The sequence below is a fragment of the Amblyomma mixtum genome, chromosome 1 (genome assembly GCF_055824585.1).
Source record: "Amblyomma mixtum isolate Tamu chromosome 1, ASM5582458v1, whole genome shotgun sequence".
Lineage (NCBI taxonomy): Eukaryota > Metazoa > Arthropoda > Arachnida > Ixodida > Ixodidae > Amblyomma > Amblyomma mixtum.
The window spans coordinates 256,317,656-256,451,653 of NC_143012.1; the positions used below are offsets into that span (position 1 = coordinate 256,317,656).

Here is a 133,998-nt window from a genome sequence, read left to right on the forward strand (position 1 = left end):
GCCAGCGTGAACAGATGCATTCCACTGGCCGATGCTTCAGACCACTACTCTTGCTTTTTTTCCCCTTTAATTTCGCTCTTCTACAAACAGATTTTACGACACAAACAAAGTTTCGAAGCTCTTTGAGGTCTGTCAAGGTTTCCATCCTAGACAGCCAGGGCACCACACGCACTAATGATTTCTGCTCACAAAACGCAATAAAGTCTCTTGAAAATACAGGTTCTGCTGGGTATTCAGTCGAAACTTTCTTAGAGCAGCGTGGTTTTTACACTTCTTGGGGAACCCATTGCGACCTGAAACTATAGATCATATTTTTTTTTTTTACATTGCTGGGAGAGGCTGTACTTTTTGAATGTACTCTAGAGGGCAATGAAGAAAGAGTTTCCATTGGATCCATACGGTAACTGGCACTTGCCACTGGCCATGCGGTAACTGGCAGAAAAAATGACGACGGGCTTCCATTTTGCCTTATGTTGATCGGCCTCTATTGTTTATGGTGGTCTCGCATAGCCGCTTTTCATTGTGAAAACACCGAAACACCTCGGGTGTTAAACAGCCAGTCTCTCGCACAATGATCTGGATGTCATCGTCAATCATCAACTTCCAGCGTCCTAGCCGCCAACGACGCCGCCAAAAACGCCACACCGGGCTCCTTGTGCTATCGCAAACCTGGACGGGTATTGTCTAGGCACCCGCTAATTTTACAGCGACAACTGTTAAGAGCCCATTCCTGGGTTTCGCGTTGTAGTAGTAGTAGGTCGCAGTCGACGGCGTAACCGGTGGGCTTGTAGCCATGGGAACCACTCAGAGGGTGGCTACCGCGAAAGGAAGAGGGTATGGCGGGAGTGGAGGAATCCGTAATCGGTGATTGGACACCACAGGAGTCATGCGGAGGGTGGTTACCGTGGAACTCCGGACGAGGTTATTGCCGAGCGGAGGCGTCCCCAGCCGGATGGTTACCGTGGAAGGAATAAGGCATGACGAGAGTGCAGGAAAGTGTAACCGGAGGGTGGCTACCACGGGACTCATCCGGAAAGCGGTTACCGAGGAAGGCGGGCATCACGAGAGCGGAGAAATCCCTAACCGCAGGGTGGTTACAGTGGAAGGTATGATGACAGCGCAAGATGGCGCAATCGGTGGGTGGTCATCACGGAAGGAAGAAACTATGGCGAGAGCTTAAGGCGCAAGCTGAAGCTGGTTGCCACGAGAATCATCCTCAGGATAGTTACCCTGGAAGTAGGAGGGTACTGGAAGTAGGAGGGTATTTGGAGAGAGTAGTGATGCGTAACCGGATGGTGCTTACCGCACAGGAAGAGTATGGCGAAAACGGAGGAATGTAGCACGGTCCAGCTGCGGCAGCTGCCGCAGAACGCGCCTCCTGGGAAAGCACAGGATTCTTGGACATCATTATTAATTGTGAGGCAATTGTGGAATATCGTAAGGTGCTGGTATGGAAATATTGGAGGCAGTGGTCCATTCTTCCGATGCGTACCAAAATCTTTCTTTTGAAATTTCACCATCGCTCACGTCGAGTAGTTGACACTGCCCTCGAAAACCAACGGGGAACGTTTTTGACAGTAGCAAGAAAATCCAAGGCTGCTGAGGGAAATTATGCGGTTATATTGATTGTTATAGTGAAATGTTACGGTACATGATAAAACTGCATTCATAAACAACTTCCAGTTCGTTGAAAAATGAGCTTGTCCGGAATTTCTGGGTATGCATGGGTGGCGCCGCGTGTCTAGAGCGGCGTACTGGAGAGGAGATCTAGTCGAAAAGCGAGTATGAGGAGAAAACTAAAAAAGTGTTCTAGAACTGCGTAGATATCAAGTTGCTTCCATATTCTCCACCTCAGCATATAGTAAAATATACATACCTTAACACCCGTCGCTGAATCTCGGATTAGCATTCTGTCAATCTTGTGGTTTTATTCATTTTTCAAATTTTTTACCATGCGGTGGTGCTTGTTCTAGAAGTTGAAAGGATAGGTGTGTACGTGCGGAGGGTCTTCCATGTGTGTGATATGCTTGGTGGTTTTATTGTGGGTATCTTGTAGAGTCAGTTGACACTTGTGCAGTGAGGCAGATATCGTGATGTTGTTGGGTCGCCCACGGAGAGAGGTAAAGTTCGATTAAATTTTGCAGAGGTCCAGTTTTATTGACACTCTTGAACAGCATTCGTTCCACTGGTTTAGTGTTGCATTGCGCTTCGTTTAACTCTCTCTGGCGTCGCACACTGCCCTCTTTATTCTGCCAAGCCACTTTTGTTTGTTTTCTATGCCACTCTTGGATGGGCCAAAAATGTTGGCGTACGGTATTTTGAAACAAAATAATAAAATAAAATGCATCTCCTGACAGAACACATTGGCTCCTTTGGACTTAATTTTTTCTCAGACAAGGAGCTCGGTGTTTAGCTTTGCTTAGTACCACTTGCACATTGTGCCTCCTATAAAAAAGGGCCAGGTATCGCCTATGGCACTGCCCACGACCTCAGCTGAAGCGTTCGCGACCCCTGGCGCGACCGCCGCATCCGGAGCGGCGATGGGATAAAAAATTAGGACACAAAGAGCACTTAAGAGCAAACGGAACTGCGCGAATATCTGTCGCACCGAAGTCGGCACGACCGCCAGAAATGCCTCCGAGACTCTGGCCTTCATTGAGACCATAGAGTTTCTTACTATTACCTAGAGGGAAAGCTGGCGGCGCTGCACTTCAGCCGCCATGGACGCCCAAAGCATCATGGGGCGGTGAGCTACTTGTTGCGGAACAGTTGTATTTTTTTGGGAACACGGAGTGGCTTTACTGAGATGTTTCATTCCGAAAACGCTGTTTGTGTGTGCGCAGACGACTTTCGCGCGAGCGCAGTGTGCAAAAGCCATAGTAGTGAAAACTCGACGACACACGACGCCAATAAAAGGTTTTACTCTTCCGAAATGCCATTAAAAAACCTCTTAAAGTATCTAAACAACAACATTTTTTCTGAAAACATATTTACTTTTAAAAGTGCGCCTGTTAATTACGAAATATTAGTTTTTTTAGTGTTCATCACTTGGCCAATAGGAAAGCTAGTCATGTCTTATTTTAGGCAAACTTTGCACTTAAATGCTTTTCTGCTCGTTTGTTGCAATCATTAGACAAGATATTGAATGTTAGGACGTTTGCAGTTATCAAACAGCTTTATTTTTCTATTATTTTTTGGCCAAAAGTTGCAGTTCCGCAACAAGTAGCTCACCGCCCCATGATGCTTTGAGCGCCCATGGTGGCTGAGGTGGTCACGTGGGGTGTCCATGCAAACTCCCATAGACGGCTTGCCAGCTTTCCCTCTAGGTAATAGTAAGAAACTCTATGATTGAGACAAAGGCGCCACTGTTTTTTCTCCCGCGATTCCGGCTGTTGGCCGTCACGAAATGGTTGCTACTCAGGCGATAAAAAAATGATAGTCAGGAACAATAGCTAAGCTGTGTTCGTAAGGACCATTTTTTATTTCGCAACTTCAAGAATAAATTGAAGCTATTGGAGGGAAACGGGCGACGGGACGTTCGCCGCGTGCTGCGGTAGCGTAGTTTACCTACGAGGAAAGTTACTCTTGTTAAATAATCCCCGCCCAGATGATGGACTGCCGTTTGAGGAGATGCTGCAGACCAGTAAGACCATTGAAAACGGCCTGCATACACCACAGGAACCAGCGGGGAGCCCCCCCTGTGGTGCTGAGCGTACTAACACGCCAACGTGCGGAAGTATATACAGTGCCGGCCTTCGCCAATAGTGGGTGCAAAAAGGCAGGGCTATAGTCCATGGAGAAATCACTTCAGCACGCCTTCGCCGCTGCCAGGTGTTCCGCTTGTGAAGCCCGACAGGAACGCTGGCCCTCTTATTACTCCAGAACCTCCATCGGGCTGTGCCTGTAGAGGACGTAGTGCTGGACGATGAACAGCACGTCGAACGCCATGCTGATGAAGCTGAGGCCCGTTTTGACCACGTTGCCAAACAACGACGTCCAGTCATCTGCACAGACAAAGACGACATATACGAGATCAGAGGGTGATGAGGGGCAGGCGAAAGGAAAAGAGATGCAGTAAATGTTAATGCGAAAGCATTATGTGGCTCATAGGCAACCAAACCTGGCGTCGGCGTTGACCAGAACCACTGGTCCCAACAATTCCATATGACGTCACCGTAATATTGAAGAAAAAAAAATGACGCGAAAGGCGCCCGCGTGCTGTGCGATGTCAATGCACGTTAAAGAACCCCAGGTGGTCAAAATTATTCCGGATACCTCTACTACAGGCCCCTCTTTCTTCCTTTTTTCTTTCACTTCCTCCTTCCTCCCTTCCCTTACGGCGCGATTCAGGTGTCCGCCGAGATATGCGAGACAGATACTGCGCCATTTCATTTTATTTGTTTATTCCTCAGACTATGAGGCGAGCCCGCGACCCATAGGCCCCAAAACAACGCGGCTTCTTGGAGGACCTTAGTCCGCCAAGAAGCATACGACTGGATGCTTCGACTGCATGTAAAGAAGCATACGACTGTATGCTAATGAGTAGGCGAGTCATTACAAAGGAAGGAAATATTAAATAAAAAGAAGTAAGCATAAAAGGAATAAAAACAAAATAAAAACAATGCTTTCGCATTCAAACTATGCAAGTATAGTCTTAAGCGCCCACCGTAATTTTTTTTATTCAAACGAATGGCTGCACAACTGCTGTCAGTAGCGGCACCTGTTTCTCGCCCCAGAAAATGCCGCAAGCTAAGGTCTTAACAAACGAAAGACAGAACCAAGATGGTTTGGTTTATCGGGGTTTAACATCCCAAAGCGGCTCAGGCTATGAGGGACGCCGTAGTGAAGGGCTCCGGAAATTTCGACCACCTGGGGTTCTTTAACGTGCACTGACATCGCACAGTACACGGGCCTCCAGAATTTCCCCTCCATCGAAATACGACCGCCAAGGCGGGGATCGAACCCGCGTCTTTCGGGTCAGCAGCCGAGCGCCATAACCACTGAGCCACCGCGGCGGCTAGAAACAAGAAGGAAATAAGAAGGAAAGAAATTAATAAAGTAAGTGAATTGCCATATCGTGGGTCAGAGAAGACAGCACATGAAGGCGGGCAGGCGAGCTATTCAACATATATGGCCCCGGTTGGCTGCTCTGCGCTGGCAGGCGAGGAAACAGGAGCAAGTGAGGTAGCGAGGAAGGGAGGAAGAGTGTCATAAGCGTATGCAGACACGATCCATCGATGTCAGGGTGGGTCACCGCGCGAAAAGAATAGCACGAACATGAGAACCGAACACATTATCCACAAGTGGATGACATCTTGTACGGCCGCTCGATAGATCGAGCGGCAGTGGCTCTTGGAGCCTTCAGGGCTGATGATCGTCCGAGAATGCTGTGCTCCGTGGGTTTGTCAAGGTGGAGAGTAGGCAACACAAAAGATGGAACCGGCTTGTACCATCCTGAACAAAGATGGCCGCTCATTGTACTGTAATTATTTCGCAGTTGCTATAGCCTTTCATCCGCACGACCACTTCAACGCCGTGCTATTCCTCTGTCTTAAGGCTGCCCCGCATGCAAGCGAGAGAACGAATTCTGCGATAAGCTGCGTGGTGCGATAATTTATTTTCAACTTGTTGCAGGCTTGTCGCTCTGCCCGCTTGAGCGGCCGCCCCAAACGGGTTTTTGGACTACAGCGACAGAAGTTGCGAGCGTTTTCGCTAGCATGTGACAGTCTTTACGCGATCGCATGAGAAGAAGCTCAAATTCTTAATGTTTTTGCTTTTTTTCTTCTTTCGTTTTAGTGGTCAACTTTTCTTCTTGGCACCTTTGCGATTGTGGACGCGGTGCCGAATCTATATATTCTACCTATGGAATGTGGAAGTAATGGACAATAGTAAGGAAGAGTGGCTTAGCTATAGCTTAGCCACGCTTTCTCACTGTTGTCCATTAATTCCACATTCTTTGCCGTGTGCCTATTCCGACCTCACCACTGGCGACGATCCCATCGTGTAATCTGGCCTACCCACCCAAATCGTTCACTAAAAATGGTTTTCAATATTTCCGTTCTGGTTATTTTAACTGCAACAGGACTGCAAGCATAACTACTAGCAAAGCTAGTCTTAATCTCTCGCATCTCGTCGCAGAACACTTCGTCTTCGCCTTTGTCATAAAATTACTTGTCATAATTACTTGTCATAAAATCACCATTTACTTACCTGCGCGAAGAATTTATTTCCCCCTACAGCTCATGTCACCTCGGATGGATAACGCTCACAAGTTTGGAATACCATTTTCAAAACAATACCTTCGTTTAAATTTTTGTCGACCTCGGATATTCGAAGGGTGCAGAGACACTTCCCCGCATCACTGGCCGTGATTGATGACCACCGTTTATTCAAGATGGTATTAGCTAACGGTGTATAAATAGCAAACTGTTTGTACCATTGTGATCCTGTGTTGCATGTCTATATTTTTGTAAGCACTGCCCTCTTTAATTTATTTTGGTCTTGGAAATATTTTAAAATAAATAAACCAATAAATCAAGTCAGTAAGTACATAAATAAATGAATAATGAGACGACCTCACAGCGACTAAAAATATATAAATAAATCAGTAAGTAAGTACATAAATAAATCAATAAATAACGCGGGACAACCTCGTAGCGAAGAGCAGCGGCTCACCAGGCGCGCAGTATCTCCGAAGGGAGGACGCGGCAGTTAGCACTATGTGCGTTATTTATTAGAGATGTGCAAATGGCACCTTTTCAAAACTGAACCGAATACGAAAAGCATAGCTGGAAAATCGGACCGAATATTTGTACGAATATCCGCTACTTGTGCGAATGTTTGTACACAACGAATAATCGTGCTGCAAAACAGGGAAATGCTAGCGGCGGCACGACGAAATAACGTTAAGTAGGGCGCCTCGATGCAGCGTTCCTTTCCTTATAGCTAAAACGGTCACAAGACGCAATACTGATCTCCACTAGGGGCTCGCAACACGAAATAATTAACTATATGACCGTAATGTTATACGCGTCGGCAAATTATTTTCTGCTATTAATACGACTGCGAATGAACTAATTTCACATCTCAGCAGGTGGGAGGAGCGACGGCTACGTATCAGCGGTGGACTCGGAGATTGAGCACCGAGTCATGATTTGCCGAAACTGCCTAAGCCATGACGCGTCATCCACCCTTTGTGGGTACTCGCCCCGCTCCGTCTCCTTTGGTTTGCTTCTCCGCGGAGTCTCCTTTCTGGTTACCTTAACTAACAAGGGAGGGCGTCTGCGTCGCAGCGGCGCTATAGTGCCACAGACGGCGTGATTGCTGCGCGTGCGCGGGAGCCAGCTGGCTCTTTGGCTCGGGAACTCGAAGCGCGCTGACGTTTCGACGCGGCGCTCCGCTCTCAACCAGCGGGGCGATGACTCCTCGGAACATTTTCCCGCGAGTTCGTCCCGCCCGGCCTCGGAGTTTCTCCCCTGCCCTAGAGTGGGCGAACATTTGCCCGTATAACATTGCTGGTGAGCCGGACGGCTTCGATCTTTTGGTGTCAGCCACTGTCGTCGTTCCTTTGTTTCCCACAGAGCATGGCCCGCCGTGGTCGGCGTGCGTTCAGTAGCGTACGCCGACCAGTTTTGAACTGTGAGCCCCAGTTAAGTGGGGGAAACGTATTTACCCCCTTCATTGCAACCCTAGACCTTGTAGGCCGTGTACGAGCATTACCAGCAGAGCAACCAAACGGGCCGCGTAACAGCGCTAAACCCTCCATGCCGCACAGACCGACCGCGGCAGCATGCTTTGTGGCATTGACGTGGGCCTTGGCTTTGGCACAGTCGTCCAAGGAAACAACTATAGGGCAAGGGTACGGCTAGCTGGTGATCCAGTTAAGAATGCAGTTAATCTGCATCCTTCCTTGAAGATATCTCTCAAAGATATGTTTCAGCGATAAGAGCGCACTTGCATAAATGCTTCAAGCATTTTCGCTTAGTTAGCACTTTTCAACGGATTCTAACCATAGAGTACGGGAGCCCATGACAGCAACATGTGCCCATTAATGGTCTCTCAAAATCAACAACAGAAGGTCAAAATTTTCTCTTGCATAAATGACTTCGAAATTTTGACGCCTCCTTTTATCTGGGGACACGAGGTTAGGGCTGTGCTTACAGAAGAAAAGAAAACTGTCCTGTTTTATTCCCAGTGCACTCAATGAACATTTTGTTGCAACCAGTAGAAAAAATGCAAAAATATTTCCTCCCCGCGACGGTCAAAAGTATGGAAACAGTTATCGTAAGTATTGATATCCTGATTTAGAAGGAATTATCTTCGAGGCTCGCGCCGATCGGCGCGCCACAGTAATGGATGGCACTAGGTTAATAAACGAGTCGATGACACACTCACCGTAATTGTAGGCGATTAAGCACATCTGGACAAAGCTTAAGGTTCCGCCAGTGAAGTCGAGCAGGATGTTCCCGATGCTCCAGCCAGACGTAGATTTCCTCTTGAAGTTGAGATACGCCTGCGTAAAAGGCACAGGCGGCAAACGTAGCAGCCCTATTGCAGCGAAACCTAGAGCAGAACACTAAAAAACGCCAAGCGCACAATTTCAAGCGGGCAAGAATGGGAGTAGGGCATCGGGAACTGTTATATCTAAAGAGAAGAGTCCCTATAGATGGACACCTCACCCCAGCAGAGAGCCAAAGGATGTGGCCAACAATACCCGCTTGCAGCTACCATGTATGCGAGCCGTCCGAGTATGCGGTACACTTTTCCTACAATGGACTTCTCTCTTGCACTTATTCTCGACGGCGAGATGGACTATACATTTTTTTCGCGTCCTCCTTCCAGATGAGTTGCCGTGTTTTTCTTCAATGACCTAAGTTTTTATTTCTTTGCTGTCAAAAGTAACTTAGAATTTATCTTCGCTTTTTTGTCAGCCTGAGCAATCGATTTACCTGTAATTATCGCACGAATGGCTGCTAATTACTGGTCAACTACTCAACTATGCTTGCAGAAAGAAATGCTATCGCCAATAAAAAGTAACGTAAGTTAAATTATGGAACCATACGACATACAAAAACGCGTGGAAGTCGATTTCTAAACGCAGGGTTGCCTTGTTGTCGCCGAGTTGCCGCACCAGGTAGAGCGATAGGGGAGGCATCACGTGGTTTGGGTGTCAACGACAGCGACTGAATTGCCGCCTAACCGTAGCGGCAGCCAGAACATGACACTTTTTCTTGACGTTCATGCGTGGTTTACAGTGCCTCTATATGCAGTGGAGAAACCTTAAGCCGTTAATTGTCCTAAGCGAGTGATTACAGTCAACAGCGCTACGCTACCAGACGACGCTTGGAGACGAAGTGAAGCTTCCCAGTCTGAAGAGGCGTGCGAGGCAGCGGAGCAGCACCTCAAAGCGCTCAACTGCGGCACGTAAACCAACGGCACACAGTCCTACCACTTCCCTGGCTTTCGAACGTAGTTAACTTTCTTCCATGCGTTAATATAACTCCTACCTAATACTAAACGCGTCGTGCGTGTCAAGCCTACCAACCTTTTTCGCTTATTCGAGAATTGAATTCGGCGCAGTTCCACCGTTTTTTCTTTCGTTTAAACCGAAAGGTCCAATCTCTAGTTATAACGAAGCCGAAGGGACCTTATAGCTTTTTCTTCGCTACAGCCGTACGTGACCTTGGTCGCAACGGTACCGTGCCAAAGGGCTCGCCTGCCACCGTGTGTACCGAAGACGACATTACAGGCGTTTAGTCTGCAGCCGATGTGCATTGCAGAAGTCTTCAACACGTGCGCCGAGCTGCCATTACGTGGCCCAATATGCGTACACCAACCAAATATATCAGCCTTGCAAACACACGTGATCCTTTACAGAGGCCCGCAAAGGCTTCAGCGCCTCGAAAAAGGGTTTTGAAGGGATCTTGCCGTACAGGACAGGGAGTGACCTATTCAGAATACGGAGGCCCATTTTCTAGGCGCTGAAACTGATGCGGGCCACCGTACAAGAGGGCGAGTGGTGACAATTTCGTTTCGAGCACCCGTTTTAGTAGGCTTCTCCGCATGACGCATGAACACGCTAGCCGCAACACTTCACTGCATTACAGAAATGAATTGTGGAGCATGCAGAAGCTTGGCCGAAGATTACTTTTCGCCTCCGATGCAATTATTTATACGATGGCCGCCTTCTGCCGGTTTTTTTTTTTTTGCGCTTTTGCTGTCCAGCGCTTGGCCCTTTGAAACTAGGTGGACGTTACAATTTCAAGTACCAATACCAAACGCACAACCAAACAGTTGTAACAACGGGACCACGCAGCGAGAACGGAAACTGCACAGGACACCTGGGCACAGCGCGCTCGCGGCGGGCAGTGTGCGACGAGGAGGTTAAGTAAAAACAGTTAAATAAAAACAAAGAAGAAAAAGCCGAACATGGTGGCAACTGCCACCACCCCGTTTCATAGGAAAGGCTCCTTTCTTCCATCCATTCATCCATAGTCAATACCTCATCTCACACACCCTCTACACTCTAAACAGAAAGGAGTAAAAAGGGAGTAAATTGTCCTCTAGTGCACTCCCTCTTATATAAGAGAATACGTTAGAGGACAGCTTCCTCCCTTTTTACTCCCTTATAGGGGTATTCGTGTTTAGAATGTAGACTCTGAAGCTGTGGCGTTTCTCAGTGGCATCTTTTGCTTCCTAGGGCATTTTGATAGCATCCTGTCTGGGTACCCCCCCCCCCCCCCTCCATCTTTTATCCACCGACCAGCTTACCGCCGACAGTAAACGATTACAAAGAGCAAGAGACTGCCCTTTCAACCTGCCTGGCTGAAAGCAGTTGCCTGCGCCTCGCCTCGGTCGAGACAAACGTTGCGCGGCTAGCATTCTCAGTGCATACCTGGGGCATGTACTTGGTCAGCGTGATGACCAGCTTGCAGTAGGAGAAGTAGTAGAGGTAGATGAGCCACGGGCTGCTCCAGTGGTTGCCCGCGGCCAGCGTCACCACGCCGAAGACCGCGGCGCCCGCCCAGACGACGCCCAGCAGGAGGCGAGCCGGCAGGGAGACCCGCTGGTTCCGGTTCTGCAGTCGACAGAACACTTTATGAGGCACCTGTACGGACGGGTCTTTACCGGTGCGTCGAGGGAGAGGGTCTTACAGAAACGGCGCGAAAGACCTCCATCGGGAGACGTGCTAAGAGCCAGGACAGACGGGTTGCTCCCGAGGGCCGTGATCTACGCGATCGCCTCCTCGATTTCACTGCTAAACACATCGCTGCTCTCACATTGCGATCCCTTCGGGCACCTCTCTTCGCCTGCTCGTCGCGACGTGACGTAAACTGAAGGGAGTGGTGGCTTATCTCCCGTCGCCAGCTGCTTCTGCTCGCATTATGGGCGAAAGCTCCACCGCATACAGCGCCGCCGCAGAAAGAACAGCGGAGCAAGCATTTGTTTGCCACTTTCCCGCGGCATGTCGCTAGTTACGGGTCCTCCCTCCATCTTCCTCTCACTGAAGAGCAGGCACGAAGGGTAGAGGCAGAAAGAGTAGTGGGGGGAGGGCTTGATTTGAGGAAGGCGGCTGACACGCCTGGAACTGAAACCGAGGGGCACTGTATATACAAATCGCGAAGCCCAGCAGTTTTTTTTTTTTTATTAACAGCTTTTCACTTCCGTTCAAGTCACTAGTCGCTTTATGAGCGGTCAAGGGAGAACACATATTGTTTGCCGCAAGCCTGGTCCGGACAAGTGATAAAATACTGCCCGGAAACAGGGGAGGCTGACTGCGGCGCGCTCCTGCTGACTTTTCTCTCGTGGTACCGACCTTCCGTGTTAAAGTGACTGCCAACTGCATGTACAACCTCAAGAAGGAAGGTGCACATATGGCAGTCTCCGTTATACTTTTCTATAGTAAGGTTTAATGAGTTAGCACGCGACTGGGCAGGACTGCGTCGAAGAAGCCTGACGTAGAGCGGATAAGTAATGTCCATGACGAGGCCGGTTCTACATTTAGTTTTTGGACATGAGGATGTCGTCAGTACTACAAGCTTGTGAAATGCAGAGCCACCCTCGGAAACATCTTAGTGTCGTGAAAGAGCTAGTTTTTCTCTGGCTGGGACCATTCTGTAAGCACGGACAGCAACCCTATAATGCTTAGAAGACCACAGGACGGTGGCGTAGATTGTCCTGCCGGATTTTTACTTGAACGGACGCCGAAAATGGGTCTGGTTGGTTTGGTTTATGGGGTTTAACGTCCCAAAGCGACTAAAGCTATGAGAGACGCCGTAGTGGAGGGCTACGGAAATTTCGACCACCTGGGGTTCTTTGACGTGCACTGACATCGCACAGTACACGGGCCTCTAGAATTTCTCCTCCAAAGAAATTCAACTGCCGCGGCCGGGATCGAACCCGCGTCTTTCGGGTCAGCAGCCGAGCGCCATAACCACTGAGCCACAGCGGCGGCGAAAATGGGTCTATACACACTACTTTATGATAGACATGCAAACGGCAGACGATTCCATAGTACTTTTGAAAAGACCAGTATAAGAAAGAAAGGCCATATGAAATGTAGAAACAGACGCGCTTTTTATTTCCACTGAGTGCTTTTTATGCCGAACGGCTTTTAAACATTGTTGCAGGTTTTTGTTCTAAAAACCGTGAGATAGAGGTCGGTGCGGTTTTCGCATCGAACGCAAGACGGTCAGAGCTCGATTGAAAGACGATTGGATAACTAAAATAAAATAATCAACTCTTTAATTAATGGGTTTAGGGAGCAATGTTGTACTGCGAAATTAAAGGTCGTCAACATCGAAGGCGAGCTCAGCTTAAAAGTTTTATGAATCGGAATTGTGGCTCCATATTTCTAAGGTGAAAAATGCGGCTTTGCAAGCTCGTCGAGTTGGCTTTCTTGCGTTGCACATTGATACAATGGCGTCGCTCACAGTTCTAATCCGGAAAATACAACTCAGTTTCTGCATTTTATGATGTAGAATAAACGTTTTGGTGACAATACCACACGCAGGGACGCCATTTTTATGTGTGTAACGCGTTAAAAGCAACTCAACGAGGTTTAAAAGCGTATTTTTGACCCTCGATAAAACCACAATGCCGATTCAGAAAATATAAAAACTGGGCTCACCTTCAGTGTTGATGGCCTCCAATTCCTCAATATAATTTTGCGCCGTAAAACCAACAATGAAAAAAAATTTATTATTTAAGTCAGGTAACCGTCTTTCAATTGAGCACTATCATGGACGTTATGTCCGCCTTCCTGCACAACACACAAGCGCAAACCAGAACTATCTCTCTCACGGTTATTAAGATTAAAAAGTGTAAATTTTGCAAACGATAGTATTGGTTGAGTTAGAGCACGACCTTTCTGATATGTGGAGCCAGTTCTTAAAGGTGGACCCAATACATTTTTATATGTGCGTTTAATGGTCCTTTAAGGCCCTAATAGCTGACCTACAAATATCACTAGTACTTCGGGCAAATAAGATGCGGAATTTATTTAATAATTTCGTGTTCCTAACTCTCAAATCCTGTTTGGATACGTGCTTATTTTTGCTTATTTAATCGATCGTGCTCGTTCTGAACAGCAAAATGGGATTAACAGTGAATACAGGTTTCGAGTATTCCCATTAATAAGCCAAAATAACATTAGAGAAAGGTTGGCGCACGCGGTGAACGACAATCGAGTAAAAAAAAGCACATGAGAAATCAAAAACGTGAACTTTCAACGTTCATTGCAAAAAAAAAAAAAAAAAAAAGTCGGTAGGAAAAATAGAGCACCCCCTATAGCAATCGTGGACCTATGGCCAACGTGGACCAAGACCAAGCGTTAAAGGTCAATTCTGGGCGTTTTTGAGGCTCACGCATTGGGAAGTTTACTAAAGAAAATTTTACTGTTTATATATAGCATCGATGCCGAATTTTGGAGCCATTCAGTGTCTTGTTCTTGCATGAGTATATTTTAAACAGCGAAGCCCAGTTCAGGCTCCGGATGCGTGACTTGATGTTTTGAAATAGGTTTATGGTTTATGGGGGTTCAGCGACCAGAAGCGACTCGGGCTATGAGGGACGCCGTAGTGATGGGCTCCGGAAATTCCGACCCCCTGGGTTCTTTAGCGTGCACTGACATCATGCAGCACACGGACTTCTAAAATTTCGCCTACATCAAAATTCGGCCGCCGTTGCCGGGACCGAACCCGCGTCTTTCCGAGCAGCCGAGTGCCATAACCAGTGAGCCACTACGGCGGTCAAATAGTCGTACTTATTTTTTACAATGATAATTCATTGCGTCGAAGAAAGATATCCAATGCGATTGTGAATTCCAAATGGTAAAGAAAGCCCCTGAGCTGCCTTTCAAGTTCGCATCCACGCGACGCCCCTGCTTCCCTCACGAGCTCTCAAAAGCACCGAAAACTTTGCTCAGGTAAACTAGAGACAAAGTGTCACGCGATCTGAAGGCATCGTCATCGTCGCTATACCTCTGCAGTTTGCCAGCATAAACGCAGAGCCACAACAGCGGTAGGAATGGCGGCGGGACTGTACCTCGTAGATGCAGCACTGCACGGCCGTGATGAAGGTGGCCACGGCGGCGTGCAGGCCGAACACGATGTCGTTCAGCTCCACCGGAATCACCCCGGTCGGGTGCAAGGCACGGTACTCCGCCTGTTCGCCAAAAAACATTCAAGTTGCCTATAGCTCAGCTAGGCCAGGATATATGTAGCGAGAGTACGGTTAAAATCGATTACACCTTGTCGTTTAGCTTGGTTTCTCTCCGGCTGCGTCCAATGTTTAGCTTTGCTTGTTATCCCCTCGTTGCGTCTAATTGCGGCTACATTAAAGACGGGACATTTGTTATGCAGCAAAGTGTGACGCGTTTATTTTATTTCCAGTTCTTCGTCCTGTAGTTGAAGCCTGCTGCTTCTTACAGTCTCTCCAACTCACTATCCATATCTACCGACGGCTCCACCGAGCCACCTTCTATATACAGTATAAACAGCTGCACCCCCCCCCCCCCCCCCCCCCCCCACCTTCTGCTACGGCGCATGCGCACAGCTGTTGGAGCTCGGTTTCGCAGGCTCGGTTTCATGTTCTACCACGCTTTGAATGCTCTTTCTAACAATAAACAAAGGTCAGTAAGTCAACTTCGTAGTTGTAAAATCGTCATCATTCGTTATGAGGAAAAGTGCATGCCGGGACCCTATCCGGGCATTTAAGCGATAAAAAAAAAAAGGTCTCCTGCTTTTTCCTAAACCTGCGCATGCCCACTGGCCGAATCTGCATATTGTTGACTGAACTGAATAAAACTTTCGTTGGCATGTTGTTACCACATATAGGACAAACTTCAGAGCATCTTTCGGCTTCGACACCTTTCGTGCCGCAGGCCACGAAAGGAGTCCCGGACGGTTGTCGAGTGAAAAGCGCTTACTTGGACGACGGGGCTGAAGTACATGCCCAGGTTGAAGAACGAGTAGGCCAGGAACCCGGTCAGGTTGAGCCCCACGAAGTCGAAGCTCAGCCCCTCGACGCTGCGCAGTGCGAAGAGGAATGTTTGCACGTGACGGAAGCCGCGCAGTGGTATCAACGAGCACCACGATGATCGATGATCGATGTGATGTGGCAGGCATGTTCACGGCTATTACACTTTGACTACCACTTCTTGCGACCAGCAAAAGTTTATTCCCCACTGACTCCCTGCTTGAGCCCGAACCCTCTACCTCCGATAGCAGCGGTGAAGCGTATGGACGACGCCGCCAGCACAAATTGAGCTTCGTAACGGGCCAGAACTGACTGCACTAAACACAAACCGCGTTTGCACATTCTCCTCCCCTATGTCTCGCGGGCACTTTATGATGGGTGTTCGATCCAGCTCGCTGGTATTAAATGACTAAAGTCCGAGTCTCCATGCACTCATGCGCACTCCTGAATGCCTAAGTTCCAGGATACCATATTTTCTCTTTCACGCAGTGGGCTTCTAGCTCGGTGTCTTCTTAGGGCGTTAGGGCTCACACCCCACCCCTTTTCTCGCCCCCCCCCCTCCACCCCCCCCACACGCACACACACACAAACAACATTCTTGTTTCAGCGCTCAACTCCGCGCCTTGGCTTCTGGAAATCGAGCTATACAGTTGACAAAGTTTCGTTACAAATCACACCATATACCGGGTGTTTCTGCGAACACTTTCAAATATTCCTGAAAATATTGGGTTCAATACAGCAAAAAAGAACAGGTGTAGGATCACCCTCCATCCCCGGCGGACAGAATATGCTGCAAAACCCCTCTAATTATCCAGGTAAATAGCAAAAACCCACTAATTCACTTTTTAATTATCGTAGCTGGGTGGTTAGTCCCAACTAGGAGTTTGATGCCGTGAACAAGACAACGTCATGTCAATTTTTGAAACGAAGAAAAACTCAATTTCTAGAGCCCTGCAACGCGAAGAAATCAGACGCTTTTTCCTGCACGAAGAGCGCCCAAATGGAATGAACGCAGCGCACAATTCGAAACGCGTGTGCTAGCTTTCATCGCTGGAGAACCTCGGCGCTCAGCTTAGACCGCGGCCGGCGTTATCGACTGCTTCGTCGCTCCGAGTAAGGAAAATTATAGTCATCGTCAGTTACGGGTACGTCGATTTGAGAGCCCAGATGGGCGCATCTGCAGGCGTTTTTTTTGTGTGTGTATATGTGTGCGCCACTTCTGGTACGGCTGCTCGACGGGCTCGTTTTTGTGCGTCATCATGAATTCATTTACTCACTAGGTTGGTCATCTGACATTTTATAATCGCTGCGCATCAGGAACCACGTCCGAAAAAGAAAAGCTTTGTCAGCGTTGCAAGGAGAGCCTGCGCGGCAGTGGCTGTGTGCTATCGCGCAGTTCTCGCGGTTGTGGCAGCGTGTGTTAGCTTGTTTCCCCAATAGAGCGCAGTCTGCATTTCAGGTGTTTGTCTCGGAGGTGCGCGTGTGACAAGGCCATTGCAGCGCCAGTGCTCCAAATCACTTGAAGTGCCGCCTAGGATTAAAACGTCACGCCACATTGTGTGATTTGTCGGAATGGCGGCGCCAGCGCAACCCTAATACTCCACTGCCGAGGAGGTGAACATTGTGATAGCTATATGTGAGCGCGCAAATGGACGCGGAGCTGGCATCCAGACTGTATGCTGCCCAACATCATGGTCGTCGTGTGCCGACTCGTCCCACGTTCGTATCGATATTTAATCGATTTAAGTCTACTGGATCAGTTCATGTTATGAAAAGGAAGCGACCAGGGAGCGCAACCGGCGATTTTGACATTGATGACCTCGCGTACATTTCTGTCAGGCAAGAAGCAAGTGACAGGGAAATCGCCAACGCGTACGGAGCCAGCCCAGCCTCAGTTTGGAGGTCACTATCAGGACGAAGCTACCACCCCTATCATGCCTGTCTTCACCAGGAACTGACGCCGAATGGCTTTCAGAAACGGCTCGATTTTTACAATTCAGAAACGGCTCGATTTTTACAACTGCTGCCTAATTAAATGTGATAAATACCCGGAATTCCTGCACAAAGTGCTTTGGACAGATGAGGCCGAATTTTGCAGGGACTCCAATGTCAGTTTGCACAATGCACGTTATTGGTGCGACAAGAACCGACTTCGGCTACGCCAGCACAAGCACCAAGTATAAGATGGTCAGCAAATGTTTTGTGTGGCATTTACGACGGCCGCATTGTCTGTCCTTACTTCATCGACGGAAACCTCGCTGGGAAAAAGTAGAGACTGCGTCCTAAAAGGTGCCGTATTTGACTTTGTTTCAGAGCTACCACTGGCGGGATTGAAAAAAAAGAAAATGTGGTTTCAGCATGATGGAGCCCAGCCACACTTTTTTTCGTTCCGCAGTGCAATTCATGGACAGCACCTTTCCCAACCAGTGGATTGGGAGGGGGGGAATCCGATTCGCCACCACTGGATACCTTCCTCTGGGGGTACGTTAAGAACGAAGTTTTCAATACGGAGCCAGCGAACCTCGAAGACCTGAAGGAGCGTATCAAAATATTAATTGAAAAGATTTCCCGAGAGAAGCTCATTTCTGCTGTGAATCCCATCAAAGACAGCATTCTACTGTGCATCGCAATGGACGGCAAGCATTTCGAACACGTGATGTGAAAACGGCTTCTTTTCATCCCATATTTCCTGGAGTGTCCAAATGGGGCTGGAACCAACTATATCCATAAAAGGTACAAATTTCATTCATTCCTGTTTGTTATATACAACTAGAAAGTGCTAAACATCTGATGACAAGGTTTCCTAATTAAGTACTAGCACTTCTTGCAGCACAGGACGTGTCTGATCCAGCACACAGCAACCGTATTGAGCCAGCCGGTACGAAGCCCATTAGTGCTAAAATTGCAATGTTTTCAGTTAGAATCTTTTCATCTACTAAGTCATTCTAATTTATTATAGGAGTCAAGCCGATACCGCATAAAAGAAATGGACACTTGACAGAAATAATACAATGCATGTCGATATACCCGCACATTTAACGTTAAACAGTAATCTGCACACTGTCAGAGAAGAGTAGTACCTTTATCCCTTTCGCGAAGCTAGTGACAAAAAAAAAAAAAAACTTTCCGGAGTTAACCAGACAGGCAGAGCGCCGGGCGTGCTTATCAGTGTTCCCAAAAGCGACGGCCGCGTAGCAGACGATGACAATAATTTTCCTTATTCCAAGCGACGAAGCAGTCGATAACGCCGGCCACGGTCTAAGCTAAGCGCCGACGTTCTCTAGCGGGGAAAGTTAGCACACGCGTTTCGAACTGGGCGCTGCATTCATGACGACACTTCACCAGCGGACGCTTCGCTAACGCCACACTTCCGGCGCTCATCGTGCGCTCAGTTTCGGTCGCATGCGGGAAAAAGCGTCGGATTTCTTCGCGCTGCAGGGCACTAGAAATTGAGTTTTTCTTCGTTTCAAAAACTGATATGGCATCGTCCTGTTCACGGCATGAAACTCCCAATTGGGACTAACCACCCAGCTACGATAACTAAAATTGCGAGGACACTTTGGCAACTAAAGTGTTGAGAGGCGAAAGCCGAGAACACTGTGCCATGACGACTTCCACTGGATGTGACGTCACACCATTCCCGTGGCTATATCGATACAAAAATTATACATCTTTACTGGATGTTCAGTGTTAGTTACGCTTAATTACACATTTTTCCATCTAATCTGACACAAATCCGACGTTTATCCAACCATTCTGTGACAATTTTCACTATGCCGTGACGACTTCCGGTAGATGTGACGTCACACCGTTCACGTGGCTATATCGACGTCCGAGCTATTTAGACACAATTTCGACATTTTTGCCTATAATTCATGAAATAATTAATCTACAGTCACCAAACCTGGCTTCTAGGTTCATTTTTTCGTTCTCTATCAGAAACAACATTGGTTTTCTTCTATCTTTTTTAGTTCCCGACTTAAACGCGTGTGACATGCTTTGTTAACGGACGATAGTATGAGCCATTAAAGGAATTCGCCTTAAAAAGTCAATTAGTGGGTTTTTGTAAATTACTTGGATAATTAGAGGGGTTTTGCAGCATATTTTGTCCGCCGGGGCAGAGTGTGTGATCCTACGCCTATTTTTCTGCTATAATGAACTCAATATTTTCAGGAATTTTTAAAGTGTTCGTTGAAAACCCGGTATAGCAAAGCACAGCGCCGCCTACTCATTTCAGTAAGGTTAAAATAACATCGAATACATGCGCAAACTAACGTCCATAAGCTTCCGCCTACTAGTTTTGAACTTTGAGTGGAAGCCTATGTACTGTACACTCTGTGAAAAGTTTAAAGCGCAGGAAGTTTTCTTATAAGCCGTATAGTGGGACCCTTGCAAAATTCGTGGAAATCTTAACCTGCCGAGTGTGGGCACCAGAGTTTCTGTTACCTTCTAGAGATTTAGAACGCTGGTGATGCGAACCCCCCTTACATCTAAACTTTTGACAAACGGTGCTCCTAAGAAAAACACCTTCACATATACTTCATTTTTTTTTATTTCATTTAATAATTTAAATAAATGAACAAACCATTGGGAAATCTTTTGCAGTAAAACAGATGGGCATTGGGAGAAAACTGGAACCGGAAGTAGGTAGCACACGATTTTCCCATGATGCTTTGCGCTTACTCCGGAAACGCACCGCACAGATTATCCACCTATAACACATTGCCTATGCGGACGACCACACCCCCCTATGCACAGATGGCTACTTAGAGTAAGTGGAGTCAGCTGTGCAGCGGGGACTAAACTTCGTTTACAAACATCGAACAAAAACGGAGCCTGCCTCAGATAAATCAGAAATGCTTCTTCTATCACACACACATTACCAGCACTCTAGCGATCATTACATATCTCTGTGCAACGGCGAGCATTCCAACCTGAGAGTGTTTTAATGTAAAATTCTATGCATACATTTATGGGAGAGGTCCCATCAAACCTACACCGTTTTAGCCGTAAACCACATAAACATATAAGCCATCAGCGCTTGAGTTGTCCATTCGTTTGCCCTCGTCTGTTACGTTGCTGTTTCTGTCACTGGCGGAATATGATTTGCACTCTGTGTGTTAGTGTCATGTTAGATACATGTTGGATGTATCAGACACGCTGCACTTGAGCACTACAGCGAACAGGGTCTGATGTACAACTTAATAGAGACCTCTGTAGCTCTGCTGTCGTTCATCTTGGATTTTAGAGCGCTAGTTCTTCTTAGCTCGTTTCACAGTTTTGTGCCGTTGTCGGCGCCATCCGCATCTCATACCTTGGCAGCGTACCAAGATTCTAAGCGGCAGTAACGGCATGGAGTTTAACATTTCGATGGATGCGCAGGCAGTGTTGGCTCGCTCGTCTAACTTGGCAGCGCGCCAAGATGCTGCGAGACCAGTAGCAGCACGGCCTGTTTTTGAAAAGTTATTTGCTTCCGTACCAACGGTAGTGCTCAAAAATTCTCATTACATGCTTGTAAGAGTCATCTGAGTTTTCGCCATCGTGTGCAAGGTGCTTCGCGAAGCGCTACCGCAGAGAACCGGCGATAATCGGCGGCACGGGGCGCATGCACGCAAACAGCAGCCGGCCGTGATTACGAGCATGCGCCTTTGCCGCCGATTATCGCCGGCTCGCGGCGGTAGCGCTTCGCGAAGTGCTGCGGCCGCGCGCTTCTGTGTTCCCTTTAATATTGAGCGACCTTGTACATAGCATCAATGCAGTTCATGCCCTTCCCCTTGCCCGTACAGGCTTCAGAGGATCGACTTGCCTGCTCCAACTGATGACCTTATATTTAAAAGCTGCTAGTAAAAGAAAGGCTGGAAACGGCTTCGTTTGACACAGTGGTTTTCCGAGTGCATGGTTCACAAAAGGAGGCCACAGCTGTACTGCCCGCCGAACACGCGCTAGAGTGCCAGATTTCTAAAAGCGCTCACCATTTGAGTTTCCAGTTGAGGTAGATCTGCGGGTAGAAAGAGATGGACCATGCCAGGAAGTAGATCCAGCCGACGACGTCGCTCAAGGTCTCTAACCAGGCTATCTTGAACACTTCCACGTGAACGAAAGCATCGGACGTCCTACGAATGGCGAAGTATGACAAATGTTTCCCTCAGCGAGCGGTGCTATAAGTGTGAATTCGATCGCACAAGCTGCAAACGCAAACGCCGAGTACAGTGTAGCCCCGGGTTGTTAGAGAGGGAGTCATGTGAACAGCGTGCCGTCCAGTGACGTTTGGTTGGGGGCGTGGCTGAGCGCGCTCAACGGCCGCACGGTTTCCGTTTGACGCGCCGGGAGGGCCACAATACGTGACGAGTAAAATGGCTCTATAGAAATGAAAAAAAAAAAATACACATGGCTACTGTTCAAGCACAGCTACAAATATCTCATTACAACCAGGAACTTAACTGTAAGAGCTATGAATGTAATAATTAAGAAGTTTGCTAGTTAACACGATTCACCCATTTTTTTGACGTGCCACCATTTGCGTTACTTTGAGGCAGACGCCATTTTATATGTCTAGAGACTTACCTCTTACCTTTTAAATCAGATAACGATGATTACGTCGCTATCGGAGCGACATGCAGATACCGTTAATTTATGGTTGATTTAAAGAAGATCAAATGGCAGAATGCAAAACGGTTTATCCGTGTGGGACCACTGCACTAAGAGCTTTATATTGTGAATAAAGGAGGCATGAGATGTCAGGGTTATGTTCCGTCATGGAGATAGACAATAAGATGGCTGTCTATATAAAGGATAATATAGGCTGTCTATATAAAGGATAATATAACATTCAGGACTGCGCCCAGCCAGCGCCACTAAGCCTAGCGGCCTATTACTTTCTGTTCTGCAGCCACGCGGTAATTCTCTTTCTTACGTTCCGAATGATGTCAAGGCTCTATTTTTCAATGTTCAAAGCCATGGGCCACATGGTGGAAGAAAGGAGGAACTATAGTCAAATAGCACTAAAAAACGAAGCGGCATATGCCCCTCAAAGGAGGCCCTCCAGCTAATGGTGTCAACAGATTTTCATGATCCCACGGTTAGTCCCAATAAGGCGAGGTTAACCCTCTTATATCCGCCAAACAGGTCCGAAGAGATTAACCACGGCGTCATGCGAGTCAGTCGACGCCATTGGTTGGAAGGCGCACTTTGAGGGACAGTTCCCACTTCGTTCTTAAGTTGTATCACACAAAAGGAGCTCTTGTCTCAAATTCCTGGTAACGGAATATGAAGCTGAAAACAGTGACTTCCGTCCGTGCGCACAACGATGCATAATAGTGCTGCCGACAAGCACGCCGTGAAAGCACGCGTCACATTCTGAAGGAAGCGGCATTGCACAGAGGGCTGAGAAATGTACGGCAAGGCGCCGTACCTGACGAAGGGCAGCGACGTGTTCATCTTGACGGTGGCGTGGCCAGCTCCGATGGCGGACACGTTGACCCAGGCGTGCTCGGTTCCCTCCAAGGGCAGCCGCCGCGGTCCGGGCAGGGCGACCACCCGGTCACCTTCCAGCACGGACGCTTGAGCCCACAAGCTTTCGTTGGGGGCGTTGCTGCAAGGGCGGCGACTCTCTGGCCAACTCTGCTCGCGACATGACAACGCGCTATGGCAACTTCGCGTTTCAAGGTTCTGTTTTAGTAGCAACGGTGCGCAAGTTCCTTTGGAACGAAAAAAGTCATGACGCCATCATGGCTACTGACGGCACCCTATTGGCGTCGCAGACCATTAGCACAAGCTCTTCTGTGCTCTTTATCTCTCTGGACAAAGCCGAGGAAGAGCCAGTATTTCGTGGGCGCACATGACTTTTGAACTGGTCTTTGAGGACAGAGAGCGCGGAAACCGAAACCGAAGTTTCAGGAGAAAACGCCGGTGTAACAAAAAAGAACAGAAAGAAAGGAGGAAAAATACGCCTACCAAATCAAAAGCTCTCGCAAGGCAGTCACAAAAGTTTCGTAGTCAGCTCGACAACTTCATAAGGGTGTGATTACATGCAGTGCTCGGCTGGGTTAAAATACTCGCACGAAGAAATTGCTGCATTTAGAGGACTCGTTATCTTAAAACCATGTACGTAGGCCAGGAGGGAGCGTTCCAGATTGACTATCATGTCTCTGTCCGCTGAACATGCGGATACTCAAACCCTCTCTTTCAGTGGTTAGCCGCGCCTTGCCCGTTGTCATGCACTGAATAATTTGCAGGGCTGATTAACAAAATTTCGGTTTTTTTTACAAGAATCTTTGACTTGGTTGAAATTCTATTTTCTGTATAAAGCTGATCCAGAACCAGACAAGTTCTGCCAAATGCTTTTGATAATAATTTATTTAATACGTATACTTCGGCATATCTTCATCCACTCTGTCGTTTTCAAGGCCCTGTGCACCGTTATAGGTAAAACAACGAAATAAACAACGGAACCTGAAAACTTGCACATATACATATATTCCTCGGCCAAGATTCTAGTCGCTTTCCAAACAAGTATAAATTCAGGCTGAGAGCTACAGCAGGAAAGATGAGCTTTGTTTCGGATGAAAAAGAAAATCAACACAAGAGACGGTCCGACCAGGCCATGGCTGCCGCAAGGGAACTCAGTTGGCTGCACGCGATTTTACAACTTATAAGACAAGATCAAGCGATTTCTTATTTTAGGCTGCAACAAAGAAAAAAAAGAATAGAAATAGCCTTGTACAGTGTTAGGGAGAGCCGAGATAAGAGTATCGGCATGTACTATTTTCAAATAAGAAAACATAAACACAGACATGTCGGCCATGCTAGGAGTAAGAGTAACGAGAATGAAAACATAATAATAAATTTATCAAGCACAAACAGAGAGCTAGCTTTTTAAACACAGAACAGAAATATGCAGTAGCAAAACAAACAGCAGCGAATACCTCTTCAGGCGCTAATTGCCAGTACGGTTTACCGGGCTTTCAACATCCTTCTTAAGTTTCCGTTCTAGGAGGTGAAATGCGCTTTCAAGAGCAAGTATTTTTCTAGTGCACAAAGCTGAATACGCAGTGCGAAAGTTAGTGAATACCTTAGGCTAATTCCAGAAGGTTCTCAGTTAACCGTCGATTGTAAAGCTTTTGAAAGTAGTTACTCATGCTGCGGTTTAATTTGAAAAGTTTTTAAAGCACGTTTTGGATACGAGAGGCCGTAAAACGCCTGCTCACGTCCTAATTATTGGCACCATTGTATCCACACGCTAATAAAGTCCTGCTCCGAGAGACTGGTGCGTTAAAAATGGTCCCTGCGATAACGAATGTTTCCGCAGTGTTCAAAAGGAGGCAGATGTTGCACGGAATTGGAAGTGCTGCGCGAAAGATAGTGATGCAGGCGACGATATTATAGTAATAAATGGTCTATGGAAGAAACATCCTATTTGGTAAAAAAAAAACTGATAACGTGATAGTAACTTATTTATCTGAAAACACTACAGACCCGAATTGGTAGGAAAAAACCTGAATTGTCGAACTTTTTTGCTGAATATTTTAGAATTTGAAGTAAAAACATATCGCCCTGATTTTTACCGCTCCCCCCTCCCCCCCTCTCGAAAAAAAAAAAAAAGATCCGGAAAAATGCAACTCGAAAACGAAGGGTTCTACACATATTTAACTACCACGTATATACGGAACATTTTTCCTCTAAGGATAATAACTTAATGTAGGAGCCCTAAGACTACTGCATAGAGCCAGCTGTTTGCAAGCGTCAAAGTTGAAGGCATTTGCGCCCTCCGTGTGGGCACTGAACAATGACGCAGTACAGTAACGAAAGGACTCGGTAAATTTATGGAACACCTGCAATACGCTCTAACTTCAGGCTGCGCACGTCGCAAGTGTTCATGCTTTACTTGTGCGTCCTTACGCAAAGCAAATTGTTCTGAACTCGAACCGTGTTTCGCCACGTCGTGCTCTTGCTGCTGTCCAAAAGCTATAACTTGAACTTATGATGCAGCTTATTTCTTTTTTTGAGGGAGTCAGAACTGAGCCGAGCAAGGAGAGAAAATAGGCACGAAAAAGAAAATCCCAATAACTGAAAAGCGGTACTAACTCGAGGTATATGAAGAACCCTCCATCGTTTCCGAGCGGTATACTTATGTCTTGCGTTGACACGTGCAGGTCCCAAGCGCTGCCTGAAACAACAAAGAAAGCGTAAAGGGTGGGGATATTCGAGACTTTGGAATAGCGAATATTCTCCTATTCTACGTTGCTGAACGAATCAAATAGTGCATTTTCAGAATTAATCGATACCAATGGATACGTTGCAGTTTTTGAATACCTTACGAATAAGTGGCACGAAGTTGGAATCAGGCTGTACGCAATTTTATTCTATGACCGTTAAAAAAATATAGGCCAACTCCGACACCGGACAGCCAGCTGCCGCAATCAACGGCCTCCGAGAGTGCGGCAGGGCTAAGGAAGGTTTAGCAAATCCTGTCTTAATGCCTGATCTCAGAGGCCATGGCTTATACGTAGTTGTCGTGAAAATATTCTATTCTTATTTGATTCAGTTTTTAGCTACGTTCTTCGTAATCGATTTGGTTTTGAGAAAAGCACTATTCACGTGCCCCTCGTGAAGGACACGGTTCAACGTCATCTCATCAACACAACACCACACGTTCCCCAGCCAGAATCGGGCGTAGTATCGCACCTTATCCATTTGTGAATTCTCGGAACGGTGGAGGTCGCGTTTCCGGCATTCGTCAAACCAAATGCTAGGCGCTGGACCTTTCGCCTGAGAAATTTTTTGTTGGCCGTTATTCCGTGCACTTCCCATTCCATTCAACGAATTCCTTGTATGCCACTACACATTTATTTATTTATTTATTTATTTATTTGAAGATACTGCAGCCCCATTGTAGGGACTATACCAGGAGTGGGTACATAAACTGTGGTACAATCCCAAGCTTAAAAGGGTACATGACAAGGGTTACAAATATAAGCGCTGCACATAACACCATACAACGCTACGACTCAATTGCCGATGCAAAATCAGAAATTGATAGTGCACAAATGTCGTCGAGCACTTACACTTAAATCCAGAAAAATGACATACAACTGACAATTATAAAGGATTTATTGCAGGAAGCTGTCCTGAAACACAGGGCTAGAATGGCTCCTTTTATAATCAAATAAAACATCATCATCATCATGATGAAGTGCGAAACCGCAGGAGATAAATTGCTATACCAAACTGGACTAAGAAAACTGCTAATGATTGCCGTCATTTAAAGCGCAGGTGTCCTCCTTCTCTTTCTCTATAGTAAAGAAAAAAAAAACGTAAGGGCACAATGGAGGCTTTGGCGTCCACAAACATAGCGGCGGGCTACCGTAGAAGCACGGATTCTGATGCATGAGCACGTACGCTTTCCTCACCAGCCCCTCCTTCCCCCTCCTGCGCACATACGCACGAACGCCCTTGCAAGCCCCCTTGAGCCATCCACTAGGAGATAGCCAGCGGCAACTACACCGCGCACGTGAAAACTAATGTCGAATGCTACTTTGTAGGACTCTATCCAGATGAGCCACAACAGATGCAGCTCCAGCGTGAAGATGAGAAATGGGGCTCTAACGCTGAGTACTGCAACAAAGAAACAGCTGCACTGCTTCACGACGAGTGAGTAAAGCAGAGTACAAGTCAAAGAAATATGAAAGGGAATGACTGATCTTCACGAAACCAACGATTATGCTTCAGGAATATGCAGCTGAAAAACGAGTTGTATTGCTTTTTGCTATGCACTTTTATTCTGCATGAATGATACCTATGATGCTTTTTGTAAAAGTAAAAACGAAACGGGCTCTTGAGCGATAACTAAACGTTCCATTTCGTGTTCATGAGGATAAAACAGGGACATCTTTCTTCCTTTCTTCTTTCACTGCGTCCTTTATCTCTTCACTTACGGCCCGGTTTACTGCGTCAATTACTTTCCTTAAAACCAATTTCAATTTCAATAAAACAGGGGCGCGAGCCGGAGACATGCTGTTTTTTCAGCAGCGTCCGTGTTGCTGCGACGCGCGTCTTTTCTTTCCTTTTTCTCTTTCCTCTGATCTTTTAACTCTCCTCTATCTGCACGTGGCAGCGGTGGTTGCTCGGCTGGAGCCAGTAGGCAGGCCCGTGCAATTTCCTTTTCATCCTTCTCTCAGTCACAACAACACAACAACAACAACAGACAAGTACGAAGCGGGCTAACTTTTGTAAGGTTTTATTTGACGGAAAGCGTTTCTATAGGTGCACCTTTATCCATGAGCAGATGTTCATGAAAGAACAGATCGCAGTTATCTCGCGGTTACAGAAACACAATCAACAAAAAAAACTATTTCATTCCTGCTCTCACCTGGGCTGGCCAGCAAAAGGCAGAAGGCGCAGACGACCGCCGCTGCCATCGCGTTCCCTTCTTCGCAGTGACCCATGTGCGAAGAACGGCCGATGACCCTGCAGGCAATGCAGCGGGCATGCTAAATCACACGTGCAAATCAATTAACGGATAATTGCGTGTATAGTGCATCGCGCCCATAGCGCACGCGCGATTTGAAGGTGGTCGCTTCAGGCTTAATTTACTGAGGTTGAAACCGTCCAACACCCTTCATTTTTGCAAGAAGACTGAATGAAATGCATCAGCTCAGCGGGTCCTTTTGCACTGCGCAATACCTTACTCCGTGCCGGCGGGGAAAGTTCAGTGCTCCGGTTCGGCCAGAACGAAGCTTTCAAACCGGGTTAGGCTACCACACTGTGCTCTATCAAACCAAGCCATCCACATTCTCCTCACGTAAGAGCGATTCGTAAGGCTCGCGCCCATCACTGTGCCAACCACACTAATCTGGCGAGCGGCAGCCAAGCGTTCAGCCATCGCTCGCCGTTTGTCGAGATTTTGTTGATCCAAACTGCGGGCCCCTGTTTCTATCCCCCGCCCCCTCCCCCCCCCCCCCAAAAAAAAAAAAAAACCTGAGAACCACCTAGGACAAAAGTTGAACAAAGGGTGCAGCGTGAAAAATTGGTTTCCCTTCAGCGTGGACGCAGCGCCTGGAATCGACAGGAGCAGCGGGCCATATCCGTGATGCCTGCTATACCTAGCCTGCGCGGCTAGAAAGCGAAGAAATTGGTCCGTAAAATCGGAACGGAGCGACGCCCGCAGGGCACGCTGTCCGCAAAGTAACGGGAATTAGATATTGCTCCCGTGGGCTTTTTGCACAGCAAGAGATGCCACGAGGTGCACAGTTACGCTTGAATCCTTACTTTAGGATCCCTTTTGGTCGTGTTTGGTGCCATGCGAACACTCTGAAAATGCAAGGTGGATGATGGAACAACGGAATGCAGAAAATTCTGCTTCAAAATGGGTTACAACCAGTTGTGCTGTTCGGGAGCTCAGCCAGATTCCACGATGAATCTCGGACGCACTGAAACTAAGCTACTTGGCACTTGTTGAAATCAGGTAATATCGGATGAAATCAGAACACTAGATAAGGAAGGGCAGGCGAGACAAGGAGCTGAACTATCAACTGCGTTTAATTGAGCAACGTAAAAGTTATGGGCGAAAATGCCAGCAAAAAACATAATCAGAAACTTGTTAAATGCGTAACTGGGCAGAGCAGGCACGTTACTTTGGTGCTCAAAGAAGTGCACAAAAAGCTGATGCAAGCTTGGCCCTATTCGTCGACGGCCCACGTGAAACTTTCCTCTTTTGAAGGATCCCGACGCCAACAAAACAGACGCTGCACTCAAGATCCCCGAGGTTGAGTGCCAAGTGTGCCGACGGAGTTCCCTTTAGAGCTGGCGCGTGCTCCATCATGCTCTCATCATTACACGGGCCGGTTTGAGCGATGCAGTAGTTACGCGGGAAATATTACAAGCTCTGGCCTTCCATAAAAGGGGACAAGTTTGCATCAGAATTCTCTCCTTTGCTTTCAGCGAGCACAAGAACATCTGTGAAGCGAAGTGACGTACTGGGTATAGCTTTCGTGACGCTTTATTCTGACTTTTTCATTGCATTCATGGAAAGAAGTTTGAAGGATGCGCCATCGTAGGAAAACATTTATTCCCACGAAGTCAGGAAAAGCAGGTCCCTGAAACGAATAGAAACTTTAGGGGACATGCATGCTCCGTCTGCTGGAATAACATTTTTTTTTTCTTGAGCCCTCATCCCTCAAACTCTTGTCCACAGCTGTCCATTTTCACAAAAGTACTCGCAGTTGACGAATCTCCTCTAACTTAATTCCTTGTCGCAAGTCCATATTTCAGTTGCACGATCGTTGGCGATTCGAATTCTGGGCTATTGCGAGACACCCCGACAAGAAGAGGGAAGCCGCTGGACACCATACACAGCCTTGTTAACTCAGTGCGAGAATTCTCCATGAGCAAATAAAGATTGGAATCATTGCTCTTCCCGTTTTTAACCCTAAGGAAATCGTTTGCTCGGGGGTAGTGCCACGAAGTTAAACGTCAGCTTAAGAGTTTTGACGTGAAGTTTCTCGATAATTTGAAAAGCAGAATTGTACGCATCCTTGGCGAGGTTGCGACTTCGTGCCTTCTTCGTGACCACACGAAAGCGATTCTCACATCACAGGCTGTTTGAATTTTGTCTGGAAAGCATTGTCCCAGTGCTTCAAACTGACATTGCTATATATCCCGTACTGGGCATGCCATGTGAAGGAAAGTCGGGTTGGGGCTGTGGGTGCCATTACTGAAAACTAACCGGGAGACGAAGCCGGAGACTGGCGTGGTTTCTTTAAAACCTCAAAAGTTTATAGAAACTATGGTGCCGAGTATAAATTTAAACCTTTTTCGACCGTCGCAGTTGAAGATTTCCGACAAGGCTGCCAAGAAAAGCGGGAGCACTAGAAACGTTGTATACATTCGCAAGCGTTAAACAGAGATGGATATTAATTTTGAGAACTCATTTCAATAGAACAGTATTAAGGAATAACCTTTAATTACTTTCCAAACAGACCTCTCGTCTTCACTATTTTTGGGTCGCTTGTGAAATCATAGACCTGTTCTGGTGCAGCATTACACGTGGCCAAGACGACTGAGTTATTTGCTCCCGCACTTTCGGACAGCGACTACACACCGCAGTGACCCTATGTCACCCTCTAGCTGATCATAGTTGGGCGTGCATACCCATGGTTACGGCGTCCAATGAAGGACCGGAAACAGTAGTGCGTACGTATGCAATTGAGCGCCGAGTGCTAGGAGGCATACGTTGTCACTCAGAAAGCTGCCAGTTAGTGGGAAGATTCACAGCGAACTGATCAACGCCGGTGATTCACGTTACTGAGCCAGGCCCGACTGACGCAAGTGTCTGCGATGACTGTAAACCACGTCGACAGATGTCTCCATCGCTCACATTCGAGACCTCGAGCCGTATTTTGCAACTTTATATTTCGTTTCCGTTTCAATTGGTCGTGACGTCAGTCGTGACGAAAGCAACCATAGGTGGGAAAAGAAGCGGCCAATCGACGGCACGGCCGGTGCGGCAGTGGCGCCGCCGCTAGCCTCCACCTGGCAAGCGCATTCAGTGAATGCCACGTAGACAAACAAGTAGAACGTTCTTGCGGGCTAGCTGGTTCATTGCAGAAGAGATTAGTACTGCGCGAATGGGTCAGGACAGGAGAACGAGGAACACAGACGTATTCCTCAACACAGTGTTGTCTTCTGTGTTCCTCTGCGCCTCTGTTGTCATCTGTGTTCCTTGTTATCCTGTCCTGTCCCATTCGCGCAGTACTAATCTCTTCTGCAGATAAACAAGGCCTGCATTTTTCCACCTCTCCGCGGAACTGACGTAACAGCGATGGTCGGTGTCTCCGTGTCGGCTCGAGCATGAGGCTAACTTATAAACGATTACTTCCGGGGATGGTTATGGCAGGCGTGTATCCCCCCTCCCACACACAGAAGTGAAAACCCATCCCCCGCAATTGCTTCGACAGTACTATTGTTGGTCCCACGTAATGGCCAGCAAGCCCCCCCCCCCCCCCCCCCCCCCCTCCCAAGCAGGGTACAAGAAACTATCTTGCCCCCCCCCCCCCCCCCCCCTCGAAAAAAAATCCTGGCTGCGTGCCTGGGTTATGGCGCCTTAGAAGTTAAAGTTTATATCAGCCGTTTCTTTCATCTTGACGTGCGAAAGGAAGCATGCCTTGACGTTCTCGGTTACTTCTGGCGTTCACAAGAAAATAAAAAAAAAATGCGGCAGAGCTCGTTTTTCCGCGAGATGCGGAAGAAGAAAGCAGTCGCTGGTTCACTCAGATGTCCGTGACTCTCGCAAACGATAAAAATTGGCTCTGCACGAAGCACATTTCTTCCCGTCATGCTGAACAAGAAGACGGAGCGGCTGAGCGACTGCGGGCAATGTCAAGACACTGCTGCGCCCCTTTGTATGAGACGAATTACCCCCGTATTTCTCATTTCGGAGTGTCTCTGATAGACAAAAGGCAGAAAAAAAAAAGTGAAAGCATTCTTGATGGTGAACCAGCCCAACGACAAAGGAACAAAGGACTAAAAACAAAGGACGTAAGTCTGCGCTGACACGGCTGTCAGTTTATACGGATCGTCACTCCTATAAGTATATGCCAGCATGTTACAAAAAAAAAAAACCAAAACAAGGGAACCAAAACTATGAGACACCGACCGCGAAGTACACATATGCGTTGAGAATCGCGCAACATCACTAACAAGACAAACGTAAGCGGAAGCAAAAAACAGATTTTATTAATGAGGAATAGAGGCAGATGGAGCTCTAATTAAATTAACCCAAACGGAACAACGCTTTTTGATTTCAGTAGCTTCGATAATCTCTTTTGTCATCTTGTCTATGTTCTTTAACGTTTTGGAATATTGAAAATTCGTGTTACATATACGCTGGAAAAAAATTCATGAGCCCCTGATCTATCTTCGAATACGCAAATTTCTTTTGTTTTTTATACAGGACACAAAAATACACAAACACAGTATAATCGGGAGGCTCTGTCGCCATTACAGTGCTTGTTTCCAGTAATACAGTATACCATTGGTACTAACACGCTGCCTTTACCCTGCTCGAGCATGCAGCCTCGAATTTCACTGCCTGCGTCTTCCGCGATGTAAAAAATTGAGTCTTATCAACCCGTCCAATTATATGCACTCACAGATTCCAGCTAATGGAGCCCCTTAATTACTGCAAAACCTAAAGTTAAGAACCAATTCATGCTGGTTTCATATATTTCAAGCATAGCAACCGTGACAGCGACTTGGCACACTGGCGATAGAACTAAAGAATCCCTGCCACATTTCTCATTGATTCCGAAGATAGTCCACTGCTCAGCAAGGACGCTTATATCAAAGGCCTTAGGGGACGACTGGAGATTGGCAGTATCGGCCTTTGCAGCCAGATGTGTCGTTTCGTGCACATATATGCTCTCTTATTCAGTGTTTGTACGCCCGAAAGCTTTGTCTGCCAACCCTGTGCTTGTTGCCATCGAAGAACGAGTGCCCCACACACCTTTAGAGCCCTCCTGTTTGGAATTTTCGGACCGCATTTCCTCACGCAGGCGACGAAGAGATCATGCGTTAGGACTATTTCATGCCGAGTGAAGGCAGCCGCGTGCTGGGTGCGAGTGAGTGGCAACGTAAGCGAAAAAACGAAGTGAATTATGTGGCCTAGTGCGTTACCTGCCACTCTTGTGAGCACACAAGCACTTCACCTTCCAGTGAAGTAATATCGGTGCGATATTTACATGTCCAGAAATTCTGGACAAGCCCATTTTTACAACAGGAAGTTGTCTATGAATGCAATTTTTTCCTAAATCGTAAAATTGCGCCCTAACAATCAATAAATCCGCAGATCCCTTCTCGGTACGCTTGTAGTTTTATTCTGTTTATTGTCAAAAACTCATACCTTTCGGTTTTCTGTATGGCACTCTTAACCTGGTCCAATGCAGAATAAACTTTTAAACCAAGATTTTGCTACTGATCGGAAGTTTAGGACATTCCCATCAATATGCTCATAACAGTATCTTACAATATTCCATAGCCGCCTCACAATTAAAAGTGGTTGCCAAGAGAGCTCAACTTGAAGAACTTCCATATAGTAAAGAAAGACAGCCTGACCGCACCGGCATCTGGACGCCGTCAATGTCTGGCGTCGCCAGCGTAACTCGCCGGGAATGTTCGAAAGCAAGTCCATCGACAAATTGCCTAGGTGTGAATACTACAGTGGCGAGTAAAAATGATTAGCACAGGCGACCGACGACCGGCTGTGCGAAACAAAGAGAGAAAAAGAAAAGAATTCCTTGCAGGCGATGACATTCTACTGAACCTCTCGCGAGACTGAGGATTGGGGAAGGCTCACCATTCTCGTTATCGGCGTTTTCGTGAACCACGGCGTCGTGAGAGGAGATTACTTCGCGCCAGTGATTGATTACTTGTGTTAACTGTTCTTTACTTGCGGCTGCACAGTCTTTGCCAAAAGTAACCGAACAGCCCGCCACAACTGCGGCGCTGTATAGTCGCCGGTGCTGGCCCTCGCTAGCCCCTACTCATGCGCTCCTGCTGCGAGTGTAACCGGGCTGACGTAAGCCTGCACCCTCGCCCTACCTACCTATATAATAAAAATAAACGGGCAGCAAGTGGGGTGTGCGATTTGACGCCTCCGGAGTGCTGTGCTTCTGAAGGAAGTCGCTGCGCGCACTGCAAAAATCGCTCTTCTTTCCTTTCAGCCAGAGGCAGTGATTCTTGTATAAGCCGCGCTCTCAGATAAGAAAACCGCGTGGCTTTAGTTTCAGTACACAGCTCTTGTCGCTCAAACAAATGGCATATGAGTGCTTTTCTACGCTTTTTGAGGATCGGCAAAATAAGAGGGGGAGCGGATCTCGAAAATTCAGTGCACCTTCTACCGCGGCCCCTTTCCGTCTTGCTGCTCTATGAGGCTCAAGTAGATAATAAGTCATCCGGAGCCCTCCATTACGGCATCCTACTACGGAGCCCTCCACTAAGGCACGATCCACCAACCAGTTTCGATTAGCGCCGAAAATCAACGTCAGGCGTGTCACACGCGTCGTTGTGCTACGCCATTCGTCGCCGTCGGCTCAAGTCCACCAGTGCGACATGAGCGCGGGGCGCGTTTATGCAAGCAGGCGGTGCATAGTCGCGATACGAAGACGACGTTGTTTGGACGCTCGGCAGTTTACGACGATGAGGACGTGGCAGTTTGTGCTGGGGTGATTTGGTTTGGTGTGCCTTCTGACTGCGGCCTGTACCGTCTGCTGCTGGGCTAATCCCCCCCCCCCCCCCCCCGTAATAATGTACAGTCTTTGCCAAAAGTAAAACGGCACAGGTGGTTTGTTTCTTCATGGTTGAAAAAGAGCGCACAAAAGACTAGACACAAGAGTAAAGGCGACGACAGGACAAGCAAGTTTACTCTTGTGTCTAGTCTTTTGTGCGCTGTTTTTCAACCATGAACCTATACCAACTCGCCCAACTCAACGTTCTACTAGGTTTGTTTCTTAGCCACGTAGCGAAGCTCTCATGACAGCCCTTAAGCTCTGATTCTGTGTAAAGAAAGGTGAGACCTTGCCCTTGCATTATGGCACCGTTCGGTCTTCAGGGCTGATGTAAATGCTCCGTTATGCGGTTTAGAAGCAAAAACCTGTTGCTCGGTTACTTCTGGCAAAGGGGGTACGTGCGTCTGCCGCGGCCAGCATGACGACCTCTCCTACAGCCTAAGCCACCGGAAGCAGCGACCAATGACAAAGGGTCAAATGAAATAGAAAGGGAATGGTCGTTAGAAAATATGGGCCCTTGTTTCTCAGGCTTGCAATCGGAATTTGATGCATGGAATTCTGTGGTCTACAGCGTCAACGAATTTTCATCTTTTGTTTTGAGAAGATAAGGTCTGGCTGCTGCTCGTTAACAAGCAAGGCAGGGAATGTGAAAAACCGATAAGACAGAGATAAGTTCGCCGGCTTGGATTAAGGCATTCCCTGCATGGACGACAACAATGCTTAGATTGGCTAAACAGGAAAGCTTTCCACAGCAACAACAGCACCCACGCGATATGAGCAAACACGGTTATGTGCGCAAGCACAGCACGCCCGTAAACGCTATCACCGCGTGAGCAGAGATAAAGTCTCCATCGAGGGAGACAGCTTCTCCTCGAATCGCTGACCGTCTAAACAATGGAAGATAACACGAGTAGGCCCACCGAAACCTGATAGTACGTAGGGGGGGTCTTTAGATTAAGATTAATTTCGGCCACCGGCGGTTCTTTAAAGGTGCAATGAGGACATCTCCAAGAAATTTTAATTGTTAATAAAAGTCAGCAGACAGCTGTGTGCGTTTCGGTGCCTTGCTTACGCTTGTTCGCCATGAAAAGACGCATTTACTGATTTCACTGCTGTGAAATTTGAAGTTAAAATGGATGAAAGCGACGAACGAGTCACCTGCTGGTTGGTGGTGGTCATTTGCGGGTTTCAAGTGAAATCAACACATACGGCCGTATGATCGCATTTTAGCTCGTTGAAAAGAAGATTTCCTGTAAGAATTCCATGGAAATTTCCTGGCACCTTTGTAAACAGTGTGCTCAGTTTAGGATAGAAAACAGTCAGTTGTTGCCTGATAACCGGGAGCCGGAAAAAATGTCCCCAGGAAGAACGTCCCCGGAAAAAATGTCCCCGGAACATTCATCCCCTGAAAAAACGTCCCGATTTGCGAAGTAGGAAAAAATGTCCCCAAACGGGTGACATCAAACGTATCGTAAGTAGCCGTGATTTGAGCATCCGGCCGCCTCGGTACATGCATGCAACTTGCATGCATGTACGGCTCGCATGAGGCGAATACAAGTTGTTTGCCGGTGAAACGAATCATTGACCCTTAAACGCAACGGCATGGCCAGAGTGGTTTATCGCTCAACGCTTGGAAGGTTTGCAGCAAAACAGATGATGAGAAGGACATCTCGATATACAAACTAAATACAAGCTAAATTGTATTGGTTTTCACCCAGCAACTCATTTCCTTTTACTGTCGTCGCATTTCATCATCATCATCATTTATTGGCCCTTAAAGACCCCTGGCGGGGTATTACATAAGGGGGGCGAACATCGAGGCAAGTAATGACATTATTAGGTAAAAAAAATACATATACAAAAAAATACAGTAAAACAGTGAAGAAAAAAAAACAGTGAAAAAAAGTATACAGTGAAAAAAAAGTATACAGTGAAACAATCGTTGGTTGGGGAAGAGAAAAAAAGAAAAACACGGTTATAAATCAGGCAGACAGGTGCAGTAGTAGCTCAAACAATCATAACATAAAAATAAAACGCAAAGGCAACAGTTACCCACATTGGGATTTCAAGTGCAATGACAGCATTTGGCGGAATTTAAGAGCATCGCGTTCAGTGACAATACATTCGGGTATTCACTGATTTCCCTGATTTTATGTAACATTATCATTTGTAGATTCAGCTTCCATATATTTTTGTCTTTGGTGTATTTCTTTGCTTCCAGCTGCATTTCTTCACCGTGATATGAAGGCTTGGACTGCGTTTCTTCTTGGCAAGCTGTAACAAGCTGTAGCTGTACGCGGCTCTTCGCCGCCGCCTAAACAGAACACGTACACTCTGTTTATGCCTGCCATTAATAGAAGTCCAAAGCAACCAGGCGGAGGCCCAACAGCCACCGGAAGTGCACCATCTTACTTTAGTTGTTCTTTTCCCGAGATCCAAATAGATAGGTATATTCTCGCCTAAGACTCATCTGCGGCCTATGTGTGCCGCCAAAGAATTATGCTGGGCTAGGATGGGCTAAAAGCGCAAGGAAATAATTTTTTTCAAGCACAGCGCAGCTTAAGCAGAGCCCGCCGCTCGGCCGCCGCACCAGCCAGCGAGAGAATTAGAGGAATGACCCTCCTCCGGCGCGCAGCCGCTTTCCCCACCTCACCCCTTCCCCCTCTCCCGCCCCCGATCTCATGACTGCGTGTGGCATCCAGCTTCTTCAACACTCTTAGAAAAATGCTCTCAACTGTAACGCAAGTGAGGCTGCATAAACGCAACAGACATCCCACATTAGTACCCAGAGCTAAAAAACACTCTTACTCGCCTGGGAATTTCGCCCCACTCCAGCTTCCGCTGAAATTCGGTTTACAATTGGAGTTTGCGTACGGTCACTTTCATTCCTTTTTTTTGTATAAAGAGTGAAAATATTTTGAGGTTGTTCCATCCGGCCGGGCGGATATCTTGTTCGACCATGCGCGTAAGTATTAATTTGATAATTACATAACCCATTCTAATAACATTTAATCGAACTGTACTGAATTCATTCTATTCAGTGTAAAGATCTAAAAGCGATCATGTCCCAAACCTCCTTTATTGGATCCTTACGCACCCAATTCCTCGTGATCCCTCGCCCTGGTCACCAGCACCGGCTCTATAGATGCTGAGACATTGCTTAAGCTGATGGGAGCCACCGAGGAATCCACCTGTCTCATACACCCCATCTCAAACTGCCACGCCGGCATGGAGGAATTCGCGAACCTAACCCGGCTCGTCCACGCCTTCGTCCTGAGCCGCATCAACTACGTGGCCGCCTATGAAACCATATGCCACCGAACGAGACAAACTTAACCGTCTCACCCGAGGGGCATGCAAAAGTGCCCTACAGACTGCCCCAAGAGCACTTCTACGGATAAGCTCTTAACGCTAGGCCTCCACAACACGATCGAAGAAATGATGGAGGCTCAGCTCCAATCACAATACACCCGGCTTAAACACCACCTATACTGGCAGACACATCCACCAAGAGCTTGGTATTCACCATGAAAGCACGAAGTGGCCAGAAACCAACCTCCCGTGGACGATCCGAGCTTGCCTCCTGGTCCCCCCAATCCACATGAATACGCGCCCCGACTCCGAGGGGAAAGACGGCAAGTAAGATGCACACATCTGCACCATCAAGACTAAGCGCACACATATGCACTGTCGCTACCATCAAGACTCAGCAGATCACGTCCTCTACCTTGCGATGACAGCAGTGGTCACAGACGTGAACGGCCCCCCCCCCCCCCCCCCCCCCACTAGCTGCACATAATGTGCAGCGGACACAGAGGTGGCCGAGGGTGCCCAAAGACACTCTCATCAACTACCAGGAAATAACGCAAGCCTACCGACTGGCCTGCCGCACGTACTCGGCGAGACACAAGACGGTGTCCAAGGCCCAGGAGCATGCCTGGAGCCGTTTGCAGACTAACACATACCCACAGCCCACGATGTACGCCACATCTACCCCGACCGATACACCAGTGAGTGTAAGATTTGCAACAAACTCTCCAACCTAACCAAAATTCTGTAGGCATGTCCGCAAATACTGATCCCACGCAGTAATATCCATACCATGGAGCATTGGGATGCTCTGAGACGCAGCTTTAGTCCTGCCGTTCAAGCGGCGCTGGTGGACTCGACAGCGGAGGCTGTCGGGGCTCAAGGGTTCCCGACCGCTTGATTCACCATATTCCCTACTTTAAATGCTATCAAAAAAGTTTGCATCAATCAATCAATGATTGTTCACCCCGGGACTTGTACCTCCATCCCTCCGGGCCACGGAATGGGGTGATGTTTCCAGGTGTGCCCCTTAGCATGGTGGAGGTGCCATACATTGTACACTTGTCAATGCTGCGGATGGCACCACATGAAGCATCAGAGGTGCCGGAGAGGTCTTGAACCGAGCTTGGTACCCGATCCCTGCGTCCTAGCGTAGTGACGACAACACTGCCTGAATATTTACAGCGACAGCTGTTAAAGGCACATTTCCCAATTGCGCGTCGTCGTACCACACAATTACAAACCGTCACGCTGACCGTTCAGAATGAAGTGACAACACGTACGGTGATTGGCCAGATGGACGTCGCACATGAAGTCATGACAACGTGCAACGCTGATTGGTCAGAAGGGAGTGGCGTAACGGATGACGGCTCCTAACACAATGACGTCAAGAGTGACGTCGTTGCATATCATATGAATGGTCAACTATGGGTTGATAAACGACCGTGCTTGTGACGACATTAGACAAATTTAGCATACCGCGTTGAGTACAGGGATCCCGCCCACCGCCAATCCGCACGCGCTGGTTGGTCCTCATGCGGGAGGCGTTTGCACAGCGGGTATCTGGCGCCATCTGGCGCCCTAAAGGTGATCTGCGCATGAGCACTGACGGCGCCCGGGCTCCTGGAACCCCGCTAACGGTAAAAGAGTGTCTATTGTTTTTAAGGTGCCTATTGTGTTCGATATGAATGCGTGGATAAGCGATTACGCGGGTTTATTGCCCAGAGTTACTTCGGCCAAGACCAGCTGCTGATGAAATTCGCTCTACCACAAGGGAAAACACGTGCTCATTCTTTTTAAGCGATTACTATTCAGACCTTCACTGCATGAGGCGCTTATTCATTTAAATTCACGCAAGACCTTAAATCACTGTAAGTGTTTCTAAGAAGTGGTTATGCATCTGAGGAAGGGGGGTGTGCGTAATAGCAAGCATTTTTTTTTTTGTAGCTTGTGGCGGTTTCCCGTAATCCTAAGCTGTGCGCTTTTATGACGTCAGCATCGCCGCGTATGGCTCGAGGCGTATTCCCGTGTCGTCATTCATTCGTTTGCCGCGTGGAACAAAAGATGGGTTGCCCGAGGCAGTGCTCAGAACTTCGCGACCGTCGCCGCGAACGACGACTGGATGAAAATCCAAAGTACGCACCTGTGAAGTGGAACGAAAGCATCAGCGACGAGAGGACACTCACAAGCAAGCTCGCCTGAGGCAACGGCGCCACGATCAGAAAGTGCGCTCCCGCGATGCCGAATTAAGAGATGGGAGAACCATAGTGGTGCCACTCGGGTGACTGACCGCCAATTTCACTTCACTTCACTTTAATACCTTAAAGACTCACGTTAGAGGGTATTACATAAGAGGTGGGGCACACAGAAATGTAAAACAGAACAAGTAACAGATAAGTTGTAAGTTATACAAATATAAAGAGAGAGAGAGAGAAATGGACGGAAAGGCAGGGAGGTTAACCAGGCGATGCCCAGTTGGCTACCGTACACTTGGGGAGGGCAACAAAGGGGAAAAAGGGAAAAAGAGCGGCAATGAAATGAGTTTTCTAGGTGTCCAGCAACCACTATGTCGCGGGGACAGAGGGGGCGCACTGAAAACTTGAAGATTATAGACGGGAATACAACCCCGAGTCCCTTAAGAATCTCAGGAGTGCTTTCACCGCTTTCCTTTCTGAGGAAGGTTGTATCCAAGGCCCCAGAACGTTGGACTCTGTTAGAGGACGCGAGTCCAAGCGGTACAGAGTAGCAATCAGGAAACCGCGCTCTCGCTCAAAACGAGGGCAGTCACAGAGGAGGTGTCCGATCGTTTCATCACAACCGCACTGGTCACAAGCTGGAGAGTCGGCCATTGCGATTAGATGGGAATAGGCGTTTGTGAACGCCACTCCCAGCCACAGGCGGGACAACAGCGTAGTATCACCGCGGGGGATTTTCACTGAGCAAGTACACGCGTGATTGTTTCGGGGAACAGAGATTGTCATGTGATAGCAGCAAGTTCTCGGGGAAGGCTGTTCCAGTCGTTCGCAGTCCGGGGGAAGATGAAGAAAGTGTGATGCGGGTGCGAGGTCGTTACACTTGCTGCTGATGGCCGGTGCGGAGGGAGACGCGTGGTGGTGGTGCGCAGATGTGGGGTTCCTGTCGTAGCTCAGAGTACAAAAACTTGTGAAACAAACATAAACTAGCAATATAGCGGCGATGAGCAAGGGTAGGTAGGCTGGACTGGGATTTGGGGGATGATATGCTGATATCAAAAGAATACGATGAATGAATGAACCTTGTTGCTAGGTTTTGAACTGCTTCAATTTAATTACAGAGATATGCTTGTTTCGGAGACCAGATGGCAGACGCGTATTCTTTTGAACGCCGGCCCGCATCCCCGCTTCCAAAAGACTCTCTAAGATGCAATGCATTTCATTGTGGCAGCTACAAGTTGAACAGCCTCGTTCATAACTAACGTCGCAAGGAGGCGGGATTAAGCGAACAGCTGTAGCACTGATATTCGCTGTTTTTTAGTGCGACAGCACTTATAGTGACCATTCCCTGCACTGAGCCGTTGTGTGTTTGTCTGTGTGTCTTTGTCTGACGCTTGTTTTGTGGCAGGCTACTCACCTGACCACCTAGTGGGGGGCAACCTGCCAAGGCGTATATATGCAGCCTGCCCACCGTGTAAGGCGCAGCTCAACTTATCGTGAGAGGCTGCTCGGGAAGAGCAACCCGGGTCGCAACCCAACCCAAGCCCCATCGATGGCAGCATCTGCCATAGAAGAACAGTGGCGCATCGCTTGACCGCTGCGCCACTGTGCCAGGAGTGGTATGAAGACTCCCAGGGATCATCTATTAATGGAGAGAATGACCAACTCCGCATGTATGGACATTTACCCATTATCTCTATCCGAACAACTGCCATCCGTGAACACTGGATCTGAACCCCGGAACCGAAGGGAAAATCGAACTGCTATAGCCCACCTAATTCGCATTTGGCCTAGCTACGCCAATCCACCATCATTTTTGTGCTTTTTGACCGCATATTCAGAAATAATACGAAACCCATTATGTATTGCCTGCATGACAATTCACTACATGCTGCCGAACAGCTGACATACCCAGAAATTCTAAACAAAATAGTTTTTCAACGAGAAAGAGTTTAAGAACACAGTTTCTCCATATGTCGTGAGATTTCACTTTAACAATCAACACATCCGTAGACCTCTCCTCAGCAGGCTTATATTTTTTTTTTTTGCTATTAGCGTTTTTGCTGTCCTTAAAAGCGTTCCAAACTGGTTTTCTATGGCAGTCGTAACTACTTGATGGAAGTGATGGAAAAACTTTTAAAGAAAGGTATTGCTATACGCATCGAAAGAACGCGACATTACCATCAATACTTCCATAACAGTACCTTGCAATATTCCAATATTTAAAATTTGTCCAAGAATGCTGTACTTGTGTCTTTCAGACGGTCAGTGAACGTAGCATTAATGAGCTCATTAATCACAAGAATGGAAAGCAGAAAAAATTGAGTCGGCAGATGATGAACTAGGAGCTCATTAGAGTGTTCAAGAGAAACGCCACAGTGATGTAATTAACTATCTGAAAATAAGCACTACAGATAGAACAGAGCCAACAGAAGTAATTCCGCCTGAAATGCTACAGGCGAAGCCCTTTACAAAAGCTATGCGCAGGCTGCAAGCAATAAAACGATAGCTGACAGGTTAGCACCAGGATATGAACTCAACAGGTTCTTTTGTATGCTCCCCGGAATAGAAAGTGCCAATAAAGAGCAGCCTATTATTACGCGTTATCTTCATTCTTATGTTAGCAGGCAAACATCTGGCACTACACAGTCACTCAAAAGCACAGCGTCCGCGGGTTGTGACGATGCAACAAAAAGAATAGTTAAGCGCACTTTGAAATCGTACACCCACAGCACATTTCCTCCAACGAACTCTGCTCAGATACCTTACGAAACCAAGGTGTATCACGAATAGTGACGGTGTCCACTGAGTGCTTCCTTTTCACCAGAATGGAGTCGATGAGCTCAGGCCTGTAAACATGCCCTGCACGAGCGCTATCGACGTTGCCACCAGCTGCGCGAACGAACATTCGATAGGAATGATAAATGCTGGCACTCCGCTGTAACAAGACGGAGTTCATGGATCAGGGCGCGAAGTATGAAATGGTTGCTTTTTTCTGTATTCTTAGAGGCATCTGCGAGAGCAACCATTTTGCAGATATTAGTGTGGCAGGCCATTTCACACTTTACCTGTTAAGTTCTGGGCACTCACAGGAAAACATAGGCAAAATGAAGACGTGCCTGCGCGTAGCTAAGCCGTTTTCATAGCGATCTTCGGCAAGATGGACTCACCAAACAATCTGCAGAAGTTTATACCTCGGCCATTGAAGAGCTAGAAACTGAGCACGTTGAGAATGAAAATTCTGCAGAGACACTTAAGACTGTTTACGGGTGGGAATACGAAAGCATTACTGTCACTGGGTGCATTGGTACCCGCCCACCCATTCACACAACACCCACACACACGCCCGCGCGTATGACACCACTCGGAACGCTGTACGGCGAACGGTTGCATCACAATTTTGATACGAAAATTGGTTTCTGAGGAAAGGAATTGGCGTAGTCTGTCTCACATCTCGGCGGACACCTCAACCGCGCCTTAAGGGAAGAGGTAAAGTGTCTGGAAAGGCATAAAATTAAAGGTACATATGCTGTCGATTGTAATCCCTTAGTCATAAACCTCCGCCTTAACCGTGGGCAGAGGCGCTGGATCCCCCGTGCACGGTTACCAGCCGTCCCTCTAACGAGGTTTGCGGACACTGCTGAAAGTTGGGCAGGTGAACCCGTAAAGCACGTCTGTCGATGCTGGATTGACGGATAAGTTCACGGGAGTCACTTCTGTAAAAAACAACTGGATATCTACAGCGAGAAGTTAAAATGACGCTAATAACAACCAGAACTCTAAGAGCTACAACGACAAGTTCACGACAGAAGACGACTCGGTAAATTACAAAAGTGAATCCCGACAAAACAAGTTTTCCAAAAAGTAAGTACGAGCCGAGATTTACAACAAAAATACAACAGACAAAAAAAATAATTCTTCAGGTAACAGTCAGGGCCGAAAAAGTTCTCCCACAGCTTTGTAGTTCCTAGGACGTTCTGTATTTGGAGAGCCGATCGGCAGCGGCGGGCGTACGAGATGACGAGAACGCAGGGAAGAGAGTTGACCGCGGGATACGCTCAAAAAGCTGGACTTTCCCAGAGCGTGCTGTCGCGAGAGTGACACCCGTGAGAATGGATCTGCCCAGAGCGTACTGGCCGGGACTGCCGGGAGGGGGCCCGCCTTTTTATCCCCTCAGTTGGTCACGCCGCGCGACCCTCAAGAGCGCGGGCCGGCCGCGGTCACTGCCCCGGAGAAGAATGTTGGAACGTGTTCGGAGGTACCGGGAGCCCTACCGTAATTTCTTCGATATATGAGGCAGCTGGTCGCAAGCTAGACTCCAACTTGACTAACATGTAAGCTACGTGCAAAGAAAAATGCTATGGCATCACTCGGAACGCTGCACGACAAAGCGTTTCGTCAAAGTTTAGGTACGAATGCAGTCAGGAAAACTGGCGCCCATTGAGGTCGGCCTGTGGTGAGTATATACAGAACAACGACATGTATAAAACAGTCTGAAATGACGGTGCTAGGCTTGCATTGTGTGTCATACGGCCGCTTGATGACGTCACCCTAATTTTCTTGCCATCGCTAGGATTTTCTGTACCATCTGTGAGTACAGGCGCTAGCACGCGCCACCAGCTTTTCTCGTACTGGGACTAGTAATGCAGTCGCATTGAAATACTGGAGCAGCCGAGCCAGACAAAGGCTCGAATGCCAGCAGAAAAAGTTCGCGCTGTGAGAGCAGAACGCGTGCAACCCAAGTGCTGGGCAGCTCTAGCAACTGCTTTCGATAAAGCGAGGCATAACACGCCTCTCTGAAGAAAGCCAAGCTTGTGGCTTTGTCCCTCACGGCTCGCAGCGCAACTCTGGCACGCGGAGGTCTATTATACCGGGTGTCCCAGCTAAATGTAACCAAGCTTTTAAAAAACACGGGGTGTCCTAGCCGTCTGAGACCAAATGAGGGTTGTTTAGAGTCGCGTGACCTAGTCTGCAGTATTTTTTTCGTTCTTCAAGGTTGACTAATTAGTCAAGCTTAATTAACCAACTTTTTAATTATTGACTTGAGGAACAAAGTACCAATGGAAAAGTTGTAGATCGCTTTGAGAAACAGCTTACTGAGACATTTGCAGCAAAGCAATAGTTACGTAAGGTAGTTTTTTACCGGCCTTTAACCATAACCCGCACAATAAGAAAAAGCTTCCACATGACAACTGTGCCACTTCAACGTCCCAAGTACGCGCGGCTTAAAGAATAAAATCCGTTTTTTCTGAACTCCTCTCCTCGATGAGGGTTTGGCTGCACATTGGGGCAGAGAAGTAAGCGAGCAGCTGGTCACGTGACAACTTTCTTTTAAGGCTAATAAATGAAGCTACGTAAATAGTAATTTGACGGAAACAGCACTACTAGCGGTTTTTCGAGGCGATCTAAAACTTTTTCATTGACACTTTCTTCCTGAAGTCAATAATTAAAAAGTTAGCTGATTAAACTTAACTAATGAATTAACTTTGAAGAGGGAACAAAATACTGCAGACTAGGCCACGTGACTATGAACCACCCTGAATTGGTTTCACTGGACTAGGACACTTCGCCTTTTTTAAATGTTTGGTTACATTTAGCTGGGACACCCGGTATATATGACAGTGTGGCCTAAACACAATAGCAGCAACTTTAGCTAGGTTTACGCTTTGCGGCAGTTAGATGCGCCGTGATAGACGCTAGAAAGCCATGCTCATCCCGTCTGCCAGCTGGAGAGATAAATGTCAACACGCGCTGAGCTCCCGCTGTGACCACATCTTTCATGATGCAAATCATTCGAGCGCCGGTGCACATGTATAACACTTGTCGTCGCAAGGGCTGATATGCTCTCTCGAAACCTGTATCGGACCCTTTTGTATCTATAGCCTGACCAAGACTGAAGCCTCCTAGTTTTCGTCCGCCACAGAAATTCGCCAGCTTTGTCAAACCACATTGGAGCACTCGCGGAGCTACGACCAATGAACGCACGAACAAGGCCCTGGTAAGCAGTGTGCCTCTCAGCAGAGTCTAAATGTGGTGGAGTATTGTGTCGCTCAGAAACACCTTCTCGATTATTTGTGATGCCACACCATCTAAGCGAGTGCCGAAACTGAGGGATTAAAAGGCTACATGAGCGTCAGATACGCTGTTAAACTGTGAGGACTCGCTGCATACCAGCCTCGCGCTTCGAACATCGTCACATGGCTGCGACTATACAGGATGGCGGACAAGGATATTACCGGGCGAGCTTTGCACGCGAAGAAAGTTACGACATAGCGGCGAGTGACCCGTGTGTTAGGTCGGCGCCAGAATCGAAACGACTCACGCTCCATGCTTGAACTTTTGGAATGATTCATATGCACGTCCGCAAGGAGTCACGACCTCGTCAGAATTATGACTGCGTGATCGCGCTGCTTTGCAGACAAACTAGCAGCGACGTGCAAACATGGGCTAACCACTCCCTCCTCGCGGCGAAGCTGAAAATTGGAAGCCATTTCGTCGGCAGCGAGAAATAGATGCGCGGCTTCACGGGAGCATGATTCACACTGGCGTATGTACTACATCCCAGCGCTCCACGACCCGTCCGCGGCTACTGCCTGTTGGGCCACCACGCTCATTCGATGCGTCTGCGTTTTTATGATTTCGCTGCTGAGCGTCTCACGCGTGGCTTATTAGGGCAGCGGGCGCGACACCCAATTAGTTCGCTTGCCCCTCCCGCTATGACGCGACGGCACCCAAGTACACGAAACAGCAGCCACGTACCCGCAACAGCTCCGCCACAAAAGCGCGCAAAACTGAACGGTCCCTCCACACGCAAAGAGCGCCGAACCGCAACGGCGTCTTGAAAGCCAGCTCAAGAGCGCGCGCGCGAAACCACGTGCGCCAAGTCTGACGCATGTCACAAGAGTTACGGCACGCCGGTCATCGCTTGGTACCCAGTGAGCCACTCGCTGTGGTTTTGCCGTGCGAACGCAGCGAGATCAAACCCCACATCGCAAGTTGATCTATATATGCGGCCGTTATTCTCACGCGCACAAACAGCCGTAAGCACAGACCTTTTTTTTGCAGCGTCGAGGGGCGTCCCGCACGTGACACGCCGTCAGCTGAGTACCGCGCAGATCGCCGCCTCGGAAACGACTGGCGACGCGACGCCTACCGCGGCGCCCCCTCGCGCAGTTGTGTGCAGCGCCGCGGCTGCTGCGCCGGCTCGAAGTCGCCAGACTCTGCGTAGACGCCCCTTCGAAGCTCTCGTCGAGAGCCGTCGGAACGGAGGTCTTCAGTGACGCGAACTGTGCCTATCAGTTCCCACGCACCGAGATAGGACTCGAGGGCTCCCATCCAACAAGCCGTATCGCGCAGTGCATTCTTTGAAGCGAAAGCTACCCTCGTATAACGAAAGGCCGCGGAAATTATCGTTGACAACGGTCGCTCGACATTACCGCCTCGTTCATTTACCTAACGAATCAGGTTCTATAAATCCACGAGAAAACGACGCAGGCGTCGGAGACCTCGTGGCGCCGTATTCAGTTAGTAATGACAGACTGTTTCCAAAACGGGCCAGGACACGCTTCGCAAATGAAGCTCATCCATACGCCTAGAAACGCACCCTGCGAGCGGGTATGGTGACGTCGAAATGCGGGTGACTAAGGGAATGGAACAGGAGTTTTAATGCGGAAAAACAGTAAACGATCGAAGTAACGATCGAAGTACTCGCTACGAAGCTCCCCTGAGCACGAGTTGGCGGGTTCGATCCCGCGCGTCGCTGCCTCACCAAGCGAACTGCAAAGACGCCAGCGGACGGACATTTCGTGGCGCGCGTCAAAGGATCTCAGGTGGCCACAAACAGTACGGAGCGACCGCGTTTAACACGAACACCAACAACAAACCAAGCACACGAGAGAGGTCGGGGGTCCTGCCTTCCTTCCTCAATGACCTTGACGGCGCGCGATAAACAACGCCCAGCTGTGACTGCAGCGCCGCGGCGCGGAGGCGGAGCAGCTGCATCGTGCGAATGACGCACAGATGGCGATGATGCAGAGCGCTTCGGCAGCTCGCTAACGTTCCCTAACTGCGCCGAAACGAAATCATACAGAAAAGCTGACCAAAGCAAAATCCCGCTTAAATGCGTTACGAGGAGGAAAATTCTTAACGCCGTTGGCATACTTACCCACACCTTCACAAACTACACAAGATTTTCCCTACACAATATGCAGACGAATGTCCGTGGTGTCAGGGTAAACCTACACTAGAACATATCACATGGACCTGCCCTAAGGCAGACTTAGAGCCAAGAATAAACCCGAGTGTGATGCAGTGGGAGCACTTGCTGGCCAGCGAGGACGAGGAAGCGCAACGATTCCTAGTGCGCCGAGCCACGATGGCAGCAGTTATGTGCGGCATCCTGGACCAAGGATCGACCACGGCGCCCAGTGACCCGTAAGGGTCAAGAACACCAATTTATTGACAATAAAGTTTTTTTTTTCCATCCAGCGCGATTCTACGCTAAGCCAGTCCCGAACGCAAGGCCGACTTCGAACCACGCACTGCATGCCTTCGCTCCATGCATCGCGCCCTAAAATCCTTTATTTCTACCTGAATTCCTTTATTTCTCAATGAGTACACATGTAAGTCACGTACAGACATACGAGGATCCTTAGCGAGTGGATAGTCATGATCCAATAATGGATTAGAGCTATATAACTGTACGAATTGACGATTCGGAGTAACGAGAAAAAATCGAAAATTGAAAAATGCATTCAGTAGTGCAAAAAGGACGAAGTAACAAATAAAGACACGAAAGATAAACAGAATCGAGAAATTCTCTTCATAGTACTGCATGTTGCACGATAATAAGAAGATTGCCAGATGCTCCATATCAGCGCTGCTTTTAAACCACATCACATGCTTAATAACTGTCGCTGGGATAGACGAGTAATTAAGACACTCCTGAAACAAGAAAAAATATTTTTGAGTACTTCGATACTTTGAGACGAAAGTAAAAACAGAGAAGGGGATGTTATTTTCGCCTCACTAAGACGAAGGCATCGGTGACCGTTGCGTTTGTCAGATGTTGAAAGAAAGTGTTTTCCTTGTGAGACTGAACGGGAACTACAGGCGGAGTAATATTACTGCTGCTAGTAATATGTATGTGCCTGTGATTATAACCTTATTCTTATGTCCGTATGTCCTTGCTTACTGTTTTGTTCACTTGTCCTTGCTTTTTGCTACATTCTGATATTCCTGCAAACTTGTGTGTATTGTTCGTTTATTGCGTTGTTGGTTTCTTAGTATTTACTGGGACTATGCTTTCTCACTGCTTATTGTTTATTTCTCATTTTCTAATAATTGTAACATTTATGCAGAGTAGCATCACACATTCGTGTGATGCTACAGAGCGCACAGTAGAGAGTCGAAACCTCACTCAGCGGCCTGCGCACCTAGTGTTGAAGTTTGTGCTTAAAATGCGCATCTTCCTCGCACTATTTTATCGTGAGTTGCTGCACGGGTGACCACGACAATGATGACCCCGACTCCCCGTACGTCTTACAATGATATCGTTTACGACGACAGCGGCACTGATAAAGCCAACGAAAGTGTTAGTTCAACACATGCTCAACAAGAAAAGCAGACTTTCCCGAAAACGTCACAGGAAGAAAGCGGCTACACTGCAATAGCCAGAGAAATACATGCGCTACAGATGCAACCAGCGCCTTTGTCCAAGCAAGAACACCTCTTTGTATACGACGGACATCACGAATGGAAGCCTTAGAGTTGACCTCCAACGAAAATCGGAGTAGTTGCATAAAATGGACCAAGTGCCCATTGTCGGGAATTAGCGACATTTATATTTCTCAGATTTCCGAGGCATTAACAGAATTTTGGCATTGGCTTTTGAATGTGTGCACAATATCTGTCATAATGTGGAGGTTATAAATTTTTAATTCATTCTTTCATATCTTAGGGGCTAACCTAAAGGAGCGTTCATTTTTCAGTAGAGTCAGACCACGCATTACAGATTTGCGTAATTCTTTAATCACCATTTGGCTCGCAGTCATTTTAATCGATGTCTAACTCATCGTCATTAACACACACAGACAGGCACACACGCAAGCACCCCCCCCCCCCCCCCCCCACACACACACACACACACACATTTTTGGAGGTATGCCTATCCCAGAGAACGGATTCAGATAGATTAGCGGGTCGGATTAGTATAATTGCGCACAATCCGATGGAAGGTACTTGAACATTCCAGAGGGTAATGAACTCACGCGTGCCATATAAGGGCAATGCAACCGGCTCCAACTGGGCGGAAAACCGCCAGAACATCAAACGCCTGTTAGACATTAAAGAACATTAGACTACATGCTAACGCATTTCCCTCTTTAAGAATGTGGTTATGGAGGTGCCCATGTTTTTCTTACGAGAAAACGATGAAAACCACAATTCTTTTTCAACGACGTAATTCCTAGAAATGCACTGCATAAATAAAACCGCCGTCCTCCAAGAGACACCCGCAAAATCCTTCCCAGTTTGCTGGTGGCATTTGTGCGGGCGGGCGGCACCGTCGCAGTCAGAATGGCATTCGTGAATGTTGTTTTGGCCTCCGCTGACTGTCATAAATCCTCCTACTTCAGCCTGTGCAAAGGAATTCAAAGTGCCTCCACCTAGAGAAAAACGCGCCTATCGCGCTGTCATATGCCATGGCAAGCGCCCAGGTGCCGTACATACATGGCCGCACGTGCCTAAATGAGGAGCTTCGCGCGCTCCGTTGTGCGAGGCCTCGAATTGTGGAAACCACTCTTGAAAGCTGCTCGTGCTACGACGGAATCCACCACTCCACAAAAGGGACGCCACATAACCAAGAGTGAACGAACAGGGGCGCCCAATGGGCTCCATTACGCATCAGACCACGTGACTGGCATTGAAATGGAGATGGTGCAGTCGAGTGACGTAGCGACAGCGAGTTGAAAGCCGAGATCCATCATTTGGTCTCAGTACTCGTTGAACGAGTTAAACACCTTACACACATACCTGAAGACCTTTAACATACATACTTCACTCTCATTCTTGGAACACTACAGACACCACAGAAGCACAATTCCCCCCACAAAAACGCAAATCCCTCAACAGAACGGACGCCATAGCCTGGCGTCAGCTCCCGACACACACTTTCGCAATCTTTTACCACAAACTCCTCTTCTTCCCCACACAAAATGCTGTATGCTGCCCCACATGCAGCAGCCCTACACCCACACCCTCCTATTCCCAATGGGAATGTTCCGACCTAAAGGGGCGCCAAACACTCGTCCTCCACCACATTTTCACTACCTCGGAGGCTGCTCTGTCCAGCACAGACTCACCGGACCAGCAACGGCTGATCGATCGGGCGCTAAGGATAGCGACACCCAACTGCGTCCCGGTCTTAGGAACCCACCCACAGAGGATGGCGGCCAATTACCATTTATTAAATAACAGTTGTTCTTCATTCTGTCCCATTCAAAATGATTACTGGGAAGCGCAGAAAAGATAAACTATTGTTCAATAAAAACATACGGGCTCTCTTATAAATAAAAGACGGCGACTTCATCAGCGCTACGAAGATGGACGGCCTGATGGTTTGCGCGACCAGCTCAGGTAACTTGGCTCCTGCTTAAAAAAAAAATCTGATAAAAGAAACTGCGAATAATTTTTTGTTCTGCTGCAAGAACAATTACGTACGAAACCAAAGAAAATATGGAAACATGTGAAGTCGAATAGGGAAGGTTCGAATGGTATTCCCGCTATTTCTAATTGTCAACCACTGCACATGATGACAATGGTGAGGCGATGATTTTTAATGCGTACTTTACATCAATATTTGTAGAATGTTACAAAGGGAACCTACCACCTATCCTGCAGTGCCTTTACGAACTCATACCTGATATTGTAGTCTCGGAGAGTGGAGTGTTTTCAGTACTTCAGCGTCTCGATCCGTCTTCTTCTCCAGGGCCACACGCAATATCTAATCATGTTTTGAAGAAATGTTCCCCCGCACTGTCGCCCTTCCTTGCCATTTTATTTAACAAATCACTACAGGATAATGAAATACTGTCAGAAATGAAGCCCGCGACTGTTGTACCCATTCATACATCATTCAGCAAACAATTAGTTATGAACTATCGTCCCATCTCTCTAACAAGTGCGTGTTGCAAATCCTTAGAATACATAATGTATACCGAGATAATGAAGCACCAAGAAATTAGTAAATTTCGCTCGTTATACCAACACTGTTTTAGATCCCTATTGTCATGCGCCACCCAGCTGCGTGAGTTTTCAAATGACATCTTTGAAAAGCCTTCAAGTTGGTTCTGTATTTTTGGACTTTGAGGAGGCACCGTTGCACCTTTTCTCTTATTTGAACAAATTGTTCGCTCTTGGTTTACCTGCCTCCATAGGCATGCGCACAGGGGTGAGTGTGCAGATTCCCCTCCCCCTCGCCAATAATCTAATGGGGCGCCAAGTCCCTCACATACCTTTACTCTATCTGAGCTGTCTCGTCATTGTTTCTAGTGCAGTGTTATGGTCATGCACGTTTTTTGACGATACTGGCTGCCGAGGACCCATGATGTTGCGTTCCAAGAACTCTTCACTTGTTGGGTCACTTTAAGGCAATTTTCTCAGGTTGTTTCTTGCAGTTAGCAAAATACAGATGTGCCGCTCATTTTCAGTGATTTAGAGAGATTGAAAATTCCTTCGGAAGCGCATTGTTAAATTGATGCCTCAGCGGCGCAGGGACTGCCTTTCTCTGCAGATGTTACGCATGAAAGCAAAACCATTGCTCAATAATATTTCGTATATTTTGTCATTCCATCACATCGAAATAAATGTTTGATAACTATTACTCATCTTGGCGCTGCGTTTGGACCGTAGGGGCATCGGTGGGAGGGGGTTGTTGGGGGGCGCTGCGGTGATACTTGGCTCCCCCTAATGGAGAACCCTGCGCACGCATATGCCTGCCTCTGTTCTCCAGTTGGTACAAGACTGACTATCGAATATAACGCAATGTATTATAGTTAAAGCACATCCTCCTCATCTTCTGGTGTGAAGTCGGGTGCGCCACAAGGTTCGATTTTAGGGCCGCTTTTTTTTTTTTCTAAAAAAAATTTCATTAAAGATCTCACAGAGGGAATCTCGTCTCATATACGCCTCTGCTCTGATGGTTGCGTAATTTACAGACGCATCCGCAATTCAGAGGACGTTAGCATTTTGCAAAGTGATTTGAAATGTATGGCGTCATGGTGTGATACGAAAAGCATGTCTCGAAATAAAGAAGTGTCGTTACGTCCTGTTCACACGAAAACGATAGCCTTTGCCGACCCAGTACCATATTGATGGCAACTTCCTTGACCGTGTTGAAAATCTGAGCTATTTAGGGGTATATTTCTCGTACGACTGTTCATGGAACAAGCATGCGGACTACTTGACTTGTTGAGTTGCAGTACAGGTATAGTGCTGTACTGAAACTCTTTAAGCGAAACTTTCAAAGTGCTCCTCCGAGTCTCAAAGAGGCATCCTACCTCACAAATATACGCCCTATTCTAGAATATGCATGTCCAATCTGGGACCCAAATACACACAACCTGATTAACAAACTAGGGCGCATTCAGAACCACGCTGCATGTTTCGTCACTGACAATTATAACTTTGGCTCCAGCGTAACAAACATTAAAACCGAGCGTGGGTGGCAACCCCTATAAGAAAGAAGAAAAATTTTTAGGTTGAAATTTTTTGAGATTTGAGTGCACTTAATGGTGACACATGTATAGACAAAACTATTTACCCGAAGGCCCCACACTATATTTACCCCAGAACTGATCACTCCAAAAAAGAGAGATTTCTTTCCGCACGAATGCTTTTGCTCGTTATTCCTTCATTTTTAAGATAAATGAATGGAATCGCCTAGGCAAAACAGTAATCAGTGTTCCATCCACCATGTTCTCCTCAGTCTTGCTTGAGGTCTGTTTTCTGTTTGATTGCAAATTTTTTCACTTGCAATGCATTATTTGCAGTTGCATTATTTTATTATTTTTTGTGTTCGGTCCAGTTCTGTCCTTGACTTTTCTCTTTTACATATACGACATACAGTGTTTGTGATCCCCCTGCAATAATGGCCGATGGGCGGTGTAGGAACAGGCATATATGAATAAAATGTAAATAAATAAATAAAATAAATAAATAAATGCCCCTCTATGCAGAATTGGTCATTGCCTACGTAACATTCATAGACCCCTGGGAGTCCTCATACGTGTTCTCTTAAAGGGAAACTGCATAGGTTTTAGAAATCAACGATCTTAAGAGGGTCGAATATGTGAAACTTGCAGGTAAAGCATGCGAAATCTTTTTGGGCTAGCACTTGAAATAGTGAAGTAATCGCCGATTAAAATCCTGACGCCTTTCAAGCTTCTCCGCAGCGCACAACGCCAAGTGGGGAGCGCATAATGACGTCATCGCAGGTATCGCTTCATTCCCAACGCACAAACGCCTGCTTTGAAGGAAAAAACCAATGTCACCGAAGGCGAACCCTGCCGAGAGTTGTTTGGCAGCGTCTAAAGCGTCAGGGCAGGATGTGGCAGACGACAGCGGTAATTTGAAATCATACCTTCTGTGACGTCACGCTAAGTTTTCCTGCACTCCTCCGGTGCATTGAGGAGAAGCGCAAAATTCAATCGTCGATTACGTCACTATTTTAAATGCTAGTGCAAAAACACTTGGCATGCTTTACCTACAGCCTACATAGATTTTAATCCTTGGATATCGCGAAATTCTCAAAAAAGTTCTGCAGCTGCCCTTTAACCGATGCACCACAGCCCTGCGATGGCAGGTGGTGCCACCTGTGGGGGCTTGTGAGACCCAGGTTGCTCTTCCCGAACAACCTCTTGCGAAAATTTAAAGCAAGTAGTACATCAAGCTACCCGCATTGGATCAAACACACAGTCATTGCTTGACTTGATATTTGTGGATAGTAGGATTTCTAATTATGATGTTTGTGTTTCTGATGGGCTGTCCGATCACAGGCTCATATCGCTTTGTGTGAAAAACGTCTTACCACGGGAGGAAAGAAAGAGAGAAATTGTGTACATTAGAGATTTCTTGAGAGCTGATGATGTCAGCATTCTGGATTATTTAGAAATGTCATTGTACCGTTTTGACGGAGCTTATGACGTTAATGCACTGTGGGAAGAATTTAAGAATATACCGTATTTTCCGGTGTATAAGACGCACCCTTGTATAAGACGCATCTGCCATATATGCAAGCTGTCACTGAAAAAGTTCGTATATAAGACGCACCCGTGTATAAGACGCACCCCAGTTTACCCAGTTAGGCTAGTGAGGCTTGATTAAACACGCTTGCGCGACTATCGCGAAATGCACCGTACCTGTGAGCAATTCTTAAGCAACGCTAAGTGATCGAAAAAGGCAACACTCACGCCATACCCGTCCACGTCTTAGCAAAAAAGAAAGAAAAAACGATACAGCTCCCCATATGTCCATAACAACATTTTATTTCTACTTGAAACCTTCGAAGTCTTCATCTTCAGATGCGCTATCAAAAGGTTCACCCATTTCTGGAAGCAACTCGGCTGAAACATGCACTATGTACACGGAGCAAAAACAGTTGCAAAGGGTGACTAAGAAAGAACGCCGGCTTGTCTTGACAATGGCGAGAAGCGCGATTGTCACCATATTTTGGCGCTTCTCATTACTTTTGCTTGGGGCCTCCGAAACAGCCGCGCGTTTGTGATCCCGGAAGTCGTCATCCGCGCCGTTTCATGATAAAGATCACCTAGAATGTCGCGCACGGTGGTCCCGGTATTGAAGTATTAACCGTGTTACAACCGCGTTATTGGCAGTGATATTTTTTAGGTGAAAAAAGCTTGAGCATGAACCGGAGTAATCGATGAACTCACAAAAAAAGATGAAAAATTCGCATATAAGACGCACCCTTGTATAGGACGCATTAGCAAGATTTTCGAAAAAAAGCCGCGTCTTATACACCGGAAAATACGGTAGTTAGTTATTGCATAGAAAACTTCATTCCGAAAAAAATAAAGAGAGTTAGGAAAAGTAACCCTTGGGTAACCAGAGAAATCATTCAGCTCAAGCGAAGAATTAGACGTAGGAGGCGAAACAAATTCAGAAATAACGCTGAGATATCATCATTGTCCGGGATTCTTAAGGAGAAGTTAAAAAGTGCAAAAGAAAATTATTACTGCAATACACTAACAAACTTTATGAAGCAAGCACCGCAGCGGTTTTGGCGTCATCTTGCTCCGTCAAAAGAAACAATTGATTATATTTTAGATGATGGATGCGTGATTAGTGATCCGTGTGCTATAGCCCATAAGTGTAATACATTTTTCCATTCCGTATTCGACCGACCACAAGCATTGACTGTAAACTTGAATGAACTTGATGTTGAAAGACATGTGACTATGGAAGACGTTATTTTTTCCGAAGAAGGAATTCTTTCACTTTTACTGAATTTAGACACCAAAAAGTCAGCTGGTCCAGATGGCATTCCTAACGAATTTTTGAAACGCTATGCGGAATGGATCGCGAAGTACCTTGTTGTCATCTTTCAAGCATCTCTAGAACAGCACAGTTTGCCTGCCGACTGGTTACGGGCAAGAGTTGTCCCAATCCACAAATCTGGGAGCAAATACAATGTTGGAAATTATAGGCCGATTTCAATAACTTGCACATGTTGTAAAATCCTGGAGCATATCTTATCAAAAAGCATGTTTCACTACTTCGAGAATTCTGATGTCTTCACTGCAAATCAGCATGGCTTCAGACAACGCCTGTCAACAGTTACGGAGCTCACTGAAGCAATTCATGATTTCGCATACGCGATTGACAATAGAAGCCAGATTGACGCTATATGCTTAGACTTGTCGAAAGCGTTTGACCGGGTCGCGCATTCTGAGCTGCTCACAAAACTTTGTTATCTTGGCGTTAACAAAAACATTGTTATGTGGATAAAGTCTTACCTGGCAGAAAGAACGCAGTTCGTAGAAGTACGTGGCGCAAAATCTTGTATGTTGCCAGTCACTTCGGGAGTTCCCCAGGGATCTGTTCTGGGTCCGGTTTTATTCTTAAGTTATATTAACGACATTGTCGAAAGTCTGAACACAAAAATTACAGTCCGTCTATTTGCAGACGATTGCCTCATTTATTCAACAATTTCAAGTCAAGAAGACCAGGTATTGTTGAATCAGGGTTTAAACAGTATACAAGAGTGGTGTACCAGATGGAAAATGAAATTAAATCATGATAAAACTGTTTTTGCAAGGATAACTAGGAACACTAAAAATATTTTCCCTTTTGACTACCAGATAGACGGCAAGCCTGTAACACGTGTCAGGCATTTCAAATATTTAGGCGTGACCATATGTGAGGATTTGAATTGGAAATTGCATGTAAATAACATATGTGCATCAGCTGAGAAAAAACTTTGGTACTTGAAACGCAAGCTTCGACTTGCACCAGCAGATGTCCGACTCACCGCATACGTGACTTTAGTACGCCCCAAGTTAGAATATGCAAGTGTTGTATGGAATCCTTTTAGAAAAAACCAAATAGATAAAATTGAAAAGGTTCAGCGACAGGCTGCAAGGTTCATACTCTCAAAATACAGGTCAACAGACTCAGTAACGGAAATGCTAGATAAATTGAACTTGCCGCAACTTTCCCAACGACGACAAATAGCCAGACTAAAGTTCATGTATCTAATAAGTAAAGGCCAATTCAATTTCAACACCGAACGGTACCTTCAAACACGATCATCACGTCCAGTACGCGGTAGCCATCCTAGGCAGTTCCTTCCTCTACAGGTAAGAACAGATACGTTTAAGTTTTCGTTTTTTCCAAGAACAATTGAACTTTGGAATTCCATACCATACGACATAATAGAAATCAATTCCCTTGAGCAATTTGAACACTCTATCCTCCACCACTTCGCTGCTGATACATTAACAGTATAGCAGTCAGACAGATACCCCTTCCTCCCCTTTATTGTTATTTTTATTTACGAAGTGCGCTGTAACCTGAAATGTAGCACCTTTGATAGCCCTGTAACCCCAATTTTTGATGCTACCTTTCTACCATTGTGTTCTTGTACGGCGAGCTGACTGGAAGTGTATCCATCAAGAATATTGTGTATATAGAAAACTGGCGCTGGCTTGAATTGTGCACTTATGTCGTATTTACTGCACTGTGTTTGTGTTGTATATATATAAAAAAAAGTCATTGAATTCCCACCCTGTATCGGCCCAAAAAGGGCTAACAGTATCAATAAATAAATAAATAAATAAATAAAAATCATTCACTTAACAGCCACCTGCCACGGTGCTCATTTTGCTCACAATCCGGTGGGCAAATTGTGGTGACGCCACAATTGTTTACGCTACCTAGTTGGTCCACCTGCCTCCTAGATTGCTTCTCTGGGGATTTTTCATGGATTTTTCGCTCCAGGTCAGCGACGCCAATGCAGACGACCACGCCGGATTTTCCGCGAAACGTTAAAAACTACGCAAAAGAGGGTGCACAGAAAAGAAGCACACGGGAAGAGAAAAGTGGATTTTAGTACCTCCCCAGCAGTCTGTTCGAAATCGTTATCTTGTAGCCCTATCGAAAAGGACGGGTCGCCACCGTTATGATATGAACGACAGCGTAGCGTAAACCGCAGGGGTCAGCGACCAGAAATCGATCGTAATGGCGCATACGAACGAGGGGGTAGGCCGAGATGCAGGGAGTGGTCTCCAGGTTTTGGTTTTAGAAAGTGAATGCAGAAATAATTACATTAAAAAAATCAAACTGGATTCTGTGACAGAGAGGGTTGAATGAATAGGAAATGGGCTTCACTAGCTTAAACTTTGGAGCGGAAAAATAAAAAAAAATGAAGAAAGAGAAAAAAATGTGATGGAAGACTGTGCGTGTGACAGTGGCTGTACTAAAGAAGAAAACGAAATTGCCTACTAGTTGGCCCCAAGAGAGAGAGAGAGAGAAAAGGACGGAAAGGCAGGGAGGTTAACCAGGCGATGCCCAGTTGGCTACCCTACACTTGGGGAGGGGAACAAAGGGGAAAAAAGGAAAAAGCGCGGCAAGGAAATGAGTTTTCTAAGTGTCCAGCGACCACCATGTCACAGGGACAGAGGGCGCGCACTGAAAACTAAAAGATTATAGGCGGGAATGCAACCCCGAGTTTTTTAAGAAAGTCAGGAGCGCTTTCACCGCTTTCCGTTGTCTGGAAGGTTGAGTCCAAGGCCCTAAAACGTTAGACTCTGTTAAAGGACGCGAGTCCAAGCGGAGCAGAGAAACACTTAGGACACCGCGCTCTCGCTCAAAACGAGGGCAGTCACAGAGGAGGTGGCTGATCGTTTCGTCACAACCGCACTGGTCACACGCAGGAGAGTCAGCCATTGTGATCAGATGGGAATAGGCGTTTGTGAACGCCACTCCCAGCCACAGGCGGCACAACAGCGTAGTATCACCGCGGGGGAGGCCGAATGGTATGTGATGTTGGAGCAAGAGGTTGAAGTGATGCGAGCGGGGTGACCAACCTCCAGGGGCAGACCACGACGTTACAGTCAGGTTTCGGGCGAGCAGTTGAAGGTGCCTTGCTGCGTCAGCTCTTGTCAGTGGTATGCGGACAGTGTTGGTTGTATCGTGAGCCGATCGAGCAGCATCGTCAGCTAAGGCGTTACCAACAATGCCGCTATGGCCTGGTACCCACTGGAAGATGATTTCATGATCTTGTTCGATTGCCTGGTGGTGCAGATATCGTATCTCCGCTGTAAGTTGCTTATGGTCGCTATGTCTCAAGGCAGATTGAAGACATTGTAGGGCAGCTTTTGAATCACAGAAAACAGCCCATTTTTGAGGTGATTGTTGTGAGATATACTGTACTGCCGCAAGAAGCGCAGCCAACTCTGCTCCAGTAGAGGTAGTCCGATGCGAAATTAGTTGGTGAATTTGAGTCTGTCGCGCAGGAACGACCACAGCGCAAGCAGAACTAGTAGAGGTTACTGATCCATCCGTATAGACGTGAGTGCTGTCCGAATATTCGAAGTGGAGCATGGACAGTGTCAGTTGCTTAATGGCTGGCGTCGATAAATTTGACTTCTTCGCTATCCCCGGAATAGCAAGGCGCACACATGGGAGCCGCGTACACCACAGAGGAGAGGGAGGTAGTGCTGCCGGGGTGAACTGTTGTGGGATCGACGACTGTTGCGTCGTTATCACCTTTGCAAATGCAGAATGTGGTCTCTGCAGTGGCAGAGGCGCAAGGTGATGCTGTGGAATCCTTGAGATATGACGTATGTGCATTCGCAAGCAGTCTAGGACAATATAAGTAGAGATCGGGTGGTCTTTGGCGAGTGCAATGCTACCCATTGTTGATGCGCTCCGAGGTAGACCTAGGCATGTGCGAAGGGCCTGACCCTGCACTGACTGGAGGGCACGCATGTTAGTTTTGCACGTGTTTGAGAGTACAGGTGTACTGTACCGCAAGCATCCGACAAATAGAGCTCTGTACAACTCCAGCATTGACTGGACCGACGAGCCCCAAGATTTTCCACGTTGTATTATTATTGCCTCGAGTGGACAAAAAAGAGAGTTGAAAGGATCACAGGCAGGAGAGAAAGAGAGACAGACCAGTCGCGTGCGGCAGCTATCTGCACCGAAGCTACGTTGATGGCTGCCGCAAAAGCCAGAGGCGCCTAAAAAAAGTCAGCGGCTGCACGATTTGTTGTTTTTTCTTTTTTCGAAATCAATCCAGCGCTTTGAAGAGGACACCAGTTCCGCTGGAAACTGCATACACATTAACGATCGAGGTTACCCCCTTGGCGGCGGCGGCACATACTTCTCTTGTTAAAAAGCCAGTGCGCTCATGGCTTTGATTTGTACCATGGGCAGTCGTGTGTGCTCATTTTACTACCTCCTATCCCGCGGTACGCATGTGGAGCGGGGAGTCGCTCTCTATGGGATTCATCTACCATCTCTATCAACCTTCTACCCGCTATACATTAGTGGTGTGGGCGAGGTATTCTGCTTTAGCTCAGCCTACAATCTGCCTTAACCTATTACCTGCCGATGGCAGTTACAGCCTTAGAATTCGGTCACATCCTTTAGTAGTGGTCCTCCGGGGAGCGCTCTACCGGCCACGTGTTGAAAACAGGTAGTTGAGAGCTTGCGGTTCCGGAACTAAGGCCATGCCACCCTGTTGGTCCAACACCACCTTGCTCGGACAACCTTGAGATTCTTTCGTCGTGTTGAAAGCGAGCGTTTTAGCAACCACGCTCATTCCTGGCACCTCTTCAGACGCCACACCATCAACGGTCGTTGAGGGAAGCTTGTTACTAGCTGCGCATGAAAATTTTAAGGATTTCGGCGCCAGTGAGTGGGTATATAAGAATAAGAAGTAACATTACTTTTCGGTGTATCACCGCTGTGCAGCGAGTCAATTTTCATACATCGCGACCTCTTTGCGGTTTTTGACTGGTCGCGTTTTGCTTTGAGCAGCAAACGTAGCAGCGGCGGCAAGTATGAGTGATGTTTAGGGGTTTAACGAGAGCCGAAAAGCCGAGAACAGAACTGAGAATGGCAAGAGCGACTCGTCTGCGCATGTGCGGGAACGCCAACACCAGGCACGAAGCAGATAGCTGCAAGATGCAATGAATGTTTCTGCAAAAATTAAGAGATGCCAAAGGCATATTTCATGTTCTGTTGCAGCGCTGCTCAGAGAAAACAGAGGTGTGCGCAGTTATACAGCTCATCACGGAGGACTATGGAGCGGATTATGAGTTACACACGATAAGCGTACAGCCGTGCCTACCACAACCGCCGGCTGCGCGAGTCGGCTGCTGGCCTAAAATTAGTACCGGAGCCAGCCGCCGCGGCGGCATGTCGCTGCAAGCGAAATTCAAAACCGCCCCTTTACAGCTGTCTTAGTGGGCAGCAAACCCGGGGGCGTATTCGCCAACTGCAGCCTGTACAGCCACAAGGCTTGAAACCACGGTGAATTGATCACGGTGACTGAAGATTGTCACTACGCCTTACCTAAAAGGGATAATAAATCCTCTTAAACGGCGTTATATGCCACTAAGCATCACGATTTGCGACCTAAAAGGTAAATAATTGCAAAAAATGAAATGAAAAAAAAAACAATAAAACTACAGTACAGAGAGCGGAGTCGAACGGCCGACCTTCCATACGCAAAACGAGCCTCTAATCCACTGCGCCATAGCAGCGATGTCAAGCTGTCGTTCTGAAAGAATATTTATAACCAGCCTTAATGTGGCTGCTACCTGCCGGTGGGCGGCGCTGTCATCGCTGGCTGTACCGGCTGCATTTGGCGAACACGCAACCCGGGGTGGTCAATCCCTCTGCCAAGCGGAGTACCTCATAGACCTTTGCCCCACGGTCCTGAGCCCACAGACTTCGGCGTATACCGCCGTCTATAGGGCCTTTTTTTCAGTACCGATGACATCCATAAAGAAGACAGCACAATGGTTGATGGTGTCAGTCTAACTGACATGTAAAGATGTTTTAATTGTAAACAATGCTACCAAGTAATCAAACTAGAAGTAATTCGGAACACAGCCTCGCGCGTACCGCGTTGCAGCAAATCAATCTTGGATCGATTTGGATGAGGATCAATTTGGCCTTGAACACTTATTAAAACGTTACCTAACTAAGTCACTGAGCAAAATATCTGAACACGTTGTCAGCGATGTTGATAACAAACTGAACAGTGAACATGAATGTAATCAAAATATCGCTCAGGCGAAGCATGTGCGCTGTTTACTTTTGGAGACTCGATCGACAGCCAGCGACAAAATTGAGATCACTTTTGTGATGCGAGTATGTATCACGCGCATGCTGAGCGCGCTTGGACCACCTTTATCGAGTCGCATTTAATACGTGAACAAATCTGTCTTGAAAATAAGACAACAAATTATTGAAATAAAAATAAAACAATAATCGCATCACAGCTATGGGCGCATGCAAACCACATGCGCTAGGTCTTAACGCTCGCAGTATGAAAAAAACACGAGCAAACCTTCGCTGCTTATGATGCTATAGAATAACGAAAAAAATGTTTTCTCGGATGTCCGTATGACAAATGTTCGGGCGGCCACCGATAACGAGCAAGAAGTCGATGGCGAGGGTAAGTCCTATAGCTCATCGTGAGCCACTTTCTTGTGCGAGGAGTTGGCGTTGCGGTAGAAGACGTAGTGTTGCAGCATGAAGAGCACGTCGAACATGATGCTGATGAAGCCCAGGCCGAACTTGGTGAAGTTTCCAAACAACGACGACCAGTCGTCTGCGTGGAGGAAAAAAAAATGAGGGCTGGCATCATATCGGCACGCATTCGATTTGTGCACCTGCTTCAAGGCGACCTGGCACACTTCGTAGAGGGACAAAATTAAGTTACACTCAATACGTGATCCAGACGCTGGATCACTGACAACAGTTTGGATTTGGGCTTCGCAATACTATCAGTGCTGCTTCGTGTTCGCCAACCTTAACCAGAAATTCTAGTTGCAAATAACCACAATACTGACGTTTACCCGGAGGGGACGAAATACAAGTTGGCCTCGGCTCTACTAGTCATGACGCTCTGTCCTTCGAGTCGGAACAATTTCACCAGAAAGCGGTGATCATGCCACCTATTTTCCTGCCGTATAGGAATAATTATTTGGCACCGTATGGGCTCTTTAGGCAGAAGGGGAAGGGGAGCGGAGCGAAGCGATAACATTATTACTAAAAATTGCTACACCAATAACAATACATCGAGTCTTTACAGCACGACGAGGACTGTGTCATAGTGAAACAGCAATTATTCTAGGCACTGTGCAGACGTTTTTAATGATCTTTAACAACGTAAACATGCAGGCCAGTTGGTGCGAATCGAACATATTGGGACCAGCGAACGGACGGGATCACCAGGAGGAGTATGCCAGAGCTGTTCCGTGTACTCTTTCTGGTGATCCCACCTGTTCATTGGTTCCAATATGTTCCATCTTTAATGACACCACTTGCGAAGCTCTCCATGCTGGCCATTTTTCTAATTCGACGCGTTGGTCGAGCGGCCTCACCGCCAGAGTCTTGATAACTGTCACGCCACCTGTGTCATTAAAATAGCGCGGGACAAATGCAGGCTGTAAAGCTTGAGGGCGGCGGCGACAGCTGGCGCTTCAAGTCACTGACAGCGTCTTTGTCCGACCCGACCAGCACTGAACACTCGCATTTCGAAGTTGAAATCGAAACGGATATGACCGAAGAACATTGGCAGCTGCCAAGTTGGAAATTGCTTTTGTCTAGAGGAGTCAGTTCATGTCACAGTTGGAAGAAAACCGCAGCAACTGCTAAAAGAGAAGCACGTAAAGACGACGCCCCACACTGAACTCAAGCTGAATTTCACTAATGAAATAGCAAGCACTTTTATCCCTTTGAGCCAGTAATGACATCAAGGCAGACTTTTTTTGTTCGCACAAATTCAAGGACAGCTAAAGGATAGCGTACATATGTCTGAGTAAACATAGCAGTATTACAGAAGTCATGAATATAAACCTCCTAGCACATCCAAATCGACGTATACGGTCACTGAAAGCAAAGTAAGCACGCGCACCAAAAGTCTAAACCATAAAAGCAAAAAACAATAACAAAGCGAAAAACTAATAACCAAACAATTAAAATAAATCGAAAGAAAAGCGTAGTGTACAGCTTTTGTCAAAAATATACAGCCCAAGAGATTTGCTTATGAGCCCTGCAGCGAGGTTCATTTTGCATCCCTCTCCAAGGCAGGAGGAACTGACGTCCTCAACCCTCCCAAGCTAAAGACTGCCGAGTGCGCCAGAGAGAGCCCCCTCTAGACGGCTTAGAATCAAATCCTTTGGGCTGCATATTTTTGACAGTCAATAAAAATTTCACTTTCTTTAACTGCGGATTACCTTTTCTATAGAAAACTGATTGAGTTGGAACTCCTTTATTTCAACAGGACGCAAAAGAGAGAACGGACAAGGAGATTACGCGACACGAGCACTACCTGGTGAGCCTTTGTGCTGAGAAAACGAAGAACAGTGCGTTAAATTTGGGTTGGAAAAAGGCCAAAACAAAAGAAAAACCAAACTGCGAACGCAGAGAGGAGTGGTGTTTTTTTTTCACGCCAGCGTCGCAAAACGCCCTAGGCCACTGTTGCGCCACTATTACCTCTGAAACCCTGTTATCTTCAAGGCTGTAAAACAACTTCGCGACGCACGTGTCCGTGTTCTTTTTCAAAGTTCCTCAAATTCCTCAGCTATACTTCGCGGCATAGCTGATCTTTGTGTCTGAAAATAATCGCAGTTTGGCCCGAACACGAGAAAGGTTTCTTCTGCGCTGTGCTTAACTTTTCAGGCACTACAGTACGTGGTCAAGGAAAGGGCTTAAAGCTTTTCGCAGAACCCATTATAAACTATTGAAATATGCCTTGGTTATGGCTAATCCACAGGCCGCGCTGACCAAAAGCTGCCGACACCTGACTGGGTCAACCTTTGCCGGTCAAGTGTCCTCGCTCAGCGGGTTACTAAGGCTTAATAATAACATGAGTTTCGCAAAGCTTGCAGCAAAGAGCAAAGTAAGCTTATTCTAGCGCAGGCGTTCTGGAAACAGGATATAAAAAAAAGGAGAGAGATAAAGAAAAAGTGCAAGCAGTCCCATATACTTTTTTCAGCTTTCTCACGGTATTAGAAAAATGGCTGCCATATAGAACGCGAACGTAGTTTCCCCAGTTGCATAGAATGCGCTACCATGCTTCCTGTGACGCCGTGACTGCTAATACCGGGGCCTTCGCTATGCCATGGGCAGAAAAGAACAGTAAATATTAGGGCAGCGTTCCGCGCACAACTCGTGGTATATAACAGGACGCAATAACATGCCATCGAAAGCACATATAGACTATGTGAGTATCAACAGTGGGCGCACGCCCGCATTCTTCTGCCCATTTTGTCGTCTCTTTTTACTGCCGCACAGCACCCGAACGATCAATCAACATTCATATATATACCTCCTCCCTGACCTAGCTTACAGAAGAATGATTACCCGCCTTCAAGAAACTTCCGGCACTAACGTGGATATTAAATGCCAACTCATTCCGGCAGCTGTGTACGTTCTATCAAATGCTGACAACGCGGTAATCCAGAGCAGCCGCACCGATCTGTACTGCAATGCCTGTTTTGCAAAGACAACATCCGACCAGAACAACCTTCCCGCTTCCTCTTCCAAGCACCCAGATATCTATAAGAACCAAACATTCACCGAAATCAAGGAAATCATAGGGGAATGCATCTATTTTTCAAAATGTGTAGTGTTGATCAAATGGAAAGTAGTAATGGGATGATTTGATGCATGAACTATAATGGATCAGAAAGTAGGAGGAGAAAAAACTTAGGTACCACCTAGATACCTTGTCATACAGGACCGCCATATTAAACTATGTTTAACATGCGACTCGTATCGGCCCGATACTCGGACTGTGTCACCGATTTCTTCCAAACGCTTAGGTTATGTTATTTTGTATTCCGAAACAATACAGAGATATTTTGCTGCTTTTCGTATCTTTTCACGTTGCGCTGAAAAATGCTGAATGTAGAGAAAATTATGAACACCCGAGGAACATTAGAGCCCACACATCACCGGAATGTGCTTAATTAAGGGCCACTTAGGAAGGTTTAATGAACATTTCGGTTTGATAGTCACGCCAAATTTCTTAGGGTCCTCCGTCTCCGCAGCAGCGAAGAGCTTTTGAAAATACCAAATGGAACCATTTTGAAGAGAGAAAAATGGAAAGCGAAACTCAGTCCATGGCTAGGGACGATGATCCACGTGACGCAGCGAAGACGTCACAAACTTTCCTGGAGAAACACGCGTTGAATGACAGTAGCAATGACTGAAAACGACGACTCCCCCTTTCATAAAGTGCCCGAGACGACGTAAATAAAGCCTGAAAATTTTGTTACTGTACAAGGAAGCGGGTATTAGCGTGCGGGAGTGTTTGCGACCACGAAAATGCGACGATACCCGCAGAAATCATCTGAACAGAGGCTACCGAAATGGCGAAACTTTGAAATAGACTTGGGCCGGAATAAAACGCCGCATAGCTGCCAAACTTGGTGGAAGTAATAGGAACGGGAGAAAAACCTAAAGTGTAAGTTTTATTCATAGCTGCCAAACTTGGTGGAAGTAATAGGAACGGAAGAAAAACCTAAAGTGTAAGTTTTATTACACTATAGTAAACTCGAAAAAATAATAACCCCAAAGCTGCCCTTTAAGTATGCTTGGTTGTACTGTTACGAGTGCTAATAACTGCCAAAAATCGCTGGCGAATTCGCTTGCTTTCCTTCGATCGGCACTGCAAAATGCACACAGAACCCCTACATTTCTGATTGCCCCGGAGTAGGAAACGATAGGACCTTGAGCATATACTCGCTACATGGCAGAACGAGATTTAAAAGCCGCGAAAAAGGGTTTTTATGACACTTAACTTTCTTCGATGGCTGCCACGCCTGCGATACCGTGGTCCAATATACAGAAACATTTTTTATAGCCGGGTCGTAAGAAGACAATTCTAATAATAATTAGACAGAAAGCTCTGGTGTCCCGCCGCGGTGGCTCTAGTGCTTATGGCGCTCGGCTGCGGACCCGAAAAAGGGCGGTTCGATCCCAGCCGCGGCGGTCGAATTTCGATGGAGGCGAAATTCTAGAGGCCCGTGTACTGTGCGATGTCACTGCGCGTTAAAGAACCCCGGATGATCAAAATTTTACGAGCCCTTCACTGCGACGTCGCTCATAGCCTGAGTCGCTTTGGGACGTTAGACCATTATAAATCAAATCAGAAAGCTCTGGTCTGTACGACATCTCCCAAAGGCCAAAAATTTATACAGCCTCCAAGAGCTGGAGCGGTAGGAAGAATTTTGGGATGGACATAATAAATGGATTCAAGAGATGTGTTTTACGTGTACGCTGTAAAGGAGAGTGTGATCTCAAATTCAACGACCGTGGAGAAACAGAGCGCAGATATTCGTGTCCCAGCGGCAGTTGAAGGGCAATGTATCCGACTGTTAGCCAGAAGCACCACGTTTCAATTTCCGACCCGCATATTTTTTTTCTGGAAATTTAATCGAGGCTACGCAGACTAATGGGCGTTGTCAGAAAAAAGCTCAAGTTTGAACGAGGTTGACCATATAAGCAAGAAAAAAGGTACTGCTAAGTATGTCTATCATTAGCAATATTAAGTGTTATTCTTCCAGAATTCTTGACTCCTTCTGAAGATAAGGATTAAGTTTGGCGAATCGTCCTTCATAACAAATGCCCTAATGAATGAGCGCGCATTTAACTTCATGACGGGTTTGAAAGCGTAAGACAAACGAGTATCGTCCACACAGCTCATGCAGAGTAGGTACTGTCGAGGGCTTACCGTAATTGTAGGCGATGATAAACATCTGCAGCATGCTTAAGGTTCCACCGGTGAAATCGAGCAGAATATTTCCGATGCTCCATCCTATCGTCGATTTTCTTCTGAAGTTGAGGACAGCCTGTGAAGAGAGAGCGGAACTATAGCTAAAACATCAAAAATTGCACACCTATGCCGCAATTGTATCAGAAGAGAAACACGGAACATATAGGACAAAGTGGGAAATCACATATAGGCTTTGGTTGTGTACCATCTAGGCGCTTGAAGCAAGAAATGCTATGCTTTTGCGAGGCTTACACGGCTCCTACAGAGGAAGCAAAGGCCTTTCGTAACCATGGTCTCTATGCGCTTTACAAGCGAGAATATTATAGCTTTAGCTGTACTACGCCATGTGTCCCAAGGTCATTCGTCTGCGGCCGGACGACCTTAAGCCGGCTCGAAGCGGGGGTGTGTTCGTGACGTCACGCCGTCATGTGACCCGCGCCGTCGCCACTATAGCAGCTGCTCCGCGGCGCTGTCTCCCCAGTCTCACCGCCGCCGCCATGGATCAGTGCTGCGCAGTTGGCTGGGACGTCTGCGCGTTTGCTTCGGCGTAAAGCATCCTGCCGAGTCCGATCATCCAGCAGATGTAGCTCGTCGACAAGCCAGCCTCGCTAGCCACAGAGAACTCTGCCGTGCCAAACAGGCTGCTAAACCAAGGGCAACAGAGCTTACGCTCAATAAACTAGGTTCAAGAACAGCTGAACCCCACCAATTTTTTTAATAAGCTACAGAAGCGTGTCCTACCCGGACACATTTCGTCGGAATAAGTGCATTATATAACCCGTGCCAATGACGACCGCGCTAGCCCCCACGGAGTCAAGTCCTCTCATTGAAAACCTATCATCATAATTTATTACCTTTGTTTGCCATAACCACCCACTCGCTCATGTAATGTCTCGACCTTTGAGGAAATGAATGAATGAATGAATGAATGAATGAATGAATGAATGAATGAAAGGTTGGTCGGTGGACTGAAGCTTTTTTCTCGCCTATCGTTCAAATCCGCGCTCCTTAGTGAACTGGTTCAAGCCGTGCAGCCATAGGCAGGGCTGTGGCATACCTGCGGGATGTACTTGATGAGCGTGATGGCCAGCTTGGAGTAGGAGAAGTAGTAGAGGTAGATGAGCCACGGGCTGCTCCAGTGGCGGCCCGCGACCAGCGTCACCAGGCCGAAGATCGCGGCGCCCACCCAGACGAGGCCTAGCAGGAAGCGGGCGGCCAGGGACATGCGCTGATCCTTCCTCTGCACTCCGGAATAGAAGAGAGAAAAGAAAATGGCACCACGATCCGCGTACCTCGGGTCGAACCTGTAGACTGCACGACGAACACTAAGTAGTGCATTGTCGACACCGTCCACGGAATTAAACCGGGTACCGAATGAGATGTGCTTATACCTAAGAAGCCGAAGCCTGGCTACGTGTTTGCTTAGCAGTCGTTCACTCCTCATTGAGGTGCCGTCGCTTTAGGGGCGCCATGTTTAACCGCTTTGTTGCTGAAAGGCGCTCCTTTCCGCGCTTTGATGAAAAAGCGACATGGACAAAGGTTTTCATGTTCCGTGCCTATAATGCACAGCCCCTGTCAAAAATATACAGCCCAAGGGGTTTACTTCTAAGCTGTTCAGCGGGGCTCGCTAGCATACCTAGCCGTCCAAAGCTTGGGAGGATTGACGACACGAAGCCATTACTGTTTCGAGAGATTACAGTCGCTGAGGATGCACAACGAAGCATGCAGCAGGCCTCTCAAGAAAACCCCTTCGGCCGTATACTTTTGACGGTGGGTGCACCTTTTGTTTCTGCAGTGCATAGCTCAGAACATAAATATTCTTACAATAATTAAAGCGTGCAGGGTGGCCCGTAGATCCTGGAATTTATTACGCGTACCCACGCAGCCCATGCCAGAAGAAAATATTCGAGCGCACCTTTCGAAAGGCTTACTTTGATACACGCCGTTTTTTCTGTACATGATGGATGTTACGGTTCTTTCATAGCGTGACATTTTGCGAACGCGAAAACAATGTGCGGGGTACAGAGCGATGAAGAGTGCGAAACGGGCGCGTAAGAAAACACACACAGCCAATATCGGCAGTTCCGCTTGCCTCTTCCTTAGTTGTTATATCCATACCGATTATTTGTTAACCCCAAAATATAGCGAGGAATTTAGCTTTACTACAGTAAAGATTTTGCCACGTTCTATACTGAAGAAAAAAAATGATATTTTCGTCAAACTATGTTAAAAAAAAACGAAAGCTGCGGCAAGGTCGGGCCGTTGTAAAGTTTAGTTAGCGGTCAGCCTTTTTTACCACTATGGCCGCGCAATTTGTATCGGGTATAAAATGCGACCAATATACGCTCAGAACAGAGCTCACCTTTGCCTTATTTTAGATTATAACCCACTCGTACTATACAGCTTTGTTAATACGAAATTAGCCGTAAGAGTTTTTATTTCGCTTCTCGACTGAAACCGGACAGTACGTCGGTGGCGACTGCAGGGGAGTACTCGCCTCGTAGAAGCAGCACTGCAGCACGGTGATGAAGGTGGCGAGCGAAGCGTGCAGACCGAACACGATGTCGTTCATCTCCACCGGCAGCACGCCCGTCGGGTGGCGCTCGTAGTATTCGCCCTGCAGAACGAGTCACACGACAACGACAGCGACGCTCACTGCAGGTCCACACATTCGCACTGGCGGCGCCTCGCAAGAGGCTCTACTGGCGCATTTATGATGCTGTAAACTCCGCGAAAGCGGGTCATTCGTGCGAAACGCGGTGCTTGCTGCGCTGCTAAAAAAAAAAAGAACATCACAGTGCGGTCGTTGTCGCATAAGAAAAACTCTGTGCGATTAATGACAAGTTTCCTGAAACATGTCCAGTTCGTAAGAAATGTACGATTCATTTTATGTATCTCTACGCATGGCGCTCGAAATGCGGACAACGTTTCCGGCATGTCCATCGTTATGGCATAGGCTGGCAGGAAACGTTAAACCTGTGGCCGCTGCGTATGCTGTAGCTTTTGTATATTGGCTAATCAATCGAAATTGAGCTTTTTAGAATGCACACACAGTTTCTCTCACTTTCGCGGGACCTCATCGACGACAAGAGCGAGAGTGACATGCTCCCTTGGCTACGTACGGTCGCGGTGGACTCCAGACTTTTGACGAGGACTGTACATCGTTCATGCGGCACCTTCTGCCAATTACGTGCAACCCACGAAAACCGGAGACCCAAGCTACGCGCAACTTGCACGCTGACGACGACGGCCGCACCTGTGAGTCCTTATCGTTAGCGGGAACGCGAAGAAGCGGAAAAGGGGGTGACTTCCCCTTCCGTATTATTTCCCAAGAAGGAGGGCTTCTGTGCTTTCTATACACACCGGGGAGTATGAGTTACGACCAAACTCAATTCACAGACAGAGCGCGATGTAGAACAGCATTGTTCAAACTAGTAGTAGCGGTTTATAATTGCAAAAAATTATGTATAAAAAAGGAATGAAAAAATTGCTGAGGCTCAGCTTGGCTAAGCCTGGGGAATGCGAAGCATATTAGTGGCTAGGCTTGGTAATTCATGGCTTTCCTTGGTTGAATACTTGGTCATTTTAATACAACCACTAGAAGCCTTCGTCGCGGGGGAAGACAACGGCATGGCTACAGCGGAACGCCGACTAACCCCGAGACGCGCCTTCGGTGAGCGCCTGGATTGCCACGGAAGCCGCGTCTGCCTGCCCAGTGGAGCGAGCGTTTCACCTACACCGAGTGTGAAGGCGCGTTCGAAATGCGCGGGAATGCGCGGGTGTGACGGCTAGGGGTCCCACGGCGACGGCGCGATGTGGAGGCCGGCTCTCTCATCCGATGTCACGTGGTGTGACGTCACGGTGTCACGTGGCGTGACGGCTAGGGGTCCCACGGCGACGGCGCGAGGTGGAGGCCGGCTCTCTCATCCGATGTCACGTGGTGTGACGTCACGGTGTCACGTGGTGTGACGTCACGGTGTCACGTGGGGGTCCCACGGCGACGGCGTGAGTGGTAGCTCTAGCAATATGCTTCGCATAAAATTCAGGGGGCACTTTGTCTCTCTAAAGTGCTGCAAGGCGAAAGCCTTTCCCGGAGCACTGTTTGGCATTGACTGCGAGACTGTTTGTGCTGTCCTAGTGCTTTGTTTGACTACACATTACAACTAAACACTTTGACTGCCGACTTTGACTGCTTCTTTAGCACGACTCTCTCTCTGCTTCGATGAGTTCGGTTGTATCCATGGCTCTGTTCGCAGTAATGAGGTATGTAATGCGGTCACCCTCAGACGCCTTACGCCACCTTTCGGAGCGGACGACAAGTATTTTATTAGTTGTCGGCTGCTCGAAAAGGGGGAGTCAGGCATCCGTGGGTGGCCTCATTACTTCGGATCCGCGCACTCTGACGTCATAACCATTTCGACCAACCGAAAAGCGTGACACCTCTGCTGACAACCTTCTATCGACAACGATGAGGCATTAAAGGCTTTCGCTTTAAAAGGTGCTGCCAATCGCGGCAATTGCTGCCTAATATCTTAAGCGCCCGAGCTGCGGCCGGCGGAAATAAAGGAACAGGGAGAGGATAGCAAGGATAAATACAGAGTGGAGCGACAGGGAGAAAAGACATAGGCGATAGAATAACTCTCACTCAGCACCTGCCATGATAAAGAAAGAAAAAAGGCATCAGAAATAAGAAGCAATGAACACACAGACCGCAGACGCACTCACGCAGTTATCCTGTTTTCAATAATCTAAATACTTTTAATAGGGAAACTGTTGTATTTCTCACGAGACTGTCCCGTGGTCGCCTCAACGTATCAGAAAGCCCGCCTACTTCTGCCATCCGGTGGCCAACATTGGTTCGTTACGTTCGCACACACCGACATTTTCGCGCTTCACTGATTCGCCAAGGATGACGCGCGCTCCCACCTGGACCACGGGGCTGAAGTAGACTCCGAGGTTGAAGAACGAGTACGACAGGAATCCTGTCAGGTTGAGGCCGATGAAGTCGAAGCTCAGGCCCACCACACTGAAAAGGAAACGCGCGGGTGTAAGTTGGATCCCAGGTTATCAGGCCCCCTTCGCAACAACATAATTTTTTGTTTTAAACTGTCCCAATCTCCGCGACGAAATCATATCTCCTCCTTCTTTCATCTCTCCACGGCTAGATCACGCTCATAAAGTCGGTATAAAGTCACACGAAACAAAAGATTGTCCGCAGGCGTTCATTTCCCGTACATCAGCAGATTGGAGCCACCTTCCCGGATCGCCAGCCACCATTCATGACAACCTGCGCTTCCGTAACAGTTCAGCTGACATTGTATGCTATGGCTCATAAAAATCTACTTATTCTCCATTGCCTTTGTTTACCTTTATTACCTTTGTTTGTCCTTTCATCTTGCGCTTACAATTTCTATCCCGTGCGCGGCGGCCGCGTTTCGATGGCGGCGGAACGCAAGAGGCGCCCGTGTACTGTGCGATGTCAGTGCACGTTAAAGAACCCCAGGTGGTCGAAATTTCCGGAGCCCTCCACTACGGCATCTCTCATAGCCTTAGTCGCTTTGGGACGTTAAACCACATAAACCAAACCAAACAATTTATGCTTACTTCTTTTACTGAATTGTGTAACTAGGAACATGACGCTTGTATGTTGAATTTTTGTTTTTGTCCTCTTTGTACCATTTATAACCACTTCCCTCTGAAATGCCTTTGGCCTTTAGGGCATCAAAAAGAAATAAATAAATAAACATGAAACGGACACAGCGAGTAAAAAAGAAACGTGCGCACTGCAATTTCGATGAGAGAGTAAGTAGCATTTTGTTGGCCGCATCAGAACGCTGCATAGAGTTTTCCCTCTCAGGTGCGATGCGGAAGAAGGCGATAACAGACACTGCTACCCCTCAAGCGAGACGCCTCCAAGGCAAGTGTCGCGGAATTTCGCGTTGCATGGTTTTCAGCCACGTGAGTGCGAGGCCCGGCCGAAACATTACGCGTACGTAGACGGCGACTCACATTAAATACAGGCGGCTCAGAAATCCCGCACGGCTGGGTTATTTGATTTGCGGTTACACACTACGTTTTATAAAGAACTGCTGCAGGAAATGGCACAACTAATGCCCGGTAGAAAGTAGTTATGCGTGCAAAAATGAAAAATAAATAAATAAAAATAAACGAGCGAAATGCATTCACTGACAAAATGAACAACTTCCGACAGAAGAAAAAGAAAAAAGTTTGGGGGGGGGGGGGGGGGCATTATACTATACTGGCCACAGTGCAATTGTTTCCCACCGATTGCAGAGAGTAGTGCTCATATTGATGGGTCATAGTCCCGAGAACAATCAAGCTCATTAGCTTCCGTCTCCCTTTCTAAGAGCCAAATGGTATTTCGAGGATGCCTTCCCACGCTTCCGACGCACGTTCGCGCCGTTTCTGCGGCGCATAAATTACCTTTTAGAGCCGGATTCCGGTTTTCATTCGCCAAGCAGCGCTATTTATCGGGCGCATGAAGTAGCATTTTCGGGGAGAAGCATTTCGAAATAAAGAACACGTGCTAAGCGGCGTGAAACAGGCACAGCACCAGTTTCAGAAAGAGGCAGTCGGCGAACGTTACAGTTTCACGATTGTCTGCAACTCGCAGCCCCTCGCTAAAAGCAATAGAAAAGGGAGAACCGGGCACATTAGTGCGCAGAAGTGGTTTCGAAAGATTCGAATGAGAAATGCTTCCGAGAACGAACCGCCTCGAGGAGTTTTGAAGTGCCGGTGTATAATAGGCACCATAATGAGGTCGCTTGGTTTGCGTGTTGCCATCAAAAGTAGTCTAGCACAGCAGACTGCCGCTCAGTGTGTGTGCGGGCTCATAATCGCCGACGGGTAATGTTTGCGGCAAGAGAAGGATACATCGGTCCCTCATTGCGCGAGATGAAGACTGCTTAAAGGGCAACTGCCGCTATTTTTTGAGAATTTAGCGATATTCAAGGATTCAAATCTGTATAGGCTGTAGGTAAAGCATGCCAAGTTTTCTTGCACTCGCATTTAAAATAGTGACGTAATCGACGATTGAATTTTGCGTTTCTTCTCAATGCACCGGAGGAGTGCAGGGAAACTCAGCGTGACGTCAGGGAAGGTATGATTTCAAATTACCGCTGTCGTCATCCACACCCTGCCCTGTCTCGTTAGACGCTGCCAAACAACTCTCGTCAGGGTTCGCCTTCGGTGGCGTTGGTTTTTTTTTTCCTTCAAAGCAGGCGTTTGTGCGTTGGAAATATACCGATACCTTCGATGACGTCATCATGCGCCCCCCACTTGGAGTTGTGCGCTGCGGAGAAGCTTGAAGGGCGTCCGGATTTTAATCGGCGATTACTTCACTATTTCTAGTGCTAGCCCAAAAAGACTACGCATATGCTTTATCTGCAAGTTTCACACATGAGACCTTCTTCAGCTCGTTGGTTTCTGAAACCTATGCAGTTTCCCTTTAAAGAAGACTGCTCACCTCCTGCGTTTCCAGTTGAGGTAGATCTGCGGGTAGAAGGAGATGGACCAGGCGACAAAGTACAGCCAGCCAAACACGGCGCTCAGTGCGTTCAGCCAGCCCAGCCGCAGGACGCTGATGCGCACGAAAGCGTCGCTCGAGCTGAAATGCAAAAGTTAGAGCGGTTAGTTAGCTCGCCACGCCCTCGGTTGCCCCTGTACAGTTCTGAGCTGTTGCGGGCTTCTGCCCAAAGACGACTGCGCCATTTTCCCGATAAATGGAGAATAAGAAAAGTAGCCAGTTCCACTAAAAGCACGGTAGTCACGGTTGCAAGGTGAAGTCATCTCAGCTACGGCGAGCAAAAGATGGTAAGACGTAGAGACAGCGTTTTTTACATCCCACTGGCGAGGTTCAGTAACCTAAGCCTGATTTGGTTACCCTAAAAGTGTTCACCAGCACGCCGGACAGTGTCCCCTTTTCTCAGAAGCGGTCAATAACCACCACAGCGGAGGCGCTTAGGTGCTCATCGCAGAGGACACCTCACCGGCGCCACGAGGACATTTGGGTCACCGTCGTGTTGACTTCGAGGGCGCGTTCTCAGGCAAAGCGGATCACAGTATATAGGCATACAGTACATACTCGACGTCGGACCGCGAGGTGTTGAAGTGCAGCACTGCGTAGCCGGCCTTGCGGGCGCTCAGGTTGAGCCAGAGGCCAGCGTCGGTGATGTCGTGGTGGCTGAGGGGGTCGGCCAGCAGGTCGTCGCCCTTGGATGCGACCAAGCTCACCGACAGCGTCTCGTTCAGCGGTGGGCTGCGCAGTAGGGGGACGTCACTGACACGACTACGAGAGCAGAGGCAAGGGAAGCCGGAACGCGTTCCAGGGGTTGTCAACCCTCTTCAACATTGTATCGTTTTTAAAACCGGTTGTTTACGTTACATTTTATATACATGCCCTTTCGGAAGTTCGCATAACTATCGCGTTGTCCAGCCCTGTGAAAGCTCTATAGTGCGTGTGCATAATCCCTTGTTTTTGCTCGCACAGGACATCGAGGGCTCTTCAAGCTGCTTGCATAATCGGCTTGCTTGCATATGTACTTGATGCGCCATTCCCCATCTGAGCGTCAAAAACTTAGTATATCAGTTCTCGCTGTAATATTCCAGTTGTCTCCTAACTGTGAATTCAACGCACAAAGTCGTAAAAGGGAAAGAAAAGAAGCATCAACGTCATAAACCAAGTCCAGCTTTCTCGGACCAAATGTTTGAACATTAGAATATTGTAAGATACGAGTACAGAAATATTGAAGGTAATGATCCGTTCTTCCGATGCGCAGCAAAATCTTTCTTTTATAGTTTTTCCATCGCTCGCATTGAGTAGTTAAAACTGTCATTAAAAACTAATGAGGAAGTTTTTGACGAGAATAAAAACGCTAATAACAAAAAAATGCAAGCCTACCGAGGGGAGATCTGCGGATATGTCGATTGTTACAGAAGTTACTTACAATATATGAAAAAATTGCGTTCACAAACTATTTCTCGTTAAAAAATTATTTTGTCCAGAATTGCTGGGTACACGTTTTCAACAAGGCGCTAGATATTTTTTTGTTGTTACCCAAGCATCCAACTGCGCCTGCATTGGTGCAGCCAGAACGCATTTCGATTAAGGAGCTTCCGCGAATAACGCTCGCAGGTTGTGAAAGTAAATTAGCGAGAGCTGTCCTACTACAAAAAGCCGTCTGAAGCAAGGTGTCGATACGCGCGCGAAAATGAAAAAGATGTAAATGGACAGAAAACACACTGTGTTAGATGTTGTCCTGCTTATTAAGTCGTAAATGCCGTGAAGGCGTAAGTTAATTACGAAGAGAAGAAAGCAATTACGGCGGTTATGGCGGCAGCCCGTGGTGTACTGATAATACTGTACGAAATACATAGTGAGGTGCAAAGTGCATTAAAAGGAGTGACTATGCCAGGTTTTCTGCCAACCTAAGTAGCGTAAGAATGGCCAAACTACGCAAGCAGTCCTAAGCAGAGTTGACAGCCTCTCGACACGGAGGCCACACTCGCCCTCTGTTTCTGATGCACACCGCTGGCGAGTCGCCCTCATATTGTGCATAGAGGACACGTGATTGAAAACGTTCTTATAACGGCAACAGCTATAAAAAAAAAAAAGTCGGATACAACTTAAGTCTGCAGTGAAGCCCACATTCAGCCTCCGCGCACAGAATTCCTGCGCGACAAAAAAGTAGTACGCAGCTTAAACGTTTCTTGCTACGTAAACAAGAAGCTTAGCACAAGAAAAAAAATTATAAGCTCTAGAATTTTGACCCGTGGATAGTTTGATATAGTCAAGCATTAAAAAGCTGATTTTGTTTAGAGTTGCGGTTGGCCAGCGGAGTAATACAAGACGCCACGGACTGCGGCCCAGTGTTAGCAACTGCTGTTTTTTGAAGTTGTATCCTACCAAGTTACCACAGGCCGCATAGGAAAAAGGTGTAGGTCCACCAGACGCAGCACAGGTGGGTGTAGCATTCTGATTTCGATTATTTGCTTTTTAACGAAAGCAACTTGACTAGAGCTCTTAGAATATACCGGTTGCTAAACTACGCTTCAAAAAGTGAAATTTAGTTGCAGTAGCCACTTTCCAGGTCCCTATATGGATGGTGGCGCCATCTGGACGCGGCAAATAAAGGCTGTTGTCGTATGTCGTACTTGTCTTCTGAAAAGCTCCTAAGTCATCTGTCGGACTGTTATATCTTGGGTTTTTGTTAATTCGCCTGTTTCATTGACTTTGTTGATAGGCGATTGTGCGTTTATCAAAATTCTCGAAGATTGCAACTTGAACAAAGTTTACATTATTCACCGCGGAACGGCGCGGCAATTCGTAGACATCGGAATTTCGGCAACCTCAAACCGCCGTTTTCTGATACATCGGCACTATGGGAAGGTTCTAAACAGGTAATATCAAAGAGCTCTGACGTTAACTGTCGAAAGCAAGCGATGTTAACCGAGTATTCAGTAATTCGAAGCGAACAACGCGACAGCGGTAAGAGGCGACGTGACTTTGCCACAGCGTGGCAGAAAAAGGAAGTACACAGTGTAGTGCACAAGTTGGCCCCTGCTCGCAGCGTTGGGGGAGGTGCGGACTTACTCAAGGAAGACGCGAAGTCCGGACCCATCTCCAAGCTTCCACTCCAGGTCGTGAGATGAAACTCGTAGTCGGCTTTCACTGCTGGCACGGGCGAGAGCTGCACAAGACGGGAAGGCATAAGGAAAAGGGATGCGTGGCTAATCGTACACTTACTCATGATCACCATTCGTGCTTCCGAGCACTTAGCGCAGGAGACTCGCAGACACGCCTGCTTTGACATGCTCAGGTAGAACAAGGCGAAAGTACTTAATCAAGTAGGTTGGTGTACGTGAGAGCGCCAAGTTTCTGGACCGGTACGTACTTCCGCAGAAAGCAGAAATCTAGAGTGCTGGCAAGTGCATTCTCTAGCTCAGCCTCTGAGGCAACGATAAATGACTGATTAGTTCAGCGGCGGTAGTTCTCTATCCCAGCGTGTCGGTCGGCGAGCACGTCTTTAGCGTCCATAGCGGTTTCGCGACGCTGATTACCTGAACATGCGGACAATTAGGACGCGACAAGACACTCGTACGTGTTAGCCGCATGTCATGAGCGGACTGGCTCTCTGCTGGGGAGAGATGCACCGCCAAAGCAGGCCTTTCTCGAGGGGACATGCCGTTCATTTCGCATGCGAAAAGAGCGCAGAGTAGCACTGGATGCAACCGGAAGATGGCGTTAGCAGTCTCACCTGCCACCAGAGGTAAGAGGAGGCCCAAGGTCCGGTAACGGCCCATCCGCGCGTCCGTGGCCATCGAGAGCTGCGACATGCAAGGGGTACACAGTGAGCGAAAGGAGCGCTTTCCTCCCCAGGAAATCTAAACAGTGTGCTAGTAGTGACGTTGAGTGACGTATGAACTGTGGGAAACAGCGGAAACGCGGTACAGCTGAACAAAGGCGACAGGAATGGCACCAGCGTTGAATGAAACTTTTATTGCTCTGATCCAACGAGCAGAAGGGTAGGGGAAATAAATAAAACAGCAAAGCAACAATAAAGACGCGGCGGAAATGCCGCGTTAAAAAACGCATAAACCGCTGATAAACTTCGCGTTCGTGGTAGGCGACTTCTTTTTCAAGTAAAGCCACTGACGAAGCACTATCGCACTTTGATTCTTTGTTTGAGACTGCAGTGGCTTCGAAGCCTGCGCGTGCGCGCAAATTCCCTGCGGCACTCTTTTCTTTTTCTATTTTTTTTTTCAATTTACGCGGTGCAACTACTTGACCTGCAGTGCATAGCCAGGCTTGAACTGCTCGACGACTTGAAAGAGTGTGCGCGCTCAAGAAATGGTCAGTATCATCGATGAACCACACGTTCAGCATTGGAGAGTGATCCCACAGACTCCATCATCTTGACCTTGCGTGCAGGGTCACACATAGCGCTTTCCTCGCAGGCGAGTGATCATCCACAGTTTGACACATGCTGCGTAGCTTGCCCGCAGAAAAAACAACGCGCACGTGAACTATTGATGACAGTGATGAATTTGAATGGCGCAAGGGCACCTTTGGCCAAAGAGCAGCACGGTACAACGTATGACAGGAACACCTTTTCCCAATTAACTTCAGACGTTAGGAAACGCCGTGAACGCGGACGCACGTCTCTTCTTAGAACGGGCCTGTCAATGCTTATTGCAGTCTGTAGACGTCAGATGCTGCCCCTGAACATATAAGCTCTGTTGCATCTGGTGCCGACAGGAACTCGAACGAGTCTTCCTCTATGGCGATGGCGCGCTTCGCAAACTTCGATTCAGAATGAAATGGCAAGAGGCACTTCCGAGGTCTCGGCGAAAAGTTCCAGCACACAGGTGCCAACGACAGCAGAAGGCAGACATCTTGCAGCAACTCTTGCACTCAGTCACGGTGGACGGATATAACTGGTTATATATCTGGCTGACCGGAAAGACACGGGTTCGAAACCGGTTGCGGCGGTCGCTTTTCAATGGAGGCGAAATGCCAGAGGCCTGTGTACTGTGTGATGTCAGTGCGCATTGAAAAACACCAGGTGGTCGAAATTCCCGCACACCTCACGGCGTTCCTTACAGCCCGAGTCGGTTCGGGACGTTAAACCTTATAAACCAAACCAAATCACACGCTGATATGGGTTAGTAATCGTTTTAGAGTGTTTATTTATTTATTATATTAATTTAATATAAATACTACGACCCTTCTTTAGGCTCATAAAGGAGTGGGTCATGTCATGTTTACATATAAACAGTATGAATAAAAAGCAAAAACAGGAACACAGTGGAAGTGGTGATATCAATCACAGTCAAGTAACCTCATTTTGTTGGGCGATAAAAACTTTGAACATTTTCGAAAACAGACATCAGCGTTTGTACTTTGAACAATTTAACTTGGTAACGCATTCGTGTTTCGATTGCCGACGAAAAAGAGTATTTAAACGTGACACAACGCGCCCGGTGTGGCCTAATGAATTTATTACAGTTACCTCGGATGGAGTGACGGTGGGAAGCAATCCTCCTTAACTATATTTAATTCGTTATGATAAAGGCTGAAAATGAATTTCGCTGTAGCTGTTGTTCAACGGCAAGACAAGGTCAGAATTTGTGCACTGATGCTCATGACCGTCACGCTATGACGAGGGTACTTTGAATATCGAAACCACAGTGCCTTGTATTGATTTTTTTAAAAATTTTTCGATCATGTACAATTGAGATTATGTTCGCATATTCAAGGATAGGTCGGACTAATGACTTGTAGGTAGTTTTACGTGTGATGGAGCCATTGCTAGTCTGCGACGCAGAAACTTAAGCTGTTTAAATGCGCTGCTACATATGTTGTGGATGAGTAAGTTCCATTTCAGTTCTTGGGTTAGTGAGATACCCACGTACTTTGCTTTGTCTACGCGTGGTATTGTAATACCAGATAACGTGTAGTTGAAGGACATTGTTTTTTTTTCTTCTTACGTTCATACACGTCGTCTTCGAAATGTTAATTTGCATGTCCAAGGCTCTGCACAGGTATCATTCTCATACATAAGAAAGGAGGCCAAGAACGGAGCCCTTTGGGACCCCGAGAGCACTTCCAGGTAATCCGAGTTGACACGGTTTATTGTGCGGAACTGTTACTGTTGAAGAGGGAGGCTTCTGTCCATGTTACCACCTTCAAATCTATACGTATTGATATTAGCGCCATAACCAATTTTCTGTAGTGAACACGATCGAAATATTTGGCAAAGTATGAGGATTGCATCAGCCTGTAGTCGAGAATCAATTATTGAGGCCAAGTCATGTGTTTTTTCAAGCAGTTGCGTAACAGTTGACAGCTCTTCACGAAAGCCATGCTGTCTGTTGTAGAGCACATTATTTTCTTCCAAGTATGTTATGATAGCCTAATGAATTTCGTGCTCCATTACCTTGCAACATAAACTAATTAATGATATTCATTGATATGTATTTACCAGCAGTTTATGGCCACCCTTCTGAATAGGTATCACCTGCGAATGAAGCCAGTCCTGTGGGACGGTAGTTGTTTCAAGCGACTCAGTAAATGTTGCACACAAAAAAGGTACGACCTGTTTAGCGTAGCGCCCAATAAATACGTTTGAAATGCCGTCAGGTCCAGGTGGTTTTTTCAGATCGATTTGCACAAGGAAGTTCAGCATGCCTGTTTGCGTTATCAGTACCTCGGGCTACATTCACCGGAGCTGCACGTGTAAAAGACAGATTGGAAGCACGTGTTCAAGCAGTTTGCAATCGCTCGAAAACTTTAACGATACGGCTGTCAGTTTCTATTTTGGTAAATACCGCCAAAACCTCTGTGGTTGTGCAGTCATAAAATTGGACAGAGTGCTTGCAAGAAAAAAAAAAAAATGTCTTCCATCTTTAATTTCCTCTCTGAGGCCATGTGAAAGTTCACAATTTTCCGGAAATGATTTTTTACCGCTACGCGTTCTCTGGAGCCTTCGCTTTAGGAGAATTATATTACGGGTAATCCACGGAGTTTTTCGTCGTATTGTTTTCAACTTGGTGGGAATAAAGTTATAAATAATTAATAGTCCAAGAGCTTTCCGCAAGAAAACCATCCAAAATTAATTCTATATAATCGATGATGCTCACGTCATCATCCCGACAATTATCCTTCGTTACAATACGCGCCTGCGCACCGTGGCCTCTGGTATGCTGCTGTCCTATCTGATAAAATGGGTAATTCGTGGTCCGATACACTTTCTTCGATGCAAAGTTCCAGAGTTAACGTGCCAGACACAAAAACAAGATCGAGCACTGAGCTAATCTCACCCTGGATGAGTGTCGGCAGTGTAACAAGCTGTAGCAGGGACAAATTTAACATTTAAGTTTAAAAGCAGTTGGCAATTAGTCACTTCCTCGCTTCCAGGAGTTAGGGTGGTCCATTGAATTCCTGGTAAGTTGAAATCTCCAGTTAATAGAAGTTTACTGCGTTCTTTCATTTTAGATTTAAAATTGTCACGCAGTGTCATGAGACATTAATCAGATGCGTTCTGGCACCTATAAATGCCGGCGACTAGTACTGCAGTGTCACCCATTGTAATTGTGCACCAAACACTCTCGTGGCAGTCTATGCCTTCGTCTTCCGTGAAGGGAAAGTCATGCTTAATGGCAACAGCAACATCACCGCCACGGCTGTCCCAATCAGACCGAAGGAGTGTGTAAGACGCAGGGACGATTTCAGAGACATGTATGGAAGATTGCAGCCACGCTTCCGTTATTATTAGTATATCTGGGCTATAATTCATAATTGTTTCTTCTAACTAATCAGCCTCATTTACAATGCTCCTGGCATTGAAACTCAGAATCATTAATGGTTTCTTCGATAGCAAATGCCATTCAGAGGGACCGTCTGCCCTTTTAACAAATGCATTCTTCAAGTGCTTCACGGGTGCCGTTTTATTTACGGTGAAATCCCGTACGTACACCCGGCGAAACCTTTAACTGGCATCATTTTTTAATCTTTAATTGCACCTTGTACACGGCTTCTCTCGGCTAAACAGTTGTCATATTCATGCTGTAACCCGACGCGCGTAGTCGCATTTCGTAGTGTTTTTATTTTCATATTATGCTTGAGTAGAGTAACAGCCCGATTGGATCAAAATTATTAGTAATCTTCATCGTCTGCGGCTACGAAGAGCCAAAGCAAGGTGGGTACGTAGCAATGGTTCTGGCGGCGCTATGGCGTTTACTCTGGGTCAACGACTTGTCTTGCATGGGATAGTTTAGTTTAGTTTGTGGGAGTTTAACGTCCCAAAGCGACTCAGGCTACGAGGGACTCTGTAGTGAAGGGCTCCGGAAATTTTGACCCCCTGCAGTTCTTTGCCGTGCAAGGGAGTTAGTTTACCCAGAGGACGAAGCGAGATGAACCAGAACCATTGCTACGTATAGCCCCTGTATTGGCTCTTCGTAGCCGCAGACGATGAAGATTACTAATAATTTTGCTCCAATCGGGCAGTTACTCCACTCAAGCACAATATAAAAAAAAACGCTACGAAATGCGACCTCACACGTCAGGTTACAGCACGAGTATGACAGGTGTTGTGACGTTCTTAGAGTGTACAACTAATTTTCATACAGAATAATGTTGTCTCTGGTTGAGCCGTCCTGAATCGTTTATATTTTGAGCACCTATTTATATAATGAAGACAACGCAGCATTCTATTCTCTTTTTTTTATGCGTTCCCTTCAGCCAGACAAAATTTTAATTGCACTTGCCAAACCGATGCACGAGCGTTTACACTCCACAGCGCAACAAACTCGCCGTCAAGTGATGCGCGAACCACGGCGGTCACGTTGAGTTAAAATGGTGTCATTCCTGACGAAGCAGAAAGCGCACGCCACCGAAGCCACCTTTTCTGCACGATGCTGGAAAACAGTAAACTTTTGCATGGAGCATTGAAGGCGCCCCTGGCGAGAAATGATGGTATCAGCGCGGCTTCGCTGGCGCCGGCGATAAGGCGAGCATCAGACTACCGAGATGGGTCAGCCGTATGTCTCAATGCCCCTTCGCGCTCTGCTACGCATCTGCTGATAGAGCGCGCTGGAATGCCGCTTTAATGCGAACGCATTTCTTGCCTCATGAATGGCGTGGACAGGATGTGTCCCAGCGGGCTGCGGACAGGAAGTGTGGACAGAGCATGTCCTCATGAATTGCCGATCGTGCGGTAAGAGTGTAATTGTTATTTGTAATAGTTAATAATTGTTTAATGTAAAGTTTAAATGACCGAATTACAAAACAAAGTAAATAATTAAACAATAAGGCAATTTCGCTAGTTACTAGAATTAGAATGCATCTTGGGGCAGCGCAAAAAGACAAGGGACGAGGAAGAGATGCCTTCTAATACTTGTCACCCAAGATGCGTTCTAACACGCCCACCTTTCTCTGTTATATTCGGTAGTTACTCCGAGTAATTTACGAAATTGATGACATACTAGTGCTTCTTTCCGAATTGAACAAATAAAACAAAAATGAAAGTAACTTGATATTTATTAATTTTTTAATATATGTAATTGAATAATTTGTAGGAGGGGGTTGTGGCTGAGCAGAACCTAGGTCGCTTTGCAACGTTCAGCAAAGGTGCACGCCAAGCATTCGGGCTGCGAGCGAGCGACACACCTAAGGATCGTCGTCGTCTTTCACTACCACAGTTCACGACTGTGAGGGAGCGCGGCTGCTACACTACAACTTAAATAACTAATTAAATAAATACAATGGTTTATTATTTCATTAATAAGTAACGCAGGAGATAACGGAGCTCGAAATGCTTTCGCATTTCCACACGTAAGCAAACTTAAGTGCTCCTTCGATTTTTTCCCAGTTTGGCCACCGCTCAGGTGTTCGTTTTAGTCTTGGTACACCTGTACATGTAATTCTTTATTTTGAGCTTGCCACAAACTAAAATTAAGTTAACCACATTATCACGATTTTATTTGTAAGATTGCCGTAATTTTTTGGGCGTTTCGCGAATGGGAACCGAGAAATCTTCAGATATCGAAATTCCACTGTTTAGCTTATGGCAGCATGGAAAGAGCCTCATCTTCTCAGTGAAACCAAGAAAGCGTAAGCTGACAGGGCGTTCTCTGCTAGAATCTTTTCTGTCAAACACGTTGAGTGCGTTCACATCTCCACATCTGAACTCAGCCACCGCGGTGGCTCAGCGATTTTGGCGCTCGGCTGCCGACCCGAAAGACGCGGGTTCGATCCCGGCCGTGGTGGTCGAATTTCGATGGAGGCGAAATTCTAAAGGCCCGTGTACTGTGCGATTTCAGCACACTTTAAACAATTCCAGATGGTCTAAATGATCTAGAGCACTCCACTACGGCGTTCCTCATATCCTGGGTCACTTTGGGACGTTAAACCCCATAAACCAAAGCAAAAACAAAAACAGAACATCGCTACTCAGCTTGAATAGCATGCAGAGCACTCTCGACGACTCATAGCAACAGCAAAGATTATTCTGGGGGCTCGGCAGCACCAGAAAGCAGGCAGAATCGCGTCTAAGGCAACTCGTGAATGACCATTCGTCACTAACCTGAACAAAGAAGAGTACGAAGTTCAGCACTGTGCGTCTTGCGGTGCCGCCGAATTCACTGAAGAGCTCCGTTCTCCGTTCAGTGCTTTTAGGCTGCTCTCACGAAGTCCCGGATGTTGACGTATACGAACGAGGTAATGGCGATAAACCTTCCACGAGTTTCGTAACTGTAGGCGCGAATGTAAGAGATACAACCGGATGAGAACGTGGCCGTTGGTATCGCATTACTGACGTCACAGGAGAAAGATGCCCTGGAGGCACTTGGAAGTCACCATAGCCCGTTTCGCTGCCGCCCAGTAGCGACCGAACAAAGAAGAGTACGAAGTTCAGCATTGTGCATCTTACGGTGCCACCGAGCTCAAGGGTCAATTAAAGCAACTGGTTTGATTTGGTTTTGTTTGGTTTGGTTTATGGGGTTTAACGTCCCAAAGCGACTAAGGCTATGAGAGACGCCGTTGTGGAGGGCTCCGGAAATTTCGACCACCTGGGGTTCTTTGATTTGGTTTATGGGGGGGTTTAACGTCCCAAAGCTACTGAGGCTATGAGGGACGCCGTATTGAAGGGCTCCGGAAATTTCGACCACCTGGGGTTCCTCAACGTGCACTGCCAACGCACAGTAAACGGGCCCCTAGAATTTCGCCTCCATCGAAAATCGACCGCCGCGGCCTGGATCGAACCCGCGTCATTCAGGTCAGAAGCCAAGCCCACAGGGCCACCGCGGCGGCCCAATTAAAGTAACTGCAGAACGCGTATGTTCTTTGTCGTTTGTTTATAGGCAAAAGTGTCTCATCGACGAGCGCCGAAATTTATGGACCACAGTCCGCACCCGGTGTTAGTCCGCAGGGCTCACTTTGGACTAAACAATTAAAAAAAATAATTAGTTGCACACAGCACATAGAATGCACCCAGTGAATCAGCAGCAACCGGCACATTGAATCGGAATTTCATGCCATACAAAGCAGTAGTGATAAAAGAAATGATGGATAATCCGCATGTGTAGACACAGTCGAGCCCAGATATATCGAATGAACATGTCAACGACATAGATTATCCCCTTGAAAATAATGTACAAGAGTACAATAGGAAAGTCGTGCGGTATGTGTAACTCCTATTTACCCGGTCGTGCGATATGCTTCTCCTAATGCAGATGTTCGATCACTTTTCGCGCCTGACGTTGGGCACTTGCTGGCAGCACCTGCTGTGAAACCACGTGACGAAGCGAACGTATGGTGTGTTGAGGGTGGCCTTCAGTCTCTTGCACTCATTTTACACGCCACATATCTGTGATGCGGTTAAGCCAACCTAACTAGTAACAGTGTACAGGTAACAGGACTAACGATCTTATAATGGGCGGTGCTAGTCCTAAAGAACCCTCCGCTATGGCTTCGATGCAAGGCAGGCTAAGCCTAGCAGTGTTAAGCGAGCGAAGACGTTACAGTTTTTAAAAATAGGCTTCTGGAGTTAGAAGAGCGCTTTTTTCTGCATGGCATTGTCAGCGGTGTAGGCCATCGAAATACAGCTAAGGCGTGCTAACCACCAGGCTGGTTAATTTATGGTTTATTGGAGTTTAACGTCCCAAAGCAACTGAGGCTATGAGGGACGCAGCAGGCTGGTTAACTAATATTGAATAGTTAAAAGTGAACTATTACCGTTGGGCCTCTTAATTATTGAGAGGCGTTATAGCCCACCGTAAGTAATATCGATATCAGTTTTTAGATCCGAAAACGCGGTTACCCTTGGCGCTATTGCCCAATAAATTTTGGCCATTTCTATGCGTTACGTGCACTGCAGAGTTCGGTTTGCCTTCAAGCTTCTCGAAAGCGCATGTATTTTGGCGCCATGTGCCACAGAGCGTTTTCGGTATTCAAAAAACTGATATGGATATTACTTACGGTGTGATACACGCCTCTCAATACTTAAGGAGCCAAACAGTGATAGTAAAAAAGTTAACTCTTTAATGTTAGTTAACCAGTCTGCCAGCTAGCACGTACACCGCTGACAGCGCTATGTCGAAAAGAGCGCCCTTCTAACTCAAAAGCTTATTTTTAAAAATTGAGGAAAGTGTTAGGTGAAACACCCTGCATATGTCCCTGACCCTGTAATGAATCCCCAGTTGAAAGTTACCGCTTGTCGGTGTCTTCTTCGTCGTCCTGTCTTCTTTTGTGCGCCACTATTTATGACAATGTATGAACCACCAACGTGCTCAAATTTATTATTTTAAACACGCATAGCTCGTGATCTCTCGCGGTCTGCGTACCGAAGTTTGCGTAATAATTTTTGTTGAAACGGGACGCATTCCTGGTAAACGTCATTAAAGTGATGACGTCACAAGAAATGGCCGGTTGAGAGAAGCCAGTTCGTTTTTAACAAGCATTGCGCAGGCCAGTGGCGTGGACGTGAAAGTACTAAACTTTCACCTGAACTGAGACTTCTATGCCAGCCAGCTGTTTACTGGACCACCCAGGCACCACAAAACATCGCCTCTTAGCGTAATACTGGGGCTCTGAAAAATCAGTTTGTGGCTCGAAACGGCACCTTTGTCGTCGCTCAAAACGACGAGTTTGAACGAGGCGCCCTAGCCGTGGCTAATGTGAAACAACGCCTGTCATTTCAACACAGCGGATCGCAAAAGTTGATTGCCGACAGCGCTGTCAGAACACGGCTTTCCCAACAAAGCTGGAGAGCGCTGCAATGCAGAAGCGGCGCAATCGGAATGCACTCCCTGCTGGGATCACGCGCGGCAGGGAGCGATAAAGCTGCGACACAAAAGAAACAAAGTGGAAGTACGGCACAACCGACATGCCTCGAAACAAGCACTGAGTGGCTGAGTCTAAACCGTTTGCTCGGTCAGGTTCCAACAGAAACGACAGCTGCGGAGCGTAGACGTCAGGGAATCACCGCTACCCGTCGATCGGAACGGAGCAGCACAATACTCTTGCCCCATAAAGTAGCTCGGATGCGCGCCGTTGTCACATCGGCGTGGACCAACAGATTGGCTGTGTCGAAGGCGAGAGCAAAGAAAGTTTGATTCTAATTTTATGCGGTGGCACAGAGGCCTCATTGGAGAGAGAATAAGGCGATCGCCGCTGTCGTTGCCCAAACCACCTGCGAGCTGTTCTTCCTCTCCCCCTCTCCCTTCGACAGCTCTCTCCCTTCTCCCTTTCTCCTACAAGTGGAGAAGACTAAACGACGAACCACAAGGCAGCGTTTCTTCGGCGTCGCATCAGCGTCTCGGCTACTGGCGTCGCCGGGGCGAAATTCAGGAATGTGAACGATTGAGTGTATATAGTGGGGACGGGGGCCCAGGGGTCTGCGTGCCCCAAACTCCATACCGATGATAAGTTTTTATCACCACCACCGGCGCTTGGAAAGCATTTGAATAATACAGACGAACACTTAGGCACTAGTAGCCGAGACGCTAACGCGACGCCGAAAAAACGCTGCCTTGTGATTTGGCCTTAAAGGGAAACTGCATAGGTTTTAGAAATCAACGAGCTTAAGAGGGTCGAATGTGTGAAACTTGGAGGTAAAGCATGCGAAGTCTTTTTGGGCTAGCACTTGAAATAGTGAAGTAATAGCCGATTAAAATCCGGACGCCCTTCGAGCTTCTCAGCAGCGTACAACGCCAAGTGGGGGGCGCATGATGACGTCATCGAAGGTATTGGTACATTTCCAACTCACAAACGCCTGCTTTGAAGGAAAAAAACCAACGACACCGAAGGCGAACCCTGCCGAGAGTTGTTTGGCAGCGTCAGGGCAGGGTGTGGCTGACGACAGCGGTAATTTGAAATCATACCTTCCGTGACGTCACGCTGAGTTTTCCTGCACTCCTCCGCTGCATTGAGGAGAAGCGCAAATTTCAATCGTCGATTACGTGACTATTTTAAATGCTAGTGCAAAAAAACTTGGCATGCTTTACCTGCAGCCTACATAGATTTGAATCCTTGAATATCGCGATATTCTCAAAAAAGTGCTGCATATGCCCTTTAAGAAGGGCACTGCAAGGTTGCTGTGGGGTACCTGTTGCAGCCAGGGTTTTTTACTTCGGCGGACGCGGTTGTTGCGACCACGTGTCTCTTCTTGCACTCTTTCCTCTTATCTTCTGAACTCTCCTCTATCTGCACGTGGCAGCGGTGGTGGCTCGGCTTGAGCCAGTCGGCAGGCCCGCGCACTTTCCTTTTCATCCTTCTTTCAGTCGCTACGAGAAGAAGGGCCCAATAGACCAAGTAGCCCCAATCGCCGCCTTGCTTGCACTTTAGAAGGGCTCAGCTCAAATTAAACTGACAATGATTGACTCAGCAAATATTAGCAAAAACAGTGATAAAAGATACAAATGGAATATGAACTGGAATAGAATCAAAACTGGAATCAGGTTTGGTTAGAATTGGGATCGGTATATTACAAGATTTAGAACAGATTGGCGAGGAAAATAACATTGTTATCGCATTTCCCACGCATCAATCCAATCAATTGCCCCTAATTTCTCTTTTCGCCGTTCTCATGGCGTGCACGACTAAATTTCCCTAAGATCACAACTGCCCCACTGACGCACTGGGCTTACAAGACCTAAATTGTCCAAACCCGCTTAAGGGCTCATTATTGGATGAAATTCGCATGGCGTGAAATTCTCACTTATATGCTATCAGGTGAATACTCAGTGATGTAGTGCACCGCGCAGCGGCATTGTTGCGGCAAAACGCTGTCACGGACACTGGGCATTGCCGGATATTTATGCAACTGTTGGCGAATCCTCTGACACGAGTGTCGAAGGGACAGAGCCATGAGAACCGTCTATGAGGGCGACAACAGACAGAGCACCGTAAAGAGGTTTGTGCGCGTAGCAGAAGCGGAGAAAGTTATTGTAGCCATTGCAGCTTGCATCTTTAATTCTTTTAAGTCATAACAACGATAAATATTCTTGAAAGATTGCCATTCGACTGCCGAAGTTGAGAACAATTCGCGGAGGAGTCGGAAGATGGTTCTAGGCGGAAAGAAGACGATTTGATGGAAAATGTCAGCTGTGCATCTCCTCCGAAAACGAAAGGCCCCGATTCTGACAACGCGCAGAGCACGGAGCGCATAGACTTGCTGCCGTGGTTCAACTATTGTTTAGTAATTCTCATTTAGGTTCCCGTGCTAGCGACTAAGCAAACATCTGGAGTCTAAAATTGAGACGGCGACTGCACAGAGCCGTTGAGTATTCTTTTTTTCATTGGAGTTGTCGTCCTACCAAAACCCCGGTGATGTGCGGTATCACGAAATTCGCCGATTGGTCGAGTGAGTGAGTGAAGAAACTTTATTTCCGCCAGAAGAAGACCCGTGCCCCTCCGGGTCCGCACGCAGGCGTCCGGGGAGGGGCAGCGTCGCAGCTGGAAGACTAGCAACGGTATAGTCGCGCAGCTTCTGCTGCCAGGCGGGTAGCGTATCGTTGGTTGCTAAGGTCGGCACTTCTGAGTATGGTCTCCCATTCCTCTGCATTATTGATTCTGCCATATCCTGGGGCACTGGGGCATCTCCATAGTATGTGTTCGAGTGTAGCGATATGCCCGCAGAACTCGCACACCTCCGCATCCTCCCTCGTGTCACCTCCTGTCCAGCTCCTCCAGAGCGGGGATGCGAAGTTTCTAGCTTGGAGTCTTCTCCAGTCATAGGCCTCAGCCGAGCTAAGCGATCTATCCGGAGGAGGATAGATCCTTTTGTTCTTTTTCTGAATGTCTGTGATGCTATTAAAGGTATTGGTTTCCTCTTTAGTGCTGAATTCGTATGAGGTGTCCACGGCTCCCCGGGGTAAAGAGGAGCGGGCGAGCCTGTGGGCGGCCTCGTTTCCAACCAGACCCGAGTGGGCTGGGGTCCAGATAATTTGAATATTGTGGGCTGGGATAAAGTCTTTTAGATATTTAGCCGCCATTTCGTGGATGCGTCCCTTGCTGTAATTTCTAATTGCGGCTTTGCAGTCGCTTACTACGTATTTGGTACCTGACTGAGTTAGAGCGATCGCTATTGCAACCTCCTCCGCCACAAGGGGTTTTAAGTCAAGGTGTCTTACAACGCGTAACGTTCTGCCTGAGTCCCCGACGGCTACGGAGACGGTGTCTCCTAGCGTGCCTACCGCGGCATCAGTGTAGGCCACGGTTCCCTGTGGCATCTTGCCTAGCTTAGCAGTCAGCTGTGCGACCCTGCTTTTCCTTCTGCCTTTGTCGTGGATGGGATGCATGTTACTAGGTATGGGAGCGATAATAAGATGCTCTCTTATTTCTCTTCCCAGATCTGTTCTGGTGTTCACTGTGCTATCTACGGTTGCCCATTTCGCTAGCTCTAGGTATTTCCTTCCTGCGGGTGTGGATGTTAGCCTTTCGATTTGCGATGTTCTAACCGCTTCAGTCAGTTCTCTCCAATTGTTATGCAGGCCCATTTTCTCCAGTATATCATTGGACGTGGAAATGGGCAGCCCTAGCGCTCGTTTGACACATTTTCTGATGATTGTGTCTAATGCCTTTTCTTCGGTTTTGTTTATTTTCAGGAATGGGGTTGCGTAGCATATCCTGCTAACGATGAAGGCCTGCGTGAGTCTTAGTTTGCTGGACTCTGAGAGTCCTTCTCCCCTTCTAGATACCTTTCTGAAGGCTCTGACGACAAGTTCAGCTTGCGCTTTGAGCTTGTCTAGCGTACTTTTGTTTTTCCCTTTTCTGTTAATATACATGCCTAGGATTCTTATTTCCTCGACAGTTGGTATCGTTCTATTTTCAAGTGTAACCTCGATTGCCGGTATCCTTTGACTGCGCTTGCTCATTGCTACAAACAGCTCCGACTTTTGCGGAGAGCAGCTGAGACCCACGCACTGCGCATGCTCTTTAATGATATCCGCTGCCTTCTGTAGCTTTTCTTTCATTTCTGATTTGCCTCCTTTGTTTAGCCAGACATTTACATCATCTGCGTAGAGGCTGATGTTTAAGCCTTCTATCTCTCTAAGCTTGCGGGGAAGGTCCCTCATTACCAGATTAAAGAGAAATGGGGAGAGGACAGCCCCTTGTGGGGTTCCTCTGCATCCCATGGGGAACTCATCGGATGTGATGCCCTGAAAGGTAATGATAGCAGTCCTGTCCCTAAGGAACGATCGGATGTAGTTATAGGTGTTTTTTCCTACAGCTATCTCATTTAGCCCATCAAGGATGGCGTCATGGCTGACATTGTCAAAGGCTTTCTTAAGATCTATACCTAAGATCGCCTTCAGGTTGCCGAGGTCCAGCTGATCTACTATATCTCCATAGAGTCTTAGCATTGTATCTTGGGTGGTGAGCCCAGGCCTAAATCCGACCATTTCATCTGGCCAGAGGCCGTTATCCTCCATGTATTTGGTCAGTCTGGTCAGGATGACCTTCTCAAGCAGTTTCCCTACACATGATGTTAGTGAGATTGGCCTGAGGTTCTCCAAGCTCGGAGGTTTGCCCTGCTTGTGTATAAGCGTGATCTTGGCCTTCTTCCACTCCTCGGGGACAGCGCCTGCTTTCCACACTTGGTTGAGATACCTAGTGAGGCTATTTATTGATTCTTCATCCAGATTTCTCAACATTCTGTTTTCTACTCTGTCGAGCCCCGGGGCTGACCTTCGTTTTAGCTTCAGCAGTTGTGGCCGATTGGTCGAGATCACGTGACCTTGTGATGTCATAACAACCTGCCCTGATGGGCCACTTTGATTGGGCGAGAGGTTACGAGACCTGGTGACGCCATCACAACGTGCCCACCATGGCAATTAGGCCACCAGATAGTGAGAAAGCTGCCCACCGTAGCACATCACAACACATCACAACTTGCTGACCAGGTTGTGAGCAAGCTATTTTATTCATTTACTTTATTTATTTCATTACATTGGTTATACAGAAGTCCCCACTGGGGATTTTAGCAGAGTGGGATAGACATAAGTAAACAGAACGTAATAACACAGACAATGAACAAAAAAAATTAAATTAACGCAACTTGACGATTTGGGGGAAATAAGCATTGACAACGCATTTTTAAGCAATACTGGAAACAGTTGGAAACTGGAAATACTGGAAAATAGTTTCCGGAGAGCTACCGAGATAAAAAATCGAAATCAAACACCAGAAAAAAAAATGTATATGCAGATGTAGGCACCATCAGAGCATAGCAGATTCCTGATGGACCCGAAATTGCGAAGAAACTGACGCAAACGCGCAAAGAATTTGCAAGAGGAGCTGCACCAAGTGTCAAATGTAATGCTGCCGCATTCCGCTCTTAACCTATTACTTGCCAATCCAAGGTTCAAAAATTGGAACATGTGAAACTCTTCTTTTCAAAATACGCGCGCCATCGAAATTTTTGTTTTCGCATGCCGCATTGTGAGTAATATCATGGAAATTGCACATTAATCCTACTGTAGCTTATAGACATGCAGGACCGCCGCAGCCCATGGTACTTTACGCTCCTGCGCACAAACCACGCGATCACGAGGAGCGCCCGCACTCTGTCTCTTGTCCTCTGGTCTCTTCAAGCCTCGGCATTACGCGGGCAACGAGCGAGAAGAACGCCAGTATACATGAGCCACTGACATGCGCACTGCGAAAATACCAAGCTTCGAACGATTCCGTTCCGAAGGAGGGATGAAAGGAGGGAGGGAGGGAGGGAGGGAGGGAGGGAGGGAGGGAGGGAGGGAGGGAGGGAGGGAGGGAGGGAGGGAGGGAGGGAGGGAGGGAGGGAGGGAGGGAGGGAGGGAGGGGACGAGGTGGAACTTCACTCAAGGCCAGCACTAAGGCTCAGTGTACAACAGCGCTGGTTCCGCCAAGGTCCGCCAAGTAGAGATGCTTCTTGCATGACATATATTATCGAGCGAGTTTCTATACAGTGGTTACGCTGGGAGGGTTGAAAAACGGACCACCTGCGTGGGTGATCGGTGCTGTCTATCCGTATGCATATTATTGCATACACGTAGGACCTCACTTTAGGGCGTGTGGCGTCCATGCATATAGTTGTACATGTCCCGTCTCAGCAGTGATGGTTTGCTTGTACTTGACGCCGACCGTCATTGCGGTACGGCGTCGTGTTTTTTTACTATGTTTGAAATGCGATACTGCGTGGTAGCTGAGAGCCTCAGCTGATTGGTGTCATGTTGACGGGAGTGATGCCTGCTCGTTTCAGGATGGCGCATCCTTGTTCCTTACAATTAAGACAAGCGCGCTACTTTCCTGTCTCTGTGCTGTGGTGTTAGTTCGGCGAGAGTGTGAAAGAGGATATTGTGTTGAAAACGCTGATTTGAGGTGTGTACGGGCGGACCCAGAACGGCCTTGTGAAGTGTGTTGAGTGGAAATACGAGTTTTCTAGTTTGTGTTAGCTTTGAGTGCAGGGCGGTGTACAGGAGTCTTCTATACACGAGCGTACAGACACGAAACGCGTTATTAGTTACGTAAGACTTTGGCAGTCCATTTGATATTATACAATGTAAGCGTTTGCATTGTTGTCGTCATGTATGAAAAATTCGAGCATTCTGCACGATGTCACCATCGGTATCTGTTTGCCTAATAGGCTGATTTGTATAAGGGAGTTGGTTTTCTTTTGGTGTCCGATTTATCAGGAGGAGTTTGACTTTTCTGCTGAAGATTGGGGCCCGGATTTGTGTAGGTGGTCAACTATGGCGTCTATGCCTTCCTGGTTTGTTATTTCGACGACCCTTGGAGATCTGGTTTCGCACTTTAGGGTAACGTAGTCGGCGTAGAATGTGTGATGAAGGTTGGGGATTGTGGATAGCTGCCTAGATAGAGCTACCATACACAGAGGGTGGGAAATATAATCGACCCTCGAGGTGTACCAGGGGGTAATGCTAACTGGGAAGGAGAGAGACTGTGCGGCCTTGAAGCGGGCTCTCCTACCTTTAAGAATTCTGCGTACGTAATTGTACATGGCCCCACAGCTCGTGTAGAGAAAGGAATACGAGTATGTGTTCGCGTGTAACGCCATCAAAGGAATTTTTATCATTTAGGTTGTCGCCGTGCAAAAACCACCCGGTTTCTCCGTAACGAAACTTCCTCATTGGTAGAGATGACCGTGACGTCATCGCAACCGCCAAATGTAAAATCTGAGGTTTAGATGTTTCGAGTACCTTTCATTGGATTATCATATAGGATTATACTAACACGACCCACTTTTTTATTTAATCCACCCACTAATCCCCACTACACCATCCCCTAATCTACACTAACCTATATCAATTCATTTTAATCCACCAATGAGGAACCACTAATCTACCTTAATCCATTTGCTGGGGTGACCCTTCCAAAATTTGGGGATTGTTTGGTATATTGCGGAATGAGCCAACTTCCAAATGCTATCGTATTTTCTTCTTTAAGAATCTGGTTAAGGAAGCCCAAAGTTTGTTATGTCTATTACGAGGACTGCTTGTGTCTGTGCTGCCTTTGACTGCATAAGCGTGTTCAGTGGTATGAGATACAAGTCCTGCGTGAGGCGCCTCTGCGGTACCCTATGAGCAGGTGCAGGAAATTTCTCGCGTTTTCCACTTGTAATTGTATTCTGTTCGCCGCTAGCCGTTCAATCGTTTTGAACACATATGACGTTAAAGGGGCTCTGAAACACCTTCCGAGAAGACCACATCAGTTAACTCAATCACTGCATTGTGTTGTCATGAAAATCTGAGGCAAATAGTACACTTCTACACGCAACAGAGACCTCACAATCCCGGCAACTTTTTCATGCCTGCACCCAGCCTCTGCCGCTCGCACCTGCGTGTACAAGCTGAGAGACTGTAATTGGTTAGTTTCTTTCATACGTCATGCAGCTACCGTGGCCGCGGCCAATAAGCCGCGTAGCTCCGGCTGGTCAGGAAGCTCCGCCCCCGGAGGTGGGGCCCGCGGAGGAGCGCCGACCTTCCAGCGTGCAAAAAGTGACGAGAGGACAAGGAAACGCGCGAAGAAGCTGAAATTAAAATTAAGTCTACGGATAAGTTAGCTTCTACAAAGAACATTAAAAATTCTTGCAAGACAATATTCATGAAGCGGCCTGCTTTAACGCCCCCAGGCATACCGCAACTTAATTAACCCCCTTTCAGAGCCCCTATAAGGATACTTGACCGAGGTTGGCAAGCGTGGCTGCGTTGACTGGTTCTACCATGGTCATCTGCGATGTCCTCCATTCTTCTAGGAGGGAGCCCGTGTTCCAATGCTTGTTTATGCGATCGAGCAGCGTTTATCTCTCTACGTCAGGCAGGTTGCACAGAAGAGTATATGTGATACCGTCAGGGCCCGGCGCCGTCGTCCTATTGTTTTGGAATAATGCCATGTTTAGTTCTGCCGCGTATACTGACGTCGCCGTCGATGTTGTCGTCTTTCGGGCTCTTGTATAGCCCGTATAAAGCGACTAATGTGCCGTAGATATGTACAGAGTCCGCAGTTCCTCAAAAGTTTAGTTTATGCCGCGTGTGCTGGCCTGTTTCTCTGTGGTAGGTATCGCGTGTTTCCTAGTGCCGAGCAGGGCACGCAAAAAACGCCACGTGTTTTTTTGTGTAACGCGTTCTGGATTCTGTCGCAAATTTGATTCCATTGTCTGTTCGAGCGTCCGGGCATGGTTGATCGCCTGTATTGTTATGTCATCTCTTTTAAGCAGCTTTTTGTTAAGCGCTTGCCTAGCTAAGGCGAAAGCTTTTTGCGTTTTTTTTTTCCCCAGACGCGTATGAGGTGCAAGTCGGGTCTGTCTGCCGGCGCTGAAGTTGTGTGCATGCTTGTGGCAACTGTTAGTTTTTATCAGGCCTCTAGTCGACATGCATATATCGGGTCCAGTGTGCGTGATATTCTGTCTGTTTTCGAAATTTGCTCCAGTGTGTGAAGGTGACCGTAACTCAGCGCTTTTGGGGCGTCATGTCCATATTGATGAGTATTATGTCGTGGTCGCTATTTTTTCGTGCCTGTCCTTTCAATTCGTAGCGTCCGTTGTGCAACGTGAGGTCCGGGGTGGTAGGAGCTTGATTGTATACGTCCCTGTGCGAATTGTAACTCCCGGAGTGTTGCGGATTATGCACTGAAATTTATGCTTTCTTCCTGCAGTCTGGCCGGTCTTTGTGCTCGCGATCTTTCCCCGTGAAGTGCCGAGGGCATTAAAGTCTTCGATAATGTAAATGTCATGTGTCTTCGCATCGTTTTTAGCGTGCTTGAAGATATGAATGAGGTTATTGGTGGACTTTTCTGGATCGTATAAGTTGTGCAGCTTGAGAGGTCGTTTGGAGTCGTCCGGATGTATTGTAGTTATTGGAGCATACTTTGCTCAACTGTTTGGTGCTGTTTCAGTGCAGTGGTCTATGTTATATCTTATACGTACTTCGAAATTAATGGTTGATGCTGTTCGCTGTGAGCAGAGCGTGCAGCTTTGCACCTGATGTTCTGTTCATTGTCTCTTGCAGAGGTAGTAGGTGCGGGGAATTTTCGATTTCAGGAATTACTGAGTCATTATTCATTTTTTGTTCTGACTCCGCCGCAGTTCCACTGCCAAACTCAAAAGCTCCGGTCACTTATTCACGCCGTGGGTTAGCTACCTTTGCGGTCTTAGCCTGGGTGCTGTGGGTGCCAGCTCAGTCATTAGGAAGTTGTCGTTTTTTTGAGATTGAGAAACGTACTCAATGTCTTCGCAGCTAAAATCTTCATACAGGAAGAAAGCGTTGAAGAACGCAGTCTACTCCCTGTTCTAGCAGGGTCGGGCGTGTTTCGTGGCGTTCGTAAGCTAAGGAAAGTGTTTCGGCAATGTCGGTGAGGCCGTCGAGTTTCTGCTCAATGCTTTCGGAGCGTATCAACAGGGTATCTAATTCTGTTCATATGATATTCTAGCGTTGATGTTGTCGTGAGGGAAATGACGTGTTGGATGTGTTGTTGCTATTGTGCTGCTGCGTGAATGGGAGCTGTGAAGTGTGCTCGTCAGGTCAGTCAAATAAAGAATGCGGGTTGTTGGATGGAAGAAGGAACGCTTGGCTCACCAGTCGCCTTGGACGTATCGGCTTTCCCGGATTCTGTGCTGCGCGCAGGGCTTTTCCTCGAGGCCGGTCGGTGCACGCTGTCAACAGCATTTGCCGATGCCGTTCGCTGTGACAGCGTTGCGTAAGTCTGCTTGTCTTTTGGCTTCTGCTTCTGAGGCTGCTGGGTCCACGCTGTTTGCTGTGGCTGTTGGTGCGATGATAATGAGGGCTATTCTCGATGGTAATCGGGCGACGTTGCGTTGTCGGGTGCGCTACGATCGAGTGGAATCTGCTGTTGGCTGCGCAGTTTGATGCGTTGTAAGTAGGCTCGTCCCGTCTGCTTAAGATATTTTTGTCTCTTGATTTGGCAGCTGGGGTCATTGGTCCTGTGATCTCCACCGTAGTGCAGGCAGAGGAGAAAGCAGTGGTATCGTTTTGACTTTTTGAGCTGTGTCGTGCCGTCAGGACATCTGGTAACGGTTGACCTGCTGGGGCGGTTGTCGCCACGATGATCACGCATCAGGCATAGGGAATATAACTGGGTTTTGCGGTGCTGGGGAAAGCATAGGAACACGACTCGGTGACCAAGGGTACAATGCTGCCTTCAATTGTAATTATAGCAGTGGCTGTCCGGCCCACCATGCAGGAGGCTACTATGCTGGGTACAAACATGTCCAAGTTCAGCATCAGGCGCTCCGAGGGTGTGCTTGAGCCCACTCCGTGGAGGAGCTGGTCGGTGCAGTTAATTACGCTGTAACAGCGTGCGCGGATCGCTCAAGAACGAGCTGAGACATAGCCGCGATTTTCTGCGCTGCTACTCTAGTTGACGCATTGATGACTATTATTTTGTTCCGTGGCTTGACATGCAGAGAGATCCAGGGCTTCCTGGGATGTGAGGAGGGTTTGTTGCAGTGCGGCCTATGAGATGTGATGTAGTTTGTACTGAGAGAGATTCAGATCGCTGTGCCGTCGGATCACGGCTGGATGATGAGCGGTAGGGTGCAGGGGGATGGTAAGATGCTTCTGGTATGGAACGAAATTCCAGCCGTCTCCAGCAGCGTTCTCGTTTTCTTTTTTTTTTTCCTAAATGACCTTTATATTGGCTTGCTCGGTTGCGGAAACGGGTAGGGAAATGTCCGTAGTCAGCGAGCGAGGCACGTGGCAGGTGACGGCACGTGGCGGAATGCGGCCACCGTCGACGGGAGCGGGGGAGGGTTCCGGGTTGGGTCTCAGAGCAGGTGTTAGGCGTTGCAGCGTGGTTCTTCGAAAGCCTTTCGTGAAATGCAAAAAATGGGTTCGCTTGTATCAAAGAGGGCATCCGTCAATTCCGTGAACGAAGCTCTATTTGGGGATGGTGCCGCCGATACGCTGGTACCGCCTAAGCAGGGAACGGGAGACGTGGCCGAATGAAGACGTGGCAGTATAACGTTAGACTACGCTCTGCAGAGCCATCGAACCTTCTGAAAGAGAAATTCGCCTTTAATCGAGCATCCAGTTCTCTCGCTGAGAATCGCGAATATCGTAATTATTATCGACCGCTTTAAAGAATTTGAATTCTAACTGGTAAAAGGACATATTTTCGGCCTTGTCACAAGCGAGTGTCTGCGAAGACTTATTGCAGAAGAAAAACAGTGGTTAAACGAACAAAGCAAGACGAAAGTAATTAAAACAACTAATGAATTTATGAAAGAAAAATAAGGAACTGAAGCCTGTGTGTCTTTCACTAGAAATGAATTTGATGAAAATTTTCCTTTATATTGAAAGATTAGATTTTGAGCAGCAAAACTCAAAAACATACGATGCTCCTGTCTTTCGGATACTCCCTCATTACGACGGCTGGCGTAAGCGCTGTCCCATTCTGTCTAGCAAATGTGTGGGCACAGATTTTCGGATGTTATCGGGCAGCGTTGCAAGCGCATGCTGCATATGTTGGATCCGTCACTCGTCACGGTTTCACCCACCGCCTACGCGCGGCGTTTGAGAGACGTTTCCAAGCGTTTTGGTCGCCTCAGGACTAGGCAAAAATGACGGGTAAGACTGCACGAAGCGTGAGGCAAGGTGGATGCAGGGAACGGTAAGGTTCCCCCCGCCCCCACCCCCTCTCCTAGCGCGCACCCCATCTGAAGAAGGCGAAGGCAACGCGAGGCACGGGCTTAAAAAACGGTATTGGTCAAGAAATGCTTTCCAGCCTACCTAGCACGGCTTCCGAAGCGCTGTATGGGATACAGTGCGCACGGCGAAAGAAAACATTCAAGCATGGTGGACTTCTCTACAAATCGCTCTCTATAATTTGTGAACATATTGCAGGGGCTATAACATTGCTTTCAGATAGCAGGCAGAAATTCGCACTGCAGAGGCCATAAAAGCTGTCTCAGACAACATTACCATTCTGTATACGAGAGACAAAAACGTTCCAAAAACGAACATGGAAAAAAATTGCGCTTAGTAAGTGTAAATGTGGCTGCATTTTTTGGTTGATTTGGTTTGGTTTATGGGGTCTAACGTCCCAAAGCGACTAAGGCTATGAGAGACGCCGTAGTGGAGGGCTCCGGGAATTTCGACCACCTGGGGTTCTTTAACGTGCACTGACATCGCACAGTACACGGGCCTCTAGAATTTCTCCTCCAAAGAAATTCAACCGCCGCAGCCGGGATCGAACCCGCGTCTTTCGGGTCAGCAGCCGAGCACCACAACCACTGAGCCACCGCGGCGGCCGGGTGCACTTTTTCTTCGACGGTTGTTTCAGAAAACATCTTTAAACAGTCAATAGAAATTTTGGTCTTCGAAAAATGGCTTCATAGCGCGGCTTCTAAAAGGTTTAGGTGACTTAAGCATCTCCGACAGTTCATTTTGTTAATAAACTTTGCTAATCGATCCCTTCGCTGCAACAGCTTCCTAAATTAGAAGAGGACTACGGCATAAGAAAACAGTCTTCAGGAAAGGACAGATCCCACCTCGAAAAATGTGCGCGAGTATAGAGTCACACAAGTCACAAAACTCTCCCCACGTGACACAGTTTTTAAGGCGAAAGCCTTTAATGCCTCTTCGTTGTCGACAGAAGGTTGTTTACAGAGGTGTCACGCTTTTCTACTCAAAAATATTCGTGCACGTTGGGATTCGAACCACCATCCTTCCGTTCCGCAGCCGACCGTGCTAATGGCTACGCTATTTCCTGCAACGCACATGTAAAGCTCCTTGTCTAGGACGCTGTAGAGCGTTTGCAGAAAGGTGTCGAATCAGACGGATGCCTCCCAAACGCCATCCAGTGTTTCCAGCATGTAAGAGTCCCAAACAATTGTGTACTTAATTAACATCTTAACCACACATCAGTGACACAAGCAGCAACACCGCGCTGAAGGCTTTCGCCTCACCGCACTTCAGGTAAACAAAGGGCCCCCCTGAACTTCTTTTTTTTTTCTGTCGGTGGTATGTCAACACCAACAGCACAGATTGTCGAAAGCTTCGTGTGCCTTTTCATGCGCCCCCTACGGGCACATTTCTTGCCTCCGGCGCAAGAAGGAAATTGAACGTATGGAAGGAAATGGAACGGAGCACATTCTTCGCAGTAGGTCCAGTGTGCAGGGAGCCAGAAGTGCGCATACATCAATATATGTTCGCGAGGCACTGCCAGAACGGCGTACAAACCTGCAGCCGCCTACGCCCAAGGAGGGCGGCACGACGGCAGCCTGACCGCGAGCGAGCTTCGCGAGGAAGCCGGCACAGGCGGCATCGCAGCCCACAGGCGTGCTCGGGAAGCGAGGCGGCACAAGCTGCGCCCGCGTAATCAACATCCGGCGCGTGTGTGCTCATTTGAAAGGCCGCCAGAGGCGCCTTCCTGCCGATCACCTCAGCGAAGCACTGCTGACGTACTCAGGACGATGACCTGGCTCGCGAGCGGCTTACGCAAGTGACAGGGGAAACATCATCGTAACCACCATCGCTCTTCCGCCGAGCAGACAGATGCTGGTACAGATTCATTCAAGAGAAACGCGGCTGACAAGGCTTACGCAAGTGACGGGGGAATAATCATCATAACCATCATCCCGAGCATACAGATGTTGGCAGAGATTCATTCAAGAGAAACGCGGCTGACACGGCCGGAAAAGGTTTACGCAAGTGACAGGGGAATAATCATCGTAACCATCATCGCTCTTCCGTTGAGCAGACAGATGCTGGTACAGATTCATTCAGGAGAAACGCGGCTGACGCGGCCGGAAACGAGATTCGATAACGACGATAAGGTGTGGGAAAAAATGACGAAGGAAACATGATCCACTACTCGCCTGCGTGACATAAACGCTGCAAGGCCAAGTTGTTAAATGAATAGCGCGAGGGAGGCAGATCAAGTTGCGCTTCACGCCCTTCCTTTTATGCTTTCGTGGCACGAAGTGTAGGCAGCGCGCTCAGTCATAAGCGAGCCCCGATCCTCGCCGTGGCCCAGCGCGTCGCTTGAGCATAGGGGATGAACGCGTGCGCCACGCGTGAATCCCTATGTCGGGAAGCTTTCAGGCGTGCCGGCTTAGTGCCAGGCGCGGGGCTTAAGCTCCTCCGGGCGGAGCGCACGGCGACAGGCAATGGCAGCAGCGGATCAGGCACTCACCGGCGGAGACCCGAGGCGACGGACACGCGTCCGATTCGGTGGCTGACGAGCGCAGCTGGCTTGTGGGCTTCCAAGACTCGGAACACACGGGAGGACCGAAGTAAAAGAGCGCCTCCGTCGGCTGCGAGACGACACCCGAGGCAGGCTGGCTTCTTCTTTTTCGCCGCGGGGGGCACTTCCTGCTGCTGCTCGCGGCGCGGCGCGCGAGCTCAGCGTCCGGGTTCGAACGGCTGCTGCCGCCGACGATGCCGGTTGCGCAACGCCAGACTGCGCGGCGAAGAGAAAAAAACAGAGGCGTACGCGACAAGCGCAGCTGCGGAGGCAGCGCCAGAGTTTGGATGCGTTACGCGCCGCTTGGCGTGCGCCGGGCTCGGAAGCCAGCGGGGAAATTGAATGGACCCATTCGCGGGTTTTACCGCCTCGGGCACGCAACGTTCCGAAGAAGGTGCACAATGGGAAACTGCCGCACGCAGTTGGCGTGTACCGGTGGCTTGTGAAAGCGGGCGCAATTAAGCGCGCGGCATGACGGGAGAAAATTATCCCCCTAAAAGCGGCCGTCTTTTCATCGGCAGCGCTTAGCTAACAGCTACAGCGCTAACGACGAACAATGTGTAGGCACAGACCTTGACCATGATGCGCTCCTTTGACACTCGGAGCGCTCGGAGCAAGCTGCGCGGTCAGTTTCACTTTCCCGTAAGTGACTTCGCAGTCGCGTCTCGAGTTGCAGCAAGCCCCTGAAACGTGCGACTTTTATTCGTCTCACGAGGGCACAACACCATAGTACTCTATTGTGCTTTAAGGCAGAAACATGGATACTTTGATGCGTCTTCTGAGGAAAGAAAACGCAAATGCAAGAGTGTAAGGAAGTGAAAGATACGCTAAACGCGACTTGGAATGAGCGGAGCCTTTCTTTTCTCAACCAAAAATTTCCGCCTCTATTTTTGTTTCTTATCTGCTGAAACGAAGTAGCTTCTGAACGTTGGGAGAGGGCTTACCGTGAAGATATTTTTAAGGGGATCTTCGAGCATATGCTGGAAATTAAACTTAGTGATGAATGTTTTCAAACAGTTCCGTATATGAGGTCAGAACTCGCTTGACGCTGTTGTCAGTTACGTGGTGGGAACTGCCTTCGTACGCGCGGCCAGAGGCGGTCGGTGGCCGGCGTTGTCGCGTGATCGTACCTTGTAGAAAGGACCAAGCGAAGGTTATCTGATTGGCGGCTAAAATCAGGGCAAGAGTGAAATTTTACGAGTAACGGCGAGGCGGCGTGAGCGGCAGTTTACCAATATCCCTGAAGAGAAAAGTGAGCAACAGCTATGGGGCAGAATTCACTTATGGGGCAGAAACGTGGAGGCTAACGAAAAGGGTTCATTCAGCTTAAGGACAACGCAGCGGGCTATGGAAAGAAAAGTGGTAGGTTTAACATTAAGAGACCGGGTAGCGGGCAGAATGGGTGAGGGAACAAACGCGGGTTAATGACATCCTAGCCGAAATCAAAAGGAAGAAATGGGCTTGGGCAGGTCATGTAATGCAAAGGCAAGATAACCGCTGGTCCTTAAGGGCAGCGGACTAGATTCCAGGAGAAGGAAAACGGAGCAGGGGCGTCAGAAACTTAGGTGGGCGGATGAGGTTAAGAAGTTCTCGGGGATACGGTGGCTGCAGCTGGCAAAGGACAAGGTTAATTGGAGAGATATTGGAGAGGCCTCTGCCCCGCTGTGGGCGTAGTCACGCTGATGATGGCTTGAGCCGGCTGTAGGGCCCATCCTGAACCCATCTCGCCCTTTCTGGGAGAACGCTCCGAGGCCGATTCACACGACGGTCCGTTCGCCCGCGGCCCGCGCACTACGTGTTCATGCGTCAGCACACTGAGAGGCGCGCTGCCGGCCAAACAGGCCAAACAGGCAGGTGCCTCAACGAACGCCTTTTGGAACACGCTAATTCTCTGCGAGGCTCCGGTTCGTCAAAACTGACTGCACATTGCAAATCCTGCCTATGCACTCCGTACTTTGACCACACTGTTGTGCTGTATCGCCATAAAGAGCAACCAGTACGGGAAGTAGTAGAGGCGTATCATATCTGCACAGAAGTTGACTCATGTGTGAGCAGCACTTCGATGGCCTTGTCTGAGCGCGATATATATATGTTGGAAAAGCGTGGGAGCCTGTAGGTGCTTACTTTTTGCCAATGGTTATTTACCTTCTTTTTATGTTAGTAGTTTCCGATGACGACGTGAGGCTGTGACGCAGCGATTAGAGATTATTTATATGTGGTTTTCCGATTAAAACAGTCAGTTGTAAGTCAGCGTGTGTTCGTGTCTCTCTTTTACTTGGTCCTTCGTTTTAGTTGCGCTGTTTCTTTCCTTAAAGATGCAATACCAACTCGCCCACTATGCTATGTTGCTACAAGTTATTTCTCGTACACAGGGCTCTTTTACGTGTAATAACCTTGATCTTTCTAATCCCGCCGTACTGACTCCGCTCATCGCAGTCTACATGTATAGAGCCCGGACTATGTCTTGGTATATGCTCGAGTTTCACTTTGCCCAACAGACATCCAGACTATCTGCGGACTTCTAAAACCTTCCTCAGGACACCTCAGGCGGATGTGCAAGATTATTTCTGCTGAATGCTGGAGACAAGCAAGATTTCTCAAGGACTGCCTCTGGGTACATTGCGGCGTCAGGGAAGGGAAAAGGAGGCAACTGCGTATGTACCAGGATTGGAGTGCGATGGCTGAACAGCTTGCTGAATGCATTTGGAAATTCACACTGCGTACCCTGCCGAAGAAAGAGAAGAAAAGGACAGAAAAAAAGGGACGTCCTGCTGCTGGGAGGCGCAACATTGGACAAAAAATCTGAAAAGTTGCTTAGCCTTGGACCGAAGTTCTCAGTTGATCCAGGACTGAGCATACTGGAAAAAATAGCTCTTACGAGAGCTATTTCTCGGCAAGTGAACGAAGAAGATCGGTTCCGATGCGCCGCCGACTGTGTTGATGCAATTGACAATCAAAAGGACCATAGAAGGCATACACCTATTTCAAAGGTCGTGGAACACCTGCTAGCCAACAACCTTCGAGCACTACTGGCTGACAAAGAAGGCAAGTTTGTTGTTTTACCTGATAGTGTGTTTGGAGAAAAAGCAGGGCAGCAGTTAACAAACACTTCAAGCGAGTGCAAGTTAGCCCGAAAAAGTGCAAAAGACAGGCGGTCGCACTGCTCCAAGAGCTACACTTAGAGGGTATTCAAAAAGCTGTACATAGTACAAAAGGTCTACAGCTCGAAGTGTTTTTCTCAGCCAAAAGCCACAAAGTGGATGTACCATTCAGAGCAATAGTGAATGAACACGGAACATGGAAGTACTTGGTGTCAGGTTTCCTGAAAAAGCACCTATCTTCTTTGAACATAAAGGACCCGTTCCTGGTGGAAAATTCGTTCAAGGTTATCAAAATGGTATCAAATGCAGAACTGGGCGTTGTATCCGCGTTCAGCATCGACATAGAAGATCTTTATTACTCGCTGCCACATCCGACTCTCATGAAACATGTCAAGGAATGTGTCACAGAAGACAACGACGAGAGTCGATTCGTGATGGAATGCGGAATTTCAGTAGATTCATTCCTGGAGATATTGAGCGTGTATCTGCGGAGTACATTGGTGGCGTGGGGAGGAGACACATACGTCCAGCGGTCCGGCATGTGCATCGGCTCAAGCGTAGCACCTTTTTTGAGCAGTATATATTTGAGCGCAGTAGACTGGGCACTGGAGAAAGAACTCAAGGATTGCACCTCTAGCATCCTTAGATACGTGGATGGCTATCTTGTGGCACTACCAACGGATGCAAGCCCTGAAGTGGTATGAAGGTATTTTGGTATGAAGGTATTTTCAAGCACGGCGCCTGAACTTAGGTTTACTTATGAAATGCCATCTGAAGACCGCCTGCAGTTTTTGGATTTGAACTTCAAGTTTCAAAGGAACCATGTATGTTGGCGTTACGCACCAAGAACGGAAAAGCCACTTCTTTATTTTGATTCAAATCATTCCAAGCTGGTCAAGAACGGGATCGCCACGGCGTGCCTTGGAGCGGCAATTATGAAGTCATGCTTGCATGAAGTTGGTTCAAGCTTTGACACACAATGGTCTCGTTGCAGAGCAGCAGGTTTTCCGGAAGAGGTGCTAGTGTCAACATGCAACAGGCTACTCTTGAGAATGAAAACAAAGAAAGAAGAAGTAGCTGAAAATGACACTGGAAGTAAGAACAATGGGGTGGTGGTCCCATATGTGCATCGGCTCTCTCACAGATGGAAGAAGATAGCGGCGAAGTTTGCGGGCAAGGTCCTGTTTTCAGCGCCTAATAAGCCGTCTTAAGCTCTGCTCTATCTCATGATCAACATTTCTCTGGAATGAAAGCTTTCTGAAACGTGGAATATTTAGCCCCGTTCTCTATTTCAGTCACCGATCTCACAGCATTTGTTTAACCTATTTCAATTACACATCTGAGATCCTTTCATTTATTTCCTAATTGCTATTATTATCATGATTATTTTATTTTTCCCCACCATTATTTTCTTGTTTAACATTTTGTACACCTATCAGTTGCCGCCTGTGTCTTGGCCAATCCCCCGCAGTGGGTATGCGCCATTTTCTAGAGGACAACAACAACAACAACAATAAGCTGAGCGACGTTCCGGCGTCAGTGAAACGCAAGAAAGAAAACGGTAACGCCACAGAAGGGTGCGGAGTCCGTCATGGCACTCAATTTGTGCAGTGCAGAGTTGGAGTCGTCTACAGGATTCCGTTCTCGTGTGGCCATTTCTACGTGGGCCAAACAGGCAGGTACCTCAACGAACGCCTTTCGGAACACGCTAATTCTCTGCGAGGCTCCGGTTCGTCAAAACTGGCTGCACATTGCAAATCCTGCCTATGCACTCCGTACTTTGACGACACTGTTGTGCTGTATCGCCATAAAGAGCAACCAGTACGGGAAGTAGTAGAGGCGTATCATATCTGCACAGAAGTTGACTCATGTGTGAGCAGCACTTCGATGGCCTTGTCTAAGCGCGAGATATATCCGTTGGAAAAGCGTGGGAGCCTGTAGGTGCTTACTTTTCGCCAATGGTTATTTTCCTTCTTTTTGTGCTAGTAGTTTCCGATGACGACGTGAGGCTGTGACGCAGCGATTAGAGATTATTTATATGTGGTTTTCCGATTAAAACAGTCAGTTGTAAGTCAGCGCGTGTTCGTGTCTCTCTTTTTCTTGGTCCTTCGTTTTAGTTGCGCTGTTTCGTTCCTTAAAGATCCAATACCAACTCGCCCACTATGCTATGTTGCTACAACACCATTTACCGGCGCAAGTATCCAAGTATCCAAGTATCAAAGTATCCAAGTATTCAAGTATCCAAGTATTCAAGTATTCAAGTATCCAAGTATCCAAGTATCCAAGTATCCAAGTATCCAAGTATCCAAGTATCCAAGTATCCAAGTATCCAAGTATCCAGGTATCCAGGCATCCAAACATTCAAGTATACAAGTATACAAGTGACTCATACAAGTATTTTGGTATCCATTTAAGTAAAGATTTAACCTGGTCGCATCATATTCACCACGTCACCAATTCAGCTAATCAAGTTCTAGGGTATTTGCACCGTAACCTATCCTTAGCTCCCCCTCCCATTAAGCTTCTTGCTTACATAACTTTCATATACGTCCTAAACTTGATTACGCATGTGCTGCATATGATCCCCACTATGCTAACCTAATCACCACGCTCGAAGCAGTCCAAAACCGCGCCGCCAGATTCATTTGCTCAGACTACTCTCGTTATACTAGCGTTACAGCACTTAAATCTCAGCTTAATCTCCCAACACTGGCCTGTCGGCGTAAAATCGCCCGTCTTTCGCTGTATCATAAATTTTATCACTTCCGATCATGAAACTGCCCCGATAACACGCGCTCATCGCTTTTCTCGTAATAGTCCCCCTAACGTAGTCTACCCTGAACGGGCCCGCACCGACACATATAAACAGTCATTTTTTCTTCGAACAGCCAATGACTGGAATGACCTTCCATCCGAAGTGGCGACCATCATCAATCCTGTTTCATTCAAAACCGCCATTGAAGACCATCTGTGTTCATATTAACTCTTTTGTTTGCCCACCGCTCATGTAATGTCCCCTGTGGACCCTTGAGGAAACAATAAATAAATAAAAAACAATTTTGCTTAACAATGCTGCCACGAAACGAACGAACCTTAAAACTTATCACACTCCACTCGTCTGCCAAGGAAGAGCAATAAGCGGCGCAAACTCCTCACACAGCGCCTCAAGTATGCCAGCTGCCATCCTCAAGTGATAAGCGGAGCGAACGCCGCAGCCCACCTCTGCAAACGGCGATTATCGTTATCGTTGGAAAAAGCGCAGCGCCGCGGTTGAAGCGGGAGCTACACAAGGAGGGGTAGGAAGCAAGAATATGACAGACGCCAGGAGTAGGAGTAGAACAGAGCTATCACCACCACGCGCCCATACGCGCCCATAAACACGTCACAAGCATGATTTTACGATTAATGAATACTTTTGTGCTAACAACACATATTATTTTTCTTTCTTTCCCCGAGCAGTAAGGGAATGGAACGCCCTAGATAAATCTATAACTGCGCAGCATTCCTTAGAAAAATTCATGGAGCTTGCAGCCTCATCAGTTTTGTCATCAAGCCAGATTTGATGACCATCCATAGTCTGTATTGGTCTTATGTGTGTTTTTTTTGTTTTTTTTCTTCACGCGATCGTGTACCAAGTGTATGATTGTATTAAGGAATACTTTGAGACGTGTTTGAACACATGTTTTGAAGGCCAGAGTTGGCTATCTTCCGTCTTGTGTTTTTCACGCGATGTGATTCCGCATATGAATGCTGATTTCTTGTCTTTTAAACCTGATTGCCGGCTTTTGTATTATTGTGTTGTTAACTTGCATCTTTTGTGTTCATAAATCCACTCCTGTAACAGTCCCAAGAAGGGACTAAGAGTATGTTCAAATAAATAAATAAATACGAAAGCATGACGCAAGCAGTGCTACCACCTGGCTAGAGCCGCAGCGCGGCAACTAACTGAAGTGAGGCGTACCGACGGCTCCCATTGCGAAGCGGGCGATGTGGCTGGCATTGTAAAAAAAGAGGAGGCGCTGCTCAGTCATACCGAAGCACTGAATACCAGCTGACAAAATCCCACTTCACGCTGAACGTGCTTGGTATCCGGGCCTTAGTTCTGACACCAGTCAGGCCTTCACTATGTTTTTCTTTCTAGCACAATTAGACACGTACGACGGCAGTGTCGTGCGCCTCGGTGTGCTCATTGTGGTAGTTTTGCACGCTCAGCAGATAAATGTGCCAGTGTGCTTATAGGCCGACAGGTTGCGCCAGGGCCACTGGTCAAAGAAGGACGCGTTAGCGTCTGAACACTTTATGGATCTCTTCATGTTTCTGAGGTCATGGACGAGTCGGTTTTCTATCTGCCCCATTCGATGTGTTTCAGCGGAGTACAAATAAGGGGTACAAGCAACGAGTTTGGCCAACTGTTGCTTTTTAGACTGGGCAGCAGTCACTTGTGGCGCTCCGCACAGGTCTGTGTAATCAGTGTTAGGGCCTCTTCTGTTCTTAATTGTGGCTGCGACGCAATTGCAATCGGGACGCGGTTTTGAATGTAGAAAAATGCTACTGTGTCCCCTTTGCGTGAAGGCTCGCTCCTGTTGTGTCTGAGTACCTTTTCAACAACCGGCCTTTATCCAAAACCCACATCTCAGTGTTTACTTTTCGATTCATCTCACCTGGACAAAGCAGGCCGGATGTGCTTCAACGAAAGCTTCAATTATGTCACGCTTTTAAACCGGAATTTTAAGGATGGTCTTCAAAAAACTATGGACCTTATATATTTCATTAACATCAGACAAGTTATGGAGTACACCTGTTGAGACACTCGGGTCGGGATCCATTTTACATTCTTGAAATGCGTTCAGAATCGGGCAGCGCGGTTTGTTGCCAAAAACTATACTGTTTCAGTGTTCGTAGAAACTTTATTAAGCACGATCAGAAGTGGGAGTCCCTAGTGGAGCGCCGACTGGAATTAAACTAGAAATTTTTTTATCGGATTGAATTCAATAAATCTATTAACCTTTTAACTTATTTACTACCACCACATTTTTTTTATCCAGCAGGTGCAAATACACGAGATAAAATGCCGCACTGATGAACTCAAGCGCATTTTCTTTCCGCGGCCCATTATTGAATGGAATGAGCTGCTTCACTGTGCTGTTTAAAGTCGATCCGAGGCACTGCTTCGGCAACGGTTGTCGAACTTGTGATGTGCGTGCGTTAGCAGTTCCTGCTCCCTGCTTTATCTTTCTTTTTTTCTTTCTCTTTTTTATGGTTTGGTTTATTGGTTTGGTTTATGGGGTTTAACGTCCCAAAGCGACTAAGGCTATGAGAGACGCCGTAGTGGAGGGCTCCGGAAATTTCGACCACCTGGGGTTCTTTAACGTGCACTGACATCGCACAGTACACTGGCCTCTAGAATTTCTCCTCCAAAGAATTTCTGTTTTTTATGTACTTGCACTGTCAAACCGTTCGCGCTGGTGGATGCACAGTTGGTGGCCCTGTTCGTTAGCGTTCTTTCCTTTTACATTGTTTGCCGTTAATTACTTTTTATCTCGTACGAATGGTGAGCTCATGTTGTCGTTTGTACGACTCATGTATGTATACCCCCCTCTCCCGACACCATGCCTTTACGGCGTTGCCGCAATTATAGATGAATAAAAATAAACAACTAAATGAATAGATAAATTACAAATCACATTGAAAGAGACGCCGCAAGTGAAGGCTTTCAGTCCCCTTTGAGTCCAGCTGCCATCATGCATGTGCTCGCGCATGTAGCCACATATTATGTGGCTACATAGGAGACGAGACATTAAAAAAATACTATTTCATGCGGTGTGTGCAAAAAGTGTTTAACTTATAGCGCTTAGTCTTCATAGGAGACGATACGTCTAATAAATACTATTTCATGCACACTGCGTTAAATGTGTTTAAATTAACGCACTTGCTCCACCTCATTTTATTTTTGTTTTCTAATCGATGGCTTGAAAACGCTGCGCATGAAGGTACATGTGCTCACGTTTTGAAGGCATTTGAAACACTCGAATGTCCCCGCAGCGCTCCGTCGACTCAAATGGCAGTTGAATCGAATCCCATCGATAAACGTCTTGTAGCAGCGCAAGACTGGCAATTAAGTTGAGTGACATTTGAATCGCTCTTGTAGCACGGATCTAAGGCTACTGAGAATGCAAGCTAAACGCTTCCCATGCTTAAAGGAGCACTGAAGAGGAATCTGAATTCGTATTTTTACCGCGGCAAATCGATCTACACGTTTGCGCGGCCGAATTACTGTTCTGTGCAGAACCTCGCGACCTTTTCTGCGCTGTGCGCGCCGTCTTTGTCGCCAGGGGAGCAGGAGCCGAGCGCAAGACCACGAGCGTGCGCAAACCTGCGCCCTTTTCCCGACGTCTTCGTGTTTTTTTTTTTTCTGAAACGATCATTTTCCTCTTTTTCTTGGGGGCTCGCCGAAAACGTTCATTAACTTAAGTAGGTGTAAACCCACTATGTTTCTAAGCCCCCCGTCCCACTTCCTTTTTCGGCAAGCCCTACGAATAATCTGTCAGTGCATGCCTGTCATGGCTGTTGGAGTCTCAAATTGGCTTCTGTTTTCGCTCCTCGATTGGCGCTTTTTAGTGGGACTCAAAATTCAGTATTTGCATCCTCTGCGTACCTTTTTACTGGTGCCGCAGGCCCAGCATTAGTACCGACGTTGCTTACGCGCACCTTATCTCCTGCAGCGGTTCTTTAGAGGAGAGGGACTCCCTTCTAGTCACGCCCATGCGAATGATGAGATCGCTGCGTGACCTTTTCATCCAAACGTCTCTTTCCAGCAACCGGCTTTCCAGCAAGCAGTGGATGCTTCATTCCACTGGGTCTTACTTTCTCGCTGTCCGAATTGTGCTTCATTTGAGCTGTCAACAAGGCCGGTTTACGTGAAGCTCCCCCTCTTCACTCCCAGTGTACAGATAACTCCCTCATTTCTCAGACAGGTTCAACGTGGTTTCTAGGCGGTTTCCGTATATCCATTCACGCCAGGTTCAATGCCATGCGCTCCGCATACCTGTGCGTTTCTTTGGCGCCCGCATGCCAGTGCCCTGGGTCCTCCGGCCATCACCTCGTCTTTTTTCGTTTCTCCGTGCTTCAGGTTTATGGTTTATGGGAGTTTAACATCCCAAAGCGACTCAGACTATAAGGAACGCTGTAGTGAAGGGCTCCGAATAATTTCGACCACCTGGGGTTCTTTAACGTGCGCTGACATCGCTCAGTACACTGGCCTTTAGAATTTCGCCTCCATCGAAATTCGACCGCCGTGGTCGGGATCGAACCCGCGTCTTTCGGGTCAGCAGCCGAGCGCCGTAACCATCGAGCCACAGCGGCGGCCCCCGTGCTTCAGGAGTAGGCCTAACTCGATACCCTTCGTGCCCTTAAGAATTAATGCGTTGCTAACAGCAATAACAATCAATCGCTCCATCTTCATCGTTTACCAACGCTGCATTCTCAGTTGTATTGTGGATTCACTGTCAACCGGTAAACCTTCGCCCTGTCGGGGTCATCACCCGCATTCCCGCGTGAGCGTTGCACACTTTATAACGGTGCATCATGCACAAAAATACGCAGCTTTCTATTGTCCTCACCACCCACCCTCATATCAGCCCTCGTGCGACATACCACCGCGGTTGCATACCCCTCTCGCCTTAGAAATGCTATCCATCCACAGCGTCATTGTTAAGCCTTTTGCACCTTACTTCGTCATCGAACCATTCCATCTCTAGATTCTTCACCCTTAGCATTCCTTCACATTTTCTTTCATTTCTCGTTGTATTACCGCAGTCGTGGCCTAGTGATTTGAGCGCCCGTCTCGGCTGCGGAGGTGGTTGGTTCGAAACCCACCGCCGGGCACCCACCGGTAAAAATGGGTACAAGCGTCCCCCGGCCTGGCGCCCGGCTTTCGCTAGGGGTGTACGTTTGGGAGAAGTCATAAAAAGGGCCACAAGTTGGGGTTCTACCGCACGAAGCGGATTTATGGTTGCTTGACGGCGGAACTTATCTCTGATCCATCAAGGCCACTGTTTGGTCCAAGACCCTTCTCCCAAGCATCTCACCCTAAAGAGCCGAGCACCAAGCCAGGGGAAATCTTGTACCCATTAAAGAAACTGGTGGGTACCCGGCGGCACTGGGGATCGAACCAAGCACCTCCCGAAAACCGTGGGGTGTTTTTGTGACTTCTCCCAAACGCACACCCTAAAGGAAGCCGAGCGCCAGACCGAGGGACGCTTGTACCCATTTTTACTGGTGGGTGTCCGGCGGTGGGTTTCGAACCAACCACCTCCCGCAGCCGAGACGGGCGCTCAAACCACTAGGTCACGACTCGTTCCACCAACTTCAAGTTGCATCGCCTTCTTTCCACTTTATTCTTTGTCCTTCCTCATAACTGTGACGACCCCACATACTGCTGGAATCCACATGGGACGGAGAGGCAAACAGACACCGCTAGACACAGTTGGAACAAAACAGATATTTTCAAGAATGACTTATCGAGTGCATGATGCAGAGGCTGGGGTGCCCAAGCCTACAGGCAGCTGCATTGGCGCCGGAGTATTTCTCAGGAGGATCGGAGGGGCTGCAGAGTGGATCTTGTTGGTTCGTTCAGGCTCGTCTTCTCCCTGGTGGCTTAATGGGGCGTTTGCGCCGCCGAAAGGACCGACTGCCCAACGATGTCGTCTCGGTCCGGCTGGTCTCTCTCCTGCCACGCTTTTCTTGTGTCCTCGTTAATTCGGGCGATTTCTCTTTCTAGGCTGGAGTGGATTGTCTCCCTCGCCCCTCTCTCAGCGCCGGTCCCCGTCTTCCCCGGACCTCCCACCGTCTTGGGCCTTCTCCCCTACTCCGGCACCCCTGTCACTCTTGCGGGGAGTGCTTGACCAGTTCAATGCTTGCCGGTGCGCGAATAAAGATGACGGCCAGGCTGTCGGCATTCGGACCCTTAATGAACACTGGCCCTTGATAATCGACGATTCCTGGTGCCATACAGTTTCTTGCTCAAGCGCATCCGGGGTCCCACAAAGGGAAGATGTCACCGGATACAGCGGCCGACCGGAGTCGCGAAGCGCACTGACATAACATTACAAAACCATCGCAGTTTTCTTTATTGAAAATTTTCGTTCAACATCTGTGATCTTGAGAATATTTCCTATACGTATATTTAGTCGTTCCGGACACTGTTCTTTCTTCTCGCTTTACACATTCATCACAGCATCCTCATACCTGCATATTTTTTTTTTTTTTTGCACGGGGGCCTTATTACGGGTGCGTCATCGGCCCCATACAGCATTGATGGCCTCATTGAGAGGCGCGCTGTCGGCCGCCATCCATCCATCCATCCATCCATCCATCCATCCATCCATCCATCCATCCATCCATCCATCCATCCATCCATCCATCCATCCATCCATCCATCCATCCATCCATCCATCCATCCATCCATCCATCCATCCATCCATCCATCCATCCGCCCGCCCGCCCGCCCGCCATCCATCCATCCATCCATCCATCCATCCATCCATCCATCCATCCATCCATCCATCCATCCATCCATCCATCCATCCATCCATCCATCCATCCATCCATCCATCCATCCATCCATCCATCCATCCATCCATCCACCCGTCCGTCCGTCCGTCCGTCCGTCCGTCCGTCCGTCCGTCCATCCATTCATCCATCCATCCATCCATCCATCCATCCATCCATCCATCCATCCATCCATCCATCCGTCCATCCATCCGTCCATCCGTCCACCCGTCCGTCCGTCCGTCCGTCCGTCCGTCCGTCCGTCCGTCCATCCATCCATCCATCCATCCATCCATCCATCCATCCATCCATCCATCCACCCGTCCGTCCGTCCGTCCACCCGTCCGTCCGTCCGTCCACCCGTCCGTCCGTCCGTCCGTCCGTCCATCCATCCATCCATCCATCCATCCATCCATCCATCAATCGATCCACCCAACCATCCATTCACCCATCCATCCATCCATCCATCCATCCATCCATCCATCCATCCATCCATCCATCCATCCATCCATCCATCCATCCATCCATCCATCCATCCATCCATCCATCCATCCATCCATCCATCCATCCACCCATCCATCCATCCATCCACCCATCCATCCACCCATCCGTCCGTCCACCCATCCGTCCGTCCGTCCACCCATCCGTCCGTCCGTCCACCCATCCGTCCATCCACACGGACGAGAAGCAACCAAAGCGCTCAGGAAAAACCACGGTCATGCGCAGTTGCCTCCACCTTGCTCGATATGATTATCGCTTTTTATGTCTCTTTAAATTGAGCGCAGCCGAGAGTGCAGTGTCAGCGTGCATGCAGCGTGCAGAGAGCCAAGAAACGACGCGTTTGGTGTTTAGGTAGGAAAAATTGATTATTCTTTCGCTTCCGTTGACCCGTTCCGAGCGCCTCCAGCGCGGGGCCTGTGCCGCACGGTATCGTCTTTCAGGCAATATTTATTACGCCTACCGCCGCAGTGTCGCCTCCTTCTCGCCGTCGTCGGCGCCGCGGGCCGCGTGACTCACAGCGGACAGCCCAGAGAGCAGCCGACATTCTTATCTTTGTCGGCGGCCGAGCTCACTTGCCCCTATCGTCGCCACCAAGTTCAGTTTCAGTTTGCAGGCAAAAAGATCGCCCAAGAAACAGTCTTTATTTTTTTTTCAACATTCTGCTTTCCATTTCTTACATGTTGATGGAAACTGAGGGGCTCTTGGGTTGTCTGACTCGTTCAGCCCCACAGGTCCAGGCTCCGAAGAACGGTGTCGAATTCTGTTATGGAGGAAACTGTACAGTAGTTTTATTTGCACATATTTACAGTCGAGATAGGAGTGCCTCGGTACAAACCAACATCCCGTTAAATATGCTTCGTATTCCCCAGATCCTTGACTAGGAAATAAGGTTCAGAGAACGACGTCCAATCAGGTGGGCAGTAGTGGACACTGGCGGTACCACCCACGGCAGGGGGCGGTGCTGATGCTCTCTCGCTCCCTCGCAGCTCAGCCTATGGAAAGGGGTAAAGACAGAGTCATCAAACTCTGATCTGCCATCCCTCGCAGCTTAGCCTATGGAAAGGGGTAAAGACAGAGTCATCAAACTCTGATCTGCCAATTTGACCCCTACGGCAAGTCTTTTGTTCGGTGCCTCCGTGAGAAAGAAATTTCCCGCAGTCTCCCAGCAAGTGGAGGACTCGTACTCCCCCGCCGGATGACCGAAACACGAGACCTCTGTCGAGGACACATCCGTCTTTCAATTAACAGCAACAGCTTGAGCTTTCGCATTATCACTCCATCCGGCGACCCGAGGGCAGACTCGGCCACCTGATGCCGCCGCCGTCGCCGCTGCTTCCGCCGCTGCTGTCGCCTTCGCCAGTCCTCGCCGCATCTTTGCTTCACGATGATTCATGTCTGCTAGGAATTTTTCTGAGGCCCGTGTTCGTCGATCTTAACAGTGTATATGTAGAAAAACGAACACCGACTAGACGCATCGGTCACATCATCGCGGCGACGATCGCATGGTCAAGGCGTCAGCCAACAAGACTAGTAGCTCCATTCCAGCTTGTTTCTTAATTTCGCTCCAAACGCAGATAGTTTTTTTTACTCCTGATATGTTAAGGATCGTGATCTGCTAGGATAAAAAAAAAAGTGGAATGAATATTGTGGTAATTAGTTCGGAATTGAACCCGTGACCCTTAGATTTCGAGACACGCTGCCCGTAGGCCACTGAGGCACTTTTTTTTCCTCTATTGCATGGGAGTACGACAACACCGACAGGCTTCCAGCCTTGCTTAAGCGGGCCGCAAGTTCGTTTGTCTTGGTTAAAGGGAGTCATTGTGTGTCTTGCCGTGTATCACGTGGTCTGGAATGCCTACTGTTGTTTGCTAATGAATGTATGTAATTAGAAACAGGTACTAATTAAGAAAGAAAGTTGCAAAGAGCCATTAACGCTGTTGAGTCATCCCCTTAAAGGCGGAGCTTAAGTGTTCCTCTATTTTTTTTCCCCTCTTCATAGATTCCCGGTGTGGCCATCGGGAGGTAAGTCGATTCTACGTTCAGACGGCCGACGCTCCTCGTAAAGAGTGTAGACCAAACGTGCAGCTATCTGTATTAATTTAATTTTATATTCAGTCACGACCAAAATCAACACAAGCAACGTTGCTACAAGCATCTGGATCCCTAGCTCGCAGGCTAGTTGGGATCCATGCACATAACGTACAGAAAACTAAATCAGCAGACGGCACAGACATGAAACACACTTTAAAAGGATCAAAAAAAAGTCACAACCTGTTGCAATAATACGACTTTAGCCGTGCAGAGAAGTTAGTTTTTTTGCTTTCTATCTATTGGGATTTCATCACAGATTTTGTTCCCTAAAAACAGAAGAGTTCTTTTGCCATACACATCTTTGCTAATTGGAATGAAAAATTTACTTACCGCAAAGCTTCGTGATCTCCATTGTGAGGAGACAAAGTGTGATGAGGCTAAATGATAGTTGCTGGAGATCGAACGGTGCACCATTATCGCAGATTTATGTTTGCATATTGGATGAAGAGGAAGTACCTCTAAGGATATGAAGAGAGGCGACGCATGAGCATGGTAACTAGCAGATGATATGAACCTAATTGCCCTTTTTTGAATTTTAAAAACTGGTTCTAAATATGTCGGATAGGTATGACTCCAAGATTCAACACAATATGGCAAGTGACTGTGAAATAAAGAGAAGTATGTTGCTCTTAAAGTCACTGTATCCAAATACTGCTGACATTTAAACAGTGTGAAGCAGACATGAGATAACTTCTTGCATAGAAAATAGATGTGTGGTTGCCAGTGAAACTGCTCATCGAGCATAACTCCTAAGTATGTGATTTGAGCAACTTGATTAATAGCAGTGTCTTGAATGTGAACATCTAGATGTTTTGTTGGTGGCGGCCTACGATAAAACGTACTTCGGTTTAGCATAGTTAAGCGCTAGCTTATTACTAGCAAACCAATCAGAGATAGATTTAAGTTTAAGGATTACGCTTTTAACCACACCTTCATATGATTCACTAGCACAACTCAAGGCAGTGTCGTCAGCATACATGAGTGCTGTAAATTTATTTAATGCTCTCGGGAGGCCATTTATCTACATAGATAACAGGATAAGCCCTAGGACTGATCCCTGAGGCACACCAGCACCAGCAACCCTGTGTTCTAATTTTATACGGAGCAATTCAACACACTGTTTTCTACTACTTACGGAAGTGTGAAAAAATTAGTGTTTTACCGCGAAAACCATAGAACTCTAATTTACGTAGCATGTTGTTTTGGTCCACCGAGTCAAAAACCTTTCAATGCCTAAGAACACTCCGAATACAAATTTGTTATCGATTAATAGCTGATTTATGAGGTTGGAAATTGAGAGGATCGTGGTGCTAGTTGATCGATTGCTCCTAAACCCACGCTGACAGGTAGAGAGAATAGCTTCGCGTTCCAAGAAAGGAATCACCCATGCCGCTAAAAGTTTTTCAAATAGAGTACTAATACTGCTGGGGAAGGAAATGGGACGACAATTTTCGAGAGCATTAGGATCCCCATTTTTAAATATAGGAATAACTTTTGCTACCTTTAGAGAGTTTGGAAATATAGCTTCGTTAAAGGCGTGAATAATTTTTTTTAGTGGGAAGGCTAAGATATTAACGCATTCTTGCAGTAAAAAGGAGATTTCGTCTATTCTAGCAGAATGCTTCGCTGGCATGGCATTAACAACTGTGACAATTTCATCAGCGGTTATATCGCTATATCCAAATGATGCCGAACTAAAAGAAACGGTAACAGGGCTGCCAACCAAAGGACATGCGTTTGGAATACGAGAACCTATTTCAAAGAAATAAATATCAAATGACCCAACTGTTGAATTAGGCGTTATTCCTATAACTTTAAAGTCAGGCATTACAGAACCAACAGTTGTAGGTTTAATAACCGAGTTAATTATTCGCAATGTCAGCTTTGAACCACTGGAACTTTCGGGTATAAACAGAAATTAGTATTCTTTTTAGGCTTTCTTATGGCAGCAGCGACTTTATTTCGCGCAACGTTGTGTTTCATTCTATAGTGCTCTTTGGTTTTGTTCTGTTTAAGCTTAGTATGCCAGAAATCTTTCTTTTTTATTAGAGATAGAATTGTTTTAGTCCTTCACAGGGAGATGGGAGTGTTACAGTACTTCTTGGAATATGCTTTCTCTGACAGAGAAATGGAATTATTTCTAGTTCTGCGAAGCGTATCATATGGAGAGTTTATGCCTTCAAGGCCTGATGGCTTTAAATTCACCTACTGCAGACGCTGCTTTAGAGTATTAAAGTTGACACGATTGTAAACAAGTCTTGAGGTATCCTTAATACTTAATACTGAGGTATACTTAATACTTAATACTGGACGGAAAAGGGAAGCCAATTGAAAAATGATCAGTTCCGGGATAGTAATAGATACGACACCTGCTCAAATCCGTGCCGAAATTAAAAAAGTATATAACCAATTATTGATGATGAGGTCAGGGTTACTGTTGTCGGCAATTTGACAACATTATGGTACCCTTAGGCTTCCAGTGCATTAAAGTATTCATTCGTACTCATTCATTGAATCAATACTAAAGTCTCCAGCAGTGACTGTTTTACATGCGAAATCAAGATAGGGACATTAGCAAGCGCTCGAAATATGGAAGGAATATAAGCATGCTCCTGTTAGGGCCGCGATATATTGCCGTTAATAGCATATCTGAAAACTTGATAACTAGTACGTCTAATTCACTATTAAAGGTCCAAGACTATTCAGGTATTACGAGACAAGATGAAGATGTCCTGACAAATAAAGCAACACTGCCTCCTCTTCTGTTACCTGCCCTCCGTACTTGAAGAAAGGTATCCAGGAAAGTTGTGGAATTCCGCGGAGTACAGCCAAATCCAAGTCAAAGCGATGAAATCAAACATGAATGAATGTAGCGCCATCAAGGAAAAAAAGACAGTGAAGATTTGTGTCAATACTGCGAATATTGCAGTACATGAGATAGGCGGTTGGGTTGCGCACGGGAAAATCACAAGCCGACTTGACAGTACGTGACGACATCTTGGAAATAAGAGAAAAGGCTTAGCAGATCAAAGTGAGATCGCTTTCCTTGATATGTGAATAGCACTTGAATTTTCTGCTTTTCGCGCAAGTATTCCACCGTTCGCAACCCATAGGAACTTCCATTTGTATTCTTCTTTTTTCCTTGTAGGTAATTTCTGAACCAAAATCTTGTTTTCCGAGCACGTGTGGTCATTAATGTACACATGATTCTCCCCTTCATATCCAAAATCTTCTAGTGGCATACTTTTTTTGTTTGAGTTACGCGCCCTATATGACGTGATTTGACAATGACTTTAGGCTTTTCTTTTTCTTTGCAGGGGACTCTGTGTGCCACGTCAACGTCAGTGAGAGACACCGGAGCATAAGCATATACCTTTTCATCTATTTTGATCCTCGACAATGTCTTCATCTGTTTTCGAGGGAAGCGCTCTAATCTCTACATTCTGCGAACGGGAACACTGTTTTAGCTGAATAATTTTGTTTTGATCTGATTATAAGGCGTTTCATACCTAATCTTTTTCTTTCTTCAGTTCTTGGTGCTCCAGCTGCATGCTTCCTATTGCCTACTTGAACTGCTCAAAATGAGAGTTCATGAACGTAACAGTCATTAATTTCATGCATCTCATCCCTGAGCTGTCTTGAAGGAATCAGTTTTGTTTGCCAGCTTGAACTGCTCAGAATGAGAGTTCATGAAATTAACAGAGTCATTAATTTCACACATCTCATCCATGAGCTGTCTTGAAGGAATCAACCTTGTTTGCCAGCTTGAACTGCTCAAAATGAGAGTTCATGAACTCAACAGCGTCATTAATTTCACGAATCTCATCCTTGAGCTGTCTTGAAGGAATCAACACTGTTTGCCAGCTTTAACTGCTCAAAATGAGAGTTAATGAACTTAACAGAGTCATTAATTCACGCATCTCATCCCTGAGCTCTCTCTTGAAGGAACCAGCCTTGTTTGCTAGCTCCTGTAGTCATAGAGTTTCTTACTATTACCTAGAGGGAAAGCTGGCGACCCCTCTATGGGAGTTTGCGTGGAGCCCCCTCAAGACCACTTCAGCCACCATGGGCGCTCAAAGCATCATGCGCCGGCGAGCTACCGACTACAGAACCGCAACTTTTGGCCAAAAAATAATGCAAAAATAAACGCTGTTCGATAATCAAGAATGCCCTAACATTCAATATCCTCTCTAATGATTGCAACAAATGAGCAGAAAAGCATGTAAATGCAAAGTTCGTCCAAAATAGATGACTCGCTCTCCTATTGGCCAAGTATTGAACACTACAAAAAGTAATATTTCGTGCATAATAGGCGCACCTTTAAAAGTAAATATGCTTTTAAACAAATCTTGTTGCTTAAACACTTCAAAAGGTTTTTTTATTTCTATTTGGAAAAAAAAATAAACCTTTTATTGGCGTCGTGTGCTGTTGCGGTTTCGCTACTATGGTTTTTGCACACTGCGTTCGCGCCAAAGTCGCCTGCGCACACACGAACAGCGTTTTCGGAATGAAACATCTTAGTAGTGACACTCCGTGTTCACAAAAAAATCCGACTATCCCGCACCAGGTAGCTCACCGGCCCATGATGCTTTGAGCGTCCATGGTGGCTGAAGTGCAGCGCCGCCAGCTTTCCCTCTAGGTAATAGTAAGAAACTCTATGCTTGTTGTATCTTAGCTACTTCTTTTATGGTGGTAGGTGATCTCTCATTCATGGCGGCAGCGTAAAAAACCTGTCGGGCAGCCCAGGCAAACCGTGCAATAACAAAAACAAGTGCACGCACCTGCGCGGAAGAAAACAGTAGATTCAGTGATTGCACAGTTCAGTTCATAGCTGCGCATGCTATAGGGCTGCCCGCAGAGTGCTTAAGCTTCGGAGTAGGCGGTGGATTTTATTCAGGCGAGGTCTGGAAGTGGCCGTCGCGCTGACTGATAATCAGGTCCGGACTGCGCAGATCAGGACATCGATGAATCTTACCACGCAAATGGTAGAGCTGTCCAGAGCCACACGCAGTTCATCGCAGCATTGAGTTCGCCGCACTCACATGCAATCACATTCAGTGATTGCACAGTTCGTAGCTGTTCATGCCAGGGCTGCCCGCAGAATGCACAGACGCCGTCGGGTATACGTATTGCGAACTCTACAGAGCGCTTTTCATAATGAGGAAAACGCAGCTATTCGTGAAGCAACGTATGACCGGCATCAGCCTCGTAACATGAAAACAGGTCAAACTGTAGAGATGGAGAGAGAAATAAAACAGGAATGTCGCCAACCACGCGCTTGAGGCCGGTACAAAGCCTAAAATATATGGCGACGGTTCAATAATAAAAATCCACACGTGCCACAGCCAGGAGTTTCAAGTGGAAAGATAGTAGAGCGCGATGAGCTGGGTTGGGCCACTCGAGAACGCAACCAATGGGAACCGAGTGTCTGAAGCACAGAGACAACCTAAGCTAGAGACACGGTTATAACAATAATAAAATGTCAAACACACGTTACCAGCCGGTGTTTCCACTCAGAAACCAGGAGTCTGACTACTTGAGAAGAATACAAACTTTGTGCCAGCCCGGGAAACTAATTGGAAAAGGAGCAGAATCAGTCGCCACTGCGCCTACACAAAAAAGAGAAGAGCTGCGCGACGAGAAAAGCGCGGGAGGTCTATAGGCTGCTCTCTCCTGCTTTCCCCAGACTGTCTTCCGATGAGCCTGAAACCTGCAGGGACACATAGATGGCGCCTGCCGAGACAAACCAATCCTCTAGAGTGAGCGCCACTTTCTCCGTGCTCGGTTTTCACGGTGCGAGCGCTTCTTTCATCCGCCACTTTTTTTTTTTTGCCGTGTTTCTCTGAAAAGCGTTATATATATATACCTAACATAGAGCCTGACTTTAAGCGGCGTCAAGCTCAGATGAGACTGAGTCGTCCGATTTTCTGGTCGCCGGCAAAGGTCAGTCCCCGTCCTGGACGTGACCAGATTTCGAAAAGGATGCTCGCCCTCTCTTTGTCGTATGGCGTGCTTCAGTGAGAAGGCGAAACGGCGCCCGCCTCAACCCGGAGCCCGAGCGCTTGGTTTCCGTGCACACCGCCGCTCGCAACATACGCAGGTGGCTGCTTCGATCACGACTCAGCATCTTCGCTCTTTCAGCGCAATTTGTACAGAGCTAGATGCCAGTGCACGGTCCCTGGAAATCACGTACAAATCGTACAAGTGTCCGCGGACGACGGAATAGGGCTGGAAGAGAGCGCTGGCGTGGGGCGGAGAAGAGCTTGCCAGGAGTCGAGTGGAGTCGAAAGAACTTGATTATAGCAAGAGAATTCGAGACCTCCCTGTCCCCCTGGGTACCCGCATGACTCCATCACACTCAAGCGTTCGTGCCTAACTTGTCCCTGACGCTGGGTCTGGCGGCGATCTTCTGCCTTGTCGGGTCTGTGGAAAGTAGCGTAGTGAGGTCTCCCAGTCCTCCCAGGTTTGGAATGGCACCAGCCCGACGGGGACCGAACAGGCCAGGAGGATATGGGTGAGGTTAGCTTTCGGTGCACTGCATAGAGGACAGGAAGGTGGGGTGGATTGGTAGTGGGAGAGGAGGGAAGGGGCAGTTATGGTAGCATAATTTAGCAGTGCAGTTTTCGAATTACTTAGGAAGTAGGTAGCATTAGAGCTGTCCAGCGCTAAGCACTGTAGCGGTATCTTCCGCTTCCTTTGGGTGTGTTTCGTGGGGCGGTTCTTTTATCAATGGAGGGGTGTTCGGCGTGCAAGCTACCGCTGTGGCTCCTTGCTGACCACATGCAGCATCTACCCATATAGCGCACTGTTCCCCGACGTATCATTTATGAAAGGCTGCTGCCCTGGCTTTCAGTCGCTCGCGTTTTCGGTAGGGTTGCATGTCACGGGGGAGTGGTCCAATGCGTAGGAATTTTCTTGAGGAGGGCTTTTAGGGATTTATGGTCAGCGGCGATGCGAATTTGGAGTTTAGAAAGTATTTATGTCACCCAGTAGAGGTGCTGGCTAATGGGAGATATTCTGCATGTAGGTTTGCTCCGATTAGTTCTTGTACGGTGCTATGCGCACCTACCTCCTCCATGCATTCGTTATTGGTGTTCTTGTCCTGGCGGAGCGCTGCCTCAGTAGCTTGTATGTTCGTAGAGTTTATTGTTTGGGTTTCGGTGTCATTAAGGTTGAGATAAGGGGTAGGATACAGTGGGAGTGTGGTACGTTCTACACTGTGGCAAGATCAAGAGAAGTTCTCGTTCTCATGACCAGGTGACCAGGTGAGGCCTATATTGATTACCTTTTCCTGCATTACCATTGCGGCTGTTAGCAGTCTTTCTTTGATTTCGATGTCCGGTCCATAAGTAGTCCACAGGGTGATACCATCCGCATAGAGGGTATGGTCAAGATAGGGAATTTTCGCTGCAGCTTCCGTGGAAAAGGAATAAGTACTGCGTTGAAAAGTGGACAGCAAGGGGACAGAACAAGAATGGGGACACCACAGAACCGTGTATGAAGGCTGTCTGCGCACATACTTGCCGTTCGGTTTTGCGGCAAAAGCCCTTATGTAACTGCATGTTCATTGCCCAGCTCTTAGCTCTATCATGACGTTTAGGATGGCCTCTTTCGTGAGTTATCGAAAGCCTTCTTGAGGTCACTTACCAATACCGCTTTAGTGTGCGTAGCTATGAGGGGGTGCAGAATAGCTGTTGTGAGCTGAATCAGGGAAACTTGCGTGCATAGGCTAGATCGGAAACCAATCAGTGAGTGTGGGTATTGACCGGTATCTTCCATATGACCGTGCAGTCTAGCTAGGATGACTTGCTCAGAGTTTGCTTAGTCTAGATGTTATGGGGGCGATAAAGACAACATGCCCTTGTATCGGGCCTTGTGCTACCTTCGTGTCGTAGTCGGGTGGAGCTCGTTGTCGCAACAAGACGCCGTTACACGCCTCGAAACTCCTATGTATGCGATACCTGAAACCCTACGAGCCTCACTCGCCGATTTCGAGCGCACCTCACCAATCATCGTTGATGGCGAGTTGAATATCGGCCGCGGGGGACCAGTTTCTCATGGAGGCGAAACGCCAGACACCCGTGTGCTGTGTGATGTCAGTGCACGTTAAAGATCCCTGAGTATCGGGCCTTGTGCGTAGCAGAGACCACGTTTTTGCTGTGCCTAAAGAGCCTTTTTGGGTGGTCGCAGAGGCTACGAAACTTATTTTGCGTCAGGTCTGCGTCATAGTTGTCTGCCTTAAACGTGATCTGCCAGTGGGCTGTTTAAGTGCGCAGTTATGCCTCTGCCGCCTCCATCTTCGCAGTACCCCTTCCTAGCCTCCCATAGATGGATGAGGTGCTCATATACGCCTGGTGTTTGGCTGCAGTGTTTATTATCCTGGTAGTGTTCTGGAGGTTCATTTGTAGTTCTTGGATACATTCTGTGAGACAGGATACAGGCGTCGCTTCATCCGCTATGGCTCCGGTTTCCATAGTCCGCTAGTGCTTAGATAATGCGTTACCATGTTTTTGAGGCGGAGATCGCAAGCTTGATTTCTAAGATGTTGGGATCACTTCCCAGTTTTACACCTAGATTGTTCCAGGAGCATATGGCCGGTGTTCGTGTCAAGGCAAGGTTTGGGCATCGTGGTGGAGCAGCGCAAAGGACGGGACACAAGAAACAAGGAAGGACGTGCACAGGCGCTGACTATCAACTGAATTTTTATTGCGAAATACAGAGAATATATAGCAATCATGAGGGGGTGGAACACAGATAAAAGGTTGCTCGGTCACCGGAATCCAGAAGACAGTCACGTCAGTAGATAAAGTATGCTGGTAATGTGGTGGCAGTGAAAGACGATAAAGAGAAGCGGAGGGTGTATAGGGCCAAGGCGCGAAATAACGGATGATCGGTAATGAAAGATGAGGTCGCCCAAAAAGGGCTAAAAGCTATGGACAATCAATAACAGAAGTGATGGCATTAAAAACATAAAATTCGTTAAGAACATTTAAAAAAAAACTTTAAAAACATTAATACCTGGTAGGCTGGGAGGTGTGAAGGGCCGGCAATCAACAAACACATTAAGGCCTCAAACACATTAAGGGCTTATGTCTGCTTTCGTCTGTCTGTCAAATGGCCTTATGTCTGTTGTACGCCAATCGTCTGATTTAGGGGATTTCTGTTGCGATAGTCCTGGGTGGGATAGGCAGCGTTGAAATTTCCTGTTATGATCACGTTGTTTTTGGCAAGGCAGATCCCTTCAGCGGGGGCGCGGATCACCTTGACTCCTATAGGCGAGCCTCTCTCCCTAGAAATGAGCACTTTAATGCGTTAGTCCGAGATCTCGCTAACCGGGCGCCAGAAGCAGAGGTGTCCCATCCGGACGGAGCCCAGCCAGTGGAATTCACCTAAGCCATTCATTCTAAACCACAACCGACACATGAAAAAACTACCACCACCGCCCACCGACACCTGAACAGGTATGAAGCGTTTCAGTGGCAACAACCGCCAACAAACTCTTTTTCATGCCCGTTCCTCAAGCGTATGTTCAACCCAGCCCTATATATTTCTCAAAGCATCTCCTGCGATTCCAAACAAACTCTGTACCACTCCATTTGGGAGTGTCCGAACCCCCCTGAAACAACCTGCCGTCTACAACCCCACGCCTTTCTGGGAAGCTGCTGTGACCAGCACCAACCCCAAAAATAAAAGCGGCAGCTGATCAAGCTGGCCTGCAGGATCGCAGCCGTAAATGGGGCCCTGTATAGTGTTCCTATATATGCCCCCGCAGATAAAGGAACACTAGGGCCCTGCACTCAGGGTGCCATTCAGGGAGTAACTTCACATTGGATAAAAGTTTTTTTCCTTCTCCTCCTCAGATGGTAGAAATTATTCCGGAGCCCTCTACTACGGCGCCTCTTTTTCTCCTTCTTCTTTTACGCCCTCCTTTTTTCTTTCCTCACGGCGCTGTTGGGAAGTGCGTCGAGAAGTGAAACAGTTACTGCATCTTTCTTTTCCTCAATACCTATTTTTCATGCTGGCGACTTGAACATTCACGTAATGAAGCACAAACCATTGGCCGCCGACGTCTCATCAGAAAATCTTGTGGTGAATGGACAGCGCATCGTCAAAGGAACGAGGCACATAAACGCACTTAAACTCTAACCGCAAAGCAAGCGTAATCAAAATACAAGGAGCTGAAATGGCAGAGAGCCAATAAACGCTGAGGTCAAATGCAATAATACGTATTGTCGTTATTCGATAGCAAACGATGAACCATAAGAATAAATACCACCGACCCAACTAAAAATGGTTGGAATGCCAGCTCTAGCACTGGCATTCACATGCAGGCATTCGAAGAACGTTTAGGACAAGGTCTTTCGCTATAGTTTTTGTCTTTGAAGTCTACGTGAACAATTTTCGGCACACCAGAATAAATGGTTGAGGGCACAAAGAAGCCAAACAATGAATGACTACGTATAAGCTGGAATTTTTTAAATTGGTACATACCATTGTAATAATACAACCCATTTCCTTAATGCTCTTTTGATGAAGCCGTTTATTTTCTGGGGATTGTCTGTGCTATTTATACCGCTCCAACATTCTTGTAATTACGGCGGCCGAACCACGAATTTATCCTGAATCGAAGACAGGCAATGCGTAAACGCGGTGCGGGTCTCTTATGCTCATTCTCAGCGGCCGGGCAGGAGTGTCGAATGGTAAGAGAGCACCTGACCTTCACGGAATGTCGGAGAGCGTGCTTCTGCTAGCTGCCTCAGGTTTGAACCTCCCGGAGAGCGATAGTTTCTTGGGCTGAAGCGCCGATAAGAATTGCATATTCTGAAACGTATAGACTGATATGGCTATCTTTAACGGCGAGCTTCAAAATCCTATACAAATATGCCCCTGAACGGACTGGTGAAAAAGACTCGAAGGGTCGAATTTGCTCCTACATTGTAAAGATTGCAAGTGTGAGCCAGTGCTTAACGGAATAAGGATTCTAGGCAGGAGTCGCGATCAGGTGGCGCGTGAAATTCTTGAGGTTTTTATGATCAATAAGAAGGCAAGCACTTGTGTTAGCGACTCTTCAGTGTCCGTTCGTAGAAATGAAGTGTCCTTTCTTGACAGTTTTTTGTGACGTCATGTACTTTCATCTTTTCAGGCCTGCATTTCTAGCGGCCGTCTGTTGTTTGTTTAGGCGGCTTGTTAATTTTGTTACTGTTTTTTGTCTTTTCCTGTTTGTTGTTTTTTCGGGTTCTGACTGCTTTTGCTTAATGCGTTTGACTCCTCCTTTGCTACGATTGTCATTTGTTTTTTACCGTCTTTTACTTTTTTTTTCAATGTTTGGTTTCTGATTGCTTTTGCTTCTCATGTTTGACTCTGCTTTTGCTACGATTGTTTGACACTGCTTTTGCTACGAGATGACCTCCTCTAATTTCGGTTATCAGAATCTTAGTTTTTTCTTCAGGGGTTAAAGGTTTCTTGTCTGTTATCCTGATGTTGCTGCTTTTTTTACGTGTTGGGTTCGGAGCGATAATGCGATGAGTGCCATGCCTGAGCTGTACATTTAGATATGCCACCTTTCCATGCAATAAACAGTTGGTAGTGTGCGCATGTGGTGTCCCCTTTCTTGCTAGCGTTCTTGTTGCGCCGCCGTTCATTTCATCATGCACCAACTCGCCCCTCAGGCCATTCTTCTCAAAAAGACTACTTACAGCTATTAGCATGGTAGTTAAAACATCTTGGTGGTTTTCTTAGATCTGCTATCGTATACAGAATCGTGTTGTATTGTATCATACCAGACAATTCTGGCCAAAAGCACTTTTGAACGGGGAAGAATTTATGAACGCAATGTTCTCATATATTGTAGATTTCACTACGACAATCAATATAACCGCAGATCTCCCGTCGGCAGGCTTGCATTTTTTTATTTTGCTATTAACACTTTTGCTATCGTCAAAAGCGTTCCTCATTAATTTTATATGGCAGTCTTAATTTCTCGATGCGAGCGACTGAAAAAATTTTAAGGAAAGATTTTCTACTTGTCGGAATAATGGACCATTACCTTCAATATTTCCATAACAGTACCTTAGAGTTTTGCAAAATTCTTTGGCCGAGGATGTCGGGCATTGTATCGCATTGAAGATGGCAAAAAAAACTGTCTTTTAACTCGAACAACTGATGTTTATCTTGAACATCTTTAACAACAGCCGTCAGCACGGGTTACGCAATGCAAAAGTAGACGCTGCTACCAATCAAGAGTTGAGAAAGGAAAATCGCAATGTTCAGGGACCACCTCGGTCTCTTCTTTATGGTGGCGACTTAGTCAGCACGCAGGAGGCAGCAGATCGAGCTTCCTCTCCATAGACACGTGACTTAGGCCATTCACGCAGGCGGAGGGCAGAGCTAGTGGCCTACGTCACGTAAACATGGAGACGAAGTGAGATCTGCTACCTCCTGTGCGCCCACAAAGTCGCCACTACTATAAAGAAGAGACTGAGGTGGTCCCGGAACATTAGGATTTTCCTTTCTCGACCTTTGGCCAGTGCCAAGCCTGTTTTAAGTATTACTTACGGACTTCAGTGAAACAGCCTGTATTTTGGCGGACACTAATAGCAAAAATTGAGAAAACTGCACTCTGCGCTGCATTGAAGAAATGAGAAAGCACAGCGTTGTTGCTGCTGTTGCGTTGATTATGGGCTTCGTTTGTGCTACTAGATGCTTCGTTTGTACACTGTCACGTGACTTTGAATGACGTTGCAACTTTTCTAAGCTCGTTGTCATGTCACACTGTCTCATGACTATGTCATTATAGTCAAGTGACAGTTATCACATGACCATTAGACAATGTCATCCTTTTTTTCCATTTTCACCAATAACATGACACTTGTCACATGACACTTGGGACACTCCCAAGTGGAGTGGTGCAGAGTTCGTTTTGGTCTCGCAGGAGGTCCTTTAGGAAGGTTAGTAACATGACACTTGTCACATGACCCTTAGATATCGTCAGCACTTCGTTATGTAACTCATCGTTCGTCACGTGACACTTCTTTATAACCAGTTTTACTTCATACTACACTGTCATCACAAAGCTAAATATAACACATGAAAGGTACCACTTCCTGCGGACACATTTTGCGGACACGATCTGCGGACGACTTCCGGTGACGGCTTTTTGCTCTTATGGAGCATATGCTTTCGCATTAAAAGTAATGCTTAACTGGAGAAATTAGAACGCTCAGACGCGTGTGTACAGCTCTCCCCGCAGGCACCAGTGCGAAAGGCGCCCGTGGATGCAATGGTTCTGTGAGCTGTCACAACGGGACAATAGACGGTGCACGTGCGAACAAAGGGGGCGCTCCATTCGCTTTCTTCTCTTTCGGATCAGCAGCCGCTGGTGCAAGATGAACGCCAGCCAGCCGCCGCGGCCTGCGGCTACTCGCAGGAGAGAATACTGGCGATGTGACGATGCCCGAGGGCTCGTACCGCAGCTCCAGATTAAAAAAAAAAAAAGATTCACCGCAGGGGACGCGGACGAGCGGGCACGTTCGCGGTTCAGAGTTGTTTATAGAGACAGCGTGGTATCCCGAGACGCGACTCGACTGTGCGCGACCCTGCTGCTTGCGAATGGGACGCGAGCAGCCGGGGCGACTAGGAGACCTTGCGCGATGCTCAACGCAGATGACGCGCGCACAGGAACTGCTAAACACTTGAGCCAATCAGGAAACATCTGAGAATTAAAACGCGTGAGTTCTTTTTGTTTATCGTTGCACTTGTTTAGCTTCTTTCTCGGCCAAACTTCAGTTGAGGCTCCTAAAATATCTTGCAAGAAGCGTGACTTCTTCGTGTAAGAAGAACTCTAGTTTGGGGTAGTTGGTTCATGATTCAGGAGGAAAACGGCGCAAAAAAACGTGTACAAAAGAGAGACCAACACGACAGGACCAGCGCCAACTTGCAACTGAATTTTATTTCGCGCCAAACCCGCCTTTATGTAAGCCAACACGCCGTAACATCCGTGTAATCACGCACACGCAGTAGAATAGATCACTGAAAGATATCTAACACATGAAGCACGATAGCAACCACGTAACAAACTATCATGGCTATCCAAAAAAAAAAAACCAGCAAATGTATAGAAAACAGCTCTACAACACTAAAAAGTCATGACAAAGTAACTCTTAAACACCGAAAACGATACAAACTCATGAGTGATACGAGATGACCAACAAGAAACGTGAAAAAAATGGTGAAGAACGAA

The 133,998-nt window shown here is 47.4% G+C and overlaps 2 protein-coding genes across 4 annotated transcripts; both read right to left on the reverse strand.

Moving 5' to 3' along the window:
* Positions 1 to 2,136: 2,136 nt before the first annotated feature.
* On the reverse strand, positions 2,137 to 47,462 carry LOC149371534 (cystinosin homolog). Its single transcript, XM_089565792.1, has 10 exons — positions 47,313 to 47,462; positions 27,845 to 27,943; positions 25,561 to 25,642; positions 22,889 to 23,068; positions 21,450 to 21,590; positions 15,428 to 15,527; positions 14,545 to 14,664; positions 10,895 to 11,077; positions 8,395 to 8,512; positions 2,137 to 4,004 (listed from the first exon to the last, which is right to left on the reverse strand). The coding sequence occupies exons 2-10, from the start codon at positions 27,918 to 27,920 to the stop codon at positions 3,874 to 3,876; spliced, it is 1,131 nt and encodes a 376-aa protein (XP_089421918.1). The 5' UTR covers positions 27,921 to 27,943; positions 47,313 to 47,462; the 3' UTR covers positions 2,137 to 3,873.
* Positions 47,463 to 62,809: 15,347 nt separating this feature from the next.
* On the reverse strand, positions 62,810 to 104,930 carry LOC149371535 (cystinosin-like). Of its 3 annotated transcripts, XM_089565796.1 has the most exons (11): positions 104,467 to 104,930; positions 86,903 to 87,069; positions 80,075 to 80,144; positions 79,411 to 79,507; positions 76,903 to 77,076; positions 76,285 to 76,425; positions 73,725 to 73,824; positions 71,296 to 71,415; positions 69,856 to 70,038; positions 68,757 to 68,874; positions 62,810 to 63,623 (listed from the first exon to the last, which is right to left on the reverse strand). In XM_089565796.1, exons 3-11 carry the CDS (start codon positions 80,136 to 80,138, stop codon positions 63,475 to 63,477), a joined length of 1,146 nt encoding a protein of 381 aa, XP_089421922.1. In that variant the 5' UTR covers positions 80,139 to 80,144; positions 86,903 to 87,069; positions 104,467 to 104,930; the 3' UTR covers positions 62,810 to 63,474. The 3 variants fall into 3 exon arrangements, with proteins under 3 accessions (XP_089421922.1, XP_089421921.1, XP_089421919.1); XM_089565795.1 differs by lacking the exon at positions 86,903 to 87,069 and having other exon boundaries at positions 104,467 to 104,928; XM_089565793.1 differs by lacking the exons at positions 86,903 to 87,069; positions 104,467 to 104,930 and adding an exon at positions 99,888 to 100,072.
* Between the last annotated feature and the right edge of the window lie 29,068 nt (positions 104,931 to 133,998).

Bases quoted from the DNA above. Each gene is read 5' to 3' on its own strand.
- LOC149371534 (XM_089565792.1), bottom strand. From the start codon at position 27,920: ATGGGTCACTGCGAAGAAGGGAACGCGATGGCAGCGGCGGTCGTCTGC. The intron at 21,591-22,888 runs GTACGGCGCCTT...CGCCATTCGTAG, and splicing joins ACGTCGCTGCCCTTCGTCAG to GACGTCCGATGCTTTCGTTC. The intron at 11,078-14,544 runs GTACAGTCCCGC...TGTCGACTGCAG, and splicing joins TGCAGTGCTGCATCTACGAG to AACCGGAACCAGCGGGTCTC.
- LOC149371535 (XM_089565793.1), bottom strand. From the start codon at position 99,977: ATGCTGTTGACAGCGTGCACCGACCGGCCTCGAGGAAAAGCCCTGCGC. The intron at 79,508-80,074 runs GTGAGACTGCTA...CGTCTTGTGCAG, and splicing joins CCTCTTACCTCTGGTGGCAG to CTCTCGCCCGTGCCAGCAGT. The intron at 68,875-69,855 runs GTATGCCACAGC...CTCTCTTCACAG, and splicing joins TCATCAAGTACATCCCGCAG to GCTGTCCTCAACTTCAGAAG.